The sequence below is a fragment of the Perognathus longimembris genome, chromosome 23 (genome assembly GCF_023159225.1).
Source record: "Perognathus longimembris pacificus isolate PPM17 chromosome 23, ASM2315922v1, whole genome shotgun sequence".
NCBI classification, from domain to species: domain Eukaryota; kingdom Metazoa; phylum Chordata; class Mammalia; order Rodentia; family Heteromyidae; genus Perognathus; species Perognathus longimembris.
In genome coordinates, this window is record NC_063183.1 from 28477190 (window position 1) to 28621368 (window position 144179).

The 144179-nt window shown below is 39.7% G+C and overlaps 2 protein-coding genes across 6 annotated transcripts; one reads left to right on the top strand and one right to left on the bottom strand.

Moving 5' to 3' along the window:
- The first annotated feature begins 513 nt into the window (after nt 1–513).
- On the top strand, nt 514–29048 carry Myef2 (myelin expression factor 2). Of its 5 annotated transcripts, XM_048332984.1 has the most exons (17): nt 514–674; nt 6937–7145; nt 8357–8409; nt 9652–9659; nt 9755–9848; nt 12689–12880; nt 13493–13646; nt 14190–14239; nt 14363–14426; nt 17977–18078; nt 19828–19878; nt 20265–20333; nt 20645–20743; nt 21036–21107; nt 22999–23207; nt 23287–23338; nt 27522–29048. In XM_048332984.1, the coding sequence occupies exons 1-17, from the start codon at nt 514–516 to the stop codon at nt 27683–27685; spliced, it is 1803 nt and encodes a 600-aa protein (XP_048188941.1). In that variant the 3' UTR covers nt 27686–29048. The 5 variants fall into 5 exon arrangements, with proteins under 5 accessions (XP_048188941.1, XP_048188943.1, XP_048188942.1 ...); XM_048332986.1 differs by lacking the exon at nt 21036–21107; XM_048332985.1 differs by lacking the exon at nt 19828–19878.
- Nucleotides 28296–45377, bottom strand: Slc24a5 (solute carrier family 24 member 5). The gene is made up of 9 exons (XM_048332055.1): nt 45257–45377; nt 44426–44605; nt 36188–36271; nt 35992–36095; nt 35545–35645; nt 33531–33814; nt 31568–31774; nt 29117–29218; nt 28296–28618 (listed from the first exon to the last, which is right to left on the bottom strand). The coding sequence occupies exons 1-9, from the start codon at nt 45375–45377 to the stop codon at nt 28296–28298; spliced, it is 1506 nt and encodes a 501-aa protein (XP_048188012.1).
- Nucleotides 45378–144179: the final 98802 nt, after the last annotated feature.

Here is a 144179-nt window from a genome sequence, read left to right on the forward strand (position 1 = left end):
CGCTCGGACCCTCCCCGGGCGGATTCCTCAGGGCCCCGGAGGGGGCCTGACGAGGATTGACAGGGACCGCGCGAGGGGAGGAGTGGGGCCTTCAGGGCGGGCGGGAGGGCGGCCGAGGCTCCGGGTGAGGGGAGACCCCGGCGTGGGGAGGTGGGGCGGGGAGGGGGTCGGGGTGAGGCCCGGCCCGGGCCTGAGGGGTCCGGACTAGGGCCGACCACCACGCCCGCCCGGGCCGTGACCCCGCCCCCTCCTCCCCTCCCCCGCCCCTCCCCCTCCCCCTCCCCCTCCCCAGCCGCCTCGCACGCTCTCCCGAGCCGCCCAGCCTCGACCGGGTTCTCGCGAGATCCCGGGCAGCTGAGCGCTCGGGGCCTTTTCAAATCGGGATCCGTTACCGCTTCCCTGGCCGCCGCCATTGTCGCGTTCGGAGCCCCCCTGAGCTGAGCGCGGGGCGGGCGGGCGGCCGAGGCGGCCGAGGCGGAGCTCAGCGGCGGCGGCGGCGGCGGCGGCGGCGGGATGGCGGACGCCGACAAGCCCGAGGCGGCCGGGGCCGCCGGGGATCACACCCCGTACCCGCAGCCCGCGGAGCCGCCGGGCGAGCCGCGGCGAGAGCCGCACCCCCCGGAGCCGGAGAAGCAGGCGCCGCCGCACAGCAGCAGCTCCAACGGCGTTAAAATGTATTGTCCCTTCCTTCCCACCCACCCCGCGGGGCGCCGGGGCCCGGGGAGGGGCCGGGCGGGGCGGGGCGGCGGCCCGGGGGACCACGGGGAGCCCGGGAACTCGGGGGGCCGGGCCCGGGGCCCGTGGCGGGGCCCAGGCCGAGGGACTCGCGCCTGGCGTCAGGCCCCGGCCGTGGGCGGCGCGCGGAGCAGGTGCAGCCGGCGCTCGTAGGCCCGGGGCGCCCGGGGAGAGGCGGAGAGGGTGGGCGGGGGGTGGGGGGAGGAGGAGGAGGAGAGGGAGAGGGGACTCGCACCCCGAGATCGGAGGGAAGGGGCACCTCCTCTTCCCCGACTGCAGCCGGAGACCATTGGAGCGCCGCGGTTCGCAGAGGGAGGGAGGCGGAGGTGGGGGGGGGGGGCGAAGGAAAAAAAAAATCTGGTCCTCCGTGAGGAAGGCCGGGTGGTTAGGGTTCATCACCGGGGAGTAGCCGGGGGTGACGTCATGCCCCCTCCCCCTCCCCCCGCACATCCACACCATCCCCCCCCCTCCTGCCCCCCACGTCCCCCCAACCCTCGCAAGTGCAAGCTCCACACGGTGCGTGCTTGTTCTCCCCAGGAATAGATCGCAGCCGAGAGCAAGTATCTTTTAAATAAGGAGCCGTGAGGCCGAGTTGTCCATTGTGTCGCTACCCACCCTTGGCTTGGCTGGGGGTATTTAAAAAAAAAAGGGGTGGGGGTGGGGGTGGGGACGTACCTCCTCACCTACCTGGTGGTCAGCTGTGTGTTGGCTTTTGGTGGTCTTGATTTTCGCAGAAGGTAATTTTTTTTTTTTTTTTTTTTTTTTGGGCTGTGCTCAGTCTCATTCGTGTGTCTCAGGTCAAATGCTGGACCACACCGTTAGATCCCCATCTCCCAAATGAGGGTGTGTGTGTTTGGGGGAGGGGGCGCTGTCCCTTTTGCATTGGGAGGCTAGCACTCTACCGCTTGACCCAAGAGCTCCACTTTTGGCTTTTTGCTGGTTGATGGGAGATGAGAGTCTCATGGGCTTTTCCTGCCCAGACTGGCTTCAAACTTGAATCCTCAGATCTCTACCTCTTGAGCGGCTAGGACGACAGGTGTGAGGCACCAGGGCCCACTCTTAAGATGTTTTTCAATAAAGAAACCCCACCACTTGTAAGGTTGTTCTGTCACCAGTGCCTATAAACCATTTAGTTGACTCTCCGTGGGTAACATTTTCAGTTAGAAGGAAGTGTGATGCTCTCCCCTTTCCCCTCTCCCGAGTATTATATTTGGGGCCATATGAAGGTCCAGCATTTATTTTCAAACCTGAAGTTGTCAGTGTGTTAACACTTTAGTGAAAGCACCTTTCCCCCCTCAGTTCTCTCTCAAGACTGGTAATAAATAAACACATTTATACTAAAATAGGAAAAGTAAATGTCTTCCTGACTTTTCTCCTGTGTGAAAATCTCTTGAGGCTGAGTAGTATAAACCCAGACCAATCTGTTTCAGGATTGACTGACTGTAGCTCTCTCCCTAACTTGATTATGACAGTCTTGCTCTTAAGTGAGGTTAAGCGGGGCAGCATCTATCTAGGCAGAAGAGAAGTGGCAGGTGTAAGATTGAAACGCCATGGAGTTTGTTTGAACGGAAAGTGTGCAAGTAAGTCAGTTACTGAGAAATTAGAAAATGAATGAAGCACATTCTACCATGTCCACCAGAATGTTGAGTTTCAGTGAATAGAAGTGAAAAACAGTGGAGTGATAAAAAAAAAAAATAGCCCTGTCTTTGAGCTGGATTTAACACACTCTCGTCCCAAAGGGCTTTGGTGATGTCCAAGTACAGAGCCTTTTCTTGTCATTGTTCCCTGAACAATACAATGTAACAATACAATGTTACCTATCAGTTACATTGTATTGATACCATACATAACCCAGAGATGGTTTGAAGTATGTTTGAGGTTGGGAGGTTGTGCTTAGGGTTATATGCACACACTGTACCATTTTTTATAAAGAACTTTAGCCTTTAAAGCCTATAAAGGACCTGGGCCTTTCTGGGATGAGGGGAGCCTCCTGGAGCCTATAACCTATGGATACAGAAGGATGACTGGTATGTGCTATGTATTCGAACCTTCTAACATGAGCATGTCAACTTTTAGAGTTAGCTTCATAAAATATTTGCCAATTCTCTTCTGTTCAGTATCTTTTGAAGAGTTTGAGGACTGTTACTAATTCTTAAATATTTGTTAGAATTTCTCAGTGAGGCTATTGGATCTGGAGAGTTTCAGAATTGGGAGAGTTTTTCCTACTGATTTCATTTTGAAGTTTCTGATACTTCATGATTCATCTGTAGTGGGCTGTGTGTTTCAATGAATTTATCCTTCTAAGGTATCCAGTAAATTAGCTAACTCTTGGATTCTCTTGTCCTTTGTATTTCTGTTTGTCAGTTGTAATTTCTTTTCTTGGGTTTGGAGGAGTCTATAAGTTTTTTTTTCCTCTCCTTAGTGGCTAGTTTACTATCTGTCAATTTTATTTGCCTATTCAAAAAATCAGCTGCTATTATTGTTAATCTTGTTTATTATTTTTTCTAGTGTTTCATTTATGTTCTGATATTTTCTATTTTCCTTTTGTTAACTTTTTGGAATTTTTTTCTAGTTCCTTGAGGCATGAAGTTAAGTTGTTTGAGGTCTTTCTATTTTTCTTGAGGAATTGAGATTCACTTTGAATCTCCTACTGTAGCATTATGCTTCTAGAAATGATACATTAGTGCTTTTTTAATTTGATGTTGGATAATGATTTTTTTCTTCAGATATTTAAACTATTATTTGAGTTAGGCATAGTTCATTCTCAGAGGCAGATAGAATGCAACTAGATTCTTTAAATGCCTTAAGAAAGAGGTTTAACAAAACAGATTGAGAATTAGTATATGGATTCTGGATATGGTGCCAATATTTTGGTATCATAGTTTAAGAATTTTAATATTTGCTTTGAACTTTCTCTTCATACTGTATTTAAGACACAGAATTCAGGCCGGGGATATGGCCTAGTGGCAGGAGTGCTTGCCTCTTATACATGAAGCCCTGGGTTCAATTCCCCAAGTACCACATATACAGAAAATGGCCAGAAGTGGCTCAAGTGGCAGAGTGCTAGCCTTGAGCAAGAAGAAGCCAGGGACAGTGCTCAGGCCCTGAGTCCCAAGGCCTAGGACTGGCAAAAAAAAAAAAAAAAAAAGACATAGAATTCAGAAATTGTGTAAATGGAACTTTTTTTGTTGATAATTAAATTATCACTCTAGCCTCTAAACTAATATATCTTCTGTAGATAATTTACTCATTAAATTATCTATTGTATTTAAAATTCTGCTAATTGAGGAAAAACAAGAAATGGATCTTTTTTGTCACTCTTTAAGAAAATATTTTAAAGAACATACAATATATGATATTAGAATTTTTTTATTTTTTTGGTGGACTTGTGAGAATATTGTTAGTAAATGTTTACCACATTCACGGACAGCACCCCCCTCCCCCCACCAGGTCAGGAATAGAAGGAGATTGTATTTCAGAATTTTATGCATTTTCACAATTGGCTTCATCCAGAGGAAAATAAATAGAAGAAGGGATTTTTATCTAGATAATGTATAGATACCTGCTTACCTGAACAAAGCGTTGTTTTTCAAACGTTCATTGAATTCTGTCTAAGCTTCCTATTATGCAAATGGATTCTTAGGGAATTAAGAGGAAGGGTTTGTCTGCTACACCCAGGAACCAGAGAAAAGGCTTCTGTGCCTCTTGGCTGCTTGCCTCCATTTTCAAAAGTACCACTCTGTTCTGGTGGGAAGGTACTTTCTAGAGCTGGGCAGTAGAAAAGACCACTTCTAGATCATGTCATTTCGGATGAGGGAATATGTTTGGCAGTGAAGTCCCCATCAAAGTTCTAGAAAGATGGAAAAGTTGGGTAGTAAAGTCTTTCTTGATTCTAGTAGCTATTCTGACAGTGATACAACCTGTGCTCCGAGAGTATAAGTTCTTAATTGCTCATTCAGTCAAAAGTTCCTATTCGTTGAGTACATGGTAAATGCAGTCCACTTGCTAGATACTGCTGATACCAAAAGATAGAGTCTTTGTTCATAGAGGTAATGAATGCTGTGTGTATGGCTGTGTTATTACTTGCTCACAGAAGGAAGCTCAGCATGTTGTAAAACAAGTGTGTGTGGAGTTGTATAGTGTGTACATTCCCAGAATGACTTAACTTGGAATGTAGTGTATATCCTAGATTGTGAAATATGGTTGGTTGTCAGCATAATCCAGGAAGCTTTTTTTTTTTTTTTTTTTGGCCAGTCCTGGGCTTTGGACTCAGGGCCTGAGCACTGTCCCTGGCTTCTTTTTGCTCAAGACTAGCACTCTACCACTTGAACCACAGCGCCACTTCTGGCCATTTTCTGTATATGTGGTGCTGGGGAATTGAACCCAGGACCTCATGTATACGAGGTGAGCACCGTTGCCACCAGGACATATAAGATTCTTGAATATCATTCTTAGATAATATTGTTAGTAAATACTTTGAAAAATTGCCTTAAAATAAGATGCTTTGTTAGATAATTGCAAATTCACTAGAGTAATACTAACTTAAGCCTGTTCCAAAAGATTCCCTTTGAAAGATGAATTGCATTTACATATCAGTTTGCATTTAAACCTTATAGACTTACATGTAAGCCCTATAAATTTGAACATAAACTTTTATGCATAGGGCTCATCTTAAATATATACCTACATTCTGTGTATGCCTGTATCCTGTGGTTGACTGTAGCAGCATAATAGTTGCACTGTGATTCCAGTCTTACAGATTGGATATTTTTCCAATTAAATCTCATTAAAAAGATTGAGAGAATCCTAACTCACATTGTGTTTAGGTATTGCTTCCCTCCTCTAGCTGTCCCTTTCTCTTATGGGTACTAGTGCTAAGGAACTGTTCAACATGAAGACATCATGATACCACATAAATTTTCTGTGTTTATGAAAGTTGTGAACAGAAGACAATTGTTTCATATGACTATATGGATGTTGATGTCTAGACGTGATTCTATTTTTAATAAAAAGAAAAAGTTTCAGGAAGAAACCCGTTAACTTTTAAGAGGCGAACTTTTCTTGGTGGGGGAAGGCAGTAATGGGGTTTAAGTTTAGAATTTTGACCTTAAAAACCAAAAACCAAAAATTGGTACCAGGGCTTGGACTAATGGGCCTTCTGCTTGCTGGGGTTCTTTGATTATTGCTGGTGTTTATTCCACTAGAGCTACACCTCTAGCTCAGCCTTTTTGCCTAGTTAGAGATGGGGTCTGATGGGCTTTTCTGCCCTGGGTTGGCTTTGAACATCCATCTCCCAGGTCTTAGTCTCCTTTATAACTCCTCTGTAGCTCAGCCTTGAGTAGCTAGGAGCACAAACCTGAGGCATTAACACCTATACCTATGCCTTTTTAAGACAGGGTCTTGAAATTTTTGCTCAGCCAGCCTGAGATCCTCCCACTTAAACCACCTGTGTAGCTGGGATGATAGGATGTACCACTATCCTCAGCTTTTCTTTTTGGTTTTTTAACTTGAGATGGGGTTTTGCTTAATTTTTATTTGAGCTGGCCTCAAGCCACCATCATTGAGATTTCTGCCAACTGAGTAGTTGCGATTACAGATGTTAGCCACCATGTCTGGCACTAATTAGTTTTTTAGAGTTTTGAATGAAGCTGTGAAAGTTATTTAAAGTGATAATTTTGCATACTGTAGAAATGAACACTCCTCTGTACCACTATAGGGTCTAATATCATTAAGTAGTGTGATGGGACAAAAATGAGTTTTTGGATGCTTACAGTAATTTAATGTGGAAAAAAAGTGGTTAACTGAGAAACTGTCAAGTTTGCTAATCTGCTCAAACCCATGCTTTAAAATAGCACTGGGTAATTCAAAGTTACTGGGTCAGTAGTATGAATATATGGATGTTGATATCTAGATATGACTATATTTTGATTGTATTTTTAATAAAAGGAGAAAGCTCCAGGAAGAAACCTGTTAACTTTTAAGAGATGAACTTTTCTAATTTCTTGGTGTGGAGGGCAGTAATGGGGTTTAAACTGAGAATTTTGACCTCAAAAAACAAAAATAAGAAATTGGTACCAGCTGAGGTTTAGTTTAATTGAAAGTTTTGTGAAGTAAACTATTAAACATAAATTATTCATTCAATATAGACTTACATTCTTAGAAGTACAACTGAAGGGCTTTTTCTAAATTTTTAATTTATAGGGAAAATGATGAATCCGTGAAGGAAGAGAAATCTGACTTAAAAGAAAAATCTACTGGAAATAAGAAGGCCAATCGATTTCACCCTTATTCAAAAGACAAGAATTTGGGCAGTGGAGAAAAGAAGGGCCCAAATCGAAACAGAGTATTCATTAGCAACATCCCCTATGACATGAAATGGCAAGCTATTAAAGATCTGATGAGAGAAAAAGGTAACTATTTCTGAAGTAACCCACTGTTGGATAATCTTCTCATAGGAAGGGGAGGAAACTAAGGAAACGTTTTTATTCCTCTTAGCCACACAGACTCAAAAAACTGATTTTTATTTCTTGACGTGTGAACTAATCTTTTCACTTCCTTTCCCTTGACACAATTGCATTACAATGTAGTATAGATAAATGAAGTATTTTTCTTTTTACCATTTTGGTGGGATAGTAGCGAGCCAGCATTTGCATGCCACCAAGAATTTTGTTAATGTGATTGCTTTGTCTAGTTGAAGTTTTATAGATTTTAAGGGACTATTGCCTTAGTTACAATATACTTAGCGTGTTAATGTATGAACAATAAGGTTTGACTATATATTTCCCAAAGCTGTTTTGTTACTATCTTGGTGGAGTCTGGAATCTGGCTGTGGAATTCATTTTGTTTGCATTGTCATGACTGCTCTGATGCTGTCTTTGCAGTTCTATATTAAAATTGCGTTACTGTGGTTGCAATTTTGTTTTCAGGATCATCTGAAAACATTCCTCTTAAATATATGGTTGGTTTTGGGGAAAATAATTTTAATACTTGACTTTGTAAAAGTTAGTTCTGCTACCTCTTGAAAAATTGTTTCAACCGTCTGTTAACTATGTACTTGGCTTTGAGGCTGATCTCTTCTAATAAATTTAAAAAATTGCATTGGTGTATCTGTTGTAAGGTGACAACTATTTGATTGGTTTTTATTCATTGACTTTATTTAGTGTGTGGCTTGCTGTGAAGCATGACTTGTAAATTGAGTTTACTGATGGCAAACATGATTGAAGACATTCAGGTAGCAAGTCACCTTAAAACAGCTGTTGTGTGTAGGCTGACCAAAGTTATTTGAAAAGTGCTAATGTTGTTAATATGCTAGGCCAAGGGACCATTTGTATTTATATGTGCATTTGTTCACCAACTATATCATGCTGGCCAAAATATGATCTGTAGTATGAATCAGGTTAATATGGTGGTTAGCTTTTTTTTAGAGAATGTGGATGATGTACATTTCTGAAAATGAGTAAAATTTGCATAGCCATTGACAGGAGGTATGTTGGTCTGGTTTTGATTGTTGGTGAATAATAGGTGCTTTTCTGTAGAGTTGTGCACAGGTGTGCAGTAAAGCAAGATACTGGTGTTTAAATGTATTGTTTCTTGGTATCTTCCTTTTGTATGTCTTATGTAGTTGGTGAGGTTACATACGTGGAGCTCTTTAAGGATGCGGAAGGAAAATCAAGGGTAAGTGCTGTGGGCAATCATCTGCTTGAGGTTTAAAAGTTCCTCAGCAGTTTACTTTTTGTATAATACTTGTACCAGTTTTTGGAAACTTAAGTTTCATTTCGTTTTACTTTATTATGTAAGACTTGAGGCTTTATACTAGCAAGTTTGACACTCATACCAACCAAACTAGCTGCTTGGAAGGGATGGGTTTCGTAAAAGTTTATAAAGGACATTCTGTTTTTTTAATGTTTTAAGGTAATGCTTCTTCTTAGCTGCTAAGATTTTACCATAGGAATTTTTATGTTGTATTTTGATGTCTTCAGGGATATTTTAAAAGCCACTGAATTGATAATATTTCTTAAGAGTTTTAGGAGAGGCCTGTAGCTAAAAGGTGTTAATTCAGAATGTATTTTTGAAACTTTCATTGAAAAGATTAATTTGGTAGCCTGTAGGACTACATAAGAGGCAGTGCTCTGACCAACTTGTATGAATGATATTGATGATTAAATTGGAATATGATTAATATATTAATATATTTATATATTGATATAAGATATTAATATATTTTATATGTAATATAAATATATTTTAATTTTTAGCAAATGGGGTAAAATATACTGAGGAATATAATGGAAAGCTATTAACAATATTTCATTATATTAACAAAAGTTAGTTGGGTACATGAGAAATAAGACTTTGTCATCACATTCAAATGGCATTATAAGCAATAACCACAAGAAATTATTTTTAAATACGATTCTGTAATTTTTTTTAACATAGGTGAGTTTTTTTACATACTTGAAACTGGGTGCTATTAAATTATGTGCGGCCAGTTTTAATCTAATAGATAACTTTATTAATAATAAAGTGTTTATTTGCTCTTTTGATTAGAGTTATGAAATATATTGCCTACTGTACATATTTTGAAAATATTTGTGCCTGTAATGACCAGATATATTGGAGCATTATTTCTTCCTTGAGTTACTGTTGATTGAATGGTAGCTCTGAGAAATGTCATCTAAAAGAAAAATGTGCTCCAAGCTGTTCTATGCTATTTCTATCATTTAAAATAGATGGACTTAATATTTTATCAAAAATGTGGTCACTTGCCTGTTATGTGCTGGAGGTGGCATAAAAGACAAAACATGATTTTATTACTGGTTACTTTTGATTTAAATGTTAGACTCCACCATTTACTTCATCTACTGATCTAAAACTTTTTTTTCTTTTGCATATATTGACAAATCTACTTGGATATAGGGTTGTGGGTAAGAATATTTTTTTCTTTCTTAAGTCAAATTAAACTTCTGGTTGAAAAAAATCGTAGTTCATAAATATTTTTATACATTTTTTTCCAATTAAGTGTGGTTGAATTCAAAGATGAAGAATTTGTAAAGAAAGCACTAGAAACGATGAACAAATATGACCTTAGTGGAAGACCTCTGAATATTAAAGAGGTAAGATTTATCATATTTAGAATTTAAATGTTTAAGTATAAGGACCTGCTTTTTTGTGTGTTTTTGTGTTGGGCCTGGGGCTTGAACTCAGGGCCTGGGCGCTGTCCCTGAGATACTTTTTCTCAAGGCTGGTGCTCTACCACTTGAGCCACAGCAACACTTTCAGCTTTTTCTGAGTAGTTTATTGAAGGTAAGAGCCATATGGGCTTTCCTGTCCAGGCTGCATTTGAACTGCGATCCTCAGATCTCAGCCTCCTGAGTAGCTAGGATTGTAGGTGTGAGTCACCAGCACTTAGCTCTTGCTTTTGTTAAAGTTTCATTTTGGTAAAACATTTGATAACAACTTTAAGCATAGATGATTGTTAAGCACCATGCATTAATGATAAATTTACTTGTGCATGATTTCCTATTTGCTGTTGCAGCTGTCCTTTGTATTTGTGTCTAGTTACTTTAAGAGTTAAGTAGGTAGCCAATGATGGAGAACACCATGCAGTATTCAGGCAAAAGAGAGAGCTTTATTTTGCTGAACTTCTGGTTACTTTTTTGTGTGTGCTGTCCTGGGTCTTGAATTCAGGACCTCCGCACAGTCCTTGTGCTCCACTCCAGCACTTGAACCACAGCTCCACTTCTGGATTTCTTGGTAATTAGTCAGAGATCAGCATCTCATGTGTTTTCTTGCCCAGACTGACTTTGAACTGTGATCCTCAGATCTCAGCCACCTGAGTAGCTGGGGTTATAGGTAGGAGCCACTGGTGCCTGGCTCTTTCCACTGTTATTTAGTAAAAAATAGTTTATTAGATACTAAAGGCCAAGGCCATACCATCAGATTCTTTAAAAGTTTAGCATGTTGTGGATCCTCAATGCTGTTGCCACCAGCCTAGGTTCAAGCTGATACAGGATTTATCCATCTTTAATTTCTTTTAAGAGAAAATAAGGTCAAATTTGTTCTCACTGAAGAGGAATTTATCTAATTAGATCTTTTGAAATTAAGATTACTAAAGGCAGCTCCTTTTCTGAGAATATTTGACTTAGGAATGTGTGGTTGGCATGAATTTTAAGGATAGTATACTTCTATGTTCTTTAGCAGATTATGAAGTTACATTTTTCCCCATAATTAAGTGGAGATTAGAGCAGCTGTAAATATCAACAGACCCTCTAAAAAACCAGCAGTCAGTGACTTAACAGGCTGACAGGAAGGGGGAAAGAAGAAGAAAAGCTAACTTAAGTCTGCGATTTCTTTTATGTATATACATATATATGTATATAGTTATAAATATTTATCACACATACAAGACAAATGAAATCATAGAAATATGCTTTATTAATGTTAAGCACAAACGACTTGTGTATCTTGATCCAGAAATGTCTTTCTGTTTTGTCTTCTTTCCCACATAGGTAACTACTCTTCTAAATTGAGTGTTCTTACATGTTTTTTGAGCTCTCAGACCTGAAATATTTATTAAACTTAAAGTTTTATAACATTTTGATGTTTATTTCTTTATTTTTGTAATGCTTTTTGTTTCTTAGTACTGAAAAATGCATTAGGAGCCAGAATACTTACTTTCTTGTGTTCACCAGCCATCTTGGAGAATTTATTAAAGTCATCCAGCTTTCCACTTCCAGCTTTTTGGGGGATGGTTAATTGGAGATAAGAGTCTCACGGCTTGGGCTGGGAATATGGCCTAGTGGCAAGAGCGCTAGCCTCGTATACATGAAGCCCTGGGTTCAATTCCCCAGCACCACAAATATAGAAAATGGCCAGAAGTGGCGCTTTGGCTCAAGTGGCAGAGTGCTAGCCTTGAGCAAAGGGAAGCCAGGGACAGTGCTCAGGCCCTGAGTTCAAGGCCCAGGACTGGCCACAAAAACAAAAACAAAAGAGTCTCACGGCTTTCCTTGCCTGGGCTGCCTTCGGCCCTTGATACTTAGATCTCGGCCTCCTGAGTAACAAGACTACAGGCGTGAGCCACTGGTGCCCAGCTCCAGTTTTTTCCTTGTTTCTTTTTTAAAAATTGATATTTACATACTGCAGTTTGTAGGCAGAGTAGAGTTGATGGCTTCCTTTAACTACTTGACATTGCAGGTGATAGTCTTAATCAGTTTATATATTTTTGTGTATGTATGTGTTTGCTTTTGTTTTTTGTTTGCATTGTACCTAGTGGAATGAGTGGGAAGTACATTTGAACTGGCTTTTTATTTTATATTCAGATAGAATATTTCTCTTTAAAAATTAATAAATGTAAATAAGGCTTGCTATAATTCTTTACTTGGATGTTTAGGTTCTTTTATCTTTCCCCTGCTCCAATCTCAGATTATAATTATTGTTGAAGAAGGTAAGAAGTTAGAAGGTAAACAATTATATTGTGTTCAGAGAGAAATTTACCAATTCCATACACCTCAATATTCCTCTATTTATAACAGTCTGTTATACTATTGAAAAGCTTTGAGTTAGTTTGAATGTGACCTATTAGGCACCCAGTATTTTGGGGGTAAAAGGAGTCACCATCGTGTTTTGCTTCTCTTTGAGTTATGTTCCTTGGTGTGTAATGTGCCATGCCTGCTCACTAGCATGAAGGCAAGATTAAACCAATTTCAAGTTCTTAAGTGACTTTAATGATTGGAGAAAGGCGTAGTACTGACACCCCGAAGACGAAATCTTTTGTCTGTTTATACATTTTTCTGGGACTTAATTCTCAGGATGAGAAAAAAAACACAAAACCTTCACTCAAGAAGTTCAATAATTTGAGTTAGCTGGGTTAATTCCTGTAGAATTTGGACTTACTGTTTCAATTCTATGGATCTATGGGTGTGTTTGGTAGCTTAACATTCACTGTATGTTATAGGATCCGGATGGAGAAAACGCTCGTAGAGCCTTGCAGCGCACAGGAGGGTCATTTCCAGGAGGACATGGCCCTGATATGGGGTCCGGGCTGATGAATCTGCCACCTTCCATTCTCAATAATCCAAACATTCCTCCTGAGGTTATCAGTAATTTGCAAGCTGGTAGACTTGGTTCTACAATTTTTGTTGCTAATGTAAGTTTAAGTCTAAAATTTTATTGTTTGAATCCTTAGTTCTAATTATGAGATGCTGTAGTTAGATGTATAAGTTATAGTTTTATAGAGGACTGCTTACTAAAGTAAGTGAAATTGTAGTTACTGTAAAATCAAACCCAATTCAATTATGTATGAGGTTAGTCAAAATACAAGTATTGAGGACTTGTAAAACAGAAATGTGGAATTTATAAACACTTGATCAGTTCTTAAAGTTATTTATTTATACATTATACATATTTGTTTTTATTAGAAAGGATATCTGTGAGTTTGCATGCTATGGTTAGTTTGTGATATGTTCTGAGCTCTTGAAATCGGAATGGGCAATACTTTGCCCAAATGAAGAACTTCTCTTGGTGAAAAGAGATGCATACATTTCAAATGTACAAAAGATAGTTGAGAGATGATTTGCAGAATTAAAAAAAAAAGTAAAGAAAGTACATAAAGCTGAACTGATTTTAAACAACTTACAGTGGTGGTATTTGAACACTTATAGTTCTTTTTAGTTTTGAGAGTTTAAAAAAGATTATTTTGTATTTACACATGGGGAAAGGGGCTTACTAGATATGTAACTTTACACAATTTTATGTTAAGCTTGACTTCAAAGTTGGTTGGAAAAAGCTAAAGGAAGTGTTCAGCATAGCTGGAACTGTAAAGCGAGCAGACATTAAAGAAGACAAGGATGGCAAGAGCAGAGGAATGGGCACTGTGACTTTTGAGCAAGCAATTGAAGCAGTTCAAGCAATCTGTATCCTGATTTGTATTTTAGTATTGTTTGATGCTAAAATAATACATTGCAGAAAGTAGATACTATTCTTTGGGGATGATGGAATTTAAGGTTGCCTAGCTTAGGAATCTGTTAGACTCTAGTCTCCAGCACATAAAACTTTACTGTGTCCAAGTACTAAAATCACTCTTAAAACTTGAATTAGCTTCTTAGTACAAGGCTGATAGGAGCTCTTTTCTGTTCTCCCTTATTACCACAACTGTCTGCCTACTTGCTTCTGATAACTGCACTCAATTGTACGTGAGTATGATTGCTTTGAATGAGACTTGTTAATTTTCTTTTTTCAGTGGTTGAATTAAAAGAGTATCTTATTCATAAGATATAGCTATAAAGCAAAGAATTAAAGAGCTTTCCTTGAGCATATGAAAGAGACTAATACAGGTAAATTCTAAAGATGCTAAAATATTAGCGAATAGTTGGAGAGTCCTTTAATAAGGTAATTAGTTTAGTGTTCAGTATAATTTTATTGTCATATTAACTGGCTTTCCTTAACTGAACCAACAGCAATGTTCAATGGACAATTTTTATTTGATAGACCTATGCATGTGAAAATGGTGAGTTCTTATATATCAATCACTTTAAACCTCCCACCTCTTCCTGTCTCTTATTTGCTATAGTCAGCATTACAATTCTCTTTAGAAATGAATTAACTGTATCATAAACTTCTTTGCAATTAGGACGACAAGTCTGTTCCTCATGAAGACTACCGTTCACATGATAGTAAAACACCGCAGTTACCACGTAAGTAAAAGCTGTTATCAGAAATAGCAGCCTATTCTGTTTCAGTTTTATTATGGACTAATAAGCAAAATTCTTTGTTTTTGTACCTGTATCCAAGTTGTTCACAGTTTTGGGTTAGTTTGGAGTGTTGGAGATAGTTTGATTGTATTGATTAGAAAGATTTAAGAAACACGGCACTGGTGGCTCACACCTGTAATCTTAGGTACTCAGGAGGCTGAGATCAGAGGGTCATGGTATGGACAGGAAAGTTCTTGAGACTCTGTATCCCCATTTAACCACTAGAAAACCAGAGCTGTGGTTCAAATTGGTAGAGCACTAGCCTTTAGCGGAAGAGCTCAGGGAGAGTGCCCATGCCAAGTTCAAGCTCCACAACTGACAAAAAAAAAAGACAAGAAAACGAATTGTCATGTGCCATTGTTTTCCTTTTTGGTAGTTCTTGCCTACATAGGGTATATATACTATATTACTTGATAATATTACTTGATAATTACTTGATAATTTCTATATTTCTATATTACTTGATAATTTCATATACATGATGGGAAAATGTTTATTATAAATTCACTACCTATAGGTAACCACCATTATATTCTTTTTGTATACATTCTCTCTCTCTCTCTCTCTCTCTCTCTCTCTCTCTCTCTTCTTTTTTTGTCAGTCCTGGACTTTGGACTCAGGGCCTGAGCACTGTCCCTGGCTTCTTTTTGCTCAAGGCTAGCACTCTGCCACTTGAGCCACAACGCCACCTCTGGCCATTTTCTATATATGTGGTGCTGGGGAATTGAAACCAGGGCTTCATGTATAAGAGGCAAGCATTCTTGCCACTAGGCCATATCCCCAGCCCATACATTCTCTTTTGACTAGCTCAACTTAGCTAGAGATTTGTCAGTCCTAGTGATTTCAGAGTAGAGGATTTTGTTTTCAGTATATTTAACTTGTCCTAATATGCTTTTTTTTTTTTTTCCTACGTTACATTTCTTTGGGTTTATAATGCCATAAGTTAAATGCTCACTTCACTAATTTGCAGCCTTTCTTATCTAATATAAGCAGTTAGTTACTGAATATACTCTGCTATGGAACATTTTCATTATGGTTCAATTATTGAAGTATTTATAGATTATCACTATGATTTCTTCCTGAATAATGTATTATGTAAAAATATAATTTAAAAATTTCAAATGTCAGCCAGTCGCTGGTGGCTGTAATCCTCAGGAGGATGAGATCTGAGAATAGCAGTTTAAAGCCACCCTGGGCAAGAAAATAGCTCTTATCTCCAATTAGCCACCAGAAAACTGGAAATAGTGCTATGGCTCCAAGTGGTAGAGCTCTAGCTTTGAACAAAAGAACTGAAGGGCAGTTCCCAGGCCCTGAGTTCAAGCCCCAAGACTAACAACAACAGTAACAAAAGTTTTTAACATTAGTTCTTAACCAGATGTGGTCAGAAAATATGATCTTTGTGGTTGTGGTTCTCTGAAATTCATTTGTACAAAATTATGAGTGGTTTGTCCTCTGGCCCATTTTTGTAAGTGTTCAGATGTGGTTGGGAGTATTGTCATATGTCCATTAAATAAAGTTAATTATTTCAGTGTTGCATGACCTTACTGATACTTGTGCTATCAATTACTAAGATTTATGGTAAAAATCTCTCACTTGAATGATAGATTTGTGTATGTTTTCTTGGTTTTACCTGAATGTCATTAAGCTAAATTAATAGGGGCATACAATATTAGAATTGATACATTTGTCTGGCGAATCCAAGAGTTTATTACATAATGATTAATAACCTTTAAGTTCTTTGTGTAATATTTATGTAAATAGCACTTTTACTTTTTTTTGTTTTTTTTTTTGGCCAGTCCTGGGGCTTGGACTCAGGGCCTGAGCACTGTCCCTGGCTTCTTTTTGCGCAAGGCTAGCACTCTGCCACTTGAGCCACAGCGCCACTTCTGGCCGTTTTCTGTATATATGTGGTGCTGAGGAATTGAACCCAGGACCTCATGTATATGAGGCAAGCACTCTTGCCACTAGGCCATATCCCCAGCCCCACACTTTTACTTTTTTATAAACTACTTTTTCAAAATTTCTCTCCCTTTTGCTCCGATTGCTCTATGTGGCAAATGGCAGCTTGCTCATTCCCTATGCTTCTGATATTGTTACTTTTGGGTAAAAACAATGTTTTTGAGATCCATTCTGATTTTCTTATTCTAAGATGTGTCATTTTCCTTTCTTCAAGAATTCTTGGATCTTTGTCACTTGTCAGAGATGAAAAGATGGGTGCTTGGTGTGCTTGTAAGCATTGGTGTGCTCTTGGTTTCTGGAAGTTTGTATTTATAGATGGCATAGGAAAATATTTTCTTCATATTGGTCTTTACGATAATGTAACGTGCTTGTCTAGTTTTAAACTTTGACATGGTAATTCCTGGGCCCCAGTCTGGGGTCTTCTGTCCATGCCCGGCTGGGCTCAGTTTAGATACCTCTTTGGTGGCTGGCCCTGACTTGTGTCCCTTTGCCCTGGGCAGCAGCTCTGAGTCCCACTTGACCTGGTTCCTTGGGCTCTAGGGACCGCCAAGGCCATACCTTGGCCTGGGCTGGAGCCTGACCTCTCCGTCTGCAGTTGGCTCTTGCCTGGAGGCCCAGCAAGCCCTTTGCTTAGCTGCTCTGGGAAATATGTCTTCATTGTGCTTCTCACCCACTGCCTGAATTTCTTTCTTTCTTTGGAGCTTTTCTTTCCTGGAGCTTTTGTGCTCAAGGCTAGTGCTCTACCACTTGAGCCACAGCTCCACTTCCTGCTTTTTGTGGTTAATTGGAAATAAGAGTCTCATACATTTACCTGCCAGGGCTGGCTTTGAATTGCGATTCTCAGATCTCAGCTTCCTGTGTAGCTAGGATTATGGACATAGGCCACTGGTGCCTGGCTGGTTTCATTATTTTTAACTAATTTATTTATTTTTAGAAAGGTAATACAAGGAATCCTGGATTAAAAGAAGTTTTAAATTCTAGTCTTAATTAAATCATATACATACATACAGAAATGTCAATGTGCCAGTAATTTAAGGACTCAAAAATTTCCTCCTGTATGAATAGTAGATATGAAAACACAGTACCACATAAATGTAAATAAATATGTTAATGATGATACTAGGTAATGTAATAATTTGCTTTGCTGAGTATTATGCTTACAGGACTATTGACTTTTTAGTTTGAGTTGGACCATCTTAAATGTAATTCTTATGTTTTTAGTGGTTCTACAAATTTGTGCAAGATGCTCATTTTTAGATAAGTGTATATATATATGTAAAGTGTGATATATTATTTAAAATCCTGTTGGCATTTTGCCTTTAAATAGAACCTGAACCTGTTTTGTCAAATATTTGTCATTAATAAATAGTATTCATCTCAACTTTGATGCTTTCTGAATGAAAACAAGAGCTAGTGTTACTGTTTTCAGACTAGAAGCAATTGAGTGATACTATTACAGGAGTATACGTGCTTTAACATTTTAGTGTCAACTAGCTGTATATGGGTCTTGTTAATATTTTCACCTATGTTTTAGGTGGTCTTGGAGGCATTGGAATGGGACTTGGTCCAGGAGGACAGCCTATCAGTGCTAGCCAGTTGAACATTGGAGGTGTAATGGGAAATCTAGGTCCAAGTGGTTAGTAATCTTTCTTTTTTTAAAATGACATATTTATCCTGTAATAAAGCCTTTGTTTACTTTGTCATAATGTTAAAGGATTCTGTTTCATAGGTATTTAGGGTATCTCCTTAGTCTGCAAAGGGAATAAAACCTTGAGAGAGCAGTTAAAACAAACAAGGCTAGACTAAGTACAGAAAGGTCCCTCTCAGACTAGTCAGGATAGAGTGAAGCTTTTAGCACTGTGGATGTTGAAATGTCTTTATGACTTGAGGAGAAGTGTCAACACAGAGCCATGGTTATTGTGGGTATACAGTATTTGTGGAGTGGCACATTGCCATTTGTTAATTTCGCAAGATAGCCTCTGAGTTAGCTGGCTACTTATTTGGACTTAGTTGCTTATTTATAGAATGATTTCCAACCTTTTTGGTGTCAAGACCCTTTATACTCTTAAAATTGGTTGACCCCTACTATGATTTTTATGTGGCTACTTACTGTAATATTTACTGTCATAGTAAACTTAAGTATTATAAAAATATTTGTTTAAAGCTAGCAGTAAATAAGCTTAACTATATTCTTAACCCTAAAAATAAAATTTACACATACCATAATATATAACTTTTAACATAAATATAATTTTTGGCAGTGCTAGGGTTTGAATTCAGGGTCTTATGCTTGCTACACAAGTTTCCTACCACTTGAACCATACCTCCAACCTTTTTAATATTATTTTTCAAATAAGGTCTTATATTTATGCCCATGCTGACTGGACTGTGATCCTCATATTTATACTTCCTCTGTAGCTGGGATGATAGGGACATGCCACCACACTCAGCTTTTAATTAATGGAGTGAGAAGTCTTACGAATTCTTTGCCCATGCTGGCATGATTTCAGATCTGATCTTAGCCTCCTGTGTGAGCTCTTATGCTCAGCTTAACATAAATACAATTTTTAAGAAAATAAACTGCTTCCAATGAAAAAGTGAGTGAGAAAAAAGACATTTGTGTATCTCTTTAATGTTTCATTTATAATTCAATTTTATATCTGCTTCATTCCCTTTGTACAGTATCAGACATTATGTAGTCTCTGGAACATTAGATCTTATAGAGAGAATTACAGTAACATAGTCAGGTTTTATTAATAGTATTTGATGACTGAAGTGGTTTTGATGGATGCTCCGGAATCCCTAGACTTTATTAACTGATAGACAAATAAATGATATGAGATGCTTATAATCATATTTTAAGTTGTGAGGATAGTTCTTGCAATCATTCTGATGCAAATATTTTCTCCCTCTCCTTAAAGCTATCATATACCTCACCTTTTAAAATACATACTATTTACTGTTATTTATTTCTCCCTTTAAGTTGTCATGTCTTGTATATTCCAAAACACTTATTATTATTTACTTACATATACTACTGTATTAACTGTCAAGTTTAGAGAATCTTTACTTTCTGGGCTGGTAATTAAATATGCTCTTTGGTATTTCTCTGCATGTTTTGAAAGAAAGCAAATGAAGTACACATATCTAGGTATTTTCTCCCTTCATGTTGTATGAATAGTGAGTTTTGCTTTCTTGTCTAAGAAATATTCAGAGGTCTTTTTTGACAATAACTGCTATGCATATCCATTTTCTGTATCCTGCTGCTTTTCTTAGACTAAGTGTTCCACTGTGGATATGCCAGTAGTGTCTGTTTTTTGTAATGTCATTGGTTAGTCACAAAGATAAGATTCACTGAAAGAACATACTTTATATTTTATTTGAGGTATGGGAATGGATGGTCCAGGGTTTGGAGGAATGAATAGAATTGGAGGAGGTATGTAAAACATACTTTTTGTTTTGCTTTTTTGGTTTTTGGTGTTTGCATGTACCTATTGCAATTTTTTTTTTTGGTCGGTTGTGGGGCTTGAACTCTGGGCCTGGGCACTGTCCCTGAGCTCTTCAACTTAACACTGGTGCTCTATTGCCACTCTTAAGAAGCTAGACCTGTGTTGAGAATTCTTAGGGAAAAAAAGCCATGGTTTATTGTTGGCTTGTGCAGAAATTGAGCCAGGTAGATGCTTAAGTGAAGATGACGTGTTAAGAAGTAGCTGTACAGGTAGGGTGAATGAAGAGCTTACTAGTGAGACTTCCTATTTACAAACTGTACTTTTCATCTCTATAATTGACAATAAAATCTCAAAATGAAACTTTATTTTGTAGGAATTGGGTTTGGTGGTCTGGAAGCAATGAATAGCATGGGAGGATTTGGTGGAGTTGGTCGAGTGGGAGGTAGGTAAATGTATATAGGAGGATGTTATATTGTATTTACTTTTCCTTAGTATTAAAATACCCCTCTCCTTCACTTAGGAATGGGTGCTATAGATGTCTTCAGAAGGCATATGGGTGCTAGGGGATAAGGACATGCATAGCAGAAATGGGGATGGTATGTGTGGTGTGTGAGGTAAGTTGGATAAATCACAGATTATTTGTATTGATGTTATTTGCTGTCATTTTCCAGTTTAGTTTAGACATACTCTTGAATGGTTTTCCTTGCATTGATATGCTTGAAAAAGGGTTAACTTGTTGCACAATCTTTTCAGAGATATACCGCGGTGCGATGACTAGTAGCATGGAGCGAGATTTTGGACGTGGTGATATTGGAATAAATCGAGGCTTTGGCGATTCCTTTGGTAGACTTGGTAGGGCTGGCTGCATATTTCTTTCCTTTTTCAGGTTATATTTAAAAAATTGGTATCTTCTTTTTTGTGTAAAACCAGAAATTTATCATGTTTCACATAACTTACTACCTGTAGAAAGACATTAGAGATTTTAATGTATTGGCTTTTTTACTATCTTCCTTATTTGAATTCTATTTCCAAAAGACCTTATACTGTTCAACTATTGTACATTTTCTGAAAGCATAGCACCTTGGGAATTTTAAAGTATGATTACTTAAATTAATTAGTATATTATCTTTCCATCCTTGTTTAGGCAGTGCAATGATTGGAGGGTTTGCAGGAAGAATAGGAGCTTCTAACATGGGTCCAGTAGGATCTGGAATAAGTAGGTTTAAATTTTTTTAGAATTTATTCAGTAATATTTGAGTGCTTGCAAAGACTTGCAAGAGTAGTTATTGTAGTATTGTAATACTTTGTTCTCATATGCCAATATGCCTTGCTATATGTACCTGTTTATATCTGTATATACATATACATATATATATAATTTGAGAAAGTTAATGAGCTAATAGGCCTTTTTGTTTGATCATCAGTGTTTGAAATTTCTCAACTGTTTGAATTTTGCTTCCTTGATATAGCTAACCTATGTGTTAAATATTAGTTAATTCAAGAACTATCTTTCTACCTAAGGAATCTGGGGATTTCATATGTCAGGAATAACTGTTGCTTTGGCATCAACCTTACCTCTATTTTATTTTTTATAATAGCTACTAGTTTATTTCATCTTTAAAAAGCTTATGTCTTTTGGTAGATGCAAAAGGAACAGTAACTTAGTTGTGGGTGAGGGTTTTAACAGGTTTTTATTTCCTTGACTCTTAAACCTTTCCCATGATAGAATCAAGAGCAATTGAAAAACTTGAAAATGCTAAATCTCTCCTCCTTGTACTAGCACATTTTAGGCCTTGTATTTAAGCTTTAATGCATGACTTAATTTTGACCTCTCTTGCCTGCTGAGTCATGGTCTGTGAACCCTCCATATTTTATTGACTTCCTTTAATTTATGGAATTTCACAAACAGGAAATAAAATCCAAAATCCTGTCTATGGAAGGCATTTACTTCCATTGTACCTTTCTCATTTTATTTCTGATAAAATACTGGACCTTGCACTCAAACTTGGCTAAGACAGTTGCTTGGCTTTTTGGCTCACAGTTGGTGCTTTATTATTTGAGCCATGTCCCAGTCCATCATTTTTCTGGTTATTAGACATGAAGCCTTATAAAACTTTCATAGACCTTTTTGCCCCAGCTAGTTTTCAACCTCAAACCTCTAGTTTTCACTCTCCTGAGTAACTAGAATTACAGGTGTGAGCTACCCGTCACCTGACACTTTTTTTTTTTTTTTAAATCAGCTTTTGGTATTGGTCATTTTCCTGTTAATTGTAATTTTCCTATCTTTTTCCTTTATCTCAGTGTTTTTACTTCTGTTTCCCTACATTTACACTTTTCATTAACTGAAAGACAATTAGAAGGTGATATTAATTTTTAGAATTTTCATGTGTGGTGATATTAGGTACAAGAAAGAATAATAGTTTGAGATTGGAAGGATGAAAGGGGTAGGGAAATAAAATCATATAAGAATAAAGGAGGTATGAGCTAGAAGCTAAATTATCAAGCTTTAACTAAAGGAGACTAATACTAGATTTTGTTGTTCCTTTTATAAGCTCTGTATAATATGGAAATTAAGTTATATTTTTCTATGATTATTAAAAACTCAACTGAGATCAAAGTAGAAATTGTATGGGAAACAGGTAAAGATACTGAGGTGAGAAGTAAGCTAGGAAAAGAATATATGGAAAAATATGAGAGCAGCCTGGACTGGAGTTACTATTAGTTGAGTTTATATTCATGTATCTTTATTCCAATAATAGAAAATGAAAACAAGGATTAAATGACTTTAATATTTGTAAAGATTGGTAGACATTTATATAACTTAAACGTTTTATGATTAAAGCGCAGTTTTAAGGAAGTTTGTGTGCATACTGTATTTTGTATAGTCACTAACCAAGTATATACACAATTAAATTTTTTGAGAAATTGCTTTATTGTCTGAAAATAATTCACTGATTGTATACTATAGATTTATATACATGGCTTTTTCTCTTCCCTTCTTTCTCAAAAATGATTTTTTTCCTTCCTTTCTCTTCTTTTCCCATCTGTCTCTCTTCTTGAAACAAAAACAACCCTCGCACATCTTCCCTGCCCTTCTTGAAATGCAGGTGGTGGGATGGGTGGCATGAGCAGTGTGACTGGAGGAATGGGGATGGCACTGGACCGCGTGAGTTCCAGCTTCGATAGAATGGGACCAGGTATAGGTGCCATCCTGGAAAGGAGCATCGATATGGATCGAGGATTTTTATCGGGTCCAATGGGAAGTGGAATGAGAGACAGAATAGGCTCCAAAGGCAACCAGATATTTGTCAGAAATGTAAGCAAATCAATGTATAGGACACCTAAAAACCTTGTTTTCTTTGTAGATATGTTACTAACACCTCTTCTCCTTCTAGCTGCCTTTTGACTTGACTTGGCAGAAACTTAAAGAGAAATTCAGTCAGTGCGGTGAGTATGTCAGTGATTACAGATACATTGATATTTACTGTGGAGGAAAACTGGTGACCAGTGCATTTAGACCTTTTATGGGCTATTTCTAATTTAACCTTAAATGAATTAATTTACCATCTATTTGTACTGCTCATATTTTACTGCTCCTTTAGAGCAGTATAGATTAGTATTAGATGACAAAGGTTAGAATATAGCCTTTCATTGTTTTCTGATGATAAAGAAGTCTTGTTACATGACCTGATTTCATAAGGATTAATGTCAAAATTATTCACATTAGTGTTTTTCTTATGAGAAACATTAGTGGCATTTACTTCCTTGTTTATAAAGAAATGCAGAGAAGTAGCATAAGCAAGACTCCTTTGATGTACTCTATTTTGCCTGCAAGACACAGTATAAAACCATTGCCAGGACTTCCTTAGACATGGGCACATTGTGGTGGCTTATCTAATCCCTTTGTAAATGTTCTTGGCTATAATTTAACCTTAATTATGCCTCAGATCTGTAGAAAATTAGGTGATTGGTTAACTTTAAAAGAGAATTTTATGTACCATACTGATTTTTGCTGTAAAATGTTCTAATTTGGCATGTTCTCGTGTGTCTGCATGGCAATGGGAGAATTGAGCGTGCAGAGTAGATTTCTTGCTGTTGGATAGAGCTGAGTCTATAGTTGCAATAGTTAGGATGAATATGTAGCATAGAACAATGAGAAATGACTAGAAGTGATTCATTGAGCTCAGAGTTTAACAGGAAGCTTAGAGTATTTAGAATAGATTTAACTTCTTAAAGTCAGTGAAGAGAGAGGATGTTTACTATTTTTCTACAAAAATAGCCTTTGTAGGCCGTTATCAGCAATATTTTCTACTAGGTTGTCATATTGTAGTTTTTGTTATAATGATTTGTCCAATTTTTTCCATCTTAGAGGTGTTTGAAGGCAATAACTATAATCTTTTTATCCTAGCAACTGTCACTGCTTCTGTACATTTATTAAGGGTTTATAAATGGGTATATAACACTCTTGAGCAGATCTTCATTTATTTGGTAATTTTCTCATTCATATCTACTTATATTTTTGGCAGTCTGCTACACACTTTGAAAGTAATCGAAGTTATATATGCCATCCTCAAAATTCATACAGCTTGAAACTATTCTGTTTACTCCCTTTGAGATTGTCTTTTTTTTTTTTTTTTTTTTGTCTTTTCTTTTTTGGTACTGGGGATTCAACCTAGGATGTTGCACTTGCTAGGCAAGCTCTTTCCCAATGAGCTACATCCCAGCCCTAGATTGTCTTTTTATTTTACACTAATTTAAAATTCAAGAAAGAGGGCTAGGAATGTGGCTTAGTGGTTGAGTGCTTACCTAGCATGCATGAGCCCTGGGTTCAATTCCTCAGTACCACATAAACAGAAAATGTTGGAAGTGGCGCTGTGGCTCAAGTGGTAGAGTGCTAGCCTTGAGCACAGAGTGTGCTCAGGGACAGTGTTCAGGCCCAGGCTCTGTATTCAAGCCCCAGGACAGGCCAAAAAAAAAAAAAAGATCAAGAAAGATATATATATTTTTTTTATCGAAGTTACCAAGTACAAATCACCTAATAGTCACCATTGAATAAATGCAAAAGAATAAAGTTGTTTCTAGGTGTCTGTAGTCTTTGTAGAAGTATATGTGCCAAAATGAATAAATGACCATACGGCCATGAATCCCATAGACTCCAAGGGAATGAAGTTTTAAGGTATAGGGCAATGAGCAATAGAAGCAAGTATACATAATCTCTGTTGGTATAGTTTCAGTGAAACTACAAATGCCTTGATGATCAGATAAGGCATTGTGGTAAAAGGTGAGATGAAGCTTAACAGATAAAGAGGCAGAGTAGGGAAAAGAATGACAAGGTGAGCATTATTGAGTTGACTGTACTTTATGTAGGTAGATATTATTTTGATTTTAAAAAGTTCAATAATAGAGATGGATGAAAAAGCACAAGTAAAAAAGTAGTTCATGATATTGTATATAATAGATAATTTAGATCAAGACTGCAATAGGAAAACAATCTCAGTGATGCATTAAGATTATCCCTTCACCTGGAAAGGATGTATGCAATCATTTTTAATAGGGCCTCTCTTTATCTTTCTTTTTCTTGCTACTTTTCCCTTTCTTAGAACTAAATGTGTATGACTAACTGGTTGCTAGGCTAAAAAAAACAAAAAGCCTATAATGGTCTAGATGCTATACTACTAAAAGAACTCTAGCTTGATCTAGGAGTCATACTGTAAATTATGACTTATTTAGTCTGGGTTATCATACCTATCAGTTTGCCGAAAATGTAGTTTCACTTTACATCTGCTATGTATTTATAACTAGTAGCAAATCCCATCTTTTACTTTAAAGGGGTTCTGGTTTAGATGGCAAATGTTTTTTAATAGATACAATTTTTTGTATAAATACAAAATAGCTTATATTTTGACAAAGGATACTAATTTACTTCAGATTTCAGAGTTATAGTTATGATATTAACTGCAGAATAAACAGTTGTCTGGTTTTCTCTCCTTCCAGCAACTTCTATATGGTTTTCCTTTGTGTCATGAATATAATTTTTACTTTCGTTGACTCAAATCTATTCTCTTAAGTATTCTTGTCATAGTGTATTTGAAACCATTCTTAAGACTTTAATTCCAAGTTGGAGTATTGAATCAGTGCATCAATTGAAAGTACAATTAGTAGCCCGGTGTGGTGGCTCACCTCTATAAAATACTAGCTACATGTACATATGACCACAAAAAATGATGCTAATCAAAAGGATCTTCAAGATAGGGAAATAAGAGGCTTGTGTATGTGTGTTCGTGGTTTGTTTTTTAGTGTTCTGTTTGCAGTTATTTCTTTTGTTCTTTTTTTTGTTTTCTCCTTTAGTTTATTCCCCGTGGTCATTGTTTGTGATTTCAGTACCCTGTGTCTTGTATATAAGTTTATCTGATTTGGAAAAGGGAAAGGGAATCACAGAAAAGGTGGAACAGAGGTGGACCCGATGCAACAGTGATACTCACTAGACACTACGATGGAAATGAAAATTACAATCTGGGGAGGTGGGAAGTCAAGGGGAAGGCAAAGCAGGAAAAAAATGAGGGAGGAGTAACACTGCTCAAAAAGAAATACACTCATTACCTTACTTATGTAACCCCTCTAGAGCTACATCACCTTTACAATAAAATTTAAAAAAAATTAAAGAAAAACCTAGGTATATATTGAGTTTCCAAGATTGTAAGGATGGCTCTAAGCCTGTTTTGCTTATTTGAAAAAAAGCCTTGTATCTTTCTTTACCAAAAAGTAAAAATAAAATAAAATCCTACTGACTCAGGTGGCTGAGATCTGAGGATCATGGTTTGAAGCCAGCCAGGGCAGGAAAGTCCATGAGATTTAGCCAATAAACCAGCAAAGGTCTGGAAGTAGAACTGTGGCTCAAGTGGTAGAGAACTAGCCTTGAGCAAAAAAGCTAAGGGACAGTGTCCAGGACCTGAGTTCAAGCCCCACTACCAGAACAAAAGGTAATTAAATGAAATTTATAGGACCTTTTGTGACCTGTTAGAAATTAGATTTCAGCAAATACTGTTATTTCCAGGGGACAAAGGAGTGAAGATAAGGGGCTGGAAAGAAGGCCTCGTGGCAAGAGTGCTTGCCTCTTATACATGAAGCCCTGGGTTCGATTCCCCAGCACCACATATATAGAAAACGGCCAGAGGTGGCGCTGTGGCTCAAGTAGCAGAGTGCTAGCCTTGAGCAAAAAGAAGCCAGGGATAGTGCTCAGGCCCTGAGTCCAAGGCCCAGGACTGGCAAAATAAAATAAAATAAAACTTAAAAAAAAAAAAAGGAGTGAAGATAAAAGAGAAGGGAGACACATTAGGGAGATTGGCAGTCCTTTATTTTAAAACCAATTTTGATTAGAGGTACAAGCTTATCATGGGCCATGTGAGTTAGCTGCATTTGTCCTTATTGCTATAAAATTCACTTTAGGAATTTAACACAAATAAATCTTTATATTCTAAGCAGATTTACCCCAGTTCCAGTTTCATGTATGCTTACATTATGTGATTTGTGTTGTTTTCAGAATACTGTTCATGATTATTAGCATTTATGTTATTTATCCCATACAAAGACATGTCATCTGTTTAAACTAATTAGTATAATTTTGTTACAGGTCATGTAATGTTTGCAGAAATAAAAATGGAGAATGGAAAGTCAAAAGGCTGTGGGACAGTCAGATTTGACTCTCCAGAATCAGCTGAAAAAGCCTGCAGAATAATGAATGGCATAAAAATCAGCGGCAGAGAAATTGATGTTCGCTTGGATCGTAATGCATAATTTCAAACCACGGTTGGAACATTCCTTCATCTGTTTTGCTGAATCGCCTAGTAAAAAGTCTTTTTTTGTTGTTTTTTAGGTAATATTGTATGCTTACAAAAGCTGTAATAATGAACTTTTGAATCTCCCACCAGCTTTTAACAGTATAGTGTTAAAAATATACTGTGATTTTTGTTAATCTCAAGTTTGGGTTTCTAAAAGACGGCAAGTCTGCTCATTCAGTTTAAATGAATGGTTGTACTGTTTTTAATGAAATAAGCTATTTCTTATTGTTTTCAGTATGACATAGTAGGATTTGTTTGTTCTCGTTTTCCCAGTTTTTATCAGCTTCCTTTTAGGTAAATGGCAGATGGTTTTTTTCCCCAAAAAACCTTTGTTAGAATATTTAATTGTCCATGAAAAAAAGGAAGGGTTCAGACAAATTAGGATGTGATTCTGGCTGCTTTTAAATTGCTTTTCTTTGATGATAATTACTGTATGTTAAGTTTTGCATTCTAAAGTTGAGGATGTTTTTTATTTGACTTAAATGAAGAAATGTCCTTCTCTGCCCCTCCCTACCATTCCATTTCCACAAAACACTAATAATAATATCCACAAAACACTAATAATATCAGTCTCCACAGCCCCTTATTTTGTTATTTCCAATGATTCCAAGTTCATATAGAACTGATACCACAGCCAGTCCCAAGTATAATAATAGGCAAATGATTCCCAACTTTCTGTCCAGTTTCCAGCCATTAAAATGAACTACTAAAAAAAGAAAAATAATTGAAATATTGAGAGAGATGGTTATATAAGTGAGTCCTTTGCTGTTCACCTCTACTGGAGCTGATGGGTTTGTAAACACAGTTTTAATAAACCAGGGAATACCTAGGCACAGCATATCAAACACATTGGATCCCACGATGTTAGACATAGCCATGTCTCCTTTACCTACAGAGGAAATGCATGTGGTTAACATGTGCATACCAATACTGTATTTTATTAATACTCTTCATGAGAAAAAAACACTGGATATTTTCTTGTTGTTGGTTAATTTTGGAAAACTGTTGTTATTAGAGAAAAAGTCTTACTGAATTTGTATTTTTAAAGTTTTCTTAGGTTAGTATTTAAAGTCCTAACATTTATTTAATAAGTATCTTTATTTATTAAACCATTTTTCAATAAGGTGTGTAGCTTATTTGTTGCCTTTCACCCTAATATAACATAGTTATTTACTTTTAATGCACGATTCCGACAAATATTATTTGGGGGATTAGAGTGAGTGAAATTAATTTGCTACTAAATAGTAAACTTTTTCTCTTGAATCTTCTTTTTTCCATTTCAAAGTATGTTACTGAGGAAATAAATATTTTTAATGTCACTTTGACTCAGTGTTTTTCAGTCATGCTTGAAGAATGGACACTGTAGCTTGAGGGATTCAGTTCTTACCTTTGCGTGCAACTAATACACTTGCAATGGTGTCTGGTATGCTTGTCCCCGCTGCTAGCAAAGTAAGGCCCATCACTGTGTCTGGAATTGCTAGTGTTGCCCCTGTAACCAGCACAGAGGTCGCAAGTTACAAATGGTACAGAGACTTTCTCTGCACATATTTCAGATCCTCCGTATTAAGGAAAAAAATCATATTTTCATTTCCAAACCAGAATATGCCTCCTTAGTTGTCAAGTAGTAAAATAATTGGAATTAGTTGGTAATTTGGGTAATCCAGGTGGCATAGGGTTTTTTCTTTTTCTTTTTTTTGTCAGCCATCGTTCTTGAACTCAGGACCTGAGCACTGTCCCCGAGCTCTTTTGCTACAGCTCCACTTCTAGTTTTCTGGTGGTTTATTGGAGTCTCACTGACCTTGCCCTGGTTGGCTTTGAATGATGATCCTCAGATCTTCAGCCTTCTGAGTGGCTAAGATTATAAGCATGAGCTACCAGTGTCTGGCTGCTTTAGTTTTTTTTTTTTTGGCCAGTCCTGGGCCTTGGACTCAGGGCCTGAGCACTGTCCCTGGCTTCTTCCTGCTCAAGGCTAGCACTCTGCCACCTGAGCCACAGCGCCCCTTCTGGCTGTTTTCCATATATGTGGTGCTGGGGAATTGAACCGAGAGCTTCATGTGTAGGAGGCAAGCACTCTTGCCACTAGGCGATATTCCCAGCCCCTGCTTTAGTTTTTTTTAATGAATTAATTAATTAATTTAGTTTTGGTGCCAGTCCTGGGGCTTTGACTCAGGGCCCGAGCACTGTCCCTGGCTTCTTTTTGCTCAAGGCTAGCACTCTGCCACTTGAGCCACAGTGCCACTTCTGGCCTTTTCTATATATGTGGTGCTGAGGAATCGAACCCAGAGCTTCATGTATATGAGGCAAGCACTCTTGCCACTAGGCCATATTCCCAGCCCCCTGCTTTAGGTTTTTAATGATACATAAAGATATTTAGCAGCCCAAATTCTACAGATGGGACAATTCCTATGTGACATCCTTACAGAGGTTGTAGAGGTCCACTGGTACCTGTTTGGACTTTGGTTAATAAATGCTGATGAAACTGGTCATTTTTTCCTTTTTTAAAGAGAATTTCTTAAGAGTTAACAAACTATAGAGTTTTAAATCTATACGTGTATTAGTGTGATATACCTTTGTTTTTTCTTCAGGGAAGTCCACACATATCTAAGGCAAACAAAACTTTCTACTTGTCTTTCTAACATATCCTAATTAATACCTCTCAAATTTAATATTAGATGAACAGTTTTTAGAATGTGTTCCTTCTGGGAAACAGAACCAGAGGGAAGTTAAAAACTACTTTTTAAAAATTGCAATTGAAAATGTGTAGAAATCTTTTAAAATGCATATCAAAGAAATTTAATGAAAAAGCTTCTTATTGAATGTGTGTATGAGTACTGGAATTGGAGTTGGTTACAAACTTTGCTATTCTAGGAGCTGTTCTGTGATCTATAACTTCATTTCTCCTCTTCCTATTAATATCAACTGAGTTGTGGTAGAAAACTTGGCATAGATTTAATATGCAACCTAATTGAATTTTTTCATCTTCCTCACTTAAAAATTTCATTTTTTTTTCTATTAGCACACTCTTCTAATGCATGTATTAATTTGGGAAAAGTCAGGATCAGCAGATTTTGAGGAAGGGAGTTGAAGGTAGTAATTATTTGCGTTCTGTTGCAGTTACTGCTCTCCACCAGTGGAGTGTGGAATCACGTAGAGATGACGTGATGAGTGGCCTCAATGTGTTTATACAAACCTTGGGTGATTTTCATAAACAGGCAACAATTTGTACCTCTGATACGTTTCTGGTTAACCTTTCGGACAGCAATTCCTGATTATCTGTGCTTATATTTTTCCTTCGGGAAGCAGAACAAATTATGACTAAACAGTAGCAATTAAGTATTAATCATGAAGATAGAAGATTCCAAACATTAATGAGTGAAATGTTATTTTATATCCTCTTCAGTCATTTTGTAATGTAATTTATGTTGCTATATTGAAGAGCAAATATAACCTAGTTAAAAAGTTAAAAAGTAGATTTTTTTTTAAAACATAAGCTTTTTGTTTTCACTATGGAATAAAATTTAGTATAAGGAGTTTATTGTAAATTCCATGTATTGTGATTTAATTATTAGCATAATAGAAAGATATCCTATGAACTTGATTTTGTTTATGACTCCTTAAATCGTACTCTAAGGCTGTATAATAGTGAGAATGTAGATGACATTTAAGATACAACTTAGAAAATCTGATTATCTTATTGCTAAATTAATATTTAATCGTTCTGTAAATAGCACTAATTTCTAGCCTTGCAGAAAAATAAGTGTGCTCTTGAGCAAACGTATGCAGTTTGTTCTGATATGAAATTACTGTCTTGTTATTGCTACTACACATAAATACATACCTGTTACTGTGACCATCCAAACCAGGATATATGTGAATGTTGATATCCATAGTGCAGACATGAAGAAGGTTATCACAAAGTAGTTTTTCCAAAATTTTCGTCTACAATCTGGTGTTGTTAGAAAAAGTAGTGTAATAATAGGAAGAGATAATACCCAAAAAATTCTTTTTAAGTCTGCTTCAGGCATGTTGAAAACACTTGGTGGATCTGTTGTAGAAAAATGAAACAATTTTGAGTTTTCTCAAATGGCCAATTAAGTTAGAAATGCCCATTTAGAAAGCTATATTGAAATAAATTAGCTGTATCAGTTTTTAAAAGGCTATCTAAAACCTTTGAATGCCTCATTATGGATATTGCCCACAAAAAGAAACTAATTGAAACTCGGCAGTCAATGTAAGATGTAGTACTCAGCATTTCTTGATTTAGGGCCTTAACTCCTTCATTGTGGACCATTTATGAAATATACAGTGACAGCGGTCATGAAGTAGGAATTTGATGTCTCTTGATTTCCTACAGTATAGGTTGTCTTCTTGTTTTGGGTGTTAACTTGACCTTGTTTTGGGTGTTAACTTGACCTGTTGCCCAGGTTTCTGCCTGTACTATGAAAACTTGTATTTAGGAAATATAAAATCTTTATAGCATTTTTAAACTGCACATTTCATTCTAATTCTTAATAATGATGACTTTTTTCAAACATTATTTACTAAATTTAGGATTCCCTATTGCTAAAAGGAACCTCAGCCAATATTAGGTATGATTTTAATGTAAGGAATTTGGATTGGTTCTTGAGTTTCTTCTCACAAGACTTTTACAGATACATAACTCTTAAATACTAGAAATAATTTTTGTAAGACAGGAAAAGTCATATTTCAATTATTAAGTAGTAAATTAGAATAAGTTTCCTTAATTAAAACTAGCAACTTTCTAAATAACCACTTAAAAAAAAAGCAATTCATAGTTTTGTATGTGTGGTCACAGCTGAACTTGCCTTCCTAGTACATAAAACTAAAGATCTTGCTAATATTTCACATGGCATGTTTAAACCTCACCTGTTTTTTTCTCTTTTCTTTTCCTTTGAATCAACACCTTTCCCTTCCAATTTTTTTTAACTTTTATGTTTATTGTAAAGGTGATGTACAGAGAGGGCTTACAGTTACATAGGTCAGGCATCAACTACCAATTTTTATGTCACTTCTCAGTCAAGATCTAAGCCTTGACATTCTTTTTGCTCCTTTTTCTGGCCCCTCATAGTCTCTGTTGCCAAGCATTGATGTTTCCTCGTTTGTCTCATGTGTCCTTTTTCATACCATGGTCCTCTCCTTAGGCATCTAGGAATCAGGTCACCTCTTATAATAGCCTCTTCCAGACCTCCCTGTCTCTCACTCTTATTTCAGTAGTTCAGTGAACATCATTTCAGGGTGATATTCCTAAAGTATAGTTGTAATAATTCTTGTACTCAAACCTTCCAGAATTCTTACACTAGCACCTAAGGCTTTTGTTATTCCTTTCTTTTCTACCCACTTTCCTTACTATCTGCTTCCTTACTGTGTATATATTGATTGGGATCTACTATGCCTTGACTTCAACTCCATAGTTATTATTTCTGCAATGTATACATAATAAAGATTTTAGTTACGTATTGTTATACCAGATCATTGAGTTAAGATCGTACCTATTCCACAAATCTTAAATGTTTTTTTCTCTATCTTGTCTGACAAAACAATTTTATGCAATCTGACCCATGTCTTGTGTGTGAGGCATAGTTTCATACTATCTTCTTACTCACTCACTCACTCGATATGCCTGTGTTTTCTTTTTAAATACTAGAAGCTCCAAATGGTCTGGGACGTCTTCATCATCTCTGGATCCCCACTGTCTGATATTTGGTACTTACTAAATTCAAATTACGTTCTTGAGTTTTTCTAATGGATAGACTCAATAGTGGGCTACATATAGTAATTACCTTCTGAAACCTGATTAAGTCCATGTAAGCCTAAAGAAAGCTGAGAATAACCAGAATCTTCATGAAATATCCCACTGTCTGTTCTTGACTGCCGACGAATGAACATTTGACTTTCATCTTCCCATCCCATCAGTGTCTGTTGTTCATTACTCTCCTCCATTGCTTTGGCAAGACAGCTACAACAGGGACTGCATTTCTTCATGATATATTGATTAATTTTAACATCAAAACACAGTACCAAGATATATAATCCATATATCAGAAGCAGTAAAGTTCCTTCATACCTATAAGTTAAGGGAAATTTGTAGATTTAAATGAAAAGTAGAAGTTATAGACTTGATGACTTTAGATAGTATGTTTTTGATAATTTTCTAACAAAAACAGCATTAGAAAAAGTATCAAGAAAATAGCTCTAGATAATTTTTATAGGTTTGTTTACTCTTGGTTGTACCATTATTGCAAACTCATTGATAAAAGCCTGCCATTTTCTATATTGAAAAAGAATTCTAGATTCATTGTCTACATTTGTAGATTCATTATGAATACTAGGCATGAAAATGCTTTGAAAATAATTGGAGCTTTTAAACATGAAAATAAAGAGTAATATTGGACATTTCCCATCTCAGTTCTTGACACAGCACATTACTCAAAATGAATAATATAAAGAATGTAGTCTGTCAGTGGGTAAAGCTGCAATCAACTGTGTCCACTGAAATTTTCTAATGTAAGAACTTTGAATAAAATAATGAGAATACAGTAAGCTTCGGCTGGGTCTTTTCTGTTTGGTACGGAGTCTTTCATTTTGTTTCTTAACACAGGGTCTCACTATGGAGCCCAGGCTGACTTCTGACTCAATCCTCCTGCCTCTGCCTTTCAAGTGTTAGGATTATAGTCCTGTGTCACCTCTCTTGGCCCTTTTCTTCATGAGTTTGATATTGCTTAACTTGGCTTACGTTCACAAGAAATCCAAGATATTCTCAAAAATAAGCTGATGCCTATTTTTAGTTTCCTATACTCTTGGTTTTCTTACTTCCTATAATTAGCTAATATCACAGTGAAATGTTATATTTAGTTTTTATTTAGTGAATTGCTCTCTGTTCCAGATGAAAGAACAGACTTCCTAATTTCCCTGGTGGAAGGAATTGAATACTGTTGTTCACTGTTCCTTGCAGACAAGCACTGAGTTACAGAGGATCTTTATTATCCTAGCACTCTTGTCTTTGGAAGACAGACTATATCCCAGAATAACTGAGAAATACTCTTCCTGGCTAGATTTAAAGTTTCTCAGTAACACATGCCATACAGAGTTTCCAAGGTGCAGTACTCCAAAGGAGCATCATTTACCTTGTTTGCTATTTTTCTCTTACATCCCCTAGAAGTGCACAGCATGTGTTTGACTTTTCTTTTGTGATGCCTTCTATAATGCTAAACACCCACAAGATAAGCATCCAGTACTTATTTGAAAGAGCTTATATCTGCTCATTAAGGCACCCATGTTTTCATTTTCTTGGACCAACTCTCTTGGACAGATAATAGGGAAAACACTTTTTAATCTTCACCTTTAAACTATTGGTTCTTAGGAGAAGGCTGTAATTTCTCCCACTCAGTGAGTTTCAGAGAGAAATAGAAGGAACATCTACCATCTTTCTTCAATCTTATGACCATGGCCACTTCTGACCAAAGCTAGGGTAAGCAATAGCCAAGTAGAAGACAAGGCCTGCTGGCCTTGGGGTTTTAACAGCCAGTGAGGAGAAGGAAGAGGGATAGATTGCATGATTCATGAAAGAAAAAAGGAGATCATGAGATGATAAAAAAAAGAAATTGTGTCTTAGTAAGGAGAACCCACCAGGAGTTGTGATGAGGAAATTAGCTCAGAGACCATGGAATACAGTATAGAAGTGGCAGATAATTGAGAAGTAACAGTTCTGAAAAAAGGATATTACTTAGTCATATTTCATTGAAGTCCCTTTTGGAATTATGCTTTACAGATGAGTAGCAATCATTTTAGGCTTACCAGTAAACTTGGTTGTCAAATATTATGCCAAAAACTGCTGCTACACTAATTGCATATGCTGCACAGTCTCTAAATAGGGGCCAACAGGATAGTGTTGAAACCTGTAAAATGATAGGTTGATTTACTGTTTCCATTACTGTGTAAGGAATTCAAGTACAATTCATAGTATAAATAATACTTAAACTGTTTGTATATTTGTAGGTAAATAATGGTACATTTTGCATATTGCTTGGAGAAAAATGAATTTAAAGACAAAAGTTTCTAAACTTACACTCATTTTCATAAATTTGACCAAGACCCATTTGTGAGGTTAAATTCAATAAATGTTGTTTTTCTACTGATTAATAAATCTGATTGAACATATTACTAGAGTTTTGTTGTTAATCCAATAAGCAATCATTTGTAGTCTTTTTCAAGATAATTTTATTGAATGGTCCTTTTACATACCACATTAGACAGCAAGCCACAGGCTGCACAGATGCCAAGGAGATTGTAGATTGCAGATCCTAGAATGGTGCTAATGCCAATATCTCCCTTTGTGACAAATACACCTATAAACAAGATAGTGATAGCTAAGTTAGTGTTAACTTGGAGAAAATAAAATCCCACTGAGTAATTAAAAAGTACAACAAGCAATATTTACCTAAGAAAGCTGTGACTAATTCTGGAGCTGAGCTTCCAGCTGCCATGAAAGTTGCACCTGCTACATCTTGAGACAGTCCAAGGGCTATAAAGAGAAATGTAATTGTTATTATGCCTGATAGAGTGACAAATGAAAGTTTACATCCCCACCAACAGTGTCGTAGAGTTCCCTTTTGGCCACATCAATCCACACCAGCATTTGTTATGCTTAGTTTTTTGACATTGGCTATTTTAACTGGGGTGGGGTGGAATCTCCATATTCTGTTGATTTGCATTTCCTTTGTGGGCAGAGATGTTGAGCATTTCTTCATTTTGGCCATTTTTACTTCTGAGAAATCTCTTAAGTCACTAGCCCATTTATTAACTGGGTTGTTTCTTTGATGATTTATTTTGGGGGGCTTTAATTTTTTTGAGCTGTTAAGTATATTTTGGATATTAGGCTTTTGTTTGTATAGCTGGTAAAAAAATCTCCCATTCTGTGGGTTTTCTATTTAGCTTGTAAGCTATATCCTTTCCCATGAAGAAAAACCTTTATGTTTGATGCAATCCCATTTATCTAGTCTTAAAAAAAAATTGTTGTGATTCTGGATCTCTACTGAGAAAGTTCTGACCTGTGCCAAGAAGTCCCAGTGGTTCCCCTACATTTTCCTGTAATACTTGCATGGGTTCTGGCCTTACATTTGAGGTCTTGGATCATTTTGAATTGATTCTTGTGCAAGTGATATATAAGATGCCTCTCAATGGATGAATGCTCAGATGCCCCTCAGTGGTCAGGAAAATGTGGCATATATACACAATAGAATTCTATTCATTCATCAAAGAATGACATTGCGCCATTCATAAGGAAATGGAAAGCCTTGGGAAAAATTAAGTAAGCCAGACCCAGAGAAACAGGTTGCATGGTTTCCCTCCTTTGTGGTAGCTGAAATATCCCTACAAATCTACAAGTAGATACACTGGGTGGTAAGCAAGGACTTAGAAATGAGTATAAATGACTGAAGAATTCCAATAGTGTAATTCTTTAAAAGACTACATCAAAGCCCAACAAAATAAGTACCAGGAAAATGTGTAGTTGTAAGAGATCAAGCCAAGGGAAGAGGTGTAGAAGAATGAAGGGGGGAGGGGGAAGAACACAGGCAACCATACCACAGTACTGAGAAATATATGGGGTAGGGAGGGCTGAAGAAGGTAAAGATGTTGAAGTGATGACAGATCAAGATGCATTGTCCACACAAACTGCTTTGTTAACTGGCAAACAATTCAATACACAACCTAACATTTAGATAAGGGAAGGAGGTGGGCTGGGAGAGGTGTGTCAGAGTGATGGGGTGACACTGATCAAGATACACTGTACTCAAACTGCTTGGGTGAGTAGTACACCTACTTAAAGGTAGAATATTAAAAATAAACATAGTTTATTCTTTTGGTATTCAGGTGAACTCAGAGCTTGGGCCCTGTCCCTGAGCTCTTGCTCAAGGCTAGCACTGTACTACTTTGAGCCACACCTCCATTTCCATACATATAGCCTTGATTTGAAGCATGGACCTATGAAAACTTTAGAGTAAAAGTATTGTGCCATCATTTTTCAGATTTACAAACATGCAAGTCTAGAGACTGTTCCTTGATAGTCAGGACAAAAGTCTTCAGTTTTTTACTCTTTTAGAGCTGAGAGACCTAGTATTGCAAGAGGAGCAGGTACGTTGAAGATATAAACTCTGCCTTTACTTTGGGAATGATACTAAGACAAGGTTGTATCTGCACCAGAACTTTCCAACCAGGCTTTACTGATAGACTGAAAAACTATCCAATGGAAAGTTCCTCAGTGTCTTCTCTTGGGCCACTTGCTGTAGAGCCCCATAAGAAATCTTGCTACCTTGAAACACCATCTTAGCACACTCATGAAGAGCTCATATGGAAACAGATGCCTGAGGAATCCCTGCTGTTCACGCTTCAAAATGTTCATCTCCCCAGCCTAAGCTCAAGACTGAAGAGATTGAGCTTCCAGATATCTGTGACTTAACTGCATAAAGGGCCCTGAGCAAGAACCACCTAGCTGAGCTTGGTAAGTCCTTAGAAATAGGAGAGGCAGTAAAAATGATCATTGTTTGAAGTCACTAGTTTGGGGAGCAATGTGTTAAGCTTCTAGTAGATACTGGCTGGCTATTAATTTATTTGTTATATTTACTGAGAACCCACTATGTCAGATGCATTTTTCTAGGAATCTAGATGGGAACAAAAATGATGGTCTTGCTCATAGGGCTTTAATTCTAGTCAGGGGCTGGATAAGAAGAGCAAATTTAATTTTAGAGATAATTAGGAGTAAAGACAGGAAGGGAAGATTGTTCCCTTGCTAAGCCATTCCTCACCATTTGCCTTTGGCCATGCACTTGAATTTCTACCTGTAGTGATTAGGGGAGTGAGAGGATTAATGAGTTTCAAGGCATACATTTCATAGCATCTCTTTCACTTGTCAAGTCATTATATACATACAAGGCGTATATAATGAATCATTTACAATTGCTCCTTGTGTCCATGGGCTCTGTGGATCAAACAGTAAGGATTGCATTTTCTTGTTGATTGTTCTCTAAATGATACAGTGTCACAACTATTTATATAACATTTGTATTAGGTATTAATTAGAATTTAGAGAGGATTTTAAATATACAGGAGATATGTTTAGGTTTTATGTAAGTACCATTTTATATAAGGGACTGGAACATTGTCAGAGCTTGGTATGTCTGGAGGGGTCATGGTACCAAACCCCTCATGGATACTGAGCAATGACTGTATGTCTTCTATGTATATGTGATCATTCTAAATAGTAAATGTGTACACACACATATATATTCCCATTACCAACTGGCCATAAACATTTTAAACTGGATAATAATACAAAGCAGATTTCTGTGATTAACTTCTTTTTCACTTTAGGAATGAAGTTAAATATCTTATAGCCATGGTATATCATTCATTTCATCTAGTATTTCACCCTCAGATAGGAGTGATATAATTTACATTTTACAGATGAAAGAACAAGTCTAGGGACTAAGGGTGTTTGCTCAGTAGTAGAGACTGGTTTAGCATTCATGTGGCCCTGGATTTGATGAAACAGGTCCAGGAAGGAAATAACTAAAATTCATGTGGTAGTCATGATTTTAAATATGAGGAATTAGGAGACTGACTCAATATTGTATCTATTTCACCCCCATAATCCAACATAACAATAGCATGGTGAGCTGGAGGTATGGCTCAAGGAGTAGAGATCCAGCCTTGAGGGAGAGCGGCTTGTAGACAAGCTGACTTTAACCTGATGAGTGGCTGGATTATTATTTTCACACAAGGACTATGTAATATGTGGAACAAATGAAGAGAAGACAATGCTTTCTTTATCTGGTGGTAATGGTCCAATTTGGTGCCACTGAAGACTGACTAATAATCTAATTTAATATTAATTTAATATTAGTGGAAGAATATATTATTGGAAAAATTCAATTTCAAAGAGAAAAAAGCTGATCTACTTGGCTGTTGAAGGGAAGAAAATAGGTGGTTCTTTAGAACATTGTCTCAAAGGGCAGAATGAATAAAACCTGTTGCTATTCACAAGGCTCTAATTGAATTATGAAACAAAAGATTCTGTACAGATGGATGAATAAAACTTCAAAGATATTTTAACAAATCATATCTTAAGGTTCTAAGAATATTTTGTAAAATGGTTTATACCTTTGAACTTTAGAATAGATTGGCTTTGTCTTCTCTGACCTTTGGGTAGCATTTCTCTCTGCTATACTTTATTATTAGAGATAAATTGTCCTGGGTTTCTCTTCTTCCATAGCTATTATTCTTTTCCTCATTCTTTTACGCAAAAAGAATAACTATGTTTACTTCAGGGCATAGTAGAAATGTTCAAGGTGAATTTTCTTTGTAGGCCTAGGAAATACTGGCACACTGTTTACATAAACTACAACTTCATGGTAATGAGCTGATCAATAAAATTCCTAAGGTTTTCTCTAAGTGTGTTCTGGAATACCATGCTGGAAAGTTTATGATGTTTTGAAAAATCTTCTTAGTGTATAGTAGGAATACAGTCTAAGCTAAAATTGAGACCTGAATTCAGGCCCTGCCATCATTTTGATATAAACCTTCAGATGGTCATTTAGATAAACCTCCATTATTTGTCATCTATAAAACTGGAGGGTTTAACTATACAATATTAGATTATCTTCTAATTGTTTTAGTTTTTACCCCAAATGTAGAGTCTTTAGCACTTTTATTGTGAATTAAATTCCACTTAGAATAATTAAAAAATTATTGGAAAATTGGGAGATAAAGGAGAAAAACAAGAGGAAGAGTCACCATTTATATTAACTACTGCTATCATTTGCATGTATTACCAATCCTTTTCACATGTTTATTGTATAGACTTACACCCACAGGCAACACACAATTTGGCGTCCTCTGGCATAATTTTGAAAAGCCTGAAAACTGTCATGCTTAGTGAATAAATTCGAGTTTCGGAAACAACAAAAAAATCATTCACCTCTGGTGACTAGAGTGTATATGTCGTTTAATCCTATCTAGGGCAATAGCAAACTGATTCCTTTTATGGTTGATAAAACTTGTTCTGAAATTAATAAGTTCAAGTGTATTGATTGAAATATTTTGATTAAAATCAGCATCATTGGAATGAGTGTCTTGCATCTTAATCATATATAACTGTGTATACATGTATACACATACACACACTGTAGTGTTATTAATAAGAAAAACAAATAACTTGGATACTTAATATTTACCTAATATTTTGGACAATTAAGGAATGGATTTTGAAATTTTGTACAGTGCTTTTAAGGGTCTGGTCTAAGGCTATAATATTATAGTGGATTTCTGTTTCTTAGTATATCCTACCAGTCATGCAAAGACACTGTTTCCGAACCCTACAATTACCAGGGTTCTGGCTCCATAACATGTCCAGGATCAGAGGTCAGATGGGAACCTAGATCTTTCTGACACCAAAAGGCTGCTTATTTGACTGTCCATGTGGAGAGAGTGACTGGTATATAGCTTTATTGACATCATTATTGCTTGTTCCTGCAATTGCATCCTGGTAACAGAGTACTTAGCTCTTATTTAAATCCATCTGCCTGCTCTAGATGTCGATTAGATCCAAGGGGACCACAATTGAGATCAGAGGAAAAGAACAAAGGAAGAAACGCTTTTAGGAGGCTGAGTGCCCAGGAAGCAGCAGGAAGTGCTATTCTCAGCCTTTGTTGTCTAGGAAAGCTCTTGCCTCTGTAAATTTCATAAGGATTAAGAATCAAATAATCCTCTGAAACTGTAGGCTCTCCAAATGCCGTACTCAGAATTATTTGACTCTCAATTTTATCAATTTAGAACTAATTCTACCTGGAATTAAAACTTACTGTCTTATTTCTGAAACAATGTAGAGCATAGCTGAACATTAGTTTAAAGCAGAGGAAGTGAAAGTGATTTGGGGGAAAAAGGGCAAATATCTTACTTAAAATATGTTTTCCTAAACTTTATGAAGATCATGTTCACTTAAGACATTTTATAAACTCAAAAGGTATCAGCATAATGGAGAGATTCAAATTTCTAATTGAACAGTATATTTGTGTAACATTTCCAAAAGAGCGATTTTATATGTTGCCCAATGGAGAATTTGTCAAGTGACCAATTGTAAGGGGTTCTATGAGTTTCCTGTGTGGGCATTTTAGCAATAATTAAAGCTGTTCTAAGGAATGGTTCAGTACCTCCAAGATCCTCTATTACATATTAAAAGGAAATTGTTTTCTATTATGCTGAACTTTTGTGTTTTAGAAAATGATCTGGTTATAGAGATAATAGTCCTGTTTGTGACTTAACTTTGTTTTAAATTTATATAATGCACATTTATGTTTAAATATAATTCAAAAGTAAGATGATTTTAACAAAGATTGCTAAAATGAGATAAAGCAGTATGGATAGTAATGTAAGATAAATAAAAGGAAGTTTAAAGAATGTCCTAGAGATATTTAAGGTATAGTGCAAACTTGCCACATACAATAATAGATAAAATAAAAGAACAGGTTTTGTAAGCATACTTTCTACCTTGTGAGGTATTAGCAGATGCAGCATAGACTTGGTATTTGCTCTGAATGCATTTTTATTTACCTTGATCATTCACCTTCTCTACTTTTACCTTTCCTGGGTAAATGACTCTAACCTTTGCAGTCTGTTCTACAGAATACTGAACATTCACTAAACGTTTCCTATGTAGTACGTACTTGTGTAAGCATTTGCTTATAATTTGCTCATGTACTTGGCATAAACCCTATGAACAAAAAATGGTAACAATAATCCTGCTTCATAGCTGACGGAGGTGAGGCAGAGAGAGGGTAAGCACTTGCCTAAAGCCACAGAGTTAGTAAATAGCAGAAGTGGGAGTGGACCCAGCTGTGTCCACTTATAGGGTGGGCACTTCCAACTACCTCGCTATGGTGATTTTCCAGGAGATCATGTCCTCCCCCTCCAGTCCTTCAATGATTCTTAGCATGGTCATAGACCTTTCAGCAAGCTGGTCAGCATAGAGATACAGAAAATGTGGAAAAATCCTCAAGTGAACAGTAGCAAATATGACTGCAGAGTATGTGACTTATTTAACAAATTGATTTAAGCATGAGACTCTTAGTAACAAACTATAGAAATGATCCATGAAAGTATATTCTTAGCATGAGACTCTTAGATAAAGGTTCTTAAGTCTTTCACACACATACCTACTCCTCAGAGTATTAGCTGGAGTGAAGGAGAGCCCCTCAAGTTCATTTCTTAACCATTTCCTTTAGGCTCCTTGGATCTAACTTGGTCTCTGATAATGCTCCTCTTTTAGCTTTCTCAGAACAACCATTCTGTTTCCCTTCAGAGAAGCCACTTCTTTTCTTCAAGTTAGAAGGCTCTAGATAACTAGAGTGCGATATATTTTTCCCTGTATAATATGGATTGCTCTCACTTCAGAATCACCCTTCTGATTGTGTCATACCCTTACTCCTGCAAGGGTAAAATACTATATATTTACGTCTACTTAAGGTAATGCTTATTGTAAGGTAATGTTTATTATTTTCATTAAGCAGGACTTTAATGCCTGTGTGCTTGCCAGGTCCTAGGGACAGTGCTGTACTGTAGTGAAGAGGACAAACAGCGATTTGCCTTGCCATTCAGCAAGGGTAGGATATGGCAAAGGGAGAAAAGAGAGTTTTCACTTCCCATTGGGAAGAAATGGTATATATGTGTGAGTGAGTGTGTGTGTGTGTGTGTGTGTGAGAGAGAGAGAGAGAGAGAGAGAGAGGAGAGGGAGAGAGAGAGATGGGGTTGAGGATGCTGTTGTTCTAAGTGCAGTCTTGTGAATATAAAAAATAACAGCCACCCCATTAACTGTGCTCTGAAATGCTCAACCAATTAAACTAACCAAGTAGTAGATACAGACTGGAAATGCTGAATTTTCACCTGACATAAAACATCACTGATGACCTGATTTTAAATTTTAGAGATCAGTGTAATAATGCAGGTCTACACTCTGAATTCTCGACAATGTATATTGCTGGAATAGAACTTGGGGGCTTAGTTTAGTTGATCTCATTTTTAGAAACCAGTAATGAAGCTTAGGTTTTAATAAGTGGGTTTATGATGTTGCTTGAGGCCATATTACATAGAACATAAGACTTACTATTTTTAAGACTTCTTTTTTTTTAAGACTTATTATTCTTAAATACCAATTTTCTCTATGATAAAATGCTGGGAAAGGTGGTTTTAATCACATCTGTGTATTACCTGACTCTCAAAAAAGCTATAAGGACCTTAGGGCAAAAATGTAAGAAGGGTTGTGAAGTATAAAATGGCCAGTACTAGGAGTCCCATTGTATTTGGAGAATACACAAATGGCATAGATGTGAAACTTTGGAACAGTTCTTACAACAGTTACCCAGGCAATATGATGAAAAAACTGGAAGTTTCTGGAGCTAAGGACCATAACAGTAACTGCTGGGTGTTAACTGAAGGTAATCAGTTGCATGTAACTACTGAGAAGCCACACTAGCTCATTCCTGAACACAAAAGATCTTTGACATAGAGGTCAGTGCTCTGCAACCAGTTGAAATGGACAACATCATTGCCACGCTGTTTCAAGCACAGTCATATCTGTCACACAGCTCTTCGGGAAGATGGTAAGAGAGCTTTTTCAGTCACTTACTTTCACTGATGATTTCCAGGGAGGGTAAGAAGTACTTGTCACAGACAATAGACACAGCCATGAACATGTAGAGGATAATTAGGAAGTAGATTATGATGCCTCCGTCTGTGCTCTCCTGTTTTGTGAAAAATCCTTCAGGAAACTCTGAGGATGGAGAAATAACACACTGGGTGCTGTTTCCTGGCAAGGAAAAGGAAGTGGATGTTTGAAGAATGTTGGAGTCTCATATATTTCAAGCTTACAAGGGTTTCTTTAAGAAACTGGTGACTGGATGAAATTTTGCGAGCACAATAAAAATGGGTCATATACTTTTCAAAATGATATCTAGTTGTAGAACCTTAGGAAATTTATCTTTGAGATTGGAAAGAGATTGTTTAATACATTAATGATGGAGAAATTAAGAATTATTAAATCATCACAGCAAAAGGGAATTCTGAACCCCCCTTCTTCCCAAAGATGAAACCATGTCTCTGATGTATTTCTAAGTATTTCTAATAACTAAACAATTTCATTTGTTTTCATTTCTGAGCCCAAGTTGTCCTCAGCCCTGCAAAGAATCATCTACTATTACAATTTCTAGGATGAAGTTTTTTTTCATGATGAATTCACCAACAATAAGAAATGGAGACTTGCCTCCTTCTTGATCTCTGTGAATTACTTCAGAAGTCTCTTTAAGAACTTATTGAAGGGATCACAAGTGTTTGATATCCTTCCAACTGCTAAAAACCAGAGCAAATAGAGCAGGAAGCAAGCAAAAGTTAGGAGAGTGTTTCACTCCTTTGTCCCTTCATCTATCTGTGGCAGGGGCAGTTGAGCCCCACATCCACCTACCTGTAGCCTTTGGGAGACTCTGGAGCTGGGAGACACCAGGGAGGGGCAGGCATGTAGAGGCCCACACCCCACCGAGCAGCAGGGCCCTTCTTGCCCATGTTGAGCCCCGTCTTGTGTGCATATCCACAGTGCTGCTTCTGCAGTGTGCAGCTTCAGGGAGAAAAGGAGGATTATGTGGAATCATGTGAGGAGTCTCCTTCCTGTCCAATGCCTGCCCAGGGCACATCTCTGCAAGGCCGGCACAGGAGCCGGCCATGCTTCTGTGATCAGGAGACTCAAGACCCTGACTGAGAGGCTGCAGGAGTTGGGGAGGGCAGACAAGCCCACAGTCTCTGTGAACCCAGCCAGCTTGCATGGTATGCAAAAGCATGGCTTTGTATTCATCCTAGCCCCCTGTGTTTGTCTTTCTCTAGATCTGTGATGACCTAGGACTTGCAATTGTTTCCACTTCTTTCTCTCTCCAGTACCTGCTTCTAGAAATTGTTGTTGCTGGTGTATACACTTTTTTTTGGGGGGGGGAGGGCTATCTTGGCACCATTTTAAAATTTTTATTTGACTTTTCATCTTTGTCTCCAGTTAGGGATATAAGCAGAAAGGTAAACTAGGACAGTATAACAATTTAGCCAAGAAATTACGTTGATGTGAATGAAGGCAGTGACAAGGGGGAGGGAGAGGATATAGGTTCAAGAATGATTAAGTAAATAGAATAGCTGCTATGTGATCATCAAGAGACTGCACTTTTGGTAGAAAAAGTTACCTAAATGCAAACTGGACAGGTCAGGCACTGTTCAAATACACATTACTGTCTACCCCACACAAGCATTTGCTTAAATGTTAAGCACTTGTGGTGGTAGAGTAACCGGTGGCTAGTAGTCCAGGGTCAAGGGCCAGACCATATGATATGGGTCCTAACTCTGCTCCTTAGTAGTTATGTGACTGTGGGCAAGTCACCTAACCTTTCTGATCCTCCGATCCACTAGAGCGATCTATTGGATTTTGGTAACTACTGCATAAATGAATGCATGTAAACTGTCTAGAACAGTCCTATGCCATGTGACCAATGCTTATCTGTATGTATATATGTATGTATATGTATTTAATATCACATTGCTAATGAATATGAAAATTTTTATAGTCATTAAGGAATTTTATCATTTTAGTTTTCACAGATCCCTTGTTTTACACATAAAAATTGATGTGTTTGCTAAGTTCTAGACTTAGCAACTGGGTTTGTCTGGTGAAAAGAGGAAATTGCATCTTGATGTTTGTGATTTGAGGTTGTTAAATTCTCAAGCACCCTGTTGTCTTTCTGGGAATTGCTTTCCATTATAAAACTCTCTGAAGCTGTCATTTCTAGGAAACACATATCCAGATGTGTGTTGTGGTTGGGAGGCTGGATGATGAGACATCAAATGTAGTCCAGTAAGAGCTGTTTCTCCACAAGCTTCTGGAAGCAGCACCCTGGACCTCTGAACTTGTGGCCTCTTGTCCAGCCATGGCTAAGCCTAAGGGAAGAGGTTTTGTGGAGTGGATCTGTCTCTGAGTGGCTGCTCTGCAAAGCCGAGTACAAAGAAACACCAACACAAATGAAATGTCAGTAGCAAATACAAGCCCATAGGGGAAACTTCCAATGCACATGTGGACTAATCTAGGAAAGGGAGGATGTGTCAGGAGGTACAAGCCAATGACTATGTTACATCTATTAGGTGCTCAGTCAACACAGGTTGATTTGATGAGATTGTAATGGTTCTTGAAAACATAATCATAGAATATGTATGTGCTTAGTCTACACAAAATATCCAATTACATATGGATTCACCAAGAAAAAAAGAATTTATATGGTATAGATTATGTACTAACATTATTGCTGTTATATATTTGTACATAAATTGATTTTTACATATGAATCCTTAATTTTTCAATTTTCAAAATCTATAAAATAGAACATAGACAAAGTCACAGTTTGTTATGGTCATCAGTATTATTTTTGCAAACAGGAATGAATATACTTGTAAAACCACTACATTTATAAGTAGAACTTGGTTGCTGGTCGCATATGCCTGCAATCCCAGCTATAGCAACTCAGGAGGCTGAGATCAGAGGATCACAGTTTGAAGTAATTTGGAATAGAAAAGTCTGTGAGACTCTTATCTCCAATTAACCACAAGAAAGCTGAAGTGGAGATGTGGCTCAAGTTGTAGCATGTCAGCCTTGAGGAAAAAAAACTAAGAGACAGTGAGTGTCCAGGCCCCAGTACCAGCACAAAACAAGAAACAACCAAAACAAACAAACAAAAAAAGAACTTAGTTGGCTCCTTTCAGGCTTATATCAAACTTTGGGCTTTTGCAAATCACTGAGGAACCAGAACTTACCTTGAATCAAAATCTAAAGGGGCAGCCCAGCCTCATATTAAAAAAAAAAATCAAGATAATGTAAGAGGGTGGAATTACTGGGATCCACTTTGATATCTGTGCTTTATATATGACAAGTTGAGTCAGTTGCCCCAAATCTGAGGTCACCACAGTCAAAATGTGACTTGGCCAATATCTGTGCCAAAGTAAACAAACATACTTAACCACTCAGCTGAACCAATTCCTTAGATTGTAAATTTCATGAGGATAAAAACTGGGTACTGTGTTTCTACTGTTCAATAGAGTGCCAGGCACATGGTAGGTATTAGTTAATTTTGGTGAATAAATGTACAAATAGATAACGTATGCCATATTTTTACTTGACAGCATACACAGGGCCTGTAAAAATTTATCAGGCCGTTTCTGACCTCCTTTTTGTCTTATTCAGAATGTCACTGCACAGTCTCTAAGCACTTGCTAGAGATGGCCCCTAGCCCAGCAGCTGGATTAGCTCTTCAGCTCCACCTGCTGATGCATCATATGGGTGTTGGGCCTTCTCAGCTGCCTCTGGGAGCAACCATTGGAAAATGTACTATTTGAGCTGTGAGAGCTGGTACTCTACAAGGAAGGTGGGTCTAGAAATGTTAGTCACACTTTGCCCTTTATATCTGCACCACTATCCCTCAGATGAAGGTTCTCATAGGCTGCCCCAGTGACTGTGAGGAATGAGGAGGGGGAAAGAACGGAGGCAAGGGGCTACTACTACATACTTTGGGGCTGTAATTAAAGACCTGAACACAGTTTCTGCTGCTTCTAACTCTACGACAGTATGTTTTATATAAACTATAACTTGGCAGAGTGCATGGCTCTTGATGAAAATGAATGCCCTGTAGACTGTCAGCTGGGAGATGTATGAAGAAATAAGAGATTTTCCTTAGCTCTATTTGCACAAAATAGAACTTGATATTCTTGGTACTAGTTACTCTCACTTCATTTATGCTAGCCTTACTCCTTCGCTCTCAGAGCTTACTCCAAAGCTTTTTCCAGAGCATTTTTAGTATTTGGTGGTTTACAGAATGATCTAGGAAATGGCCTGCCTCCCTCCTGGCTTTGTTTTTCACCTCCAGCTCTATTTCATTGGGGTGCCCAGAGGGGGTGGCAAGCGAGGACAAGAAGTGGAGGGGCCCTGAATCAAGCACGACAGAGTGTGCAGATTTATTTTCTTCACTTTAATATAACAACGCCCCTCAGGGTCTGAGTTAGCATCATCATTTTTCCTTAGTCTGCGATGTGAAGGCTGCCATCTCCTCGTAGGGAGATTGATGCTCCTTTTACTCTGACTAATCAGGACTAAGAAACTCAGCAGGGATTCTTCAAAATTTTCTGGGCTCAGAAGCTCTCCCTTAGGCTTGGAAATCAAGAGTCATAGAGCTCATTAGGACTAAACATAAGACAGTCTTGTCCAGGAAAAGAAGGCCAATAAACACTTTACTATTCTCTCCATGCTGAGGGTAGGCTATATAATCATTTAATGTCTTTTCTTAGCAAGATTCAGGTGGTCATATCTGTCTTTCTATGCAGCTGGAGAAGCAAGGAAACAGACATATCTTGACCACAGTAACGTGAATAGACTAGTGGCCTATGCCATATAGTTAAGGCTTCTAGGAGTAGGACTGTAGTCACTCTTAGCAAGTCAAGATTTTGAATGCATGGCTTGCATTGGGAAACCTAGACTGCAACCTAGCAACCTAGACTGCTGGTTTGGGTAACAGCCCTAGAACTACTGAATAATAATATAATAATCATCGTCTCTTCTTTCCCAAATCTTCTAGTTCTCCTTCAAATTGGAAGCATACTGTGGCATACAAACATGGACATGGGCCTCCCTGAGCCCTTTGAGGAACAAATGCCCCCAGCATTCAGCAGTGTGTGGAACACACAGAGCCTCTAGCTTGCAAACCTTACATGGAAAGAGGCTGTAGGAGGCCACTCACCTGAGGTCATGTCAGCCAAAGCTGAGGAAGGCAAGACTATGAAAACTCAGCCATTTCAGTGTGACACAGAAAACTCTCAATTCAGAGCACCCTGCTGATTTGGCTGGGGCTTTCCACCATCCAGCTTCTCTCCATGACTTTCCTTCCCCAAGTGCTGAGCCCCAACACATATCCCCAACTCCACCTAAGTGACAACTTCTTCCATCTCAGCAACAGGTGTCTCACCTTCTTGGGAGCTTGGCAGAGTTTTGTGCTTAGACATCCAGACTTTACTCTCGATACATAAACAATGACTTTTAGATTTTAGGAAACTACTTGTTTTCTTTCAGCAAATCTTGGCTTTCAGAACTATTTTCTATGGATAGAAGAATAAAAGTGAATTTGAAACTCAAAGTTGAGGAATGACTCCTGTTCTAGGTTGTGCCTGGCCTTTACTTGAACCCATGAATGCCACTGATTCAATGTGAGCAGTAGCCATAAGACAAAAAGCAATAAAAAAAAGTTGGAAAACATTATTCCCATGTGACTTTACTAAAAAGTCATACTCTGCAGCACCAGACAACTGCTGAATGTCTTTCGATCAAGCTGCAGTACTTGAATCCCTTGGGCTGGCCTTGTCTTAGTCTATTTTTCAGGAGGACTCTATTGTTCTAAGCCATTTAGCAAGTACCTACCCCAGTAAGCATGAGATCTTGAGTTAAAAAAAAAAAACAAACCACAGTAAAGAAAAATAAAGTGCCATGAAAGTCACTCGTCCTATATGGCCAAGTAGACAGTTTCCTAAAGCGGTTCAGTGGCTGGGGAGTTGTTGGTGGAGCACCCGTGGGCCCTGCCAACACACTGGAGAAGTTCCAGTGCTAGGGGACAGAGTGCTGAACCTGTGTCGCTGGAAGCCAAGGATGGTTAGAGCATGTGTTTCTCGGGCCATACCTGAATGTCAGTGGTTTTTGTTGTTGTTTTTCTTCCAGGAGACGAAACCCAGGGACTTCTCCTTGAAATCTCATTTGGAAAAATAATAAAAAAACAAAACAAAAATCCAACGCACTTAGGTTTCTGGACCTATTTTTTTGTCTCAAGGAGGCGTCACTATCACTTGGCTACCGTCGCCATGGTGGTTAGAGTTACCCGGATGTTGGGGCCAGCGTCGAGGGTGGGGAGGAGCGAGCGCGTGGGAAACGTCTTTACGTTTCCTCCCTCCTTGCAGTCTCGTCTCTCGTGTTCTCGCGAGACTTGCGTATGCATCCGGGGAACCACTCAAGTGAAGCGCAGCTCTCGCCGCCGCCATCTTCTGAGAGGCTCCGGGTGAAGCCATAGGCCGAGGGCCCGCACCCCGGCGGCCAGCCAGCCACCTACCCACCCGAGCCGCCGCTCCACCAGAGGAATCCGGGAGGGAGGCCAGGCCCCACGGCCACGGCCGGTGCGTGACCCGCGCCCTACGTCTGAGCCCACAGCCCAGGGCGGCCCGGGGGGCCGCCATCCCTGAGGCCTCATTCCAGGCCACAGAGCGGGGCCTGAGACTGGAAGTGCAGATTATCCTAAGGAGAGAATTGAGCGGGCAACAAACTGGAAGCTAAGACGGACTACTCATTGTCTGGGACTGAGCCTCTCTCCCCCTCCCTCCTTCCCTCCCCCTCCCTCCTTCCCTCCCCCTTTCTACCCCACCCTCTCTTCCTCCCCCCTTCCTCCTCTCTTCCCCTTCCTCCCTTCTTCCCTTTCCTCCTCCTCCTCCCCCCTCCCCCTCCTCCTCCCTCTCCCCCCTCCTCCTCCTCCTCTTTCCTTGTGGGTGTGTCTGTTCTGTTTTGAGTTGTTTTTGTTTTGTGATTGAAGGTTGCTTTTTAATTTTGTTTATCTGGGTTGATTTAGTTTTATTTGCCTTTCCCCTGTTTTTTCTTTTTTTTGTTCTCCTTTTTCTTTTACCTACTTTTTTGTTGTTGTTATTGTATAGATGATGTACTGATGGGTTACAGTTACATATGTCAGGTGATGAATGCATTTCTTTGTGAAGAGTGTCACCTCTTCCCTAGTTTTCTCCTAGTTTTTCCTTCATGACCCCCTCCCCCCAGCCCCCAAACTCCCAAGTTCGTTTTCAACATAGTACCTCCTACTCTCTTTCTGGTTCCACCTCACCCTTTCCTTAAGCTAGAACTCTCATATATCATCTCTTCTGTTGGTGAAGCTTTCTGTTTTATTATTTAAAAAAAAATCCCTCAGCCTTCAGTTTGGTCATTTTTCAGAATTTGTATCTGTATTGAGATCCTTTTTTATGTTCTGCATTGAATTCCTTACTTCAATATTTTGTTGGCTGTGATCTCTCTTAGCCATGTAGCAACATTTTATTTGAGCAGAATAGATGATCTGGAAGACAGTTTTTGAGCTGGAAGACAGAGTTGGATGCACGTGCATAGCCTTAACTACCCTTTCTTTGTTTTCTGTGTTTACTGTTTTAACTATATAATCTGTTTGGTCTGCCTGGGAGAACAGCCTTTCCCCCCTTCCTCTTCACCTGCCTGAAACCAGTAATCATGTGACTGTCAATCACTTGACTGTGAGTCAGCAAAGGACCCTAGACTCTGAGGTCACTTCCTCAACTGCTGAAGTCACTTCCTCAACTGCCCAGTCATACCTCCCTCTGACAGTGAGAGGCTCCCCAGGCTGAGATCACTTCCTCATCTGATGTGGTCCTGCCTCCTGCCTTTCCCTATGTAATCCTGGTCAACCCAAGTTCCTCTCTCTTTTTCCTTCCTTTGTCTCTCCCATGCCCTATCTTGTGCAGGCCGGCAGTTTGCTCCCCCCAACCCCAGATAAACTTTTTTCTGCCTGAACCATGTGTTGGTTTCCTTTTGTCAGACCTTAAACTGACATGGACAGCTTGTTTCTGATCTGGTCTATTGGGTGTTCTAAAAGCCTCTTGTACTTTGATGGGCTTTTTTTTTTTCTTCTAGATTTGGAGAGTTTTCTGCTTTTATTAAATATATTTTCTGCCTTTAGCTGTCCTTTCTTCTCTCAAAGCCATTAAATGTAAATTAGGCCATTTGAGCCCTGAAGTACTTTGCAGATTCTTTGTATAATTCTTATGGTTTTTCTTTTTCTTTTTTTTTTTTTTGAGTGAGATATTTTTGTTTGTTTTGTGTATGTTTTCACCATGGAAAATGTTAAGGTATGTGTATGCATGGATGGAATGATCCAACAATGAGAAAGATACTGATAATATAGCAAGAGAAGGATCTGTGAGATATTTGGGATTAGGCTCCCAAGGACTTTAGAGGTGACACTGTCCTCCTTTCTTGGAGGAGCTCTGTCTCCTTCACTGAAACAAGAAGAGAGGAGAAGGAGGCTGGGGATATGGCCTAGTGGCAAGAGTGCTTGCCTCTTATACATGAGGCCCTGGGTTCAATTCCCCAGCACCACATATACAGAAAATGGCCAGAAGTGGCGCTGTGGCTCAAGTGGCAGAGTGCTAGCCTTGAGCAAAAAGAAGCCAAGGACAGTGCTCAGGCCCTGAGTCCATACCCCAGGACTGCCCCCCCCCCCCAAAAAAAAAAGAGAGGAGAAGGAAGTTGAGAGATAAAGGAGACTCACAGATTGGGTGGAATAAAGGATGCTATGCCTTCTTATCTGATAAGTTGTTTTTTTTAATCATGAAGAACATTTAAAAATGATGTCTAATTCTTACTAAAGAGGATCTGAGGAGAAAGACAATGGGAAATAATAATATCTTGAGACTGGAAAGGTAATTGGTTAGGGAACATGAGAGGAGTGTTGAGAATTTTCTTCAGGTTTTAAACCTTGAATTGAGGGTTAAACATGCACTGTGTGTGTGTGTGTGTGTGTGTGTGTGTGTGTGTGTGTTCATCTAGTAATACTCATTTTCAAATGCATTTGTGGGTAAACTGGACTCAGTCAGGCTTAGTCTTATTCTAAGCAAGGGTGATGGAAGAGAGAAGGAGCAAAAGGAAGAAATCTTCAGAGGGGGTTATGATAAGCCATGCCATTTAACTGATTAAGAGGGAAAATAAAAAAGAAGGAATGTATGGCAGATAAGGAGAGTTTGGTGGAATGTTTAAGGATACTCATTGTGACAATGAGCTAAGGTAGAAAGAGGGAGGAGAGTTGGAGAGCTGTTTTCAGAAAGATTACTGGAGATGGTGCTAATTTCAGTAATAGTATGTGGTAGTTGAAGCAACTAAAGCAAGAGAGCCACCTGATAAGTGGACATGAATGGTCCCCCTTGTGCAAATGTCTCCATGTTTTGTAGCTGGTAGTTATCTTCCCCACACCTCTGTTATTTTCTGTAGAAAGAGACTACATTTGTCTTGTCACTCCTCTCTCCCTAATGCCCACTGCAGTACCTGGCCCATAAAAATACTCAATAAATATTTACTGAGTGAACAAATAAGGTCATACTTTAAAAATTCAGCAAGTTATTCCTGAATTGAGAGCTCTATGCTGGGATTCCATTGTCTCAACTCTACATGGACTACTTTTGCAAATGACAGTGCTGCTGAGGATATGTGAGAACTCCTGTTTAACTCCTCTTGATATTTGGCCTTGCTGAGGAGGTAGTCCCCTCTTTAGTACAATAGTCCCTTCATTTGGATCCCCAAGGGAATTAAGGTTTTATTGCTTGGACAAGGAGTGATTCTCCTTAGTGAACTGATACTTTTTGTGAATCACGTAAGTAAAAATGTTTTCCTCTTTACTTAGCTTAATAGAACCAGCTTTGTGGCCTATGCTCAACTTGAACAAATAACCAGAAACATCTCTTTCTCAGGAGTAGGTTTTCCTTTTGATTTATCTGATCAGCTATTCCTGACTCCTGTATCTTCCTGATTTCTTTTTTTTCTGTGTGTGTTTCTTTTTCTATTCTAGAAACTTTTTGCAAAGCTTAAGGGAGAAAGAAAAGAGAAGCAGTATTATTATCAGATATGAAAGAAGCATATTCATAGACTCAGAATTCAGACATGTCCCAGTTCTCTGAGGAACCAACATGTAGCATGAAGATGCAGTGATGGGAAATAGAGGATGAGTGTCTGGAGGGAAAGCTGGGTTACATGAAAGGTCTAGACCTGTATCTTTGTGGAATGGAACAGTAGATGTTGAAACAGTGATCTGAAAGAGTATAAGACTTAGTACTAAGTACTAAGGAGATGGAGATTAGGAGAATGGCTGCTTGAGGTCAATCTCAATAAAAAAGAGAGACTCTACCTCAACCAACAAGCCAGACATGGTCATGCATGACTATTCATAACCAGACAGAAAGCACAGGTAGGAAGAGGTGGTCTGAGGCTGGATGGGTTAAAGTATGTGACACTATCTGAAAAATAGCTAAAGTAAAAAGGACCTGGTCTGGGCACATGGCTCTAGTGGTAGAGTACCCTGAGTTCAATCCTCAGTACAACAAAAATAACCTCCCCCAAAATATAATTGACGAGTTACTGCCAAATGAGAATCTTTTGAGGCTGTTTTCTTTGAATCTCTGTAGCTAATTAATGTAAACAATTTGTTCACAGCTGTTTGTGTGCAGAATGATAGGCAGTGTGTTGTAAGGATTTCAGTCATATGACGTTGAGTCTGTTAGGGAGTTGACTGTACAACATTAAGATGAATGCATTAACGTAGGTGGGTGTGTAAATTGGAACAACTCTTTTGAAGGGAGATTTGGCTATGTACATCAAAACAATCTAGGAAATTGGATTAGTTTTGACCTCAAATTTCTTTAGAAACAAGTTGTCCCAAAGGAATGGCTAGAAATACATCTAGAATATATTCATTTGTTGCAATATTGCTAATAATGTCAAATATTGACAGTAACCTAAACATTTTCTTTTTTTTTTCTTTTTTTTTTTTTTTTGCCAGTCCTGGGCCTTGGACTCAGGGCCTGAGCACTGTCCCTGGCTTCTTCCCGCTCAAGGCTAGCACTCTGCCACTTGAGCCACAGCGCTGCTTCTGGCCGTTTTCTGTATATGTGGTGCTGGGGAATCGAACCTAGGGCCTCGTGTATCCGAGGCAGGCACTCTTGCCACTAGGCTATATCCCCAGCCCTAAACATTTTCTAATAACTATAGTACAATGGAGTGTTTTGTAGATGTTAAAGTGATTAAATAGAAGTGTATTTGGAAATTTAGTCCTAAACCTAAAAAATGAATTAAAAAATATACATTGGACCTATTCTTCTAAAAATTAGATATACCATTATGTGAATGCATGACAAGTATAGATAAATATATACCAAGATTTTAATAGTTATGAATTACCAAGTGATGGAATAATAGGCAATTCTTCATTTCTATTATTGGATTATCTACACCATTTCTAGGAATTTTTTGTTTAGTAATAATCATGTGTTACTGAATTACTTGTTCAGTATAAACTTATAATACACCAGTTCCACCCATGTGTGCAGATTGGCTGGTTGCCTGTTCACCAAACCTTTTTAAGAACCTTCAGTCGTTTCATTTGGGACCATTTGGCCAACAATTAGAAGGAACAAAGATAAAGTCTTGAGACCATATTTTATGGTTGGAAGACTTCTGCCTGAGTAGGCTGTAACTGTGATGGGAAAGATAAGCTAAGCTTATCTGCACTTCTTTCTGGCAAGCACTAATCTTTAAACATGGATGGCCAACTTCCAAGATTTCTGTTTCTTTAGTCACTGTGGTATAATAAATAGGATAAAAGCATCTGCTACTTTTAATATTACCTATGCTGTGGAAGTTTCCCTGGACACCCACCGGACTTCCTTCCAAAAGTTGCATGATTTTTATAGCCTGCCCATACAGATGGAAATAATCACAGAGTAAGACAGTCCTCTCAGAGGCAACTGCTTTTCAGGATTTGGCCATTTTTTTTTGACTCTACATTCAAGTAGGCATCACTCCTACCTGGTATCTATTTTTAACACTTACGAAGGGTTCTATTACATGGGATTCAGAAAGATAGATTGTAAATGCATTGTAGAGGAGATTGGATCACCCTAAACTGCTCTTCTGTACAGACTTAAAGCTGGAAAGAAAGTATATGTATCCCTTCTGCCCTAGTTTTCTATACTATATCTTTTATTACCTATACTAGTCCTTCTCCAAATTAATCTCTTTTCTGCAAATCTTTTACTCTTATTTGAAAGGGTCTCATGTGCCCTTGGAAAGTGACATCTTGTTTATGTGTTTATTTCAGTGTTTTTGTGGCAGAATAAGACATTGAGTTATTAGTTGATGTGTGCGTTTCACCTTTTTTCTAAGTTTTCCTAGTTTCTAGGGAGACGTGATTATTTGTATTTCCTAGAGATGCAAATTTTTCCTCAAGTTTTTTTTTCAAGGAAGCAGATAGGAGAAGCTGCTGGAGGACCAGGATTGCCCAATGTTTTATAAAATATTAAATTTATCAAAGAGATTAAATTTGGTGGAGAAGAATGTTGGGCAGGGTGAGCAGAGGAGTCCTAGATTTTAAGAAGAGTCAGGACTGGTGTCAAGTTCTGCTGCATAGCAGAGTTTGAGGATGGCAAGGGCTCAGGGAACATCTAGGCAGGATGGATTTAGGGCTTCTGCTTTGGGACAGTCAGACTTGAAGATGTACAAATCTTGAAGATTTGAGGATGTTCAAAGAAGCCATCCATGAACTAAAGATCTTCCCTTTTAATAGGGTCTCTTACAAATCTCCTAGATACTAAAGAGGAAGTGCATTGTAATCAAATGTGAATCATTAACTCCTCCCTCCCCCATCTCCCAAGACAAGAATTTTGAAGTTAAGTTGTTAAAAGATTAAAAGAAATCAAAGATCAAACCTTTTGGCCTGCAGCTCCAGGCCAGCGAGGGCACAAAGAAGTACGTGCAACTCCGTCTCATCCAATGGCTGGTTAAAACGGGAGGTGTGTGACTCCTATCCCAGCTACAGGGGAAGCACAATGTCTAGGCACAGTGGGATGTACATGTCAGTTCCAGAGACATGGGAAGCACAAGTAGGAAGACTGAAGCCCAGGCTTGCCCAGGCATACATGAAACCCTACTTCAAAAATAACCAACAAAATAAGCAAGGCTGGAGGCCTGGCTCAGCTAGCAGAGTGCCTGCTCATCAAGCACAAGCCCTGACTTCAATCCCTATTACCATCAAATATTTTTTTAAAGAGAAAAAAAATCAATACTTTTGGCTCTGATGTCACTAGCTCTGAGTCCTTCAAATACGTTTTTTATACTTTTTCCCCCCGTCAATATTCCCTCAACATGTTGCCTATGGGCATATAGATTTCCGACTTTTGTGGTTCTAAGAAAAGATTGATTAGACAGCTGCATTCCCTCTGTGAGGATTAGTAATTTGGGGCCAAATTTCTGAAAATTTCAGGGATGTGGTTATTGATAGGTTTGTGCAGTTCTTGTGTGGGAAAAGTCACTTTCAGGTTGGAATGAAGAATAGATAATCTATTTTTTTGTAGTATCATGAGATTTCTTTTATCATATCGTTAAAAATCACACCTCCCCACTATAGCAGCTCCCGTTCTAGCTGTTTCTCTAGGCTTTGGGGCAGGAAATTTTTATTTGCATGGTTGAAAATGATGCTATTGATTATTCCTTAGTTCATGTACTGGTTTCTGAGGTTGTGGTACTCTGATACATTGTGTCTCAGTCATTATGAATTTGTGTTTCTAATAGTTGTTGCTTATGCAGCAAATGGGGCTCTCAGTGCAGGCTGAAGTCAGAAGGATGACCCAGTATGAAAATGAGCATGGATTTTTGTGCTATGGGAGAGAAATAAAAGCAGAAGCCCTGGCCCCAGAGTAGTGAACACTCAGTGCAAAAGCTAGAACATGGTCAGCAACAGATGCATGGATTACCTGAACAGAAAGCTGGAATGAACAAGGGCTAGCACCAAGTTACAAAAGCATTTGAAGAAAGGAGGGTTCTTAGTATTGGGTGGAATATTTACAAAGTCATCTTGAATAATGGGTAGGATTTGTGTAGGTAGAAGGAATAGAGGCTATCCACTGGTATTGAAACTGAAGCCTGTTGAGCTGATTAAAGATACCTTAATAGGCAACCCATTGGCCATATTCATGTATCCCACAGTGAAAAAAAAGTTAAGAAAATTGACTGAGGCTACTAGCTGGTAGTTGGTATAGCATTAAAGTCTGATTTCAGAACCTCAAAGCTTGATTCTCATGAGGTTTTGGCTGCTCTCAAGAGAAAAGAACAAGGGTGTTTACAGGAATTTCTGTGAGTGTTCCCAGAGTTGTGGTGGATCATGGAAATGTTCAGTTTGGTCAGAAGATAATTTAATGAGCCATATTAAGACAAAGCAATGGCTATACTCGTAAAATTCATGTCTCACATCTCCCCAGATATTTTCTTTTATTTTCTGCCATCAATAGAGTGTTGACTAGACAGTGGCATTTTTAAAAAGCATCAGTAATGAATTAAAATAGCTTTCTGATGTGAAAAACTATTGATAGCTTATAAAAGAGTAACATTATAATAACTTACTGGGATTTGACTGAAGAAAGCAAATGAAACAAATTTGTAGCCTGATGTCTTTTTCTGGTTTTGTTCCTGGAAAAAAAAGTCAATAAATTACTATTGCAAGATTGTTCGTTGTGTGTCTTGAGTTACAGGGCTGTAATATGTATTCAGTCGTTGGGAACATGAGCTTGCATTCCTAATATGGCTTAGCCTTTCAGACACATATTTTGATCTTCTTTTAGCTTCTAATATAAGGAATACTGTTGAATCTACATCCTGTGTTCAGTTGTTATTTACTAGCTCACAGTTAATTCTAGATTCCATCTCTACTGCAGGAAAGAGAGAACATTTCTAAAAGAGCCTTTGCATCTCAAAAGGAGTTATGAAAAGAGATGGAATTCTTGGAGCTTTTAGCCTGTACCACTGGGGTTTGGTTTGTATTATGCTCTGGACCCTACTCTTATAGACTTTTCTAAGGATACATATGACCTTAGAGAAAAATGTTTTGAAGAAAATTAATTCATGCCCAAAACACAAAATGCAAAAGGTATCGATCATATATGCTGAAAGGTAAGACTGTCTCTCTCCCCATTTTCTAGCCAGAAAAATGATTTTGTTTGTGTCACATGACATTTATTTATTTGTTTATTTTGAGGCAAGGTCTCACTGAATTGCTCAAGTTGTCTTGGAATGTGAGATCCTCCTGTATTCGCTTCCTGAACATTGGGGTTACAAGTCTGTACCTCCATGCCTGGCTTACATGATATTTTAATTGAAGTCACTTAACAGAATATTTTTGAATTGACAAAAATCCTCTCAAGCTGTCACCTTTAAAAAAAGTTAACCCAAAATACTTAGAGCTCACACAGTATACCCTTGTACTCCCTGATAACCAGTTATTTCTTTTCTATAACTCTGACTTTTGCATGACTAGGGATAAGGTAAGGGAATAGGTGGAGAGAGAATGGGACCCTGTGAGGCTTAGGGAGGGACAAGGATGGTAATAAGTCAAACATGGGAAAGGACGAGAAATGAGGAAGGAGTCAGGACTGTGTATCATGCCAATTAATTTTTAAAATCCAATTTTTAAAACTCAAATTGACTGGTTCGTAAAGTCCTGTTTTATGTATGTGAAGCTTTAGTGTCAGCCCTTTGATTAGCTTGGAATCTGATTGGAATATTTGTTGCTTAAAGTAATAGGGCAGCAGTTCATGACTAAGCCCCGAGGGGCAGACATCCCTGAAGGCTTGAGGTATTTTTGTCCCTGTTGCCAGAGGACTGAGCTGAGCACCTTGTTAAGCAGCAGGAACAGGCTGGTGTAGGATAGCTCCAAGACTTCACAACCTGCTCTGTGCCCACAGGCCATGAATATTTTTAAGACACCTAGTTCATGGATTGTTCTTTCCTCCCCCTAAACTCTACAATAATTTCTACTTCTATATGCCTAGTGCCTGTAAATGGGCCATACCGAACTTGGTTGTACCAAGATCCTGGGACCATATATACAATCCAGTAACACTAGCAAGTGCAGATTGTACTAAGTGACTGTGTCTTACTCCTCGACTTGTACATCCTGAAGCTCAGAATATAACCTTACTTTGAAATGTAATAGTACTCCTTTGTCCACAGGGAACACTTTCTAGGGCTATCCATGAAAGCCTGAAATTACTGATATACCAAATCTTATATATGATATATTCTAACATAGTCACAATTATGATTAAATTTAACTTATAAGTAAGGCACATTAAGAGATTGACAATAATACTAAAATAGAATAATTATAATAACATAACTGTAATAGCAGTTATTGAAAACCCTGCAAGATTTTTTAATTCCTGGACACACACGTGTGTGTGTGTGTGTGTGTGTGTGTGTGTGTGTGTGTGTGTGTTATATGTGTCACTGGGGATTAAACTCAGGACCTTAATCTTACTAGACAAGCACTCTCCAGTTGAGCCATATCCCAGTCCATCAATTTCTCACTTAATATTTTTGGACCATGGTTGCATGTAGGAAACAAAGTACAGGAGTGAAATCAGGCTATAGTAAGGTCTTTATAGATGAAACTTGTTAGGATAGCATTGTACTGGGTTGATTGAGCTTTGTATCTGGAGAATAATATCTTTGTAAGCAGAGGGAGGGATGATAGAAACTGTTATTCAAAAAAAAGGGCAAGTAGAATGTGTATGTGTAAATAGAGATTTATTTTAGAGAATTGGCTCATGCAGTTGGCAAGTATAAGATCTGCAGGGTCAGCCAGCGAGGTGCAGACCCAGAAAATAGAAGAGCTGATGTTGAAGTTGAAGTTCAAGACTTTCTGCTCTAGAATTCCCCTCTTGCTTTACGGAGGTCAATCTTTCAGTCTGGTCAGTCCTTCTACTAATTTGATGTGACCTACCCACATTATAGAGGGCAGTCCACTTTATTCCAGGTCCTTTATGCAAATGTTACCCTTATCCCAAGTCATGCAGAATAATATTAGGCCAAGTATCTGGGAAATATGGCCCAGGCAAGTTGATACGCAAAATGAACTAAGATGCACAAAGGTGAAGGTGATACAAGGACTAAAGCAGATATAGGAGTGATGTCTCTATAGCCAAGGAATGCTAGGAGTTGTAAGGAACTCTTGGAAGCCAGAATTGGGGCCTGAGGAATGTTTTTTTCCTCTGACTCCAGGCTCTTTACTGAACATCTGGTATCCTGAACTATGAACAAGTACATTTCTGTTGAGTTCTGTTGATGGCAGTCTCTTATAGCAAACCAAGGAAAACCATGTATAGATAGACACAGCTATTTTTCCAGTTGGAATCAAGGCCTGAGAAGCTGCTTAGATTAGCTTGGGATGTTTATAAGGCATAGAAGAGGTTCATGTGAGTACTGGAGAGATCAGGAAAGGAAAAGGTCAAGGTGGGGGGGGGGATTTGCAAAGGCTACCACACACAAAAGTCAATGGCAAGTCACTCGCTGAAAACAACGGCAGTACATATGACAGAAAAACAGGGGTTAACCTTCTTAAATCTGAAGGGCTGCTACAAGAAAGTCAATAAGGAAAAAATGTCATTGAAAAAAGGAGCAAAGTGGAAAGACAATCAATATACAGAGAGAATGACAAATGACCACTAAATAGCCATGTGGTTGATCCCAGCTTATTGTGCATGCCGTTCCCTGAAATCTGTGCTCAGAATTTACTCCTTCAAGTTCATCCCAAGGATTCTTGTTTAGGAGCTATCAAGGGAGGACCAGAGAGAAGGCTTGTATCGGCTCAGTTGCAGTAAAGGTGGGTGCTGGGTGGCTTGATCTATTAGAGGTGCTGCTACACAGATGTGTTTTCTTCACATGTGGAACAAAGGGTGATAGGAGCGTGAAGCTAATGAAGAAACAGGTGACTGGGAGCCAGTGGGTCACACCTGCAAACCTAGCTTCTCAGGGAGGCTGAGATCTGAAGATCACAGGTCAGAGTCAGCCCAGGCAGGAAAGTCCATGAGATTCTTATCTTTAACCACCAGAAAACCAGAAGTGGAGCTGTGGCTCAAAATGGTAGAGTGCTAGCCTTGAGTAAAATAACTCATGGACAGCACCCAGGCCCTGAGTTCAAGCCCTATGAGCAACAAAAAACAAAATACCCACCCCCCAAAAGAAACAAAAAATAAACAAAAATCAGGTTGAAAACCTACTTTGTTTTCAATATTATACCATGCACACTGTAGAAGCACAAGAATATTGTGGAGAAAAAAGATCGTAAGGGTAAGAGATGATAGGATATTAATACAAGGTGGAAAGAACTATTTGTCTAATGATACCAATGATTTTCAGTTTGGGCTTCACATTAGAATCTCTGGAGAGTGTTTTGAAAATACAGATGCCTATAGCAGCACTATTTGTAGGAGCTCAAGACCGAGAGCTATCCATATGTACATCCACAGGGGTATTGGTAAATTATCATGCATTATTCACACAATGGAGCAATCATTCAGCAGGAGAATAAAAGATGGACAATTACACACAGTGCTGTACATAAATCTCTTTAAGTAGAGTATTGAGTAAGAAATCAGATAGAAGATGAGTGACCCTTAAATGTGCCATATCTATGCTATGTGAAAGGCAACTGGATGCAGAATCTTTGTGTACTCTCTGCATTTCTGTAGAGCCATTCAGAAGTTTAAATTTTTGCATCAGTATTAAAAGGCATACTGTATAATTCCTATATGTCAACTGTAAGGACAGACACAATTTGTTTCTGCTTTCAAAAGTCAGGATAGAAAAAGAAGGGAAGAAATAGGGTCTGGAAGGGTGAATGAGAGAACAATGGAGTGGTGGCAATGACACATCTCTAAGTTGTACGCTAGTTACTTAAGTACATCCTATGATGAAAAATAGTGTCCCTTTTCCTGTACCTCTGTTTTATTTCATTAGAAAGATGAAAGTTATCCTGATGTCCATTCCTATCCAGACTAAGTCAGTTAGACTTCATGGAGATGCCCAGCATCTCTAATTTTAAATGCACCCTACATTACGATCAGGCACCAAGGATGACCTGCTTCTGTGATTTGTCCCGTAGTCAGTGAGCCAGATAGCAGGGCAGGCCACAGCGTGGTCCAGGCTCCTTCCTACAGGAGCAGAGCCTGTGATGCTTCTGAAAGCTGAGGGGTATTGATGAGATCAGCAGGGCTCCACCATAAATGAGCATTTGAAGCCCAGGAAACATCCAGTTTCCAATTCTTATTTTCTGTTTTCCTGGTAGTGGCTACGTTTTGCTTGGAAACTTAATTCTCCATCTTAAATACTCTTGTTGTATGTTGGCCCCTTAGGGTCAAGAGCTGTGAAGAGGGTCTCACCAGGTTTCATGCAAATAGAATTAAAATCCAATTAGTGTCATGTACCCTAAGCGTTACATTTTATGTAATTTGAATTTTTTCTTGCAGTAAGTTTAAGAAACCATGAGTGAAGTAAATGATTGGAAAAATGGTCACCAGAATTTTGGGTGATTATAACAATACTTTGTAGCATTTGTGAACAATTCCTAATGCATTGTACAGGAATGTGTGGGGTTGAGGACAGGAGAGACTTATTAGAAGAAGGATTTCTAGAGTCCAGCCTTAGGCTGGAAGAGTCTAATTCTTTTCCTGTGTGCTCCTGTGTATAATTCATTAGTAACATATACCTTATGTAGTCTGGTTTTACTCATGTGTACGTTCTTACAGAGGGGAGGAAGAGGACTACAGAATAGCCACTAAAAAGAGCTGGTATTTTCATTGTGACAGTCTTTACTACCTACGACTTATATGACAACCATGAAATAATAACTGACCTTTATTTAGTGGTCATACCACATCAGACACTTTCTGTGAATTATCTCATTGACCCTCATATCAATCTTATGACTCCCCACTTGACAGACGAGAAAGTGCATGTCCAGGATTAATCATATACTGTGGCTCACCACCTGTCAGAAGCAGAACCTGTGTGAAACAACTGAGTCCACAGACCATGCTCTTATTGTGATGGGACCCTGGTTAATGGTGGAGTGATCTGACCTTAGAGCAATTTGTCTTATAGCCCCTTCCTTTTTCCCTTCTCAACCTAGATTCAGTCACACGATCCCAAAGTCTAACCATTTGTCATCTTGTTTCTTTGTCACTTTGTCTCTTTGGCTTTCTTCTCCTATTTACATTTATTTGGAGTGGTTGTTTCTCTTTCTTCCTCTGCCTCTTATCTCTGGAATAGAGATGAATTAAAGCATCCTAAGATGTTAGGAACGTGTGTAAGTTCTCTCAGGAGTGACTGGGATTGAAGAGAAGCTGCACAGGGTGGACATTGCTTACAATCCAGGAGTGCTCATGAAAGTGTCATAAATGAATCCAGTGGTCATTAGACTATGCTCTACCTGTTGAATCCCATTAGAGTAAATAGTTTAATGGCAACCCAGTGAAGCCCATTTGTGCATTTATTGCCTCTGACTGCCTTGATGTTAGCCCAGTAGAGGAATGATGATAGAGTCCACAATGGCTGACACTGTGTGGCTTCACCTTCTTTCCATCCAGAATTAGCCCAGGGAAGAGCCCATAGTGCAGAACTTAACGCACAGACACACTGTAAGTGCCAATTTTCTCTTCTGCACATCTCAGGTTCTTTCTGCAGGCAAATTCTAGGGAAGAGGATCATCCTAAAATCACATCACATGGGGCATTACTGACCTTGTGTGCTCTGGGTGAGAAAGGTGGTCATGAACCTCACCGAATACTTATTGATAGTTTGGCAAGTCAGAAAGTGAAACGCCCTCCCCCCAACAAAATGATGCATTATTCATTTTGCTTCAAGTATATTCTGGTGTGAGAGCAGCAAGGCAGCCCCAGCTAGAGTGGAGGTATCGTCACTTTGCCAGAGAAGTGAAGCAGGAAGGCTAGGTTGGTGCCTTTCACTACAGACACAGGACGTGGGCTTTGCATCGAAGGAGACAGGGTGTTTGCATCAAAGAAGGTCGCCTTCAGAATGTGTTTAATACATCCCAAACTGAAATTAGTCTTGAAGCACAAGGAGCATTACATCTTTATTTGTATTTTTGTTAGGGACAAGTGTTGATCATGCAAACTTTGTTTTCAGTCTTTGGGGGTGGGTGACAATGGGGTTGTTGGACTCAGTATCACATGGCTAGGTTGAAAAGATACATCCTCTTTCTCCATTCTTGGAAGCCACTTAAGGGAAATCCTTAGCTCCTCTACTAATTCTATTTTCTCTAATTTGTGGGAAGGAGATATTTTTCACTTGGGAGCCATTTTCCCCAGGGGCTTCCAGCGGTTACTCAAGTACCAGGATTCATATTTTGTCCTGAACAATTTCAGTGGTCTTGTCTTTTCAGTGAGTGAATTGATACCCACCATTGTGCCTGTCACTACCCTAAATACGTCTAGTTTCTAGGAAGTTGATATAATGGTGGGGGATTTGAAATTCATAAGAATTTAACTCGGTGTATTTTGCTTTCTAGAAGGCAAAGCTTAATTCCTAAGAAGGCAACTTAATCCCTAAGAGCAGGGCTAAAGGTGTGAGGCAGGAAGAAGAGAGGTCAGACTAAGGATGGTTGTAGAGCTAGCATCTGACAGTTGAGATGGATTGCTTGATCTCATGAGACCCACTCTCAAGAGATGGATCTCAGGATAGTTTACCCTGGAGAGGAAAAGGAGGAAAAACTGTCTACCAGCTTCTGCTGTTCCCACCAGCCCTTAAGATGTTTCCACCATGTGCTTTGCATTCTCCCATGATTCCTAACCACCTGCACAGCTGCTGACAGCTAGGAATCAAAGTCCCAGAGCTCAGAGAAGTAGGTATAGTTGTCTTCTCTGTGCAGTCTTTGTTGTCACTGGTCCCTGCTTGCCTTGGCTCACTAGAGCAGCACCTGCAGCTGTCTGCTTGAAGCTTTCTAGGGTTGCAGAAACATTGACAGGCCCACCTACTGAGGGATTCAGAGTTGGTGGATTCTTTGCCATCGTTGTTACTTGGGTGAGTCCACTATGAAGTGCATGCTGCCTGGTCTTCCAAGATGTGCTGTGGCATTGGGGTTTTTGTTTGTTTGTTTTTTGGGACTTGGACTCAGGGCCTGAGCACTGTCCCTGGCTTCTTTTTGCTCAAGGCTAGCACTCTACCACTTGAGCCACAATGCCACTTCCAGCTTTTTCTGTTTATGTGGTACTGAGGAATCAAACCCAGGGCTTCATGCATGCTAGGTAAGCACTCTACTGCTAAGCCATATTCCCGGCTCCTCTGTGGCATTGTTGAATCTCAGTTATCTTCTGTGGCAACCAGTAAGGCATCTTTTACTGGTGTCCTCACCACTGCCACACCTGGCTATTTTCCCATCAGTTTTCACCTCCAGTTTGCCTCCAAGTCACATGATCTCACCATTTAAGGCACAAGCCCTTACAAATTCACAGTCACTGAAAAGTCACTTCCATATATATATTTCCACCCCCCCTCCAGTTTTGGGGCTTGAACTCAGGGCCTGAATGCTGTCCCTGAGCTTTTTCTCTCAAGGCTAGCACCCTACTACTTGAGCCACTCTACCACTTCTGGCTTTTTCTGAATAGTTTATTGGAGATAAGAGTCTCATGGACTTTCCTGCTTGGACTGGCTTTGAACTGCCATCCTCAGATCTCAGCCTCCTGACTAGCTAGGATTATAGGCGTGAGCCATCAGTGCCCACCTCCATATTCTTACCTCAACCTCTGTTTCTGGGAGAATCCAACTTCAGGCAATAGAGAGGCCTTGTCATGGTGAAGGGGCAGGGCACAGGCATATTATACCTGCATACATTGTTTGGAGGCCTAAAGAGCTGGTCACTTCAGAGACCATTAGGGAGAGGTTGGTGAGGCTAAGTGGGTCAGGGACATGCATACAGGTATGAAGGCACATCTGATATACCTGGCAAAAAGAATTATGGTTAATGAATTTGAAATAGGCTCTGAATAAGTGTTTACGTTGTTTATATAGTGACTATGTGATACATGGATTAATTCACTTAAGACTCATCATTTGTAAAATGGTTACTGTTATCACAAAGCAACTCTACAACTGAGAAAAGTAATGTCTACAGTGACTTACTGAAGGCAAAGCAGCGAGAAAAGAACAGAGGAAAGACTTGAACCCATGACAGTGGGCTGTGGAAGATGGCATTTTAATATTTATGTCAAAGATGATATGTCTTAGCCACAACTGTTCGCAGGCTTACGATGGACGAAAGAGTAAGTCAGGCATCCTTTACATTGACACGTGCCCAGATTTGGTTTCTTTGGTTGAGTGTGTGAGTGTGTGTGAGTGTGAGCATGCATGTATTGGATAGAGAGAGCTTGAGAGTTGGGAGAAAGGCTAAAAGATAGAGACTCTTCTCTCTGAAATGTTATAAAATAACCTCCTATCTCTTAAAATCAAAGAAGCAGCTGGATCTTAAGGCTGGTCTTAGTTTTATCTCTTTGTTCAGGCCCTGGGGCTGTTTCTAAATTAAACTCCTAACTTACTGGTCATCAAATGGCACAGAGAAAAACAATATTTTGGTGAGTTAAGTGTAAATGAGTCAGAGGGAGAGGGATTAAATTTTCCCTCAAATACACATGGGTTAAAAAAAAATTATAGTCTCCAGAGAGGCTGGCTCCTTGAGTGTGGAGTTTTCGCCAAGTCAGCACACTGGAGAAAGCGTTTGAGAATGTGCCAAACCCCAAGCACAGTGGCCTCGTAGCCTCCGCTTCTTGCTGAACCCCAAACAAATCCATCTTTCTAAATCCTTGCTGTCTGTCGGAATGGAGGGCCCATTTCAGTGCAAAGGATTCATTGTTATAATCCGTGCCACCTTCTCCCAGTCTCAGGGACTATTTTTTTTTGGTACCAATTCCTATATAATATTTCAACAAGTTTCCTTTTCTCCCTCCCCTGCCTGCCTCTCTCCTGCCCTTCAACTGTTGCTTTGCCAACAGATTCAGAACAGGAGTCAGCTACAGGCCTTCTTTGAGTCTAGCTCTGAGTTTCACTCTCCCTCTGGCAATAGAATTCCAACAGGTGCAGAGCAGGCAGGAGGAATGACAGCATCATGCAGAATTCAGGCAAGCACCATTTCTTCTGCTCGGGTCTCTTTGGGTTACAGTGACATCTTCTTTGGGAACATTTTTTGTTCTTTTACTTGAACAAATAAATCAACGTGGATGTCTTTACTTTCTAGTTCCATTTATTTTTTTTTGGAACACAATAAAAAAGGAGATTGGAATGATTTGAGATACCCAGGTACATCTCCTTCCAAGGGCAGTAGGACCAGTCCAGTGTCTCCATGTGCAGGTTACACAGGGCAGAGGAACAGCATTCACAAGGAGCACATGTGCTGACAGATGCTTGAAAACTGAGTGTGAACTGCACCATTTCACCTCAATTTGTGCAGTTATAGGCAATTCTACTTTCAAGGTGGGTGGAAATGAACAATCAGAGCCAGGAAAATAGATCTCTTCTCTTGCATTTTGACGCCAGTGAGTACATTTTCCAAATCTGAGCTTTTGGCACTTGCTAGTTCCTTTGCATTGGGCTTGGGTTTTAGTTGAGTACCCAGAGTGCCATTGTCTCGCACAAGGTTTTTGCTGAGGGCCTTGGGAGAATCTATGGCATGTCCTTCTGTGACACGCCCATTGGGGACATCCTAGAGGCTTTCTCTACTTAGGCATGTTCGTTCTGTGGTACTTGGAAGGCGGATGGGAGAGGAACAGATTTCAGGGAACATGCACCTCAGCCTGTCAAAAGTTCTGTGGGGTTGCTGGCATATGCTGACTTAGAGCAGTGCCAGTTTAATGGCCTGTGTACAGCTCATGAAAGGATTGTGAAATACTCCCACCCTGACTCTGAGCTGGATGTGAGGAAGCCATGGTAAAGTTGGACAGCAGATGGAAAACTCCTTCGAACCTTTTATTGGCCATATGTTACTTTGGAGTGTTGGCCGACAAACTAAATTTTCAGCTAATATATAATGATTTAAACAGAAAAAAAAAGGAGCAGCTGTACTTTGATTTCTGATGTTCTTCCTCCAGGGTCTCCTTGCTTGCTGAAGTTCCTGGAGATACTCTTTAACCCTGTGCTGTCTCCTTAAGTCTTCACCAGGTGGCAGCGTCTCGTCTCCAGAGCTACCGCCAGCTGAGTCTGTCAAATCCTTTGTACTTCTGCCTCAAGGCTGAATTTTGTGAAATTTGTTATTATAATGATTTTTCAATTTGGTAGGACGCACAAGGCTTTAGTATTTTTGTACTTCTGCCTGCTTGGCTGTCCTTGTTTTTATTTTTTCTTCCAATTCTTCATGGGTACAAGGCCCTTGCCTTCTCTTTTGGGTTGCCTGGCTTGACCTAATGCTCATTTCACAGGGTTTGTTCTTATGACTTACATAATGGAAGTTCATTGTGATTTATGAGGGCATGACCTGGGACAGAGATCCCCTGAAAAGCTCCCCTCTCTTACTGTCAGAATCATTCAGAAAGAATGATGGATGTCAGAAATAAGGAGAACAGGCCACCTTCTGGCTCTCTATTCTCTTCTGGCTCTTGTAGCCCATGTAGTTGAAGTGCCAAGTCTCCACTCCCAGCTGCCATAGACATTCTGGCTGGCTTGGTGCTTGCGGTCTCTTGAAAGAAGAGGCTTCTTGTTTTCAAATGAGAGTTATGCAGAAATGTGGGGTCAGATCTCTTGGAAACAGCTAAGAAGGGAGTGGAAACCATGTGACTATAAACTTGTATGCCTGACAACCACTAACTCAATAATTGAGTTTACGAATATATGATTGCTAAGGTTGTATGATTGTAAAATAGCTGATAGTTGTCATTCAAACCAATTGTAACTCAGGTTACTCTATATTAATTCCTGCAAAATGCAGCCACCTCCCCGGGGTTATTCAAAAGGCTTTGAACAGCATTGTGAATAAGAATTATAACAGAATATGTCAAACGCAATGATTTCTATAACATCTGGAGCAAAGCATATTAAATGGGAATGAAATGCACATCCATCATAGATGTTTTGGGTTTGTTTTCTGTTTTTATAAAGAGGAAGTAAGAAACATCTTTCCTGTAGGGATTTTCATTTGTCTGTGACTGTGCTAAACTGGACACTTCACAGAAGAATGATAGCTTTGGGTTTTGTCTTTGGAAGAGTTGATTCTCTTTCTAGGTTCTATTAAGATTTTTTTCTTTTCTTCTATCAACTTCACCTTGGGGAATTTATTCTACAAATATAACTGCTGTGTGAAGTAACAGGTGTACCTGGTTGGCCATTCCAACATCAGTCATAAAAGCAGAGGAATGGAAATAACCCACATTCTCATCAATAGAGAAGGCGGTTTTGAGATGTGCATACTGTGGAACACAGCTGTATGAAAGAACAAAGATAGTCTCTATGCACAAAGATGGAAAGAGATCCAAGACACTTGTGACCTATTCTTTCAGGTGCAGAACAGATTGTACAGTGCACTGCCTTTTAGGCCACTCAATGGTTGTTTATATTCAGAAAAAAAAAAGAATCCTTAGAAGGATACATCAGAGAGTATGCTGAACAGAGTCCAAAGGAGGGAACAAGCCACTGACTTCTTAGTCTCATAGATTCTGGCTTTTATATCCACTACTGTGAAAAAAAAAACATTCCCTTCCTGTTTACCTCTAATGTCCTAAGTGCTGAGCCTTCTATTTCCTTGATATCACTGCCCACTGTTGTCTGCATGTTCTTTCAGAATGCAGCAACTCCAGTGTAGCAGCATCAGAAATTCTTCTGCTCTGTAGCCCTGGTTGCCTGGCAAAAGCTACGATTTCTGTTTCTGCAGTCTCTGCAGAGGTATCTCTTGTAATCATTTCAATGTCCCTGTGGGAGAGGCATTCTTATTTTCACTTTTCCAATGAAGAAATAGAGGCAGCTTAAGAAACTTGCCTGTAATCATGTTAGTCCTAGATATTTGCATTGAAGTTTGTATTTCATGTGGCTAGTCTGAATGTAAGTTGATCAGAGCGTCTTGTGATTTAGAAATACAGAATTGCTTTAATCACCACTCTTCTCTCTGAGTCTTCTCTGCATTATTTTGTCCACACTCTTCACTGCTTATATCTCATGTGTTTATTGGCTTTTCTTTGTTCTTCTCAAACAAGTCCCTGATCTTGTGTCATCTCCCTAAGAGCCAAAAAGTTTTGACTCTCACCTAATGGCTTGCTTTCCATGCTCATGATTATATACTCATTCCGTTCCACCCAGACATCTTGATGGAACCTGAAGACCACATTCCCAGAGTACAGTCTGCTCACTATCCTGTTCATCTCCTTATTTACCTTTTCATATAACACCACCTGCCCTATATTTTCCATCCCATAAGCTCAAAACATTAGAGAAAGTTTTGACTCTCTTTTTGTCCCTTGCTTCCATTTTCCAGTTAGCAAAACATTCTGCTCTTTTGATGCATTCCTATAGCACACACTATCACTCAGTAGAAGGGGATGTTCATTACACCTCGCCTGAGACTTGCTCTTCTCACTGACATGGACATGCCACTTTCAGTTCTGCTCCCCTGATTTTTTAAAACAAGTAATCCATAGATAGGCTGGCACCCCTTAAGCCTGTGTATGTGAGGGACTTTCAGGGTAAGATATATCAAAAAAAGACTTCATAAATGGAAAAGCCAACATCCACTTCTCCCTAAATTAATCTATAACTTTCATGAGACCCTAATAAAATTATCAACAAGGCTCTTAAGTACTTTTCTGAAACCAGACTGTCATGGAAAAGCAAGTATACTGGAGTATCAAGGAAAATCAGAAAAAGGGAAATGAAAAGGGAGTTACAACCATCCCAGATACTAACATTATTAGAAATGAATGATCATTAATATAGTTTAATGTTTGTGCCTGAACAAATTAGAAGAGCCATAGGCAGGACAGAATCAGGAATTGTCCTCAGTACTTATGGGGATTTAGTGTTTGATGAAGGTTTGATATCTTCATTGGTGGAGAATAATTTTACAATTCAATAAATAGTGTTCAGACAAATGGGTAGCCATCTGGAAAATAATAAAGTTGTATCTCTTTTCTCTGTCTACCAAAATAAGTGCCAGATGGACTATAACATGAAAGTTAAACTATCAAGAGTATAGAAAAAATAGAAAAAAGTTTCCTGATCTTAGAGTGGAAAAGGTCTCTTTCTAAGCATGATGAAAATCAGGAGGCACAAAAGAAAAGATTAATGATGTAGGCTCTAAATATCAAACATTTGTCCAGTGGTAGGAAAAGTGGATTCAAAACTCAGATCATAAGCAGGTCAACACACTTGCAACAAACATGTCAGATGAAAGGCTAAATGTGTTAAAATATAAAGAACTTCTAGAAATCAATAAGAAAAAGACCAACACTAGTAGAAGGAAATACAAATGGTCATTAGATTATTAAAAGTACTTTTGACCACCTAGTTTTACCAAGACTATGGAGAAATACACATTATATATATAAATTATTAGGTAAATATGGTTGAAGTACTCCATATGCATATGTGAAAGTAAAACAGTGTGAACTGTTCAGTTATTTTTAAGGAGGAAGAGGGGATGGAGGAGCTATGGAGGTGATAGATGAATTGGATCAGGGTACATTGTATGTATGTATGTATGTGAATCCCCTCTTGTATGACTAATATATGCCAATAAAAATTATACATTAAAAACTGACATGACTTCTGAAGAGAGCAATTTCAAAAATAGACTTTAAAATGTATGTGCCTTTTTATATATCAGTTGCATGTTTGGGAATTTTTTTTACCTGAATAATTACATAAAAATATTCAGTGGAGTGCTAAATATAGCAATATGTTTATCATAAGAAAGGAAACAAAAAGAGTGTGAGGAAGAAGGGAGGATGTAGAGAAAACGATAATAAAGCATAGAGGCTGTCACTTTTTTTTTGGCCAGTCCTGGGCTTGGACTCAGGGCCTGAGCACTGTCCCTGGCTTCTTTTTGCTCAAGGCTAGCACTCTGCCACTTGAGCCACAGCGCCACTTCTGGCCGTTTTCTATATATGTGGTGCTGGGGAATTGAACCCAGGGCCACATGTATACGAGGCAAGCACTCTTGCCACTAGGCCATATCCCCAGCCCCGAGGCTGTCACTTTTACCTCTCTTTTGAGACCTCCTGTTTGTTTTCCATCAGCACTGGAAAGTTTTGTTGTTTGGCCCCAGCCTACCTGTTCTCTCTGATATCTTTTTTCTCTCTCTATTCCTTACACTTGGACCAAATGGCTATTGTTTGCCACTCCCCCCTCTGCCCCCACCCGGTTCTCATTTGCAGATTCTCTATGGGGATCTGATTGTCTGGCTCTCCCTCTTCCAAGAAAGACACCTCACTCTCCTGCATCTTTAGTCTAACCTGCCTCTTTCTGAAGACATCTTTGAAACCTCCACAACTCTATCCCCAGGTGAAAGCGTACCTGCTCTAACTTTTGAAGTAACCTTTTTTCCATAGTAATTTAAGCTAGTTTCTCAAGCAACATTTTGTGTGACATTTTGGTGTTCTTTTATCAAATGTAATCTACATGACATTGTAAACTTACATTTGCTTCTAATGGAAGGTACCTCATTCCCCTCCCCCCCCCAGAACCATGCATTAGGTACTTAAGATATATTGATGAGCAATCAGAGATAAACCCCATCCTTATAGATCTGGTATGCTACCAAGAAAAGATAAATAATACTCGTAGAGAGTATGCTACAGACATTTTGACCCAGATATAAGTTCAAGGACAATTTCCTGGATGAAGTGATCTTTCTGGTAAGGCCTGAAGGTTAAGCAGGAGCTACTAGACCAATGGGCGAGGTGAAAGCTCTCTAGCCACAGCTGGGACAGAAAGTTGAAGGAATCTTAGCTGGATGAAGTAGAAATGAGGAGAGTTTACTAAATAAGGTTGGAGATCTGAGGAGGGAGCAATTACAGCTCACTTCAAAGGTTTCCCATGGATCCTACAGGAGAGGGAGAAGCAAGGTTTCGGGATCATCTTTGTGTTGTGCAATTTTTACTTTGGATGAATAGAGGGAACAAATGAACAGAGGTAAGAATGAAGACAAGTTGACATGTTGGGAGGCCATTGCAGTCATCCAAATGACAAAAGGAAATAGCTCCAACTAGTCTTGAGTTGCAGCTTGGATGAGGAGGTTCAAGAGAGAAAGGTGAGCAGATGATTTTATGGTTGTATTAATTGATACTAGTACCAGAATGGATAGCATTGATCTTTATTGTCTTTAACAATACAGGGTATGCTTATATATGAATAACATGTATTTTATATATAACACACAATGTATAATTCATAGTACTATGTACATATAATTTTTCCTTTGTTATTTACTGATATCATTTAATATTTGACCACTTCTACTTTAATTTCTTCTTCTTTGTATAATATGTACTTTTGGGTTGATGCTAGGTTTTGAACTCAGGGCTTTATATATGATTACTTGAGCCATACCTCCAGCCCTTTTTTCCTTTAGTTATTTTTCAGATGGGGTTTTGTGCTTTTTGCCCAGACTTGCCTTAGACCATGATCCCCCTACCTGTCTTTCATGTATTTGTGACCACAGACGTGTACTACCATGCCTGTTCTTTGCCCTCCCCTCGTTTTTCTTTTTTGGACTATTGAAGAGGACAGTCCTAGAGCAGGAGAGGCAGCAAAAGGCCTACTTTGTCCTGATTCCTTGCCACAGGAAAGTTCTTAGCATGTAGATTCCTTGCCATTTTAAAAGCCTGGGTGATGGCTCCCTAGTATCTCTTCAGACGCTGCAGCCCGTGAGTTATGGCTTCCGCTGACCTCTCTGCAGGGTTGGACAGTGGGCAAGCAACAGCTGTGGATCCACAGTAAAGAGCCAGCAGCATCAGCGCTGCAGCTGGGTTAATGAGGCCGGGGTGGTCGGGGTGGCTGTCTTGAGGACTATAAAAAAGAAGAGAGAGAGAAAATAAGAAAAAGAAAACCCAAATCCCCAAACAAAGACAGATGTTTTGACTTAGGAAACGAGCATGAAGACATCCATTTTGAAATTTATTTTCCTTTTTGCAAATAAATGCTTGGTTGGGTTAAGATAATTTGAAAGGCATTTTATATTGATACCAAAATTAGCCCAGAAAAGAAAATAAAGGACTCTTCTTTATTCCTCCATCTCTCCTTTTCTTTCCTTCCTCTTCCCCAGTGCAAAACCTCTTCTCCTCATAATATTCTTCAGAGCTCAGGTGAGCGAGCTGTCCTGGGGATATTGTGAATATAATGTGTAAGTGGGGATCATAGAAATTCCTCTCCCTTTATGCTACTAAGTGACTTAGAATCTGGTCATGATAGAGACCTCTATCAATTGAAATAGGAGTTTACTATGACATCAATGTAAGGGGAGAGAGACAGTGGCTTGCATTTGCAGAATGCCACAGAGAACCCTTCTAAGATTCTTCAGACATAGAGTCTCAAGGACCACAGTGAGTTATGACTTAGGAAACATAATATGGCCTCCTGAGGACTGTGCTTCCTACTTTCTATTTCCTCCTCATTCTGACTTCAAAGACTTAGGCAGGGTTGCTGTGTATGGTTATATAGGTTAAATACGTAGTATGGGGCATGTGGGAGTTGAAACGCAGTCTTTATTCCTTTTGCCAAGACTCAGCCTTCCCAGAAGGGGTGACTCTTTGAAACAGGCCCAAGGAGCCTATTATACCAACTATGGCCTTGATGATGGGCCTAAGTGGGGCAGAGATGGAGAAAAGGGAGGCAGTTTTGAGAGCAGAAATCTAAATAATGCCACTATGATTGTAGGATGATTAAAAAGACCGACTTAAGTTCACAGGAAATCAATGTAGAATAGTTTAGGAGCATGGAAAGGAGGCTGGACATCTGCAATGGGGAAGGGCGGGCTAGACATCTGCAGAACACAAGGGGATATCCTTTCTTGCAATGTCGAGGTGACTTGGAGTGCACTCAGAAAAACCGACAGGGAGGCCTGCACAGCCCTTCTGACCTTTGGAGTTAGGACAAATGCTCTGTTTTGGTTCTGGTTGGTGAGTTATGAAGGCTGGGATGGGGCCAGGCTGGAGGAGGTAGAAATAAAAGTAGAGTGAGAGGAAGAAACAGACCCAATGCTTGTACATTTAGGAGATGAATACTTACAACTTACCTACTTTTATGGAGTTGTTAACTTACTGCATCCATTTCCTATACTGAAGTGATCTGCTTATAATGCCTTTCTGAGTTGGAATGATGGGCCTCTCCTTGGATTTGAAATGAGAGGTGCTAAGGGAAACAGTGGGAGATAGAAGGACCCAAAGTGGTAGCAATAAGAAAAGCATTTCAAAAAAAGAAAAAAGAAAAGCATTTCAACCTGGATTTCCCTAGATTTAGTTTGTCTTAGTGGATAAGATTGGTTATGATCTGGAAGATGTGCACAGGAAATGGGAATAATTTAAAAAAAAAACTGCAGATGAGCCTGGAAAGGGGTGAGCAAAATTTGAAGACTTAGTAGGAATCTCCAGAAAGGGCAAATAAGGTCTCCGAGTGCTCAGTGACAAGTTCAAGTGAAAGCACCATGAAGAAAGGGGAAGGTTGACTGGAACTGGGACTGGGATGGGAAAGACCACAGGCTTCCCTCGGTGCTTAGATAGAAGGGCTTGGCTCGAGTGTTGTCAAACCAAGACTGGTAGTAATCTAGAGAAGAAATCCAAGTAAAATATATTGTTTTGTTTCCTCAAACCTATCATAACCCTCCCCCTAAATCTCTATGATGAACCAGAAACTCACTCTACAAAAATCATTAAGTTAAAAATAAACTTTAAAAATTGACTGGCAATGAACAAGAATAATAGAACATTTTAGGCCTTGAGACTGGAGCAGTAATGATAGTATTGATCTGAGGGATTAAGGTGAAGAGAAGAAACTTGAGGATAGAATATGACTAATGATTGCTGCCCTTTGGTTGGGACATTGAGGTGCAATGGGTTGGTTATGTTTTAGGATCCCAGGAGGAAGTAGAACTCTACCTATTCCTGCTATAAAGAAGTTTGTTCATCGGAATCTATTCTGAAACATTTTTTGCTAACAATTTTTAATATGATCATATGACAAAGTAGAATAAAATTGATTTGTAAGCTTTTGAAATGCAAAGGATACTTTGGTCCTAGCAACTCGATTTCAGGTTTGGTCATGGTTATGTCTACAGGATACCCAGACTCAGGAGGTATTTGTTGAATGAATGAATCAAATATTGATCAAAAAACACTCTTCTTACATATGCCTCCTAAATATAAGGATTTGCGTTTGTGCACTGTTTGCATTTGTCATCTATTTGCAAACTAAAAGTGGCCCCGAGAGACTCTTTGGTGTCCTGATTTACTGTGAAGAATCTTGAATAGGAGTCCTTTCAGTGAAAGGCAACAAGAGGAGATGACATTGATGGTCCTTTCTAATGTTCCAGCCCAATGGTAGCTCATGAGGGTTCCTTGAGTGACACTGCTGTTTCCCTTTGCCTTACTCATTACCAAAGTCTTCTCTGACCCAGGTAGACCATTCCAGGTTGTTCACGTCAGTTCCTAATAAGTCAGACATCATTTCCCTTATCCATTCTTAGAGTTTTCCATCCCAAATTATAACTCTGGGGTATGCACTGAAGTAGATTTTTAGGTTTCTCATCAGAATAGACTCCATTCATTTATTTATTCATCAGATATGATCATTTGCTAGATGCCAGGCACTCGGATGTTACTGAGGAGACAGCCCTGGACAATGCAGATAAGTCCTGTTTCCCATGGAACTTGTTAGGCTAGTGCTTGAGAGGAGCCCAGTGGGGTGAGCTGTCCTGTGGCTGCCCCTGCCCCATACCTGGGCAGACGACAGAACAAATAAGAATACAGTATCTTATCTGAAAAGTTCAGGTAGTGAACAAAGGTAACAGTTAATAACTTTACCCTCCACAATTCTGGACTTATTTCTGTTGTGCCCATATGTTTTTTAGGGTTCTTTATATTTTGATTAGCAGTGGACAAGGCTGCTAAGGTAGGTAATTATATAGAGTAGGAAAAATTGCTTCCAACATTTCTTCCCCCAGCATAACTATTGTCTACCTTTGAACCTTTGCTCTGCTTCCCAGTAGATGTTATGCTACCTTGATCTGAACGCATTCCCTGCAAGTGAATCTGGCTGCCTGGACATCTTCTGTTGATAGAACTGTGTAGTATGGCTTACTGTGGAGTGTGTACTTGGAGCTTTTAGGATCTCTTTAGGGACAGAGGTAACTTAAGGTTATTTTCTGGAATGTTGTAAGGAAGCTCTGGCCTGTGGAGCAGAGAGCTCTTATCCCCCACCATCCTGGCTTCCTGCTTTAGAGGAAGAAAGGGCTTCATTAAGGCTTACTGTTCTCTTACACAGGAATGTGCTTAGTGAGATCCCTTCAATCCTTTAAAGTGCTCTAGAAGACAAAGAAGTGAGTTTTCCTCAGAGATTTCTTGTGATAGAGCACTGCACCTGAAATCTAAGCTATCTCTAGTTCAATTGCCTGTTTTAGCTTCGGGAGCCCTTACACAGGTCTGGCTTAGGCCATTAGAACCTGTTTGGAAATTCAGCTTTGTAGGCTACCCACATTGCAAGGTGCTTGAATCATGTGACCAAAAGTGATAACTCCACAGTGTCTAATCAACTACCAAAATAAATTATTCAAAATAACTCTTTGAAGCCACAATAGAGTCTTTTCTGGGGCAAGGTGAGGATTTAAATACCAAAACTTGTCATAAAGATTAGTTGTTAGGGGTAGGTGGTCAAGAAGAGAGCATGAATGTTTTACAAGATTTGTCCTTGCAAGAGCAAGAATTCATCTTGCAGGACCTCATTCTTTTAATCCAGTTTTCATCACTGCTTGGTTTTGCACATACCCTCTTTCCTTATAGCTAGAACTCTGCCTGCCCTTTTCCCTTCCTCCACCTGTCCCTGAAAGTGAGGGAAGTAAACAACCGAGACACAAAGGAGTAAAGCCAAGTACTACAAAACATTAATGGAATATTCATTCCAAATGAGATTTTTAAAGAGGCACTTTAAATGCAGTGAAGACCCAGGCAGTAACGTCAATGTTCCTGTAAGCAGAAAAGAAAATCTACAAATAAAGTTTTAGTGGAAGATGTATCATTTTATTCCATTAATATTCCTATTCTGAACTTAGATGTGCAATTGCAGAGAATTTCATGAGGCAATTTCACTTGTAGAAAACAAACAACAGTCCTAGATGGGCCTAAGAAACATTCAAAACATCCCCCACCACTGGGCACAGGTGTTTTCCAATTGCTGCCTGTTCAGTGGCTGAGAGCTCCAAGCATCACTTTCATCCGTGCTCTGGCTTTGCATCTGCAATGAAATGAGGCCATTTTTCCCTCTTCGCACATTGGAGGAGACAGGTTGACATCCTCCTGGCAGTGTATCTGACTTCTAGTTTACTGCGTTTGTGGACAGAATGACAGGTCCCAGCCTTTCCTCACTGTTCAAGGACAAGTTAACTTTGAACAAAGATACTCTAGTGTCAGTTTTGGCCTATATCACTCTCTCGTCTTCTCTCTGACTCCCTCCCCACCCCCAGCACTCATGACGCCCTCAAAGTTGGACTTTAGTGACCTCCTCCTGAGTAGGGGCAAGATGGTTAGACATTGTACACATTCTCTGTAGAACCAACAATGTTTAAATTTTTTCCCCCTGGGATTATAGATATGTTTGACTATGCCTGGCTTAATTTTTTTTGAGGTAGTGTCTCATTAACTTTTTGCCTAAGTCAACCTTGAGCCTCAGCCCTCCCAATCTCTGGCTCCCAAGTAGCACAGGACCATAACTCATCATTTCATTCAACCTTCACAGTGGCATTCCCATTTTGTCTCTGGGGAACTAAGAAGCAGCTTTGCCACTTTCTAGGCTCCGGACACGGGCGTTTTGATCCCAAGCTCAGGCTGCTCTAAAGATAAATTGAGAACTATTACAAAGTCCTGAGGGGCTGGGACTGTGGCTTAGTGGTAGAGTGCTTGCCTAGCATGCATGAAGCCCTGGGAAAGAAACCAGAGGTGGCGCTGTGGCTCAGGTGGTAGAGTGCTGGCCTTGAGGAAAAGAAGCTCAAGGACAGTGCTCATACCCTGAGTTCAAGTCCCAGGACTGGGGAAAAAAAAATCCTGAGAGAATTACCTCATATTTAAAATTGTTGGTGGGCAGGTGGGTGTGAAACAGGAATGGTTAGAGAGTAGGGCAAGGAACCCAAGGAAAACCAAGGACTCGAGCAGAATACATATAAATGGGAAGACATCCTCAAGAAACTCTGGGGCTGAGGAGTAGACAACACAAATTATAGCTGAGAAACTTGGAGAAGTATCCAATCCAGATGAGAAGGGTTTGGTTTAACCTCCAGATTCTGATTTAATTTCCAGACTATTTGCTGCCAGACCTGCACAATTAACTAGCCTAAGTAGATAAAAAGGCCTGCTGAGATTAACATCAAAAAGCAAAAAGAATACCAAATTCGAGAGACACAGGGTAAAAAAAGAGAAATAACTACAAAAGCAATACTTGCAAAACTGTTTGGTGTAAGTGAACTGAACACCTGGGGGGGTAGGGAAAGGGGGGGAGGGAGGGGGGCATGAGGGACAAGGCAACAAACAGTACAAGAAATGTATCCAATGCCCAACGTATGATACTGTAACCTTTCTGTACGTCAGTTTGATAATAAAAATTTGAGAAAAAAAAAAGCAAAAAGAAGTACATCATTTAAGTGGAATGGCTAAAGAGTTTCTCAGCAGATAGACTGGGAAGGTAGAACAAAAGGGAACACTGGATACCTTTTGTATGACTGGAAATATCACTAATTCCCCAACCCAGGACTTGCTCCATGTCTCTGTCATTCTGGGTAGAATGAGAGGATAAAGAATGTATTTAGAAACTGCTGTGACCCTAGAATGCCTTGCAAATGCAGACTAGAAGTGTAATGTTACCACAGGCCAGAAGATTCCAACCTGAAGAGGCAGAGCAGCTGTGAATGATGTCTTTGGGGACAGATTTCTTTGGAGGCTATGCGTGATACTGGTAGCATAACTTAACTATGTCCCATAACCTCAGTTATTTTTAATGTAAAGTGGGGATGATAGGGGTGGTTTGTGGATCAAGCGAGTAACCCAGACATTTACAACAGTTATTATAGTTCTTCCTATGGAGGCTATAGTTAGTCTCTGAACCTGCCTTCCTTTATCTAGAGTTTTCTGTTTAAATGACACTTAGTAGTTTATGCATCTTGGACACTACTCAAGGTTGACAGGGTCAGAATCCCTGTGGTAGGAGCCTGGGAGCCTGCATTTTAACAAAAGACTGGTCTGTGGAGCCAATTCTTGAGCTGGGAGCTATTTAAACACCAACTTAGGCCCACTTTGCCCTCCTTGGCCACTCTGTCCTCTAGTGACATTTTCCACTTTGATCCTCAATGCCTGTTTGCTCATTTTTGTAGAAGGAATTGTCTCCTTTGAGCACATGGAGACTTCCCTGAGTCCCAGTTGTATCTGCTACCTCCACTGTCTCAAATGCTCTTTCTTCCCCATTCGTGGTTAGGCCTGCTCCACGGTCTGGTCACATACCGATATTGAGAGTGCCAGTTTTTCTTCTTTAAAGCTTTTTTCTACCTCTTCCACTCATCTAGTAGAATAGCTCCTGCAGTAGACAAGTAATGGTTGTCTTTTCCCAGGGACTGTCTCCCATCTCGCCTGTAATTCCATCTGAGCTGAAAATAGTATCCCGGGTAGGAAAATGAGCAGGGGGCATTCCTGGAGCTGCAGCTGGTGTTTCCTCATGGTAACTGAGTGGGGGTGACCAGAGGGTCTTAGTCCTTCCATGGGCAGACACTGCACTTAGCTATCATACTCTGCTGTGTGATGGACTCTCATTCCACAGCTAACCCTTTTGCCATCACATCCATTTCAAGCCATGTCCTTGTGTTTGGACTGCTTCCTGTGACCTGCTCTGTTGCCACTTGTCTGCCCACACCGGATGTTGGCCCTCTCCCCACAGCCTTTTTCCTGGGGTTGGAAACAGCCCAATGTGACCACCATCTGTGGTCTGGATACCTAACCAGTATTGCTGCGCTCAGCCCTTCATATGTTACACTGTGGCCCTCACTGCTGGTGGGAAAGGATTCTGAGGCTGGACCGTGATACCCTGTGGTGACAAAGAGGACAGAGGCTTGCGGCAAGAGCCCAACTCTAAATGACAGATGTCCTTGGATATGGGAACTGACCAAATGGCAGCCACGTGACAGATACTTCTGGGTTTCTAGGGTTACATCTTCCATCCTGTGGGGTACACCCTGGGCTGATTAGGGACTGTTGTTAAGCCTGCTTTGTTACAGACCATGTTTCTCAGCCTTTCCTTTGTCTGGCCCTCTGTGGCAAAGGCGTGAGGCTGGAAGGGTCGTGGTGGTGGAAAGGAGATGCCTTATGACTTAGGGGATGTGATATTTAGCACTCTGCCATGGCACACACAGATTTGAAGCTATGGCTGGAGAAGGTCCTCCATCTTCCTACGTCTTCCTTGTCTTTTCTCCCAAGGGCAAAGCAGGACATGGTAAGAAGGAACCAGTGATGGGGTTACTTACTAACTCTGGGCAGATCTAGTCCTTTACCAGTCATCAAAGCAGACCTTTTTTTTACGTGCAATAACAGATGCCTGACTTAGGTATTAATGTATTCAGTGAGTACTCACTGAGAACATACTATGCCTGGGGCCTCGGGGAGTGGGGGGAGTGGTACTGGGAACCAGGGATGGATAGTGGAGTAGATAAGATGAGCCTATATCTTAAGCAGTACCTGGAGTTGTGCAGTCCTCTGAGGACGGCTTTTCAATAGAATTAAATAACTCTTTTATAAGGAAATTAAAGGCTCTGTATATACTGCAAGAGAAATAGAAAAGGCTCAGAAAAATTTTTCTCAGCTACAGTTCTTAGAAGAGGTGTTGTGGTAGAAGTAGTTCTAGGATTGACATTGAAGAACAGGTAGGCACTTATAGCCACACAGGTAAGGTGAGAAGCTTAGGTGGAGTCAGCCTAAGCAGATGCAGGGAGCTAGGAGGTTCTGGCATATTTGGGAAGTGATTTGGGTTTCCTTTGGCCAAAGCCTGTGGCTTCTGAAGGGGAATGATGAGTGAGAAGCCCAGAAAGCTGAGCCAAGGCAAATCTGTGCAGCACACAACATGCAAAAGGAAGGGGTTTGGCTTAATTTGGTTAGATATTGAACCTCTGATGGCTCTTCTTTGATGGGAAGATGGCTGAACACATGACAAATTATGCTTTAGGAAGCCGAATCTTACCTTGTAGATAAGGAAGACCATCAACACAACAGCTTGGAAGGAAAAGGGTGGTGACTGTGAAAGAAAGGAATATATTCTATTAAGACTGGCCCTGAGGGAGACTGTGTAGATTGGGCAACTTGGCAGAGACATTTTGGGGAGGAGAGTGGAGAGTAGCAAAGGTGGGATTTAGGAGGTCACTTTATGTTTTTATGTATGGATTTTTGTTGACTTGAAAGTTCCACAGTGTAATATTCACAAGCATTTGTTATGCTCACTGTGTTTCTTGTGTAAGAACAAGCAATATAGGAGTGAAAAAGTAAACACAGCATAGTCCACATTCCAAATGAGAAAGAAATTTAGAGGAAAGCTAAGGCTGGCTCATAGTATTCCTTTTGGAAAAACATTCATAGATGGTTGAATATTTATTCACTATCCCTTCCTGTAGTATACATGAGGGAAAGGAGGGGCAAGTCCACTTGTTGGCTGTCCATACAAATGTATAGCTCAGCAGTTTTGTTTTGCTTTGTTTCATTGTCCCTAATTTGGGGTATATCTTTTTTTTTTTTTTGCCAGTCCAGGGGCTTGGACTCAGGGCCTGAGCACTGTCCCTGGCTTCTTTTTGCTCAAGGCTAGCACTCTACCTCTTGAGCCACAGCACCACTTCTGGCCGTTTTCTATATATGTGGTGCTGGGGAATTGAACCCAGGGCTTCATGTATACAAGGCAAGCACTCTTGCCACTAGGTCACATTCCCAGCCCCTGTGGGGTATATCTTAGAGACACACAGTGCAAGGACTGTCCCCATTCTACCCCACCATGCTCACCTCCCAAGACTTCCCAGCATTTAAGGATCATCCTAGGAGTACAAAAAGACTACAGAGGTTTGAGTTAGGAGTAGAGCACATAGCAAGTAAGAGGAAGGACTTGTGCCTCACAGGGGGAAGGAATTGAAGGCCATCTTTGTGAGAAAGGTGTCATTTCAGCCGGACTATGGATGGGATGGGATTTCTAAAGGTAGATATGAGAGAAGTGAGACGAGAATCCCTAGTGAGAGAAACAGGGAGAAACAGGCAGAGGAGACAGAGAGCCATTAGGGGATGTTACATCACCTTGTTCAAAAGAACAGGATAAGGGCTGGGGATATGGCCTAGTGGCAAGAGTGCCTGCCTCGGATACACGAGGCCCTAGGTTCGATTCCCCAGCACCACATATACAGAAAACGGCCAGAAGCGGCGCTGTGGCTCAAGTGGTAGAGTGCTAGCCTTGAGCGGGAAGAAGCCAGGGACAGTGCTCAGGCCCTGAGTCCAAGGCCCAGGACTGGCAAAAAAAAAAAAAAAAAAAAAAAAAGAACAGGATAAGAGCCTTGTTTATAGCTTGTATTTTATATTGTTTTGTTAATGAATTCAAGAATAACAGTTGGAAAACTAATTAAGTGGCTTAGAAGTTGTGGTTTAGTTGTTTTTAGTTATACAAATGTCCTAGAAGACATCCTGGCTTGCTAGGCAGTTGTCATGAGGCCTTTGATGAGTTGTTTTCTCTATCATAGCCAGGAAATACTGTTGGACTTTGATTTTTGGCAATAATATATCCTTGGGAAGGAACTCTGATTTCTCACTGTTCAAGAGAGAAACTGCTTTTTTAATGGAATCTTTTGGGGGAATATTGCATAATGTTTGGGGGCCAGGATATACAGAGAAACATATGGAAGATACTCAGATTCATAAATATGTTTATGAAAACTCAAAAGCTCAAAGGTCAGGGCCAGGCCAAACCAAACCTAGCCTTGTATTCTTAGACATCATCATTCTGAATCTGCCTTCTCTTTTAGAGTTGCTGATTCATCAGAGAGCAACAGCAAACATATGACAATAGTATCTGTTTCATTCTAAGAGGACAAGAAGGACCACCCATGAATAAGGGGAACAATTAACCAACTTAATTATCAGCAGTAAATTGCCAATAACTCTGAACTGTGTCCTCTTGGTAACATTATGTGCTAGTATGGCTAAAGTAAATCATATAAGAACAGATATTTCGCTTTCTTTTTGGCAGGCCGTGGTTGGGTGATGGTGGCTGAGGTTGGGAAGTTGCTTGCTCTTGTCAAAACAAAAAGGATTCTAATAAATTCATGAAAATTAAATCCTAGCCATGTCTCCAAGCAAGAAGGGAGCTTAGTGCTCGATTGCATTAGTTTCTTGGAGCTGATTTAACAAATTACCACTAATGATTTAAAAACATCATTTGTTTTCTTAAGTTTTGGAGGACAAAGTTCAAAATCAAGGTATTGCTAGGATTGAATTCTCTTCTTAAGTCCCCAGGGAAGAGAGCTGTCTTTCCTGTTCTTCTAACTCTTGCTTGCTCTACTAGTTCCTTAGTTTACAGTTGGATAACTTCCAATGCTGTATTTCCTGGACATCTTTGTGTGTGTGTCTCTGTGTGTGAAATCTCTTTGCCTTTTCTTTTAGAAAGATGCCTGTCATTGCATGTAGGACCCAGTCAAAATCTAGGACTATCTGTTATCCTTAGCTTAATTCCAAACTTTTTTTTTTTTTTTTTTGGCCAGTCCTGGGCCTTGGACTCAGGGCCTGAGCACTGTCCCTGGCTTCTTCCCGCTCAAGGCTAGCACTCTGCCACTTGAGCCACAGCGCCGCTTCTGGCCGTTTTCTGTATATGTGGTGCTGGGGAATCGAACCTAGGGCCTCATGTATCCGAGGCAGGCACTCTTGCCACTAGGCTATATCCCCAGCCCTCCAAACTTTTTTTTAAAACAATAAAGGTCTATTTATAGGCTCTAGGGATCAATACGTACACAAATCTATTCAGCCATAATGATGTATTCTATGCTGGCACAAAGATGTGCCTCAAATGGTTGAGGTGTTTTTTAATTTTATTTATTTAAAGGTGATGTACAGAGGGGTTACAGTGATGTAAGTAAGGTAATGAGTACATTTCTTTTGGAGCAGTGTTACCCTCTTCCTCATTTCCTCCCACTTTCCCTCTCTCCTGATTCTCTTCCCCTCCCCTCCAAGTTGTAAAGTTCATTTCCAACATCGTGTTTAGTGAGTATCACTGTTGCATTGGTTCACCCTTTGTTCTGCTGTTTCTGTGATTCCCTTTCCCTTCTGCAAATCAGATAAACGTATACAAAACAAAGGGTACTGAAATCAGAAACAATGACCACAGGGAATAAACCAGGGGAGAAAACAAATGAGAGGCAAAAGAAATAACTGCAAACAGAAAACACACACACAACAGAAAAACTAAAAAAAAATCCTCTTGTTTCCATATAGAGATAATTTCAATTAGCATCATTTTATGTGGTTATATGTACATAGGTATTGAGCTATTGTGAAGCTCGGCTAGGATTATCCTAGGTGAGATGTCGTTTTTGATAGACTTGACAGTGGAGCAAGTTTGAACTACATTCAGTGCGAAGAGATGGCGGTTGTAAAAGCCTCTAAGTCATTGCACTTGGAACCAAAGGAGTTATGTAATGTGCTGGACAGAGAAGATAAATTCATTTTACTAAGCACAGTGTGTTCTGAAACCTCTTATCAACAGCTTTCTTGATGATTTCAAACCTGGGAATTAAGAGATCCCCAAAGTAAGTTCTCTACATGATCCATTTGGTTGTTCTGAAAAGACTTTATTGTTTCTTTCTCTGATATAGAAAACCTTGAACTGATCAAGTTGGGCATTTGAAATACTGAAAGCTTTGAATGCCTGACTTAGAATAAAGAAATACATTTGGAAGCAAGTTGTAAAATGGAGATGGCCCAGTTAAAAATACATATTTAAGTATTTAAAGGCATTTTGTGAAAGCCAGAGTTCTCCCCCCCTCCCTTTATGGAGACATTAAATCCAAGAGTAGCTAGGATCATAAATGTAAAGTCTTAAGCAATGGATGCAGAGAGTCGAGTCTCTCCCACTAGCTGAGTAATAACTGCTCATGTATTCCTGCAGCTTTCCTCCAGTGTTTGTGGTGGTGGTGGGCGAGAAATGGCCCGTGCAGTACTGAGTCACTGGAAACGTTCCCCTTTCTAGAGTAAACAACAAGAATGAAATCATGTCAGCACCATTTACCAATTTTCTTTTTAATTGGCTAATATGCCTTTGTTCACTGAAGGGAAAATAAGTGAATGGAGGCTGACTCTGAAGCTGGAGGAGTGCATTAATACCTTGCACGTTTGTTGAGATCATTTTCCACCATCCACCTGAGATGCAGTTATTTATTAGCATAATATGGTTACAGATCTATCTGCAGGGCTTAAAGATGGAAAATGAAACGCAGTGATGATTTAGTTGAAAGTTACTGGAGCATTCATAAAGCTGTCAGAATTACAAGAGAAACCACATTAAGAATACGCCAGTACTAGTTCCTATTAAATGGATATTCAAACATCGTCAGCACTGTTACTCACAGAAAGCTAGTCTAATTTATAAGCTCCCATCCAACGGGATAATGGTAGCTGCAGGTTCAAAAGAAGGTGCATCGTAAGGATGACATTAGGAAGACTGATCACAGGTTTCGAAATGTAAGTCAGAAAACAGGACAAAGGATTTTCCCCAATTTGTTCATTTACTTACATCTCTAAAAAACTGTTCTCAATAAATCACATGATAGAAAACAATAAAAGGACCTGAAAAGGCAAAAATTCAGTGTTTATCTCTTCTACAAATACTTCTTGTGTGCCATTTTTATGCCAGACATGGTTCTAGTGGTAAACACAGGTAGACTAAACAGAAAATGTGTGCCCATAGATAGAATTCAATCATTTTTGTCAACACATGTTTGTCAGGCTTCTCTGTACCAGATGTGAGCTATCGTTGATTTTGGATCAATTCACAATCACATGCATTTGTGATTAGACATTTTTGGAAGTAAGATATACTGAGCTCTGACCCTGAATATTCTTGAGAGTATGTCTAGGCATCTCCCAGAGTTTGCTGATCACTCTTGGCTATTTATTGTTGCTGAGCTCGCTAAGCTACAGCTCTGTAGACTTGAGCTCCAATGTACAAAGTAGCTGTCTAGGCTGCAATTTTGCTCCAATTTCAATAGCTGCCTCTCAGTATTGGTGGAACTTCAAATTTATTGAACTATGATGTTGGTGCTCCTGGAGTAGCATCTTATGAGATGAGGTTGATAGTCTACATCTCCCTGTGAACATGTTTATTTCCAATGTGCTGAATGTGAATTGGAGCTCAAGTGCTCCAGTGCTTAGGTAGTCTGTTGTTCCAGTTCTTTCTTGAGTTTTCCTTCATTTCCTCTGTAATCACATATTCTCCTGGTGTGTGTCCTCAGCCCTACATAAATCTAAGGGTATCAATTTTTGTAAGGGGAGAGGAGACACTTCTTTCTGCTCATTGTGCACGCCTGAGATATGAAACATCTTATCATACATATATGCATCTTTGGAAACAAGATTCTCTGAGAAAATCGTGAGCTGATAGCCTTAGGGATTTTTTCCACTAAATCAAACTGAATGACATGAATTTTAAGGCTGAACAGCTATTATTTATGGCAATAAAGAGTAAGATGAACCAGGAGTCAATTACAAAGGTGAGAAACAAGCTTTGGTACTACTCCATACATAGAAATAAGGTTGATGTTAAAATAAAATAATTAGAAACATGGGAGCTTATATCAAAGTAAAATTAAATTGACAACTAAATGATCTATACACAGATCTTAATCAGGGACAATTATAACTTGATTTATCCTACCATTCAAGATATTGAGCATCTCCTCTGACATGTGTACCACATTTAACACTGGAAGTACAGGGATGAATAAGACCCTTTTCCTGACTTTCAAGCTTAGAATCTAAGAAAAGGTTAGTAAGATATGATCCATGGAAGAAGTCCAATACAACTCTTGATTAATATAGGATGTCCTGTGAGCTAAAGAAGACTTTTATATTTTTAAACAGTAGAGACAGAAACAATAATAGCAATAATACTTTCTGGCACATGAAAATTGTATGAAATTCAAACATTAGTATTGATAAATAAAGTTCTATGGAAACATAGTCAAGGTCATTTATTTATGCTTTATTGTCCATGGCTGCTTTGGGGCAGTAGGTCTGGACACAACATCCACATATTTACCCAACCCTGATCCAAAAGAGAAATGACACAGAGACAAACACCAGACAAAAATACAGGGTAAAGATGCAATCAAGAGTATTTCTGGGCTGGATGCCGGTGGCTTACACCTGTAATCCTAAACTACTTTAAGAGGCTGAGATCTGAGGATAGTAATTTGAAGCCAACTGGGGTAGGAAAGTCTGTGAAACTATTATCTCCACTAAACACCAAAAAAGCTGGAAGTATATGTGGCTGAAGTGGTAGAGTGCTAACCTTGAGCAAAAAGAAACTTAAGGACAGTGTCCAAGTCCTGAGTTCAAGCTTTAGGAATGCACACACACACACACACACACACACACACACACACACACACACACACACACATTTCTTATTTACATGATAGAGGAGGGGATTATGCAAATGGAATAATTTTGGTTTCCTGAGGTTCAGTAGTACAATGGAATATCCAACATAAGAAATTGTTTTAGTTTTTACCTACATAAAAAAGCCCAAAGGAACAAGACAAAGAATTATGTTATTATATTCCTGCTTAATTGTTCTGTATTCTACCTATCTTACCGGTATAGTAGTAACAGTATTTCAGCTTTATCTTAATACCAGATTATACAAACAGATGAAAAAATTGCTTTAGTAGCAGTTGTCTTGCCTGTATTATTAAAACATTATCACTCAACATATCCTAAACAGAGTGGAGTTATAAAGGAAACGTTCTTTAATTTCTAAGCTATCTGAAAGCCATGATTTGGAGCAGCTTGTCAAGGCCTGGGTTCTGGACAGGTACACACAACATGTCTCCCAGAGAAGTCTCAGACAAGGATATTCTTTCACAGATTCCTTTGTATTAGATTCTAAGATGATCAGAGGCAAGATTCTGCTGCCAGTGGGAAAGGGCTGTAACACTGGTGGTCAGACGTGTGCGGTGAGCCCCAGAGGCATTTTTAAAGAGGGCCTCATTCTTATCTGACTTAGGATTGTAGGTAGAAGAACAGATCCAGGGCTTTGGATTCCCATCTTACTCCTCCAATTCCGGCTGTCTCTAATGCAAGTAGGCTCACACGGTGATGGAAAAAGAGGTCAAGGTCACAGGCCAGAGGTATAGAACGCCCCCCCCCCCCCCCGGGAGATGGTATAGTATGGACTCTTGGTTAAAATGCTTGGGTTTGAGCCCTAGCTCTGCAGATTTGTGTCTTAGGGAAATTTACATGGCATCTATGCTTCAGTGATTTCTAAATGAAGAAAAGAATAGCGGCTATCTCATAGGGTTATTGTGAGGATTAAATAAATTGGTTCATGAAAAACATTTAGGCACATAGATGAATACTTAACATTTGTGGTGGTGATGGTGTTGGTGATGATGATGGCAGTAGTAGTGGTGGTAATGGTGAGATGATAGTGATGATAATGGTGTTGGCTATTTATTATTTTTCTCCCTTAGAAACACCAGTTAGCTCTAAACACTGTCTTAAGAATTTTGATGATTTTCCTGTCACTCCATCTTCATAGAATCTTTTTGTGCTCAGAGTAGTTTTTTCCTGTTTCCAGCTTCCCCTGTTATTTAGTCTCTTTAAGTGACAGAGGTATTTTTTTTTAATTTTTGACCATAACAGTCTAGCTTACATGCCCAGGCACTAACTTGTATTATCACTTGTGGGTGGGGAGCCCAATGGGGTGATGAAAAACTCATAGCAATACCACTGCCCACCCAGTTTCAGACATAGCGCATCAGTCAGTTTCCTCTGTGGCAGAAATAATGACCACTGAATATTGGATTGATTGAATTCTCTTCTTTCTCTGACAGCAATGAAGATCCTATTCTCACAAAAATATTGTTTGCTTCAATTAGCCTAGAGCTTGAAAGCTGGACAGGTATGTTTGTTTATGTTTAATGGCTTGGTATACATTCTAGCAAACTGCTTTGCAATGGGAATCAGTTTTGAGTCTCCTGACTTACACAGGTATGTGTTATGATTTTTCAGGCAGAGTGGTCCTTACACACAATTCCCTGGGAACCTTGCTTGAAGGGTATCCTTAACCAGCCTCCTTATCCATTCCTAACTCATTCATTATTGACTCAGTATCCTTCTCTTCCTTGTACTTAGTTTCTCTCCTTAATTTCAGAGATACTTGCAAAGGGCTTACTGGGTTTTCATAGAGGGTGTGCTTTAGTTATCTATTTCTGTATGAAGAGGACTCTAAACAGCTGATTGAAACAACAATCAGGATCTGTTGAGCAGTAGCTGGGCTCCCTTTAGACCACGGCTGTGGCAGACTGTGAGTGACTATACAATTGAAGTTGGGAAAAAATTTCCCTAAATAGCTCTGTGCATGCAGGGTGCCCTGTGGCTTTCATCTGAAAGCTGAGTTTTCAGATGAGGGGAGGACTTTATACCCTTGAACTTGAAATAAGTGGTGTCTTCCCAACACTGAGATGTATGAATACTATGCAGTCTTGAGATATAATCCATTAATTTAAGTTCAGTCTCATTCAAAGTCTCAAGACATGGACAAAATGTAGAATACTTCTTTTCTAAAGTGTAACACGTATGTCTTTTAGTCTCATTCCCAGTAGATATTTTGTTTCTACCTAAAAAACACAATGACTGCCCACATTGTTATCAGTATTCTGGTCTTCTGAGCTCTCACTAGAACAAAGCCCAGTTTATATTTTTCTAGGCCTTTTCTAGCCCATGATTCCTCCCACAAACCATCTCCAAAGGTTGAAATGCACCTTGTCAGGGAGTCATAGCAACAGTCCTCATTCCTGGTACCAGTTTCCTGTGTTAGTTACTTTTGTGTTTCCGTGAACAAAGTTTGGGAGAAAACAATGGAAGAAAGATGTACTTTTCTCATGATTTCAGAGGGATTGGTTCATGGTTGCTTGCCCTTTTACACTTGGGCAGAGAAACATAGCAGGAAAATGGAGCATAGGAGGCCCTTCACTTCATAACAGATAGGAAGCGCACAGAGAAGGAGGAAGGGACCAGCCGCTAGTGTAACTCCAATGGTGTGCCCCTAATGAACTATTTTCTCCACGTAGGCCTTTCATTATAGTGATTTTAGAACCTTCCAAGATAACATTACCAGCTAGAGACCAAATACTAAACAAATGAGGCATAGGGGGACCATAGCACACTCAAAACACAACATCAGTAATCAGAGGTTGGCTACTTCTGGAAGGATCCCTGGTTCAAGTAAAGCAGTTTTCCTCCTATGAGAACTGTCTTCCAACAGCTCTCAACCAGCTAGGAAATGATTATTCATTCCTGGGGGAAGATCTGGGTGGTTTATCACAGCACCCACCAAATGGAGGAGAGTGGACAAAATTCCTCTCTATGGAGTTCATCTCCCATAGTAAATAGGATGGAATACATTAACACGGGAGAGTGATGTGAGATGGTTTCCTTGTAAAATTCTGCACTGTATTATGGAATTACCTGTAATGATTAAAAAGGTAAAGTATTGGCAGAATGATGAAACATAACAGGCATAAGTGATGGCCAAAGGAGGAAAGTTCTTTGAGAGAAAATGCTATAATTAAAATTTCCAGCTCACATATGACCAACCTTTATAGCCGACTAAGGCCATGGCATGTTTTTTTTTTGGCCAGTTCTGAGCTTGGACTCAGGGCCTGAGCACTGTCCCTGGCTTCTTTTTGCTCAAGGCTAGCACTCTGCCACTTGAGCCACAGCGCCATTTCTGGCCATTTTCTGTATATGTGGTGCTAAGGAATCGAACCCAGGGCCTCATGTATATGAGGCAGGCACTCTTGCCACTAGGCCATATCCCCAGCCCGTATGTTGTTTTTTGAATGCCTCACCCGCCTAAGGATTAACAAGTGTCCCTTTCCTACCTGAAGGTGGATCAACAGATAGTTTCTGGAACAACAGATCTATCACCCAGGCCAGGAAGCCATATCCTGGTGTTCAGATGTAGTTCTGTATACTTCTAACCTTGTGACACTATCACTTACATAATCTCAGCCTTCTAAGAATTTCTCAATTACAGTAAGTATTCCGAGTCAAATGTCTATGTAATTCCCACCCTGGAGATGACCCATTTTCAGTGTACCAAAAATGTATATTTTTTTTCAAATAAACTTTCCTATTATTTTCACTGCATTGGACATCTTGTTTGAGTTCTCTTGCTGGACAGGACAGAAGTAAACAGCTGTGTTGATTCTCTGGTAACAAAAGAGAAATGAATCTTGAGTTGAAGAGCTTATTTCACAATCCATATTATATTTCGGTCTAGTAGAAAGTGAATGATTATTCAATAAATGTCATTGGTATAAAAATGAAGCTAGATTTCCTGACTCATAACTTATACTAAAGTTAATTTCAGATACATCAAAATTTTGAAATGTAAAAAGCAAAACATGAAGTTATAGACAAAAATGGGATAATGAGAACAGAGAGGAATTTCCAATTATGATCTGTAAGGCAAAATCTATAAAAGAAAAAATTAATTCACTCCAGATGAGGTGAACACTTTTGACACTTCTTTTATTCTTTTTGTCCTTTTTGCCAGTAGAGAGGTTTGAACTTGGAACTTTATGCTTTACTCAGCTTGCTTGAGTTGGTGCTCTCTATCACTTGAGCCACGCCTTTAGTCCAAAGCTAATATTTTAGGAAAATTCACATATCTAGTATCGAATAGAAGTTGCTCGTATACCAGATACTGTTAAAAGGACTTGGTAGCAAATGCTAAGATCAGGGTACTCTTAAAATCTCTATTTTGTAAATGAGAAAACTGAGGACTAGCAAGGGTAAATAATTTACTTATGTTCTCAAAACAAGGGGATGGAAAAGCCAATATTTGCACCTAGCTTGTTGAAACCTGTTCTGCTATAAACAGAGTAAAAGATACCAACAACACAGGAAGAATACCATTACTATCAGTGGTAAAAGGTCATTAGCCGAACTTTGAAAGTCTAAATAAGTCAAAACAAATACATAAGTTCCTCAAAAGAAAATTCATTTACAGAAGATAAAGAGGAAGAATCTGACTAGTAAACATAAATGAAGAACTTGAACTTTATAAACTCAGGAGGCAAGGAAAAAATAGAATTCAAATAATAAGACCTCTCCCCTGCCCCCCACCCGCCCCCCGCCGCTTGGGCTCCTTAAGTCAAGATTAGAAGAAGAAAATGTTCTAGAATAGTAAGAATATATGGATCTAGTCATTCAAATACAGTCTAGTGTGCATATTGAGTAGTACACATTTCTCTAAGTGTTATTTAGCAATACTAACAATGCTACTGATAAAAATTAAGAAAATGTATATGTATGTGAGTATGTGTATGTGAATGTGTGTGTATGGTTTTTCCTCTGGAGGTGTAACAAAACTTTGCTTTAAAGTTTCAAACTACTAAACTACATATATTGATGATAATATATGACTGACTTAGCATAAAATGTATTCATAGGCTGGAACTGATAGCTCATACCTATAATCCTAGCTACTCCGGAGGCTGAGACCTGAGGATCAAGGTTAGAAGCCAGCCTGTGCAGATAAATCTGTGGAAAAAAAAGCTGGAAGTGGTGGTTTGACTCAAGTGGTACAGTGCCAGCCTTGAGTGAAAAAGTTGAGCAAAAGCGAATATGAGGCCCTGGATTCAAGTCCTAGTACCATTATACAAACACAGAATATTATTCATATTTTTTACTGAGTGGAGAAAGATGTGCACAGTGGCAGAGTTTTCAGGCAGAGCGATAGTATAATCTGAATGGTTATATTCTAAAATGTTAGCAATAATGAAGGGTTTATAGAAGACTTCTGCTAGAATGTTAGCAACAGATGGAGGGTTTATGGAATAGTTTCCTCTATTTTGCTAACCCTTATATTATTATTTTTGTACTATAAATAGGACTGACTCATGTAATCAAATGTCAGTTTTGATATTTGGCATGAGTTTTGAGTAGATTTTCTTAATTCTGGAGCCTTTTGGAAATAAGTACCTGCAGTTATATTTCTAGCTCAGCAATTTATGTGTCCTGTAAAATGTGTTTCAGTGTGGTTCATTTTATTTTTTTATTTCAACTGAGTTTCTTTTATGCGTGACTCCTCTGTGTGTGCTCTCTGTACCTGGAAAACTTGCAGTGTCATTTGGTAGGTAAAGCAGTCAGAGAACAAAGCCAGCAATGTGATTGGAGTTGCTGCAGATCAGAATGAATTAGGCTGCAGGAAATGGTTTGGAACTGTTTTTCCAGATCTTTACTGCTTTTTTTTTTCCCCCAGTCTTTTGTATTCAGGGAAGATTGAGAGCCCATGTGGGAGAGGAAACTTTCTTGACTTCCAGGTTTTTAAAATGCAGGTCTCGGAGGCCTTAGAATGAGTTTCCTCTGCAAGATAGGAACAAAATTCAGTGTAAAAGCAAGCAAATCGCCTTGGCAGAGATATTATCCCTGAAGTGCCTCCTCCGCCCCAACTGGACAGCTCTCCCTTGCCCTTCTCTGCCTTTTCTTTCTGCCTCCCTGCTCCCTAGTTTTCTCTAAACTGTTAGTACCCTGGAATTTGAACATTTTCTTGAAGACGGTAGAAGCAGCTATAGAAGGAGAAAGTTTATTTTTTATTTTCCAAGGGTTGACTGAGGCAATAGCTCAAAGATTCTGTCAAGTTTTTGTTTGTTGCTTGTTACAGTTTTGCAAACTGGCTGTTGCCTCTGGGCCTCCACTCTCTTCCTTTTTCCCTAGATTCCTAACTGGGTAATCAAAGAGATTCACGTAGTACCGTTATGAAGAACACGAATACGGGTAAGAAATGATCTTAAAGGGAACAGGCTTTGGGACTTCACAATACCTACAGTATCCCTGCTATTTTATAATTCATGTGTTCATTTTTTTTCACCCATTCACTTCTCTCTCCATTCCCCAAGCATACTTTGCTCAACTGTCCTGACACCATACAAGGCCCACCATGTCAGACACATACAAGGCTGGTGCTCTGCCACTTCAGCCACACCTCCATTTCCAGCTTTTTGCTGCTTAGTTGGAGATAAGAGTCACATGGACTTTTCTGTCCAGGTTGGCTTTGAACTTTGATCCTCCAACCTCAGCCTCTTAAATAACTAGGATTACAGGTGTCAGCCACTGGTGCCAGGCTTATAACCTCCTCAATCAATCACAGATTAAAAAAAGTGCATGTGGGTTTTTTGCTGATTTATATAATCTCCTCTTTGACTTTAAGAATACTTCAAGAGATGATTCAAAACCTTGACTAGTTGTATGACTAACCATAAATGAACAAAACAATTGAATAGGGATAGGCTGTAAATGTAAGAAGAGTCACTCCATCATGACTCTATAAAAAGCAGCTAAGGACAGGTAATGGACTATCAAGTCTTGAGGACATAATCTAGCCTTTGTGCTAAAGGCAAGTATGCTATTGGGTATTATAGACAGTCTTAAACACTGTGATTTGAATCTTGTTGCAGGTTTGGGCTTTACAATTAAGAGTCAGAGTTGTTCAAGTTAGAAACTGAAATTCTTTCTTTCTTAGTAGGTCATTCCCTATGGTCTTGACATGGTTAGGGAATTCAGGTTAGCCTGTGCTCTGAGAAGTGAAGAATTTGGAAAAGTGGAACAAGAGGCAGAGTAATGTCAGGTACTTGTTGACTCCATAGAGTGACAACTTAGACTCTAAATGAAGTCCATTTCTCCTTTGAGTATTCAGGTTTCCCAGAGAAAAGCCTAAGTCTTGCAAGGGACACCAAGTGTAGTTTAATTGGTCTCACCAGTATGACTTCATTTTCTATGAATACTCACCCTTCTCATTCTAGTCCCACCAGTGTGGCTTTTCTTGTTCCTATATTGATATCTCTTTCTCTCCTCAAGTAAGTAGCACATTTGCCTCATGAAAGCTGTGTCATCATTTTGCTTTCTGATATATTTACAGTGTTTATAACAGGGCCTAGAATCTTACAGCTACTCAGTAAGGATTTCTTTCTTTTTTTTTTTTGTATAAACAAATGACTATCCCTGTAAGACTTATGAAACTAAAGCCTGGATCATACTGGCCTTTTTCCTTTTTTTAGAAGCATGGAGTATAGGATTGAACCTAGGATTTTATGCATGTTATTTGAGTACTCTATAGTTAAGCCCTGTAGTAGCCTATCTATAAATTCTTTTTTGAGTTCTTCTCTTCTGCTCTAGGTAAGAGTGGTAAGTCCATTCCTCCAGTTTGTTTATCTGGCTTGCTGGTGAGAAGGGACCTCCTTGATGTATATTAATGCACAAAGTAGTTAAGGCTGGAATTCTCAGAAAGAAGAGAAAAAGGGTATAAAGATGGAAGAATAGTAGACACTGGGAGCTATGGGTTTTATCACTGTCCAAGTGAGTTGGAACATATATTAGGAATACTTCAACAGGAATTTATTAGGGTCTTGAATTATTCTTCTGGTGGAAATTATGATAACTTTTATTTATTTATAAATATTTTTTGTTAAGTTGTACAAAGGGGTTTCAGTTCTAGAAGTCAGGTTATGAATATCATGCATCTTGATCAAATCAGATGAACATGGGCGTAGATGTCAGATTGCCTCAATTGAAATCTCTTTTCACAATTTCATACGAGCTGTGAGAAAACAGATTACTTAATCTCTCTAAATCCAAGCTTTATTTTTATTTAAAAAATTTTATTGTCAAGGTAAAGTACCAAGAAGTTACACTTACATACGTTAGGTAGTGAGTACATTTCCAACTTGTTCTGTTAAATAGGGATTTTGAAAACCATTTGACTTGCTGGGCTTCTAGAAGTAATGTATATTTTATGCAAAGTATCAGGAATATACATTTTTTTCTTACTATTAACATGACTACTAGTATTAAGAGTAGCAGTAGAGGAGTAATTGCAGTCCCAGGTCAGTCTACTGTTTAGCAGCTTAAATTTTCTCATTTCCAGGTGATAAAATGAGCTAATAATCCACATGACAGGTTGTCATTCCAACCAGGCTTGGGAAGTTATATGATGATAACTGTCAAAGAATATAGCAAATGACAATTACCCAAATGTTACTTATTACTGAATGCTAAGATTCAGTTATTGTCACCTGCTTTAGGGACTCAACTGTATATACTACTACCTGGAAGCAGGATTGCTCTTTATGACTGGTTTTGGCCCCCATAATCTTCAATCCCTCCAGTTGTAGAGTGAATTCATATTGCTAATTGAGGAGACTGGGACCTTAGATACAGAAACAGGATAAACAATGACCATTCTCCTGTTGGATTTCCACAGGGAACCCTCAAGGCCATGACAGAGGGACATACTTTCAGGGCTCTTCTGCAGACCCATCTGAGGGTCATCAAAACTGTCAACAAAGGAGGTTTTCAAGCTTCTCTCCCTGAAGTCTTTAAAAATGAGAGTCTTGCCTGGAGATGGAGTCTGAATTATATGACCTCTTAAGATCTACCTCATTAAGATTTCCTATCACTCTCTGAGTTTGTCTAGCCTCTCTTTGGAAAGTAAGTTCATTCAGTAATTAAATATCTGAAGGCACTGGGCATTTATTATCTTGGGCATTAATTCTGAAGGCAGATCAGGGGATTCTGCAATTTCAAGTCATTTGGTAAATGGTCATTTGATTATTACTCAGCTGATAGAAAACGATCTTTGAACTCCATCTCTGTTCACATCCCTGTTCTTACAGTTCCTGTATTTAAAGGTCTTTGATTAACTTGCTCTGGACATGCTCCCTAGAATTTCTTTTGTGGACTATCTGCTTTCTTTGTAATATAGAAAGTGCCTTAAGGACTGAATGCCTGTTGTGTTTTTGTGTATCTTTAGCTGTCTGTCTCTGCTTAGAGTATACAAAGCATACAATGTGTATTGCTGTTGTTGTTGTTGTTTTAATCCAGAGGAATTAAGGGATCATGGCCAAATGTAGGATTATTCCTTTAAAATTGTTGCATATATCTTGTATGTATGTTTTATTTACTTTGTGGCTTCTAATATTATAGGAGAGACTTAAGTCTGACATTGGACAGGGTTTTGGTTAAGGTGTCTCCTAAGGAATGCAACTTGTGCATTTTGTGGAAGACAGAAAAATATTTTTTTGTTCTAATTGTCAATGTGCTGCATAGAGGGGTTGCAGTTACTTAAGTAAGGTAACAAGTACATTTCTTTTTTTAACAGTTACCCATTCCCTTGTTTTCTCCCACTTTCTCCCCTACCAACTTACCTTCCACCAAGTTGTAAAGTTTATTTCCAACATAGTGACTAGTGAGTATCATTGTTGCATTGGTTCAGCCTTTGTTCCTCTATTTCTGTGATTCCCCTTCCCTTCTGCAAATCAGATAAACTTATATATAAGACAACCCAGATGTCCCTCAGTAGATGAATAGATCAAGAAAATGTGGTACACACACGTACACACACACACACACACACACACACACACACACACACACACACTGGAATTATATGCTTCCAACAGAAACAATAACATTGCCCCATTTGTAAGGAAATGGAAAGACTTGGAAAAAATTACATTAAGCAAAACAAGCCAGACCCCCCCCCCCAAATAGGCTGCATGGTTTCTTTCATTGGTAATAATTGGAATATGTCTATGGTATTCTTAGGAGAGGATAACAGTAGCTCAATGGCTAGGTGCATATGACCATATAAAATGAAGCTTATCAAAACGAACTCCAAGAAATGAAAACAAGAGGTTTCTATAATGTACTGTTTGCAGTTATTTCTTTTTTTCCCCTTTGGTTTATATCCTATTGTCACTGTTTTTGATTTGTGTATCCTTTGTCTTTCATATAAGTTTATCTGACTTGCAGGAAAATTCAAGACATGCCTCTCTTCTGGAGTGGAGAGGACCTATTTCACTGGGGACAGAAATTTTGGCATCTCCAAGGTTCAGCCTGACTCTTATCTTGGCTATGTTAGCAGTTCTAATAAACAAGAGTGTTTGGTTTCACTGGTAATTGTCTTGTGTGTGAATAGATGTGAGAATAAACTTACTTTATAAGACATTTGAGAAAATTGGATATTTTTCATAAGGACTCTGGGGAGCCGATGGACAAATACATATGGGGCCAGGGGAATCTTGCTACTAAGTGCAGACAGCATAAACAACCTGAGAAAGGATGTTTGGTGGTTCAGAGTGACTGTTACCACACAGGACAGAGCCACAGAGAACCTTTAGTCTGGCTTCCTCATTCATAGGTGAGAGGATGGGGTGTAGTAACTGCTCTGAGATGAGTATACCTTTTCTAACACCTATGTCTTGATCATCTTGTATCCTTGATCAACTAGGTCATTTATTTTGAAGGCTCATCAATTAATTTAGAGTGTTCTGACAAAATGACTTGGACTTTACATCTTTGTAATTAGCTGTTTTCCCAGTTTCTTTTGCTTGAAGAAAAGCTATGGTAGACAGGTAGCTGTGACAAAGCAGTGTATATTTAGAAGTGCCATTGCTGAAACTAGCTGAGTGTCAGAAGTTGTAGGAAACATAATTATCCAATCTGTCTCATTGCTGAGGAGCCCTAGTGGTGTGATGGTTAGATTAGTTTTGTGATACTATTTCTGGCTTCAGTGTAGGTGAATCTGGGACCCCAGAAGGCATACAAACCTTCTATCTAAGATTTATCCATGCTCTCTAAGTCCTATCACTGAGACTTATCACAAAGGTGATATCAACATGAAATATAAATTGAAAAGCTTTTTTGTGGCCCTTTGTGTGCTTCCTAGCCTTTTAGATTATTACTTACTTGATTTCTACCACTTATCTGCTGTGCTCCTGAAGTCTTGGCTATTTCAATGTGCTGTTTAGACGCTGAATACCCCCTCAGTTGAAGCCCATTTCCTCAGAGCTGGTGTTAATGAGGTGTTTTGCAGCACATTTCTAGTTGCCTTGAGAAATGGATGGTATATAACGGACAAAGGGCATCGTCAAGTGTGCTTGGACCACCAAGAGTCCTGAATTCAATGGAATTCAATTGGGTGGTGCTATGAGGCAAGTAGGGTAGAGGGAGGAGTGATTCTTATGACAGAAAAACAAATTGAAAGGGAAAGAAAATTAAGAGTCAAATGACAGCTTTCCAGATGTGAATTGAAAGTAAAGGGACTCTGCATTGGAACACACTGAGGCTCCACACCGTAATGATTTTCTAATATTCTAGGGGAGATTTCTATCTGACATTGAACTGGATTTTGATTAAGGTATCTCCTGAGGAAGAAACTTGCCTTCACACATTTTGGGTGCCAGGTTTAATCTCAGCTCTGACGATGTTCCCATCTGGCTGGTTAAAAAAAACCCGCATAGATAGTTGATGATTATGCTTCCAAGTTCCCTCCCTTGTCAGCTTGCATTTAATGGCATTTCTTTGCAGATAAAAAGTTGGGAGTAGAAATAGACTTCGTTCATGCACACACGCACATGCGTGCGCCCACACATACAAAGACACACAGACACACACAGATACACACACACATACAGACACAGACACGCACACACACACACACACACACACACACACACACACACAGGAGAAAGTTTTAGATGAAAGTAATCTTGTTATTTCCCTAAAATTAGGAATTGCACTGTCTAAAAGGTACACAGCACATCAGAGAGCTCTTTGAAAGATATTGCCTCTTTGCTTCAATGTTCTATGCATTTCTAAGCAGGGAGCTAGGCAACTTTTAGGGAAAAGGAAAACCTACCCAGTACTTTTAGATGTTATCCAGTGAGGCTCTTCTCCTATTTTCTATTTAAATTTTTTTGTTATTGTAAAGATGATATACAGAGAGGTTATAGTGATGTAAGCCAGGTAAAGAGTACATTTCTTTTTGGACAATGTCACCCCTATTCTTCTTTGTGAACAGTTATCAGATCATTGATTTTCTACTTGATTGAAAGTATAGCCTAATGACTACAGAGTCAAGTAATCTCGGTATAAATCTGGACTAGTCCATTTACTTAGCATGAGATTGTAGGCAGTTTAATTAACATTATGGAAATTTGTTTTCCTCAACTACAAAATGGCATATGAAATGTTGTTGTGGTGATATTATAAAAATTGGGAAGACAATGCAATATGATCACATAGCACAGTGCTTGTCAACTAAGAAGTACTCAATAATTGGTACCAAGTTCTAATAATAGTAATAGTTATAATAACAGATTTAAAACATCTTCATTAAAAATGTACTGTTTGGAAAAAAATGGCACCAACTTTTAACAACAACCACAACCACAATCACCACCACTACCATAACAGCCTTTAGTGCTAGTGCCATGGTGGTACCTATAAGAGAAAGTGGTTTGAGAGACAGAGATAAGGTAAAAGGTTATGTACTATTGGTAAGAGGAAGACATTAAAGCATGAACTTCTTCAGAAGCAACATGCATAGGTCTTATGGACCAGGATCTCGTGCGTGGGTTTATATATTAACATATTCACCTTATTGTCAAAGTGATGTACAAAGGGATTACAGTTAGATACGTAAGGTAATGAATACATTTTTTGTCAAGCTTGTTACCTCCTCCCTAATTTTTCCCCATCCTCCTGCCTCTCCAATTCCCCCCCGCAAGTTATAGTTAGTTTACAACATATTGTCTTGTAAGTATTGCTATTGCATTGGTTTGCCCTTTGTCTTTTGTCTCACCTTTTTGATGTTCCCCTTCCCTTCCCTAATTCAGATAAACACATATATCCCAGGGTACCAAAATCAAATGCAATTGACAACAGGGGATAAAACATGGGGAAGAAAAATACAAGAAAAAAGAAATAATTTCACATAGTACATAAAAACTGACAACAATGAAAAACCACTTCTTTCCATATCTTGGAGTTCATTTTGCTTAGCATCATCTTATATGATCATGTGTACATAGTCATTGAGCTATTGTGATCCTCTGCTAGGACTACCATATATATATATATATATATATATATATATATATATATGAATAAAACCAATGAGGCAAACCATAGAGTCTATGTTTCTTTGCGTCTGGCTCACTTCACTTAGTATGATTTTTTTCCAAGTCCTTCCATTTCCTTATGAATGGGGCAATATCATTCTTTCTGATAGAGGCTTAGAATTCCATTATGTATATGTACCACATTTTCTTGAACCACTCTTCTACTGAGGGGCATCTGGGTTGGTTCCATATTTTAGCGATGACAAATTGTGTTGTGATGAACATAGTTGTGCTGGTGGCTTTGGTATGGTCTTGCTGGTAATATTTTGGGTAGATGCTCAAAAGCATACCACATTTTCTTGATCCATTCATCTACTGAGAGGCATCCAGGTTGGTTCCATATTTTAGCTATGGTAAATAATGCTGCAATGAACATGGTTGTGCTGGTAGCATTACTTATTACTTATGGCCTTATTTGTAATCCTTTGGGTAAATTCCCAGAAGTGGGTTGCTGGGTCATAGGGAAGCTCTATGTTTAGCCTTTTGAGGAACCTTCATACTGCTATCCAGAGTGGTTGAGCCAGTTTACATTCCCACCAATTGTGTAGTAGAGTTCCCTTTTGGCCACATCCCTGCTAGCATCATCTTGATGATGGCCATTCTAACTAAGGTGAGGTAGAATCTCAGTGTTGTTTTGATTTGCATTTCTTTTATGGCCAGAGATGTTGAGCACTTCTTCAACACATTCACTTTCTACAATAACACATTTACTTTTTTTTCTTTTACAGGATATGACCAAATGAGTTAGATAACTGTTCTTTTCAAAATGTCTAAAGTAGGAGAATGGTTAGTAAGAGAGCAGAGAGTGGGCATTATTGTTCCTGTATTAAAGTGAAGAGCCCCAAAAGAGAAGGTGTGTCTTGCATGCTCTCAGTCCTAAAAGGGAAGTTGTACCCTGTAGTGTTTCAGAAGCTCTCACTAGAGGGAGGTGCCAAACTCTATTCAGCAAGAAGGGAAGAGGAAGATTTGGGTTCTGAAATGATGGTTGCTGGCATCAAGACTCCTCTGGCTGTGCAGATTGTGGTGTTCTTACTCTGTGGAGTTGGATGTATGTGTAATAAAATATATTCACCATATAAAACCATAGAAAATAGTTTCATTTACAAGTCTTCTGTCTGGTTTATGTCTGGTTGTTCATTTCTTTACAGTTGAGTTTTAAGAATTCTTTGTGTATTTTTATCAGTCCTTTATCAGTTGTGCCTTTTAAAACTATTTTCTCCCACTCTGTGGCTCATCTTTTTACTCTGTTGACAATGTCCTCCACTGGAGTTTATAGTTTATATTCAGGTCTGCCATTCATTTTGAGATAGTTTTTTTTGAAGAGTATAAAGTCTGGGACCAATTTTTTTTCACCTATAGATTCCCACATTTTACTTTTGGTATGAATAGCTTATCATTTGGAACAATTTTTATAGAGGTTTATAAAGGCACTTTTTTATTTTGCGATGTTTAATGTTGTGTTACACCATCAACCAATAACCATACTTCTTGCAGGTACTGTAACAGTCAGAGGAGGTTTGGTGTTTCTCTCTTTTTCCTCTGCCTACCATTTTTGACACATTAGATTAAATTTCAGCTCTGGGCCAATCTGTCACAGAAACAGGAAATGTCTCTTGTGATGACATATTTGCCAGTGGCTGAGTTTTGAAACCAGGTGGGTATTAGTTTTTAGAGAAGCAGTTTCTTTCCATCAGAGAAGCTGAATCACTGGATCAGCTCAGCCCAAACCTTTGCTTTGTGTGGATGAGTCTTTCATATGAAGAAAATCTTTTGATAAATATAATTAACCATTTTTAAAACCTCCTAAGGAAATAAGACTTTTGAAGAGAGGAAACTGAAGAAAGAAAAAGTTAAAAAATCAAACCTAATGATATAGCATGATATAGTGCTTTTCAATGTTTGTTTTTAAGACAGGATTTTTTTTTCTAGGTTTTTTTGGTCCAAGCTGACCTTGAACTCTAGCTCCTCTTCCCTCTATGTCTTGAGTGTTGGGATTCCAAGTATGTGTCACCAGGCCTACCTTTCATAGTCCTTTGCATCACTATTAGGATTGTAGGCAAATGGCTTTAACATAGTTATCAACATGCTAAATAGACCGTATGTGACTGGAGACAGAGTGATAAGCAGAAGGAAAACGTATTTCTCACAAACCCACCGAGTGCTGTCATTCTGACAGATATCTGGAACTACAGGCGAGTCCTCAGCCCAGTTTCTCATCTGCGAAAGGTAAGGAGCTACTCTGACTGTCCCCCTGAGCCAGCATGGAGGAAGGGGAAGCCACTTTTCTCTCTCCTTCATGCCCTTATATCTGCTGTTCTGCTGAAGGAAAGGAAAAACCAATACCTAACACTGAGAGCAAACTAGCAGCCCCTGAAAAGCATGGCTGCCCTAGGGCCTAAAGAAGATATCCTCTGTGGGCCTGGGGGAAAAAAAATCTGTAAATGCTACAGCCAGCGCATGGATATTCTATGCAGGGGGATCCTCTTGTATAATGAGTGATAAAGAAGCTAGACATGCCCCTTCTCTACCCACTCACTGCCACAAGTCCCCTTTCTTGAACTGTCTCTTCCTTGTGCTTTTCCTCTGTGCTTTCACCTTAGAACTCCTTTCAAGTCAGCCTGGAGATGCAGGTGGAAGTCTAGCCCAGTGGAAGGTGTTTCATGTCGTCTCACTGGGAGTTCTCTCTGAGTCTCCATTTTTCTGACAAGTAAAAGGGAACTGCTTCATGCATGTGTTCAGGAACTTTGATACCAGCAAAGATTCTAAGTCACTGGGACTCCCTAAAAGATAAAACATACCATAAAATATGAAATCTAACTGTATAACTGGAATAACCAAAATCTAGGAACTGAATCAGGTAGAAATGTGACAAGCTCTTACTCTAATTTTCTGCAGCAGCATTTTTTCTCTTTCTTTCAAAAAAGTATTATCTTTGCAAAAAGTGAGTAAGGTATAGTATGCTAGACTGAAAGATGGAAACATTGAATATTAAAAGGCATTTTTCTAAGTAAGAATATTTAGATCCTTTCTTTTTTTTCTTGAAAGCTTCTTGGTTTTTGTTATTTCATAAAATAAAGTTTTGTGATTGTTGAATAGGCTACCTTCTACCTGTGTGGTTCCAGGTCATCCTGGTGAAATGTATTTGATTATGTTTATGAGAAATTTTTCATGTATATGTCACGGTGCATGTTTCATATCTGAATAAAGGAGGGATGTGCACAGATGCCATTGTGCTCGATGCATGATGAATTCAGAGCTTATGCAAGACATTAGGAACAATTAATGGTTTACTCATCTGAGTTATATAGCAACAGAGAGAATAGTACCGGGAGCTGATGAAGGGCATGATAGAAGTACACAAAACATTATTACTTTTTAGGAAAGTAATAAGATTTCTAGCATAACCTAACCGTGGTGAAATACTCCATGGGTAAGCTGCTTGTATTTGGAATTACAGTAGCAAAGAGGTTTTTGTTCCCCACTTGCATTAATCTTTTAAGCAGAAATGAGCCTAGAAAGTCATAGATCTCCAAATGGAGGTGGGCTCCCAGGACCTACATCTTAACACTCACATTGGGAGTTGAATGTGGAGCTGTTCCTTCTGGCCCCTCAGGATGACCTTCTGCACCCTCTGGGTGACCTTGTGCCCCTGGGCTAAATCATCATGATGGGGAAGGGTGGTCTTCTAGAAGATTGGATAGCGGTAGACCAAAGATTTTGTTTGTCTCTAGGAAGCACATCAAGAAAGGACATGAGGCACTCTGACTGATGGGCTGTTAGAGGCTTCAAATGTTTGCCTTGAGTGACCTTAGGGAAAAACACCATCCTCTCTGGCTTAATATGAATTAAAAATTTCGATTACTCTAGAGGAAGGGAAGGCAGAGTCTCCAAGCATGCTTATTTGTGGAAAGTAAAATGAAATTAAACACTCCAGCAGAAGCAATCTAAGCAGCTCACTGATCCCAGGGCTTTACCCCTTGACACTCAATGGCAGTGAAAATTTGATTTGATGGTAACAGATATTTTAAATGGGGTGTCCTGAATCCATCTCAACTTGTTTTTATTCTGAAGGAATAATTGTACTAATTTGTATATGCTAGGAAGGAAATGAAGTACTTGAATTTTTTTTCTTCCTTAAAGGAGGGTGATGTTGATGTTTAGAGTAATGGAAGGAAAATGCAGGTGTGGTCCTCCTGTTTCGTGTCATTGTGTCACATGCATGTATGTAGAGGGTCTCCCCTGGGTCATGGGATGCCCCTCTCCCCAAATGGGAATTCTGGGTTTGGAAGAAAGCAAAACCCTAAATGGTCCTTTCCCTCTGTTTGGAAGAAGACAAGAGAGAAGTCTGTGTGTGTTTACATGCATGTGTGTTTCTTCAGTCTTGATTGTATTTCACAAAGACCAAGTGCTATCCATGGATTTGGAACCAGTAGCCTAAGGGTGTATGTAGCTCAGTGGCAGAGCACATGCTTTAGATATGTGAGTTTTGATCCCAAGAAAAACACATGGTCCTGTGGGAGTCGCACAGTATCAACACCACAGAGACTAGTAGAGGGAAGATATAGCAAACTTAAAAGGCAGCCATATTGCTACGGGTATGTTAGACTTAAAACGATAGCAAGAAGAAAGACTGAAGGAAAGAAAAGAGGAGAAAATAAAGGAAAAAGAGGAGAAAGGTTATTGTGACAATGGTGTGTTATATTTGGGACATACAATAAACAATTACTGAGATTTTGAAAGATTCATGTTTATATAGTAGGGTATCTTGTACTTTGCCTGGCTCTCTATAATATGTTCACAGCAAAAGGCATTTTCTCTATTATCTGTTTCATTTCAATTGTGTAAAACTATCCAATAAGGATGGGTGTGCCTTAAGTGAAGACATTAAGATTCAGAAGTAGAGAAGCTTACCTCAGTTCACACAGTGCGAGTGAGGAGGTTAAGGTAAGGATCCAGATGGAGCTTAGAAAAGGAAGAAAACTAAGCTGAAAAACATGATGTTTTGCAATAAAGGAACAGACTCTTTAGTGAAAGGAGATAGAAGTATGTCAGCAAGGCTGGTTTTCCCAAAAGATTGTCCTCAACTAATTCAGGGTTGATAAGATACTTTATTTGGGGAAATCTGAGGCCGGAGAAGGAAGGGTTTAAAAGTATCCACCCTGCAAATATATAGGTTATTGGTTCTTATTTGTAGTGGCTAGAAGTCCATTGTTACAAATGATAGAACTAGACCAACAACTGCATGATTTATAGAGTTAGTTTCCACTTGACACATATGAAATCAAAATGGTGAGTAATCCTGGTCATAGTTGGATCTCAGCACGTCTAGGGATGTTGTAGGGAAGACAGCTAAATGGGTTGGCTAACTTGTCCACATATCTATGTTTGTATTCCCATACACATAGACACACACAATGGTGCATCTATTTAGGAAATTATACCCTGGCTGTCTGTGAAAGCAAAAGTCTCTGGTTTGTGCTTTCCCAAGCCACCTGTTTCTGGACTTCTTGAGATAGCTGTCTAGATCCTCTATGAGTGTCCTTGCTTCTAAACTCCCCTTTTCCATCATTAATTTTTCTACATTCTTTTTCTAAATTTAAGTCTATTAAGTGTGTGCCCTCACTGAAAAGCTTTCCTAGGCCTCAAGCCTCTATAGAGACTGTATATGAAGTGCCTTCGGGTTGCCATTCTGTTATTTCCTGCTGTAGTTCCTTACTGTTACTACCCTTTCTTCCCTGGCTTGTCGGTGACTTCACTTCTGCTCGGGGCAGTTCCTTGTTTTCTTTGAGGCTCCTTTCTGTCCTCCAAATCTAGCTCAGATCTCCTTTTCTTTGGGATCCTATGGTTCCAAAAGCGACATCACCATTTCCTTTGGATGTCTACATGGCACACAGCCCTTTTTTTTTTTTTTTCTGTAATTGCTTATATAGACTGTCCTTCCTTCACACCAGGCTTTAAACCTTGCAACGATTTCATCTGGGTCTCAGGCAAGAGTTTGATAAGGTCAAGAGCACAGTGCTCAATTCAGAGGATGCCTCCCTCATACATATGGAAGATAACATTAGAGATTGAGAATCTGAGTGGGGCACTGGTGGCTCATGCCTGTAATCCTTGCTACTCAGGACACTGAGATCTGAGGGTTGCAGTTTGAAGCCAGCCTAGGCAGGAAGGTCTATGAGATTCTTATCTCCAATTAACCACTAGAAAACCAGAAGTGGAGCTGTTGTTCAAAGTGGTAGAGCACTATAAAAGCTCAGGGACAGCACCTAGGCCCCGAGTTCAAGCCTTACAACTGACAAAAAAAGACTGAGATTCTACAAATGCCACACTTGCCCCTACATTGGAGAGGCCCAGGAAAAGAGTACAAATTGAAGTTATCATGCCATATCTCTACATACATAAATGTTACAACTATTACTAACAAACTACTCTATAAGACAGATCTAGCTTTCTATTCTGCTAAGCAGTTCCTCAGTGTGGGCAATAACAAACAAGCATAAAGCTCTTTTTTTAATTATAATGACTAAAAGTCAGCAAAATACTAAAGAAGACTGAATTTAATTATTTATGCACATATCTGAGAATTCTCTTGATGAGTTAGTGACATTTGCATGAGAATAAAATGAAGACATTCATAATTCATAAATTACTATATATTTATTCCATGAAATTTGCTCTCTTCCTTTAACTCCAGCAAAAAAAATAAAAAGACCACTAATGATTTTCATGTAATTTTGGTCTATTTATAGTGGTCATCTGAAAGAGTAAAAAGAGTAAACTATTGTTTACTTTTTGTGTGTGTGTGCTGATACTGGGGCTTGAACCCAAGGCCTGGGCACTGTTGTTAAACATTTTTGCTCAAGCTTGGATTAGTTCCTTGTCTGGCTTTTTGGTGATTAATGGAGATAAGAGTCTCACAGACTTTCTTGCTCAGGCTGGATTTAAAGATTCTCAGTTCTGACTCCTGAATAGCTAGGATCCCAGGCATGAGCCACGGGTATCCTGTACATTAAAAAAAAATTTAAATACGGTCAACATTTTGAATTGTTTATTTTTGTAAAGTCAACTGTTACTAGATGCTTTGTAAAATAAAACCACTTGCATTTTGAACACTAAATGTCAAGAAAATGTTAACATAAACTTCAGCATTTCACTCATGATACATATGTATGTATATATAGTGTCATACACTATATGTTTATAGTGAGTTATTTAATATCCACACATATTCCTAAATTGTTGTATGAGATTGTTGCAAATATATGGGCAGTTCACGAGTCTGTGTAAATCTACAAAGTGGAATATGAAGAGAAGCAAGAAAAAAGACTGTCAGTACTACTGGGGAAAAGTACTTCATTATGCACAATTCTACTGCATTAATGCTACCTTGAGGAAAGGATTTGACAAGTTAATAGATTTGCCTTTTCTCTTAGCACACAGCACAAATTGATTCCACACTCAGAAACTTTGTCTGTCATCAATGTTGGACAAGTGGCAAATTTCACAAGCCTTTGTGGCTTCTAGGTAGTCATTTGCCCTTTGTTTGGAGGACTTAGGGGAAGACATATAAAAGCAGTGTTTGCCTGTGAGCTAGCTGAACAGTGATAGATGAAGAGTAATACTTGCAATTAAGAGTCAAGTTGTATTTGTGCTAAGTGACAGATACTGAGCAAAAAAATTACTTATCTTCCATGCATGGAGGGAGTGGTTCATATTCTCAAATTTGTGCCAAATCCATATAAAATTTGGGGCAGAGTACTTTTACCTCTAGATGAGGTGTGAGCTAACAAAACCAATTGCTTACACTGATGAACTTAAATCATTGGATAAATTTAACTAGTTTGATCTCTAGTATGCAAGATTTTAGTTGCCTTCTTACTCGCTCTTTTTTAAATTCATTGTCCAAAGACACAAATACTGATACTAATGAACGTGAGGGTAGAGGCCTGCTTTGAATTTTAGCTCTGGCTAATTCCCCTTAGGAACTTAGGAAAATCTCAGGCTTGGTTTTCTCATCATTAAAATGAGAAAATGAGCATAGTTATTATAGAATTAAACAAGGTGAAATAAGTGGAAAATGAGAGGAGTTGTTAGGAATAAGTAAAATGAAATAACAGATCCATAAAGCAAGGAATCCATTCAACAGTAGTTTACTAGGGCTGGAATATCATGATACTATAGATAGGGTGGCTTAAGCACAGAATGTTTTGTTCTCACAGTTTTTTTGTTTGTTTGTTTTTGCCAGTCCTGGGGCTCGAACTCAGGGCCTGAGCACTGTCCCTGGCTTCTTTTTGCTCAAGGCTAGCACTCTGCCACTTGAGCCACAGCGCCACTTCTGGCTGTTTTCTGTGTATGTGGTGCTGGGGAATTGAACCCAGGGCTTCATGTATTTGAGGCAAGCACTCTTGCCACTAGGCCATATCCCCAGTCCTGTTCTCACAGTTTTGTAGGCTGGAAGTCCAGCACTGAGGGATTGACAAGGCTATTTATTTTCTGAGACTTTTCTCCATTTCTTATAGATAACCATCTTCCTCCAGTGTCCTTGTATGTTCCTTCTTCTGTGTGTGCCTCAACCTAATCATCCTAAGCACTTTAATTTTTTTTAAAAACTAAACAAACAAGAGCAGCAGCCATATAGGGGGGAATCCCCCATTCTCACGACCTCGTTTAACCCTATCTCTAACTTTAGTCCTACAGTAGAGTACTGGAGCTAAGACTTGAACATATGAACACAATGCAACTCTCAAGAGGTTTCCATTGATCTTTCTCTTAAAATGAAATTCAGATTTGGCTTTGAATTAATTACCTTGATTCCAAACTAGAATAGTCTAACTTCATAGCTGAAATCCTATAGGGAATTATGAAGATACCATTACTAAGTACCATATTGGAGAACCTGCATCGGGGAGCTACAGATGTCTCCTAGTGCTACAGTAACAGTGCTACAGTAATATCCGTGACAGCAAGGTAACAGCATGGAGGGGGAACTGAGTCACCTACCACAACGTACCTGCCTATACCACCGAGCCGAACCCAAACCCAGAGCACCTGCTCAGTGCCCAGTGCTCCACATTCACACTGGCCAGGCAAACCCAGGCTCCAGCCCTGCCACACTTCAGGAGCCAAAATGTTGGTTAAAAAATCATATGTTACCTTGAATTCCTTGAGTAATATATATGAGTGAATTGGGAAAAGTTGTCTGGAGCATATGATTAGAACAGGCTTGGAAAGGCAAGTAGAAGATATGAAAAATAATCATTTGAGGTAGAGAATGATATGAGTAAAGACACAGAGATAGAGAAAGACAGTGACTGCTATAGTGACCAGCACTGAGTTCAGTTTGAAGCAATTTGAGAAACATAGAAAGGAAACACAGCAGATAAAGCTGGAATGGGAGGCTGTGGTTAGCCCTTAGTAGACTAGCACATCTATGCCAGAGCAATAGCTTCATTCTGGTGCCCGAGACCTGGTGGGTGGTTCCTGTTGTCTGACTTAGGCAGGCTAGGATGCCAGGCAGTGTAGAAGGTTAGCACACCTGTCAGGCAGAGGGAAGAGGGTAGGCACACTGCACTGCAAAGATTAGTCTGTTTTCTTTGGAGCCTTTCTGTTTGTTAACGGAACATTCACAGGTTAGGTCTTGACCCATTGCTTTGAAGAAGTTAGAAGCAGGAATCCAGACTGAAGGAAGACTCACTGGAGTGGTCTGCTGTCCTACAGTTCTCCAAGACATCTGAGGGATGGGGGGACATCTTCCAGACCCAGGCATCTCTTGTTCAGGGTCCTAGGCACATGACTCACAACCAAGAACAAATTTTGCCCTGGTCATTTTAAGTATCTAGACAGATACTGCTTTTCTACCGGCATAGGTAGGCCACACTGTCTCCATCCTGGGCCACGGTACAAGCTCACAGGCGTGGCCTTACTCTTTGTCATAGGACATTGTGACCTTGCCCATCTTAATGCAAGACTCAGAGCACTTGCCTTGCACCTCCAAGGTCACTCAGGAAGCCAGTGAGGATGCTGGAAACAGATTGACGTGTTCTCAAAGCCTGTACTCTTTCCAAAGACAAACTGACCTCTTCTCTATCCTAAGGAATGACTAGACACTAATTTATAGCCACTTTACATTCCATTAAGTAACTATTAGAAGTAATAAGAGGTCTGTCTAAAGACCATCTAGAAATTCCTAAATTGGAAATAGCTGGCTAATTTTCTTCAGACTTTTAAATCCTCTTAGCTAATGAATATTCCCTTGCTTGGTATCAGATATATCCAGAATCTTCCTGAATTTCTTGAACGCTGAGAAAAAGGGGTTTTCTAGAAGGTAGCTGAGAAAAGTGCTCAACTCAGTAAGTGTTTAGAATAGTATGAACAGTACAGGCTCAGCAGGTAGGGATTTTCCAGTATCCCCTTCCCGTCTCTATGCTGAGGTTCCATTCCTAAGGTAGTGTGCCCTCCAAAAGGCCATGCAACTGTTTGCTGCCAGAGCTACGCTCCCTGCAGCAACGGTTTCTCCCTGACTTCTACAGACTGGTTCACCTGGCTCAGAGAGTCCTTGGTGCTCAGGAACAAGGACAAGAAAGCAGGAATGTGCTGGGGGAAAATTGTTTTCAGCAAGCCTCCAGCCAATGACTCTTAACTGGCAAGGCCATAGGTACAACTCTGAAAACATATCAGGGACTTGGGAAAGATCCATCATGTTTGTTCTCTTATTTCTATTTGCACTTGTTTCCCATGCTGTGGGTGCTCATGTTTAGGCAAATACCTTGAATCTTCTGAATAAGAGATGCCAATCAGGTGGCAGAGTTGGGGTTTGGGAAAAAATTTTAAAGGTACAGAAAGATGTACAAAGGGCATATAAGGGAGAATTATCATAGGCTGAGAGGTAATAGATCTGAAGAAAAATTAAAGTAGTGTGCACAGTGAAAGCAGAATCAGAGAGGGTTGTGCAAGCGAGATGGATAAACCAGACATCCTACAGATTTGATTTAGCCCATGTCAGCTGCTGCATCTGCTGCTCAAGAGCAACCTGAAGGAGACCAGGGCATTCCCCAGTTGTGGAAACTTGGAAAAATCATAGAGTAGCTTGAACCTCCATCACCACCCATAGAAAGTATTCACTGATAACAATGTCCAATAACAACTGGGATTATGCCTGTGTAGGTGTTCTGTATATCATGAGTACAATCTCATGTAGATAGGATTTGTATTATTCGACTCTCATCATTTTCATTAACCAGGTCAAAAGCTGGTTAGAGGGCTGGGGATATAGCCTAGTGGCAAGAGTGCCTGCCTCGGATACACGAGGCCCTAGGTTCGATTCCCCAGCACCACATATACAGAAAACAGCCAGAAGCGGCGCTGTGGCTCAAGTGGCAGAGTGCTAGCCTTGAGCGGGAAGAAGCCAGGGACAGTGCTCAGGCCCTGAGTCCAAGGCCCAGGACTGGCCAAAAAAAAAAAAAAAAGCTGGTTAGAAATGACCAAGTGACTATCAAAAACATGCCCTTTTATTGCTTCTTAGTTTTTGGTGACCTGGACTGTGTCAACAAGTTATTTTAGTGCAAGTTCCATTCAGGGTAAATAGTAGAGATGAAGGGCTTCATTTAAAGCATTCAAATCTTCACGCTTTGCAAATTCTTGTGATATTTCTCTTCTTGGTCTATGTTCTGCAGTCGGTAAAGATACAAATATTTCATGAACTGTTCTGAAAGAAGTCCTTGGCTCTCTCTCTGCCTGCTCACCCTACTTGGAAATTCAGTCTACACTAAATTATTCTACCAAGAGGATGGGGGTCATTTGGGTGGATATGTGCTTTTGTACTCTGATCTTTAATAAGGATTAATAAGGCAAGATAGTACTATGTGAAGGGTTAATGAATTAGGGAGTTCTTAAAGCAAATGTTCAGGCACATTACCATGTTTCACAGTTTGTCTTACAAGAAACAAATGGAATCTTCATTCAGAAGAGCTGAACACAAGTTGTGTTACCATCTATGTGAGTGGTTTTGGTAAATTAAAAAAATGTTCTTTTGGTGATGTACAAAGAGGTTATGGTTTTTTAAGTCAGAAACAGTACATTTTGGTAAACATTTTTAACCTCTCAGTGCAGTCTATGTGTTATCTGAAAAATACTTCTCTTACAATTGCATAGGATATGGGGATGTAGGTGGATTCTCTAAACCATAAAGTGCTAAACCAATACTCTTGTATGGAACCCATGTATTGTTTCATCCTTTCATTCATACTATTGTCTTCGGGTCTTTCTGCCCCAAATCAGCACCTATGGCACATGTGTCTGAACTCTACCAGAGTTCTTGTTTGTTATAAATAATTGTTACCTCAAAAATCCAGTCTCTCTAGGCTGGGAATATGGCCTAGTGCTAGAGTGCTTGCCTTGTATACATGAAGCCCTGGGTTCAATTCCCTAGCACCACATATATAGAAAACGGCCAGAAGTGGCGCTGTGGCTCAGGTGGCAGAGTGCTAACCTTGAGCAAAAAGAAGCCAGGGACAGTGCTCAGGCCCTGAGTCCAAGGCCCAGGACTGGCAAAAAATAAAAAATAAAATAAATAAAATCCAGTCTCTTTAGACTAAGTGGCTTTGAAGAGGTGAGGCACATGACATTGTAGGATACAGACCTTAAGTGGGATGCACTTCTGATAAGGTGATCTCTGCTAGTCATTGGTTTTTTGAGTACCTCCATTGTGCATTTTCCATCATTTTTATGGTGAAAAAGGTGTCATCTATGTAGCCACTGCAGAATCCTGGTTAAGAAGTGAGGGAGTTTAAAGCATTTCATTTCAGATTACTCATAAAGATTTCCGAAGCGCTGTACTTTCCTTCTTCCTGGCAGTCAATTCTCTTCAAGGGCACAATAGCATAAGTATCAACTTCTCAGCCTAACTACTGCAGGTTAAAAGTCTCCCGAACCCAAGCAAGAACATTTGTTTTCTTTAAAATATGAACTTCTCTATAGTGGCTAAAGTTCTTTTATGTCTGTTTCTAAACACAACTTGTGTTAGCCAGCCACAAAGATAGGCTCCCTCCTACAACCCCCTGTTGCTTTCTTAGGTCCCAGAAGTGGTTCATCAGTGAAAGTACAGAAGGCAGTTGCAGGCTTGAGTTGACTGACAAGTTGTAGATACACTTGGCCCAGCATATTAAATGAGAGGGAATTAACATTTAATATGATATCTTGCTATCTAGAGAAAAATCTGTCCTTGTATGGACAAAATTTCATTTCTTTTTCATTCACTGGAGGAAAGCTGACATCTTTCAATGCTCATGATGAACTGCTAACATGTTTTATCCAGTGACAAACATTTTAAACGAATGGGATATAACTGACATTTTTACATTGCTACAATTTTTGAACATTGGAAACTATTTACCTTAATATACTAAGTTTTAAGGCATTGGTTATAAAACTGTGTGTGTAAAGATGTTATTTTAATATTAATGATGAATATGAATTTCTTGTTTGGTGGCAGACATTTTGGAAAGAACTCTAATTCTAAAACCAGAGATCCTAGTTTTTCTCCTAATTAGCTAGATGATTTTGGACAAGATGTTTAACTTTTCTAAGTCTTTGTTTCTTTCCTACGACACAGGGAGATAGTAACGATAGGTAGGACTTCAGATGGGTCAATGGGTGTGCTTGTTGAATGGAATGTCAGTAACAGATTGTTCTCATAGCATGATCCACCTTTTAGTTCCTGGGGGCTGGAGGTACTTTTGAACTTCCTGGGTTTGATCAACAGATTTCATATGATCCTTACTCTTCTGACTTCACAGAACAGAGAAATGAATTTCTGGCATGGCCAGGGCTTTTACAAATAATACATGTTTGGTTACTTCAATTAACTGTCATACTAGCATCTCTATATGTCAACTCAGTTGAACCAGTGCTAGCAGAACAAATGCCTACGGGTTATTCAAGATACAAAATGCATAGAAATTGTCCATCTCTTGGCCTGAGGAGTTCATAGACCTGGAAGTTTGCAAAGAGAAGGTAAAGAATCCAGCAGAGTGTCTCTTGGGAATCGGGCTGCTTTTCAAAGTAGCTGGAAAGCTTCTGCTTAATATGTTTTTTATTCCTTGCATTTTGTGAATACTGCACGAAGTCTAATTTGCCCAAATTGTTTTCCACTTGAAGCGGATTTGCTTTAAATGCTAACCATGTGGGGTCATTTAAAGCCCAAATTCAGTTCTGTTTGACTTTGGGGTCAGTAGTGTTGTGTTTGTGAAGAGGTGCAATTGATAAGAGACATTGACATTTGATCTTCAACTCCGAGCACGCCCCCCTTTCTTTGGAATGTGGATTTCATGGCCATTGGCAGCATTCCCCAACCCTCTCACCCCCCCCCCCCCTTCGCTCTCTCTTTTTCCTCACTAACTTTCACCAGTGACCCAGCAAGTTTATTTTGCCTGGGGATGCTTTAAACCTTTCTACCTTTGGTTTTCAGTTCATTGGCTGTTCTCACCTCAGGCAAGTAGTAGATTAATTCTTGATGGAACAGTCTTACTTCCCTTGGAGGTCCCTTCAGGAGTTGTTGTGAGGTTGGGGAGCTCTACTGCAGGCTTCTTTAATGTCTCTCCCCCTCCAGCAGAGGCAAAACCATGACCCATCCATCCCAACTCATTGAATTATAAAGTTGTTTGAGCCAAGTGTCCTGCAGTGGTAGTGCATATAGCTTTGATTGTTTGACAGGCAGATTGGAATTAACCTGAGAGAGAGAGATCTTGACATATTGTTGGGAGAAGGGGTGGGTGATAGGAAGAAATGATTTTACTTACAGAAATGACACTGTTCCCACATGAATACCAATTTATCTGTCCACCTAAAGGTGGAATTAATTAAGGCAAATTAATTGAGCATTTTCACCCTGCCTGGCCTAGTGATGAAGATAAGCAGTGTGAACATAAATGAGGAGGAAGGTCAGCTTTGACTAAACAGTACTTCTCAAGTGTTTCCATGACTTGCACCCATGGATGGTCAATGAGACAAAGGAGAACTTGGAGAAGGTTTCACTGGGGATGCTGCTACTTGGGTACGGTGACCATAGGACTTGTCTTGCCATAATCTCCCTTTTGTTTTAACTAAAACTCCATCCGCATGTTGCTCTATTTGCTTAAATGATGAAAATGTCTAGCAACCTAAAAAGAACGATTACTCTAGTTATTCATCCTGCCTATCCTGTTTTCAGCATCCACTGGCATTCATCCACCTGAGAACTCCCAGGCATGTAGGAACCAATAAAAATACAGAAAGCTAAAGTTATATGGTAACAGTCACAAATCCTAACAATGCATTGGGGGAGAAAAATACTTCACTTTGAGGCAGTTATGGAAGAAGACATTCCAACTGGGTTTTGGAGAAAGGATTATGAAATTGAAGCGAGGAAACAGGTGGTTCATGCCTGCAACCCCAGCTACTCAGGGGGCTGAGATCTGAGGACTGTGGTTCATAGCCAGCTGGGGTGAAAAATCCAAGAGACCCTTTCACCAATAAACTAGTCTGATACTCTGAATAAGATAGAAGTGGTGCTTTGGCTCAAGTAGCCTTGAGCACATAGAGGCTTAAGGACAGCACCCATGCCCGAGGCTGGCAACAACAACAACAACGAATTTGAAGGGGCAGCAAAAATATTCTACAAAGTGAGAATTTTATATGTGAATGTATGGAGGCTTGAAACACAATGGCTTGTTTTGGGAATGGTAGTCCAAAATACCAAGAGGGAACAGGAACTAGGAGAGGAGAAGAGAAGGTTGTGGCCAATTGAAAAGGATATTGGCTGTTAAACCCAGAGTCAGCCAAATCCTGAGCCACTGGTTTTGTAGGCACTGAGAATTGTTTTTCTTGTTGTAGAACCATAGGTTAGTTGATACTCCAGAAATATCACTGTGTAGGACTCAGTCATAGATTGTTAGAGTAGGAGGGCAGTTTGGAGCTGCCATTAATTCCTCTGGTCATGGTAGATGTGTGGATTTTACCCACTTCTCATTCTTACTAAGTTGGAGAATGAGGCTTTGCAATCTGTGTGTTCAAATATTTCATTTAAAAGTGGAATACAGTTACCTAGGTTTAGGATTTATTGATCCTCTGTGCTTTTTTTTTTTTTTTCATAGAATACATGAGAAGAGAAGATCTGGAGAGGTGAAGTCGTTTCTCAATGTCATCAGCTCATAATTGGCACAAGGAAGACTCAAATGCATCCTTTTGCTCCCAGTCATGAGTTCACCTCTCTCACCCCATAACGTAGGCCAAGAGTTTTGGCTCTAGTTAGAGTTTCTCAGTTCACACTCGCCTTTGCATATTCCTCTTTACCTGGAGGCATGGGGGAGGATGAAGTTGTTTTGTAGGGCACTGGAAGTTTTGTGTCCCAGCCAAGGTCAGTTCAGCATTCTTATTAACATACTGTGGATAATAGATGTCTAGAAGTCTGAAGGCATAAATATTTTAATGTAGCCATACTGGGTTGCTGCTTCTTTCAGAACTGCACTTCAATTTTTATTTACTTTTATAGGTGGCTGGCAGAGGGCCATGTTTTTCATCCAAAGAAATGGCTGCTGAATGAAGTGATTTGCTTTCTCCCCTAACCCTGAAGAGAGGCCCATTCTCCAAAGCAGGTGTTTTTAGATCAAGATGGGCTGTTGGACGACACAGTAGGGAATACACTTCATAAAGCAACGCCATAAACGGGGCTTGTGTCAGCTTCCTGATTTAATGCTTTGCTCTATTTGGTCATGAATTATATATTTTTCAGATTGATCATTTTTTCCTACTGATAAAGAGACAGTGCTTTATCAAGTGGGTTTGGTCCGTGACCTAAGAAATACACTAATGCATCAAAATTCTCTAAACTGACAATTTGGATGAACTCGGGAGACTGTAAATCTGTAAAGCCAGATTGGGGCCAAGCAGGTTTGTGTGATAGAACTCTCTCTTTACTTAGTATGCATAGACTACCATTCTTGGTGAGCAAATTCCTTGGCTGCTTTGTACCTAGCATAATTTGCAAATTGATTGTTCTTCCTTGAAAGTCTTTCTTAATTAAATAGTAACTGCAGTTATTACCCACAGACAAAGGAGACATATTAGTGTCTTGGCGGAGGACAGCCTTAGCTCAGTGGATTTGCATCTGTTGGAGTGTCTGTCCTGCAGTGTTGTGTGCAAAGCTCCACCGGATGTCTCTTTCTAAAGCAACAATCTAGGTCTTCCTGTCTATAAGAAGGTAGAATCAAGTGACTAAAGGATGTCTTATAAAGATATTTGAACAGGTCTTTGCTTTTCCGTGCACTTGTTTCAAACATCACCTCACTCCATTTTCATACTGTATATGGCAAACAACTGCAGTCTCTGCTGATCAGATGAGCAACTCAAGGCACAGAAAATTTAGAGGTTTGTTCAAGCTTATCTGGAAAATAAAGATCAGGACCAGAGTACTGTCTGGACCGCCTGCCTACTTGCTTATTCTCTGTGTGTGTTCAATAACATGTTCTAAATGCCCACTGTGATTGGCTCTCTTGATAATGGAACAGATAGATGTCTTCTATGGTGGTGGACCTTCTCCCTAGGACAGTGGTTCTGAAACTTCTAGATCACGTAATACTTGCTTTCTATTGTCTCCTTCCCTATCAGTTCCTCAATGATAGGGACAGATCCTGATATTCTTTCTTATGTCGTAAAAAAGCCAGTGAAGGGATGAATGGATTTTTATAAGAACTTCATAACTCTTACAGTTGTTCACACATAGTGAAGCCTTCTTCGAAAGCTACTCTTTATCACTGGAGAGGCCTAAAGAAAGCAAGTGATAACTTGTGAAGGATGTCCCAGAGGAGATTTAAACCACAAATGGCTGATCTTGAAAGTTCCTTCCAGTTATGAGATTGTATGGAATTTGGGCTTTCAGCCAACCACCCCATGGGTTACTAATTAAACCACAGGAAGGGGCCAACTGCACCATGGTCAGGTGCTAAGTGTTCCCAAGTAGGGGCTGATATTAAGTGGGGAGTGACCTTTAAGTGGATCAAGAGTCACATGAATATGGAATGCTTTTCTCCCCACCCTAGAGGTCATTTGACCCATATCCTAAGGGGTAGGATCATGCTTGAAAGGTTTAGAAAACATCCTTTTCCAGTCTCCTCCCCTCACTCATGCGGGCACTGTGGCTCTGCCTTCTGGTGTGTGATTTGGGCAGGAGAGGAAGCTTGTACTCTTGGTGGGTGGTGTGGGACTTGCCTAAGGCAGCATTCTTCAGCTTGAAGGTTACAGGATCTATGATTTATTGCGTTATTTTTTGTTCCTTCTGCCTCTTTTTCAGTGGGGTAAAGGACAGGAAGCAGAGACAAATGGACACCCTCTAGGTCCACACTTGATTCCAAGGTTTGTGGGAGAATTGGCTTGATCCTCTGTTGACTGAGTGACTATGTTCCGGGCCCCATGCTGGGGACTTTCACAACCGAACAAAGGAGATGGAACCACATCTACTTTTCCAGAGAAGCAATCCAAGAAGCAAGCAACATTTCCAACATCACTCAGCTAGGAAGCAGCTTGAGCCTGGGGAAGGATCCATCCATATCTCCTATGCCCTCTTGTCTACCACAAGCAGTGTGTGACCCTTCCACTCCAAACTTCTATTTCTAGACACCCAGGGGTGCATGGGCATCATTGTGATAAAAAGCTATCACTTAGACTCATATCATGGCTATCTGTGATTGCTTCTTAAAATTTTACAGTGACTTGACTTGATTATGCCTTTTTCAATCTCTTTATAAAGACATAACTGTATCCAAATCTTTTTAAACTATTGTTCTTTTGAATTAATGTAGTGAATTGAATACCTATTCATTTTCCTGGAAGCAAAAGCCATGAGTAAAGACATATAAAAAAGAGGAAAGTGAAGATCTCAGCCACAGCTTGGTAGATGGAAGGTATGTGAACGATATACTAGACTAATGTGAAACCCAAATGTCTGGAAGTATATGGGAACAGAGTGGGGTATAGGGATGATAGGGTAAGTCAACAAGGCAATCCTATTGTAGATTCTCATTGAGAATAAAGGTAGAGGAAGCAAGAAATCACCCAGAATTTCCATTGCCCTCCTTAGCTATCTGTAGTTGCCTCTCTGACATCAGTAGGCTATGCAAAGAAACTTTGCAGAGAATGAGCCAGAAATATCTGAATTCAGATTTTCCAGCCAATGCTTGGGAAGAGAAACAGGGGTTACAGTTTTTCTTGTTTATCGGTCAGATTTCTGGAAGCCAGGCTCCCATTCAACATCCCACATGAATGATTAGAAGATTCTTCTCAAGGGAAACAAACCCAAGAGGAAAAAAACACAAAGAACTGACCATTTTGAATGACCTTCATTGGAACATCAGACTTGCTTCATTATAAAAGGTAGCCCATGGCATACAAGCCCAAAGCATGTACACACATCACTCATTAATTGGTTAAGTGACTTGCTATGGAAAGCCTTAAACTATAGGATTCCTGAAGTTGGATCTTTATTTTTGCCAAAAAACTTGATAGCTTTCAATTATCTTTGTAGACTTGATGTTTGCGTTTAATGACATTCTAGTTGCTGCAAAAGGTTTAGGCTCATTCCACTTTAATACCCTAACCCACCCTCCCTCCAATCCCCAATCAGGTAGGCCAACATTGAATTCTCACTACCATTTGCTTGATACTGGCTATTTCATTAGTTATTGTGTGTGTGTGTGTGTTCCTTGATTTTATGTCATTTTTTCTCTACTTTGTTTGAAGGATCTAAATTTGGTCTTGGTTTTCTAGGATAAATAACAAGTGCTTTAAAGCTTTTTGTAAACACTTGCCAGATTCTGTTATCTAAAGATATGTTGACATCTCATAGAAACATGTGTTCATTTTCTATAACTTAATGTATCTTTATGTATGACTTATTACTATAACTGAATACATCTATAAAATATAACTTTATTTATAGGTAAGATCTAGCATAAATGTCTACATTTTATTCAGTTGGTATGTGTACCCTACAAAGGATGTGTCATTTTCCTGAGCTAAAAATCATATCATTTGTCAAGACTTAGTAGAGATTGAGTATAAGCAGTATTTACTTTATTAAATAGAGATTTTCAACCTACAGAAAAATCCTTCTTTTAGCATGGTCAACTTCAGGTTTTCAGGATCAATTGTTTGGACCAGATGTTTTCTGATGGGTCATAGCATAGTCTGCTGTTTAATCTTCAAACTACTGTACAAAGTTCAGACATATAATACTGTTCCAATAGACTATACCTGATGTATGAAGCAGTGATATCATATAATAACAGTAGCTAAGATTTATCTGGCATGGTTTTGAGTAATTCACAAATAGTAATTTATTTAATTGTTACCTTCATGTTACTAACATAGATTTATTTACTTTACATCGTGTTTATTTTAATTAATCTATAAGGTAGTTAACCTCGTTTACTAATGGGGAAACAAAATACCTAGAATGTGGTGAACTTCTTCCTATGAATGAATGAGAGTCACTCAGTTCAGGTGTGGTGAACGGGATGGGCCCTGGGACTGTATGGTACTAGCTTTGCTTGCACATGAAGGAACTTTGAATGTATCCGATGCTGATCATCAAGCCGCATGTCTACAGAGGTAGATGAAATCTGAGGTCTGACCTGATGCCAAACTTAGGGCAAATAGTTGACTCAGTCTAGTGTTAAAAACAAAATCTCAAAGATTTTATATGATGTTATGTTTATTTTTTTCCCTTCATAATTTTCTCCACTAGCATTGATTTTTGACATATTGCACTGTTTTGGGTGAGAAGAAAGTAGCTGAGTACAAACTTCAAGAAGCCCATATACAAAAGCTTTGTTTTCAGAGAAGGCTATCTGTGTTTCCATTGGTTGGTGTGCAGGTCTCTCCTGATTGTGAGGGGTCTTTAGGGCTGGAAGCATGAAACTGAGGATACCATAGCTGTTCCTTAGATAAAAAAGTCTCAATGAACTGAGTAGAAATGATAAATCTGGTTTATCTTAACAACCTGGAAAAATAGCTTAAAACATTTTCTTAAAATAGTAGAACTATATTCTAGTTAAAAAGATAGATCACAGGAAAGGGAAATTGTTTTGACCTTATTTAGTTCACACACAAAGGCCTATATATTGACTACTGCAGCCTTAAAATGCCCAAAGAAAAAGTGTTGGGGAGGAGGAAAGGAGGTAAGTGTGAATTCTGGCCTTTCATTGAGCTTTTCTGTTAGGGACTCAACTCAGATCATCTTCCTGCCAGACGCCAAGAGAGATTCTGTATACATTCTGAGTCTGGAGCCTGAGTCTGAGCGGTGGCCTATCTTTATTTCCCATCAGTAGACTTATTTATACCATGGCAGAGGAAAGGATAAGATATACCTACTGAAGAGAGAAAAAAGAAAACATAGAGAGCCTCATCCTAAGAATAACTAGGAGAGACTGTTTTAAATTGCATGTTTTTTTTTTCAGTTCCCTTCATAGTGAGTGGCAGTGGTTTATTGGAAAAGAGCCCTGGACTGAAGAATGGTGTACTTCAGGTCTTGCCTCAGTCTCTAGCCATGTGTCTGTGCTTTACTTTTTCTTGCCTGTAAAATCAGGCTTGTAGATTCAGTCTCTAAGGTCGTTTTCGGGCTCTGTGGAAACATGGAGATTTCTTTGAAAAACAAGAGAGTAATCAGGGAGGAAGGAAAGCACTGTCAAGTTCAGTATCAGTTGCATGCCATTTTGACTTTGAATCAGATGGTGTTATTTAGCTTTGTGTTGCTGTGATATATACTGTAGAAATACCAATTTAAAAGAGGAAAAGATTTATTTTAATTCATATTTCAGAGTCTTCCGTCCATGATCTCTTAGCCCCATTGCTTTGGGCCTGTGGAGGCATAATCTACCATGGTAGAGGAGGCTGCTCACTTTATTGCAGCTGGGAAGCAAAGGAGAGAGACAGGAAGGGGCTTGGGTTCTGATATGTTTTTTTAGGGGAACCCCTTGAGTGATCTCAATCTCTTTTATTAGGTCCTACCCACTAAAAGGTTCCACTACTTCAACTAATGCCAGGCCTGGGAACCAAGCCTTTGCCGTATGGAACTTTAGGGGGACATATATTCTACACCCAAAATATTACAGAAAGCTTTTGAAAATAAAATATGTACCATATGGAAAACATACATATACATTACACATATCTTAGCTGCCACTGAACCAGTCACAGGGTTGTACCACGATCCCCATTTCTTGTTGCACTTGGTCCAGCATCTTCTTTGTTAGTGTATATGGTATAGCTAAGCCTGGCAGAAGCATAGAATTCTATGTCTCAACTGGGAAAATGAAATTTGATTTTCACAAACTTTTATAGAACTTTACAGAGGTCTTTTCAAGGTTTTTATAGTTAGTCACTGTTCTAGAGCCCCTGGCGTCCTCCAGAGATGTAATTGGAAACACAGTAGGCCCCGTGTTCTGTTCACTGGTCTTTTCCTGCTTCTAGCCTCTGTTAGCCAAAGGGCACATGGTCTCTTTCTTCAAGGATAGAGAAAGCATTTCAGGCAGATCAACATAAGCCTTTATGTGACATCCATTTTGGGCTTCTTTTAAAAGCAGGCATTTTCTTATTCTTCTTTTCCTTATTATAGTGTTGACTCAGATACTTGTTCTTTCTTTGTCATTTTGTTTTATTTTGTTTGAGAGAAGGTCTTAATACATCTCTCAGACTGTCCTTATACTTCTGGCTCCAGTGATCTTCCTGCTTCAATCTTCTGAATAGTTGAAGGCTTAGGTTCTAGAGCTATGACCAGAATATAAAATGTTCATCATGTTCCCAGACTGAAGTATTATTTTCTTTTTGTCAGTCCTGGGACTTGAACTCACGGCCTGGGCACTGTTCTGAGCTTCTTTCACTCGAGGCTACCAGTTTACCACTTGAGCCACAGCACCACTTCTGGCCTTTTCTGTTTACATAGTACTGAGGAATCGAACCCAGGGCTTCGTGCATGTTAGGCAAAGCACTCTACCACTAAGCCACATTTTCAGCCTGGTAGTATTCTTTTCTTTTCTTTTTCTGATCCTGGGGCTTGGACTCTGTATTTGAGTGCCATCCTGAAGCTTTTGTGATCAAAGCCAGCCCTCTACCATTGAGCCACAGTTCCCCTTCCCGCTTTTTTTTTTTTTTTTGTGGTTAATTGGAGATAAGACTTTCTTGCTTATGCTGCCTTCTAACTGAAATCCCCAGGTCTTAGCCTCCGGAGTAGTTAGGATTATAAGCATGAGCCACCAATGCCTGACTGTAGTATTCTTTTATAATGGTAGATAAGCTCCTTTCCTAGAAAAGGAAACATAATCAATAATGTAGTTTCCTTAAAAAAAATAAAGAAGAAAAAGAAATATTCAGTTTCAGGACTGATTCTCTTTTAGTAAAAACAAACACCTCTGGATTATCTTGGTCCTGGGAATAGTGAGTTGAGAGAAGGAAGCCCACAGTTGTCAAGGTTGTCATAGGGGGAGACCAGTGAGGAGCCTAGCTGTGCATGCGCAGAAATAACCTCTGCACCAAGCCCTGCGATGATAAGGGCAGTGAGAATTGTAAACCTAAACTACTATGGGAGCTGAGAGAAGGGAGAGATTTCAATTTTCTTTGAATATTGACTTGCTACTGCCTAGTAACTGTAATATGTTCTAAGAACGACAGTCAGGCATTTCTCACAAGGGCTAATGAATCACTCCATTTAGCTGTGACAACAGCAAAGCAAAGAAATATCTTCAAGGGCCCAGACGTTATTTTTCCAGCCTTGTCCCAGGGATATAATGTGCTTAGAAGTTATGACAAATTAGCTGCTTGTGGCAATCTACATGAGCTCTTTGTATAAATATGGAAGTCTGGCCCTGAGTTAATGCGTTATTATTGGCAAGGGAAATAAAATTGGGTGTGTGTGTGGTGGGGGGGGGGGGGGCGGGGGGGGGGCGGCTGCTGAGCCAGGCAAGGGAGGACTTTGAAAAGCATCAGAGAAGTTCAGACTTAGTTCTGGAAGTCAGGTATCTGAAACTGGTCAAAAGGCATGGGCTAGTCCTCCCTTTAGGCACAGGCCATTGAACATTTCAATGTGCAAGTCACTGTAAAAAATATAAAGGCTAAGGGTAAAGCCACTAGAAAAGGGGAAGGAGGGGGCTGGGAATATGGCCTAGTGGCAAGAGTGCTTGCCTCGTATACATGAAGCCCTGGGTTCGATTCTCCAGCACCATATATATAGAAAATGGCCAGAAGTGGTGCTGTGGCTCAAGTGGTAGAGTGCTAGCCTTGAGCAAAAGGAAGCCAGGGACAGCGCTCAGGCCCTGAGTCCAAGCCCAGGACTGGCAAAAAAAAAAAAAAAAAAAAAAAAAAGAAAGAAAAGGGGAAAGAAAAATAGAAGCAATTCAAAACAAAATGCCACAATGGACATGAGAAGGCTATGTGGTAGTGTTTCAACTCTGCTAATTTTTGTCTCACCAACTTTGTTCTAATAGAGAGAGCCCATTAATTTTACACTGCCATATTTTTGCTTCTATGTCCCTAACTTACGTTTGCAGTGGCTAGCCATATGGCTTCTTCCTGTGCTTTTAGGAGAAGAAGCCATTCCTGTAGTCACTGTACTTAGGAATCAGAGTCCCATCTTGGTAGATACCTATGTCTGTATTTCCATATGGGCTCTGATGGTAATGGTAAGCAAACAGACAATCCAAACCATAGTTACCTTACCCTCCAGTGACCTGAAGCCTGCAGAAATTTGTTCAGTAGAAAGCTTCAGCCCTGGTACCTGAGCTCCATTCTACTACTAGAGTACTTGCTATTCATGGAAACTTAGGTAGGTCAACTTTTTCTAAACCTCACATTTGTCGCTTTTATAGTAGGGGTAATAACATCTATTGTATAGCATGATTGTGAGCATTAAAGAGATAATGTATAAAGAATGGTTAGCAGAGTGGCTGGTCCAAACCAGGTTGCTCATAAATGTTTGTATTGAAAATAAAATTTCAGTGTGAGGCCACACAAATGCTAGGCTTATTTGTAGCCGTAGAAGTGAGGAGAGGTAGAGTGAATTTGAAAGCGATGGGAAAGTTGGAACAGATAGGACTTTGTGACAGATAGGCTGAAGGAAGCAGTGAAGAATAAAGGGCAAACAAGATGCTCTAATTTATTGGTAAATCATCTTTCTCATTTGGTCCTTGGCAGTATTTTATTTTGATAGGAGCTGGTACTTTTTAGATAAAATGAAAGGAAGAGAACAATGGAGAATTTGATTGAATTCGCTGGAATTTCTGAGAAGTAAAAAATGACTAGACACATAAGGAAACATTTTAGACCTGACATTACTAGTTAGATGCATGCCCTAACCCTTCATCAGTCTCACTCTCTTAAATTCATTTTAGGAGATAGGATATAAATTACAAATAAATAAATAATCAAGTCAACTCATTCACCCTTGGCAGTGATTCCTTTGTAAGTTAGAGAGGTCAGCTCCTAGCAAGGGGAATAAGAACTAGCCCTAAAATCCATTACCTCTTAGGTCCTGAACTGAAAGTCTCTCTGCCTTTTCCCAGGGACCTTGGTAATCTTGCACATTCTAGCCCATCATTTATCAAGGAGAGATTCTGATTTCTAAGCGTACATGGTAACAGCAGTAGATAGTTCCCATTAGCATCTCATGTCATCTAGCAGAAAGATGACTAAGGGATACAAGGCAGTGTTTACAGATAATCTGAAGAGGTTGCAAATTTCTTGCTGCTTTCCTACTGAGAATGTATCTAGTAACCAGAAGTATTAGTACGCTCAGGGACCCTAGTGGAAATGCAGAGTCTCAGGTTTCTTTTTATTAGATGAATTCAACCAGTGTCTGCATTTTGATAAGGTACCTAGATAACTTGGGAGATCATTAAAATTTGAGAATTGCTAGATACTGGCAGAAGAGGAAAAAATGTATTTTGTGCAAGGCCCCCCTCCAAAAACAAAAATCGCAGTGCCTAAGAAAGTAGAATAGCCAATTTAACCTAGAGTTAATTTGGGAATGATATTTAGAATAGTTCCTCCTGATAGAATCCTTTACAAATTCAAGGCAGCATAAGAATCTTCATAAAGTTCTCTAGAACCTACAGGTAGCATCATATTGCTCAGCTCCAGGTGCAGAGCCTGCCCACCTGCTGTGGACAGGTTTATTGAGCTCAGTGTGTGCAGGGCACTCTTTTCCATTACATTGGAGACAGATTGCAGCACTGTAGGTTGTGTCATTGAGAAGGTGGCAACTGTCAGTTCCACCCCCAAAGTCTCTGGGAGTCACAGTGGACCCAACCAACCCTAGGCCACTTGTATTGAAATTTCAGGGCCTCTGGCATGCTAACTTTCTAAACAAGGCCCTGTCTTTTCTTCAGTGTTCTTTCCTTTTTGTCTTCTTAAAAATTGTTTTGATCACCCTACACCAGGTTCAATTCCAAATGGATCAAAGACTGCAAGGAAAGATCAAATACCCTGAAACTATTACAGGAAGGAATAGGGGAAACACTAGGGCTCCTTGGCACAGGTTGAAAGTTTCTAAACAAAGACCCAGAAATGCAGCAAATCAAAGAACGGCTGTACAAATGGGACTACTTTAAATTGCAGAGCTTCTGCATAGCAAAGGACATAGCTAGCAAGATCTATAGAAAGCCCAGAGACTGGGAGAAGATCTTCACTAGCCATATAACAGACAAGGGCCTCATATCTAAAATATACTCAGAGCTCAAAAAAATTAGACCCCCCCAAACAAATCTTCAAAGAAACAACAACCCTATTAATAAGTGGGCTGTGACTTCAATAGAGACTTCTCTGAAGAAGAAATAAGAATGGCCAGTAGACACATGAAGAAGAAATGTTCAACATTTCTGGCCATAAAAGCAATGCAAATCAGAACAACATTGAGATTCTACCTCACCCAGTTAGAATGGCCATTATCAAGAAAACTAAAGATGCTAGCAGGAATGTGGCCAAAAGGGAACTCTACTACATGATTGGTGGGAATATAAACTGGTCCAACCACTCTGGAAAGCAGTATGGAGGTTCCTCAAAAGGCTAAACATAGAGCTCCCCTATGACCCAGCAACCCCACTTCTGGGCATTTACCCAAAGGATTACAAATAAGGCCATAGTAATGCTACCAGCACAACCATGTTCACTGCAGCATTATTTACCATAGCTAAAATATGGAACCAACCTGGATGTCTCTCAGTAGATGAATGGATCAAGAAAATGTGGTATATATACACAGTGGAATTCCTGCTTCCACCAGAAAGAATGACATTGCCCAATTTGTAAGGAAATGGAAAGACCTGGAAAAAAATTATATTAAGTGAAGCAAGTCAGACCCAAAGAAACACAGGTTGCATAGTTTCCCTTATTTGTAATAACTAGAACACATCTATGATATTTTTTTAGCAGAGGATCACAATAGCTCAATAGCTGGGTGCATATGAGCATAGAAAATGAAGTTTATCAAACTGAACTCCAAGAAATGTAAAGAAGAGGTTTTTATAATGTACTGTTTTCAGTTCTTTCTTTTTCCTTTGGTTTATGCTCTGTTGTCCCTGTTTTTGATGTCTGTAGCCTTTATCTTATATATAATTTTATCTTATTTGTGGAAGGGAAGAGGGATCACAGAAATAAACTTTACAAGTAGGGGATGGGGAGGACAGTTTGGGGGGGAAAGCAGGAGAAAATGAAGGAGTGGGGAAACACTGTTGAAAAGAGATGTATTCATCACCTTATGTGTATATCTGTAACCCCTTTGTATATCACCTTTACTATAAAAGATCTGATGATCACAGTTCAGAGCCAGCCGGGGAAGGAAAGTCTGTGTCCATGGACTCTTTAACTCATTAACCAGGAAAAAGCCAGAAGGGGTGCTGTAGCTCAAGTGGTAGAGAACTAGCCTCGAGCAAAAAAAAAAGTTCAACAACATTGTCCAGGCCCTGAGTTTAGGACCTAGAACCAACACACACACACACACACACACACACACACACACACACACACACACACACTTCTCTATGCTAGTAATGCTTATAGCACCAAATCCAGCATCACCTGTGTTGGGGATCAGCTTGGCATTGAGGGGCTGTCTCTCCTGCCCTGGGGCTGCGTGGCTGTTATTCACTCCTACCTTCTCCCCAGGTCTGGAACCGGAAAGGCGGCCCAAACCAGCCCCGCCTCCCGCCTCGGAGCACAGGGATATCATAATGGTTCGGAGCGGAGCCCAAGGGGGCGGTCCTGTAGGCTGTGATCTCTGCCTCTGGGGGTAGTTCCGTGACATCACTGTGATGGACAGCCCAGATCAGCCTATCACTAGTGACTCTAGGTCCCTCTCCTTCCTGCTGCCATTACTGTCATATAAACCCCTCCCCTGAGTAAACCGGTAGAAGTTCCAGAAGCTCACCCCGAGACGCCTGCGTGTCCTGTGTCCTTCATTTCAGGGGCAGGAGGGGGGCGGTGTTCTCACGTCTACACACCGCCAAGGTTTGCACATTGGGCCGCACTCCAGCTTTCCGCCCGGCAGGACGGGGTGGAACACATGTGAGGGTGAAAGGGTTCCCGACACACCTGGGAATTTGTCAGCAGTGTAAAAATCTCAAACTCAAAAAAGCCCCCAAACAAAAAAACCAACAACCCAACTCAGAGGATGCTACCCAGACACTGGCTAAGCTTTGTAAATCCATGTGCTGTGGGGCACACCTGGAAGTCCACTAGCTGGCCCCGCCTGTTTCTCAGTCTTGGGGCCACGTGTGGCTAAGATGGCGTCGCCTACCAACAACGCGCCCCTGCTACAAGTGTCTTTGGTGATAACCCGGAGGCGGTTCTGTGGGCTGTGACACCCCGGCTTTCCCGCCCTTGATGGACAGCTCATCCCTCCCCTTCCTGCCAATCTTAGACCTGATTGGCTCCTGTGCCTTATATTAGTGGCACGTACTTCCCCAGTAAACGAGATCTTGCGTTGACTTGACTTCCAGGCCGTCTGATTGTCCTCCGGTGAGGGAGGGCTGGGTGCGGGCGGTCTGCCGACCCTTGACCCTTTCCTTGCTTGGCTCGTCTGGTCGGGCCGTGCCTTCCCTGTCTCTCCCGAGGGTCGGGGGAGGGGGGGGGGCTAAAAACCCCGACACATGTGCCACATCACTGTTTAGATTTCATATGGGAATGAAACATTCTTTTGTCCTGCCTTTCTGGGTGGCAGCAATGTAGAGTTTTGTTTTGTTTTTTTCCTGTGATGGCCATATTTCGATCCTGCCAATCACCAATAAGAGATGAAACTATCTAATTCTCTACATTAAAATTTTTTCTTTTACAAGCTGGGTGCCAGTGGATCATGCCTGCAGGCCTAGCTACTCAGGAAACTGAGATCTGAGGATCTGGTTTGAAATCAGCTTGGGTAGACAAATCCAAGAGACTAGCAAAGAGCTGGGCGTGGAGGTGTGGCTCAAATTCGAGAATGCTGGTCTTGAGAGAGAAAGCCAAGGAAGAGCACAAGGCTCTGAATTCAGATGCCTGTTATTTTTTTAATGCCAGCCCTGAGGCTTGAACTCATGGCCTGGAGGCTGTCCCTGAGTGTTTTGTTATTGTTGTTTTATTTTAATAGCTAATTGGAGGTAAGAGTCTCACAGACATACATCTTTGAATCATTATCTTCAGATCTCAGCCTCTCAAGTAGCTAGGCTTATGGGCTTCAGCCACTGGTACCAGGCAAAATAAAGTACTTTTGCAATGACTGTTCTCTTCTCCTATGGCATACACGTGGCTTTGTTAATTAGACAGCAGAAAGGTTCAATACTAACTCACCTTTTAATAAACCATCCCCAGTCTCAGCTTATTTGATCAGGACATACCTGATTCAAACAGCTCATCAAAGAAGGGGCATTTCTACCAGCAATGAGACCATCTCTCATGCATCCTGAAGTTATTTAATGGTTTATTTTGGGGTGGCACAGCAGTTGGAGTAAAGCACACATAGAAAATCTTAGACTATGTTTTTCTTTTTTTGCCAGTCCTGGGGTTTGAACTCATGGCCTGTGCACTGTCCCTGAGCTTCTTTTGCTCAAGCCTAGCACTCTACCCCTGGAGCCATAGCACCATTTTTCTGTTTATGTGGTATGGAGAAATTGAACCCAGAGCTTCATGCATGCTAGGCAAGCACTCTACTACTAAGCCACATTCCCAGCCCTTGGACTATGTTTTTCTTCATTTGTAAAATTGAAATTTAATGATGGTTCAATGGAATTAGTGTATGTATGTGTACTCCTCTTTAAAGATGGATACAACTACTTGGATCTTCTTTCTGATTTGCTTTCTCCTGAAATTTGAGGGCCTAAGTGTTAGGATTGGAGGCTGTATTAAGGAACATGACTGTTCTTTTGGAGATGTTAATGTGTTTTGTGACTACTATAATGTTTCTTAACTTAATGTCCTGCTCTGTTTCTTACTCTCATAAGTAAAACATACTGCGATGGGACATATTTGACCTGATGGGCCGGACTGCAACTGGTAGAAAGGCAGCTCTCACCTGACCATTTGACCTGTGGGCGCAGGCAGGCTCTGAGAAACTTTCTAGAGTTGGAGGGAGGGTGTTTAAATATGATAAGACATGGGCTCTGATTCCAGATCTCCTGGTACTTTGCTACATAAGCTTGAATGAGTCACTTAAGCTCTGGGGGTCTATTTTCCTGGTCTATTAAATGGAAATATTAACGCCTGCTCTGCCTGCTTCACAGAGGTGTTCTGAGCCACAAGTGAGGTCTGTCTCAATGTAATCACCTGGGAGGGTCTGGACATGCTACATCAATCCTCCAGCTGTGTAATCTCCACCTTTAGCCCCTCAGGGGGAACTGTGAACCTCTCTTGTGTGGGAGTACAGAGAATTTCTTGAAGAGGGCCCTCAGAACTTGTGCAAAACAAGACTGGATTCTTTAGCAGTGCCTTGTTTATCTGGACCCAGAGCCACCCAGAGGAGTCACAAGAGGGTCTGTCACCCCTTAGTGCCCACAAGACTCTGCTGCCAGGGCCCCCTTCCACCCAAGCACAAAAAGTATGAGCTCATGAAGACGGTCTCTGTTCTCAGGCTACTATCTGGCCTCCATGAAGCTGAATGCAGCCCATTCTCTCTCTTCTGCACCTTTTATTTCAAAGGATGGCTGAGTACACAATGCACTTTATAGCCCAGTCTTCTGCCATAATGTCAATAAAGGGTCTTTCACTGGCTGGTCCAATTAAAATGCCACTACCTCCATGCTTCAGCTGCTAGATGGCTGTTCTAAGCTGGGCAGAAAACATCTCTCCACCCTACATCCTTCAGTATGGCATATACTGAGGAGAATTTAGTGAGACAACACCTAACCTGTAAATTATACACCAAGTGTAGATTTTTGTAAAGCACACACAAATTCAAACTAACTTTCCAACTAACTAAAAAAAAAAAACCACCACATCCAGTAAATTGATGTTGGTTCATTTTACAATAAAGATCCAAGTTTTCACCCCATCCACTTTTGTTCTGCATCAAGTAGCCTCTTTGTTATAAACAAGGAGGCTTCGTAAAATGAGAACTGTGTACAGAAAATTTAAGAGTGGTCGAATGAACTTAACTTGGTTCTCTACATAAATAACTATAGGTCTTAGTGTGTTTTTGCCTAATGGAATTCAATAGAAGGTTTACTATGTGCTAGAGCTGAGCTGGGAGGCTGTTCTTGCTGTCTGAGTATGGAGTGCCCACTGGCTGAGGAAATACCATTATTATACTATGGCACGCACAGTTGGCAGATGGACCAGGATGAAACTCTGCTGTTGGAAGACTGGGTTTTACTCATTATGTTGACTATCTAGGTGGTCCATCAGTGGCTAAATCTGATAGAGTGGTAAACCCTCAGCTTCTTCAGAGGCAACTTTCTCCCTATTCAATCTTCTTGGGAGACAAATCTTCCCCAGAGATGTGGTTGAATTTCAGATGGCATCATCCTAATGGTAAGGAATTGCATACTGAATAGTTATGAATCATGTAACCTAGAGCATTTCCCACTCTTGCGAATGGCACAATCACCTGGAACTTGTTTAGACCACGATGTTGTTGGTCTTAACTTGCAGAGCTTCCAGTTCAGTAAACATAAAGCCTGGGATGGAGCCAGATGAATTTAGTTTTTAGCAAGTCCCAGGTGCTACCAACCTATGCTGGGTAAGGGGCTGCAGTTGGAAAACAGCTGACCTAACTCATCACCTCAGTTTACAAACGAAAAAACTGAAGCCAAGAGAATTCTCAAAGTTTAAACAGTGTATCACCCACCATCCCTTTGAGAGTAGAAAAACAGCCAGGCTAGGCAGTCAAGGCAAAGGCCCATGTTCCAAAGAATGTCAGTATCCCATGGCCTTGAGCAGTTTCACATAGAGGCCTCTAGAAATCACGTCAATATAGTCTTGAGCAGTTGCACACGTGTGCCCCTGGGTATCATGTCATGGCCTATTGCCCTCTGTAAGACTTACAGGTGAACGAAGATTGATTGGATCCCACAATAAGCACCCAGCCAGAGGGCTAAGGGAAGCACCGTGAGCTGTGTAGACTGCCTGGAGCATCTGATTGGGTTTGAGGACTGATAGGGTCTGCAGGCTTGTCTAATGATCTTGAGAGTGACATAGCTCTCTCCTAGAGATAACTCATTAACCCCTTACACAACACCCCAGATGGTTCCTTTCCTTAGGATCCCTCCCATCTATCAGGAGCTCTGCTTATCTTTTTTTCTTCAGTAAATATTACTGTTTTATCTCTTTGTGTCTGTGGTCTCATTCTTTGAGACCATAGAGGCAAAACCCAATGCAGTTTCAGTTTTTTTTGGTGTCATATTTGGGAGCTCTTCCAGGATACATAGAAGTAGCACTTTTTCTTTGGAAGCTCTTTCCTTCCATCATTAAAAGGTAAAAATCAGGAGCTGGGGATATGGCCTAGTGGCAAGAGCACTTGCCTCGTATACATCAAGCCCTGGGTTCGATTCCTCAACACCACATATATAGAAAACGGCCAGAAGTGGCGCTGTGGCTCAAGTGGCAGAGTGCTAGCCTTGAGCAAAAAGAAGCCAGGGACAGTGCTCAGGCCCTGAGTTCAAGCCCTAGGACTGGCAAAAAAAAAAAGAGGTAAAAAATTGCTACTAAACAATGAGTACCTATTTGTCAATCAAAATGAAGTAGTTTGACTGGTGGTTATTTAAAGGCTACCAGTGGACTTTTCAAATTTTAGCTTAGCTCTGCTTCAGTTTCATCTTGTAGACTAAGGAACTTTCAAGACATTCGACAAGAATCTTCTGCTGTGTGGCTGGGATGACTCCTAAGATCACCAGGTTCTGAAGTTTACTCCTTTTCTTTTTTTTTTTTCCTTCCCTACTGCCAAGGCTCAAACTTCTTTCTCTCTCCTGAGATGAAATCCAAACAACCAGATTCTGTGGGCCTGAGATAAAGCAAATAGACACTAGGTCTCTGTAACTACTTCCTCAAGCCTTGTTCTTTTCCTAAGGTTTTTGTAAAATCTTGATCATTGCTTCGACTATATAGTGACAAAACTTGTGCTAAAGTTCTTTTATTGGGGAATATTAGGAAATATTTTGATACTGGAGTTGCTTAAACGAGAAAAAGATTTTTAAATGCACACTTTGGCATCAAAAACTCTAACTACAGGGTTATAGCAGAAAGGTTTTGTTATCTTTTTGTTGTATCTTGTTCTAGATTGTTTGGGAGCTTGTTATGTTCAATAGTCCTAGTTGAATGTAAACTCTGAGACTCATGCAAAACTTAGAAAAATTGTGTAAAGGCACCCTTTAAAAATTGCAAGTGGGGCTGGGGATATGGCCTAGTGGCAAGAGTGCTTGCCTGGTAAACATGAAGCCCTGGGTTCAATTCTCCAGCACCACATATACAGAAAATGGCCAGAAGTGGCGCTATGGCTCAAGTGGCAGAGTGCTAGCCTTGAGCAAAAGAAGCCAGGGACAGTGCTTAGGCCCTGAGTCCAAGCCCCAGGACTGGCAAAAATAAATAAATAAAAATTGCAAGTGGCGGGCTGGGTTGTAGCTCAGTGGCGAAGCCCTTGCCTAGCAAGTGCAACATCCTGGGTTTGATCCCCAGTACCAAAAAAGAAAAGACAAAAAAAAAAAAATCCAGTTAAAAGTTGCAAGTGGCAACCAAGTTTGTATATGTAAAAGAAAAACTGAACAGATGAGATGTAAAGGAGGTTTTAAAGGCGTATTTGGATAAGAAAGGATTTTTGTATGTAAAGAGGAACCAGACATGTTATGAAATGTTTGTAGTAAGATATATGAAGAGATACCGATGATAAAAAACACAGTATTATCTTTGTGGATTTATAAAGGGCATTCTAAAATCTTCAACTAAAACTCTCAAGACCGTATTTTGCTATCACAAATTGGATGAAATGTCTTTTTCTGACTCAGATTTTAAATGTGACTTGGATACTTTTCCTGCTTTTAGATCCCTTCTTGCAAGTGACCTGGATGAGACATGGCTGTATATCTTCACCTGTGTCACTCCAACAAGGCTGTTTCTAGAGAAGGTAAGAACTGTCCTCCCTACCTCTGTCTGGGTTGAGGATAGACCCCTTTGCTCCGCTCTGTCTCGGTAACCATTAGGATTGACTGCCTCCTGTTAAAACGATGGTTCAAATATCCTTCAAATGCGGACTTTCAGGCTTTACTTTTTTCTCTGCCAACCTCTCTTTCTGCTCCTGCTGTGCCAGTCTTCTGGCCAGGGCTGTGTTTCCCCCTTTCAACCTCCAGTTTGACATTTCCTGTTGGTGCTGGCTTACTGCCTGGTTTTTCCAAGGGCTTCCTTTTGTGCGCTCATGGACAGGCCTCGGTGTAGCCACGAACCCCTTTTCCTCCTTCCTTACATGAGCTTGAATTGCTCAGGTGGCTAAAAATAGTTCTTTTACAAGGTCAATCGGATTGCAAGAAAAATGCTGTTACTTGTTGTGTGGGAGAATTGTAATTGAGACCTCAGGTCAAGCCTGGTATGGGTAGAACAGTGTCAGGTGATGCTGGTACAAGGTGGCTATAGTCTGGATAAGATCCTCTTCCAGAAAGGCCTCTTTTCTTCCTGTGGATGGGAATAACTTCCTTCTACTGTCTATACCTGGTTGGAGTGCATTCTCCAGAATTGGCAACATTTCGTCGCATAAACAAAATAAAAGCCAATCTGTTCTCTTACATGGCCTGAATATCAGCTCAAAGATCAAGATTCCAAATGGAGTTACTTGTGTCAAAGATCAAGATTCCAAATGGAGTTACTTGTGCTTGCCCTTTCAGAAGTAACTAGAGCAGAGAGGTTGCAAACAGCAGCCCTTCAGCCTGGCTACCTGATATTCATTCCTACCTACCTTTTAGACAGGATCTTGCACTCTTGCCATCCTTTCAGCCCTTATTTTTATACCTCTAAAATAAAATCTCCGATACAGACTTACTATCACAATACTCCCGAGAGAGTAAACCTGACTGTCTTCCCTTAACCCCGTTTCAGTAGGAAGTTACCAGAGTGCTCCTCACCCCTTCTCCCCTAACAGCAGTCAGAGTTATCAGAAGGGAGAATGAAAGCAGATAAAGAGCCTGGCTAGGCAATCAGTACAAAGGCCCCCTTCTGTAGAGGTTCTGCATCCCTCGCCATGATCTGAACACTCCTGGGTACAGGCTCCTAGACATCACGCACTGGCCTGGAGCTATTGCACGTGTGAACCCCAGGGCATCATGTCATGGTCCATTGTCCCTGCAAGACTAGCACACAAACAGTGGACTGATTGATTGGACCCCTGAGGTAGGCTCCTGAACATGTACCTAGTCAGAGGAGGTAAAGGATGAATGGAGCCTCTGGTTGGGTCTCGGGAATAATGGCCTGCAGGCTGCCCAATGATCTTGAGAGTCTGGTAGTTCTCTACTAGAGATACCCAACGCACCTCAGGCAGTGCCTTCCTTTGGGACCTCTCCTGTGTAGCAGGAGCTCTGCTTCTCTTTTTCTTCAACAAACCTTTGTCATTTTACTTCTCCCTCTATGGCTGTGGACTTTTTCGAGATCACAGAGACAAAGGACCTGATTCAGGTATTGCCTTCACTGCTTACCTTGTACAACGTCCAGCCTCAGTTACTATACGGGGCAGGTCTGACTGGTTAGGTTTGAGTTGTCTGTGAACTCACATTCTCTAGTACCGGCCAATATTCTTGCATGTTTGAAACAAATCTGCTTCAAGGCAGGAGCATAAGCCAGATAACTTTGAGGCTTTTAAACTCTGAAAATAGTTTTTTTCTCCCTACAAATTAAATATTAATTTACTACGGCCCTAATTTTACAACCTGTAGGTGGCAGTACCCTCCTTCTCTACGTACAGCTACAGACCTAGGCTTATTTCCTGAGTGGCTCAGAGGTTTTACCACCTCGCCTGTTTCATTAGCCCATCTGCCCCCTGCCCAGGAGGGTTACTCCAGGGACAATGCCGCATAAAAGGACGTAGAATTCAGTGGGCTCAGTCGTTCCCAATTAATGTGTGAAGGTTTTGTTGTTAATGCTTTAAAAAAATTTAACTAGTTACCTTTTTATCCTTTGCTCAGGTCTGACTTACCATATATGAAAAGTCAGAAACTGGAGACAGACAGAACTACATAACTGCCAAAACCCGAGGGATTTACTGTATGCTTCATTGAAGCGGTTTCTAGATGCCAAAGCCCCCCATTATCTGTGAAATCCAGGGGTGAGCAAGGAGAGAGAAAAGTATGATTCTAGAAACCACATGGCAGAAATGCCAAGGGAAGGCCAAACAAGTGTGTGATTGTTCATTAGCTACTGTCAGTGATTAAACATGAATTCACATTTGCATATGGCCCAGGACTTACAGATGACCTCTTGGTCCATAATTTCCATTTCATCAGCAGCACTGACGTGGAGATAAAACATTCCATTTACAATCTGGGAGTGAAATCATGTTGCAGGAGCTTGTGATGTGTATTTGCAGATTCCAAATTGACTCCCCTTCTTCCCAAAGACTCCACTCTGGATTCTTTCCCTGACTTTTTTTTCTTGGGAAGCCACCAAGTTCTCTTACTTGCTGCTGGCTAGGGAGAGAAAATCTGATCTAATAATCTTCCACCTCCTTTCTTTCTCCTGAGGATGTCCTGAGGCTCTTCTCTGTTCTGGTTTAAGTCATGCAAAAATCAGTTCACCTGGCTGGGAATATGGCCTAGTGGTAAAGTGTTCGCCTCGTATACATGAAGCCCTGGGTTTGACTCCTCAGCACCACATATACAGAAAAAAGCCGGAAGTGGCGCTGTGGCTCAAGAGGTAGAGTTGCTAGCCTTGAGCAAAAAGAAGCCAGGGACAGTGCTCAGGCCCTGAGTCCACGCCCCAGGACTGGCAACAACTAAAAAACAAAACAACAACAAAAAAATCAGTTCACCCCAACTCAATTGGGCTTCTTTTATTATTCCAACAGATTATTGTGATCAGTTATTGTTAACTCCAAGATTTGAACAAGAGAATTTACATTTTCTCTGGGTTTGTGTTGGAGGTCAGAGAATTTCTTTCCATCTTATCTGACCTACCTCATCTCACGTCCTTCCCTTCCCTTATTCCGTCCCTGTTCTTATTCTGAACCCCACATCACTTTCCAAAAATCATTTCATGCTTTAGCTTTTCTATTGTGTTCTTTCTGAAAATTTTTCTATTCATATTTGAAGATTAAATATCATTTGGGAGAGGTTGTCCAGATTTCCTTAAACAGCACCTGGCCCTTCCTCTGATTCACGGTTTTGCACATTTTTTTTTTTAGGGTACAAATATATTCTTTTTTTGTTTTTAACTGTATTTGTTTTTCTATTTAATGTCAAAGTGATGTACAGAGAGGTTACCGTTTCATATGTTAGGCCTTGGGTACATTTCTTGTATTTGTATGTTCCTTTGTGGCTTCTGACTATCAAGCTCCTGCAATAGGTTGGTGTCAGGATGACAGCATGTATTTTATTGTTCTTTATATCCCTGGGGCCTAGCATAAAGATAGTAAATGTGTGTGGATCTTCAATCAATAAGTCTTATCCAAGATATTTCTTGCTTTTGTTTACTTAGAAAGGCCTCTCTTTTCTCACTTTCAACCTTTCCTTCCCTCTCTATATAATTTCCTTTTGTGAGTCAAATGACTTCAGTTCTACAAGTGATGGGCTGTACCAAGAAAAAAAATGATGGAGCAAAAAGCATGAATAATTATGGACATTCTTCTTTTATTACTACAACTACAATCATTACTCTTTTTTTTTTTTTTTTTTTTTTTTTTTTTTTTTTTTTTTTTTTTGGCCAGTCCTGGGCCTTGGACTCAGGGCCTGAGCACTGTCCCTGGCTTCTTCCCGCTCAAGGCTAGCACTCTGCCACTTGAGCCACAGCGCCGCTTCTGGCCGTTTTCTGTATATGTGGTGCTGGGGAATCGAACCTAGGGCCTCGTGTATCCGAGGCAGGCACTCTTGCCACTAGGCTATATCCCCAGCCCACAATCATTACTCTTAAAGCATCAATTTCTCTAAGACTTCGAAGGCTACCTGAATTCCCTTTGAGACTATTCATAGACGTCTCTTCCAACCTTTTGTCTATTATGAATAAATTGACTTTTCCTCAGTACAGGAATTCAGGTTAATTAAACAATTAGTTTTTAATCTCTACTGTTGTGTGTGATATTTTCCTCAGTATTGTACGGCATGACCATTTGCATTATATCACATGCTTTTTCTGATACTTTGGGATTGAGCGGGAACTACAAGTATTTTTTTTTCAAGAAAAATGAGTTTTGCATTTTAGCAACTGGCTTAAAACTGAACTCTTTTGACCATGTTTTTATGTTTGTTTGTTTTTTTTTGGCCAGTCCTGGGCCTTGGACTCAGGGCCTGAGCACTGTCCCTGGCTTCTTCCCGCTCAAGGCTAGCACTCTGCCACTTGAGCCACAGCGCCGCTTCTGGCCGTTTTCTGTATATGTGGTGCTGGGGAATCGAACCTAGGGCCTCGTGTATCCGAGGCAGGCACTCTTGCCGCTAGGCTATATCCCCAGCCCCTGTTTGTTTTTTTTTTAATGTGTGTTTTAGTGTGAGAAGTTAGGCTCTAAATACGTTTCTTATCAATGAATGGTCATTGATCAAGGAATGGTCAATTCTCCCATGAATGTTACATGTATAGCTGAAGGCGTTATCTTAAATGTGCTGGGAAATTCCTGAGAATGTGCTTTAAAAGGTCTTTGCGAGGAGAGTGATAACCAGGGTAAACAGGAGAAGATCCTTCGAGAAGGTCTGCTCTGTGACAAAGATGTTGGGAAACTGTCATAATGCAAGTCTTGGTCATCCAACTTAGGTAGTCAGAATCAATGACCAGAGGAGCCTGATATACTCTCTCTCTCTCCCTCTCTCTGCTCTCTGGTCAGTATACTACCTGTGTGAACATAGACAAAGGAGAAAGGAGGAGGTGGAAGAGAAAAAAGAGGAGGTGAATGAGGGGGTGGGAGGAGGAGGAGTTGGAGGAGAAGGCTCATTGTTGTTGTAGTTAATACATAGGCATAGACCCTGATCTCTGATGGTGTGAGTGGCTGACTGGGAAGTCAAGACACGAATTTCCCCTAAATGTTCCAAGAAAGCACAAAAGAGCAGTGAATACCACGAGGCCACCCTACTTGCCTGGTCAGGTAGGAAGATGGGCATTTGGACTAGAGACAGTGGATCCCAACTGTAGCTCAGAAGCGACCCAGGACCCATTGGCAGAACTCTTCCCGTAAGAAGCATTTGAGGTAGCAATTAAAATAGTAAACAGAACTAGCCTTGTGAGAAAGCATGTGGACAGCTTTTATCTACAGCTGTGGCAGCCAGGTGTTCTGCTTGATAGTATGTCTCAAGAAATCATCATAAAGGCTGTGCCATAAAAGTATGCAGGAAGTGCTGTCCTTATAGCGCTCATATTAGAAGTTATTTTCTTCCCAAAGCTAAGATAATTTACAACACCTTCCCAGCATAGCCATGTAGAAAAGAAGGCATTTACAGCAATATTTTGTAGGGATATTTTCGTGTTGGAACAAAATAAACTTGGAGACTTTCAGCTTTTTGTGGTCTATAAAGTAGAAAATAGTTACCCAAACACCTAGAGCCAGAGAAATACATGAAAAAATAACACACAAAACAATCCCAATCCCACATTGCT

Excerpts from the sequence above, each read along its gene's own strand:
- Myef2 (XM_048332984.1), top strand. The coding sequence starts at position 514 with ATGGCGGACGCCGACAAGCCCGAGGCGGCCGGGGCCGCCGGGGATCAC. Across the intron at positions 12,881-13,492 it reads CTACAATTTTTGTTGCTAAT|CTTGACTTCAAAGTTGGTTG; the intron begins GTAAGTTTAAGT and ends TTTTATGTTAAG. Across the intron at positions 20,334-20,644 it reads TGGAGTTGGTCGAGTGGGAG|AGATATACCGCGGTGCGATG; the intron begins GTAGGTAAATGT and ends CAATCTTTTCAG.
- Slc24a5 (XM_048332055.1), bottom strand. The coding sequence starts at position 45,377 with ATGCACACAAGACGGGGCTCAACATGGGCAAGAAGGGCCCTGCTGCTC. Across the intron at positions 44,606-45,256 it reads GAGTCTCCCAAAGGCTACAG|GAAACAGCACCCAGTGTGTT; the intron begins GTAGGTGGATGT and ends TTTCCTTGCCAG. Across the intron at positions 31,775-33,530 it reads ACTTAATCAGGTTTCAGAAG|ATCCACCAAGTGTTTTCAAC; the intron begins GTAATTACTATA and ends TTTCTACAACAG.